The sequence below is a fragment of the Agelaius phoeniceus genome, chromosome 11, assembly GCF_051311805.1.
Source record: "Agelaius phoeniceus isolate bAgePho1 chromosome 11, bAgePho1.hap1, whole genome shotgun sequence".
In the NCBI taxonomy this organism is placed as follows: domain Eukaryota; kingdom Metazoa; phylum Chordata; class Aves; order Passeriformes; family Icteridae; genus Agelaius; species Agelaius phoeniceus.
In genome coordinates, this window is record NC_135275.1 from 22053286 (window position 1) to 22193564 (window position 140279).

A 140279-nucleotide genomic window follows, 5' to 3' on the forward strand; every position below is an offset into this window, starting at 1 on the left:
CCTGCTGATCATAGAATCACAGAATGGTTTTATTTGGAAGGGACGTTAAAGCCCACCTCGTTCCAACCCCCTGCCATGGGCAGGGATGGTTCCCTTCACCGGAGAAAGTTACTCCAAGCCCTGGATACCTCCTTTGGGATCCTACCACCCCAGAACTTCCCTGCAGCACCACCACTTCCCCAGAGCTGCATTTTATCAACTCTCACTTATTTTATTGTTTCCCCCACATTTCCAAACTTCAGCGGCTGCAGCTTTCTCAGCTTTCTCCGGGTCCGTGTTTTGTGCCTGTGTTGCTTTGGGGGGGGGGGTGTGGTGTGATTTTTTTTTTCCTTCCCCTATGTCGGGACGCAGCAGTGGTACTGCACGGTATGGCAGGGCACGGTATGACACTGTATGGCATGGTATGGCATGGCATGGTACAGTATGACACTGTATGGCATGGTATGGCACGGCATGGCACGGTATGGCACAGCAAGGCACTGTATGGCAAGGCACTGTATGGCACAGCATGGCACGGGATGGCACAGCACGGTATGACACTTTATGGCACGGTATGGCACAGCAAGGCACTGTATAGCAAGATGCTGTATGGCACGGCGCTGTATGGCACGGTGCTGTATGGCAAGGCACGGTGTGGCACGGCACGGTATGGCACTTTATGGAACGGTATGGCACAGCAAGGCACGGCATTGTACGGCACGGCACTGTGTGGCACGGCCCGGCCCGGCCCCGCGCCGCCAGCTCCGGCCCCGCCGCGCCGGGACACACGTGCGGGGGGGCCCCGGAGCCGCGGCCCCGCCTCCCCCCGCGCCGCCGCCACGTGAGGCTCATGTGACGGCGGGGCGGGGGCGCCGGGGCCGCCAGACGTGCCGGCGGTCACAGGGCTCCGCACGTCGCTCCCGTCCACCCACTCGCCCGCATTTAACCCGGCCCGCGGCCGCCCGCCGCTCCTCAGCCCGCGCGGCGCGGGCGCGGCATGAGCAGCAGCAGCAGCAGCGGCACCGGCCCCGGTACCGGCAGCGCCCGCAGCCCCTGCCCGCCCTGAGCGCCCCTGCCCGCCCTGAGCGCCCCCCGCCATGGAGCGCATCCCCAGCGCGCAGCCCCCGCCCGGCTGCCTGGGCAAGCTGCCCGCCCTGGAGAGCGGAGACCTGCCCGGGTAAGCGGGGCTTCGGGGGCTCGGGGGGCTCCGGGGCAGCGGCCCCGCCGGCTCCGGGACGGGGGTAACGCGCTGCTCTCCTCTCGCCCGTGCAGGCTGGACTTCGCGCACATGTACCAGGTGTACAAGCCCCGGAGGGGCTTAAAGAGGAGCGAGGACAACAAGGTAAATGGGGGGTGACGGGGTACAGCGAGGGGCGATAAGGTAGATTGGGGGTTAACGGGGTGAACCGGGGGTTAACGGGGTGAATCGGCCGGTGCGTGCCCGTGACAGCGCTCCCGGGGCGGGGGCTCGGCCGCTCCCGGCGCGCTCGGGACGGGACGGGAGCAGCGGGGCTGGGCTGGGCTGGGCTGCGCTGTCCCCCCGCTGACCCGCTGCCCCGGCCCCGCAGGAGACCTACAAGCTGCCGCACCGGCTGATCGAGAAGAAGAGGCGCGACAGGATCAACGAGTGCATCGCGCAGCTGAAGGACCTGCTGCCCGAGCACCTCAAGCTGACGGTAGGTGCGAGCGGAGGGACGGGGCTCCCCTGCGGCCGGCGCTCTGCTGCCGCTTCACCGCCGATTCGGGGTGGGTTTTTATTTTATTTTTTTTAATTTTTTTTCCGTGGTGCCGCACGCCCGGGTAGGCTGTAAGCACATCCCAAACTTCCCCGGGAGCTGCGGGAGCTGCCCGCCGGGCCGTCCCCCCCGCGCCGCTGCCGGGCGAGAGCCGTCCCCGGCCGGGCTGCCCGGTCACGGTGCCAGCAGGGGCTGCAGAACCGATAAATAAAACGCTTCTCTCCGGGCTATGCGGCTGGTCCCGAAGCACCCGCAGGGTTCCCTGAGAGCCTTTTCCGCAGCCTGCTTTTTAACTTATCTCCATGCAATGTTGCCGGTGGTGATCCTGCCTGCTCAGGTCTCGCCGTGCCCGTCCTCCCGCGGCTCCCGGGAAGGCGCTGGCAGCTCCTGCCTGCGTGGCCGAGCCGGCGGCGGGTGCCAACCTGTCCCTGTGCTCCCAGACTCTAGGTCACCTGGAGAAGGCTGTGGTTCTGGAGCTCACCTTGAAGCACGTGAAGGCACTGACCAATCTCATCGAGCAGCAGCAGCAGAAGATCATCGCTCTGCAGAACGGTTTGCAGGCGGGTGAGTGTTGAGCCGGCAGGGCGAGAGCCTCTGTGTGTGTGTGATGGGCTTTCCCTGGGGAGCCTGTGAAATGCGGTTGTGACACCTTGTTCCCGAGAAGGGAGGAGGCAGGAATCCTGGCCTTTCATGCTGTCATTTTCTCAGGCTTTGCTTGTGAGCTTTCACAAAAAAAGATGCATTGCTCAAGATGGTCAGTGCAGAGTGCCCTGGGAGTTGTTTGAAATTAAACTGGGTTTTAAGTAGTTTTAGTTACAGCCCAGGTTTGCTGTGAGGTTCTCTCTAAAGCCATTTGGTTCTCCCCATTTGTGTTTGTGAGCTTTAGATAACTCAGTCTGGTTTATTTGGCTGTTTTCTCTGGAAATAGATATAAATCTGCTCTCTATACACACCTTTTTAAGTTTCTTTGTAACCGACCTGGCCTGTGCTCTCCAGGCAGAGGGGACCCGGTGCTTCAGCTTATCAGCCTCAGATGCACTTCCTCCTGCTGATTTCACATGTGGCTCTCACTTGAATCGGATACAGTAAACCCGAATTTTTCGGAGGCACGGTCCGTGCCCCGGCAGCCACAGGGAGTGCAGTGGAGCTGCGGGAGCAGCCGAGTCCCCTGGGGCTGGCGGAGCTGCGGCAGGGCCGGCAGCTCCCTGCCCTGAGGTGCAGGGCAAGGTGCACCCTGCCTTCCCTGGGGGTTTCCTGGAGAAGCCACAGCTTGACTCACTCCCCTCTCCACACTCCAGTACCTGCTGAAAGTGGATTTTACAGTAAACAGCAAAAACAAGCAGGCAGCACTTTTACTTATTACGTAAAAGTAGACAGGTGGATGTTCCAATGGAATTGTCCTTTTCTGCAGAAATCTGGGGATTTCTGTTCATAGAGTCCAGCTTGGCCATCGCGTTCCCCTCAGGCTGTGCTGTAACCCAAGTCCAATATCGCCCGCCTCGGAGCTGGAAATGGAACTATTTAGCATGTTGTTAATTTTTAATTTCTTTCTGTTAATGTTTCCTTAGGTGACCTGTCATCGAGAAACCTCGATTCCAGCCAGGAAATGTTTCGATCCGGTTTCCAGATGTGTGCCAAGGAAATGCTGCAATACCTGGCAAAGCATGAGAACGGCAAGGAGCTGAAGTCGTCGCAGCTGGTCAGCCACCTGCACCGGATGGCCAGCGAGGTGCTGCAGGGCGGGGCGGCCCGCAAGGCCGGGGACATCCCTCCCAAAATGCTGGACCTGAAGGAGAAGCCGGCGCCGCTGGGCGCGGCGGGCGAGGGCCACGGGAAGAACTGCGTGCCCGTGATCCAGCGGACATTCGCTCACTCCAGCGGGGAGCAGAGCGGCAGCGACACGGACACGGACAGCGGGTACGGGGGAGAGCTGGACAAAAGCGACTCCAAATCGGAACAGCCCTATTTCAAAAAGGATACCGACCTCAAGTACGCTGTCCAGGAGAGAATAAGCTCTATTAAGCAAGAGACTGAGGACCCGCCGGCCAAAAGGAGCAGGCTGGAGTCGCCGCAGGACGAGGGCCCTTTTGGCAGTGACATGATGGGCTCTGCCAGCAGCTTCCTGGGCCCCCACGCTCACCAGCCTCCCCTGTGCCTGCCTTTCTACCTGATCCCGCCGTCCGCCACCGCCTACCTGCCCATGCTGGAGAAGTGCTGGTACCCAGCCTCGGTTCCCGTGCTGTACCCCAGCCTGCCGGCCTCTGCCGCGGCACTGACGGGCTTCATGAACCCCGACAAAATCTCCCCCCCTCTGCTGATGCCCCAGAGACTCCCTTCTCCTGTACCGGCCCATTCCCCCATCGACTCCTCGGCTCTGCTTCAAGCTTTGAAGCAGATTCCTCCTTTGAACTTGGAAACCAAAGACTGAGCGCAGTGTGACTGGTTTTTCTCTTTTTTTCCTTTTTTGTTTTTTTTTTTTAGTTTGAGAGACTGTTTCACTTTTATATATTGGCTGGACTGAGGTGTGGGGACGAGGTTCACTGTGCGTAGGAAGCTAAATCCCCTTTTCTCTGACTTGTCAGGTAGCTTGGAGAAGGATGAAGGATGCGCCCAGGTTAGCGATTGACAACTACTTCCAAAAGATTAAAGAAGGATTTTGTGCTTGGCCCCTTCCCTTCTTCCCTCTCCACATCTACAGAGCAACAGTTGACTCGGTCAGCTGCGAATCTCTTGCAAAGCTGTGAAGAAATATTCCATTGGGCAGAGCTGGTTTGAGGGTCTGTGAATATAAAATACATTAATATAAACCATGGTACTTCCCTGAGCGGCTCTGGAGGCAACGGCCCTGCTGGCTCACCTGAGCTGGGCTGTGTCCCAGTGACCCCACAGGCGTGGTGGTGGCAATGCCACCGTGAGCACAGCAGGAGCAGGGCAGCGGTCACTGGTGTGGTGGCAATGCCACCATGAGCACTGGAGGGCAGTGGTCACTGGTGGTGTGGTGGTGGCGGCAATGCCATCGTGAGCACAGCAGGAGCAGGGCAGCGGTTACTGGTGGTGGTGGCAATGCCACTGTGAGTGCAGGAGGAGCAGGGCAGTGGCCACTGCAGGGGTAGCAATGTCACCAGGAGGAGCAGGGCAGTGGTCACTGGTGGTGGCAGCAATGTCACCAGGAGGAGCAGGGCAGTGGCCACTGCAGGGGTAGCAATGTCACCAGGAGGAGCAGGGCAGTGGTCACTGGTGGTGGCAGCAATGTCACCAGGAGGAGCAGGGCAGTGGTCACTGGTGGTGGCGGCAATGCCACTGTTGGCACAGGAGGAGCAGGGCAGTGGTCACTGGTGGTGGCGGCAATGCCACTGTTGGCACAGGAGGAGCAGGGCAGTGGTCACTGTGGTGTGGTGGTGGCAATGCCACCAGGAGACCAGGAGGAGCAGGGCAGCAGTCACTGCCTGGTCACACACAGATCAGGCAGACAGACCTAAGAGGAGTTTCTCTCCACACCTTTGCTGATACATAGATATTTTTTTACCAAATAAAAGGTAGCTGCTGCTTGGAGCTTTCCATGGCGTACATCTAATAAATAAATTAACCTGCGCCCTTCGTGTAACTTGAGCTGCTCCGTTGGGCCGGCTCGGGAGGAGCTGTCCCGGGATCGCGGGGTCGGGAGGAGCCGGCCCTGGGATGGCCGGGTCGGGAGGAGCCGGCCCTGGGATGGCCGGGTCGGGAGGAGCCGGCCCTGGGATGGCCGGGTCGGGAGGAGCCGGCCCTGGGATGGCCGGGTCGGGAGGAGCTGTCCCTGGGACGGCCGGGTCGGGAGGAGCTGTCCCCGGGGTCGCCTCGCTGCTGGCACCGGCCCCTGCGGCTGCCGCTCCCTCGGGAGTCACCGCGGCTTTCCCGGCCGGAGGGAGCGGCTCAGCCCGAGCCGGCAGCGCCATCCCTGCCCCTCCCTGCCCATCCCTGCTGAGCGTGGCCCTGGCAGTGCCTTTGGAGAATGGCAAGGCTGGGATTTCCCAGGAGCCTGATCCCGGCGGGGTTGGAGCAGCTGGATTCCTCCTGGCACACCTAGCTCACGTCCCGTGTTAAGGGGAGAGGGGTCGGGTGGTGACTCTTGTCCTGTGAGCTGCAAGGGGCTTCCTCCACAGAGGAACATCCTCTCCAGTTTAGCTTCTTTTTAATTAAAAACCCCCAAACTTCACTGCTAAAGGCAGTGCTCTTTGGTGGTTTTTTTCTTACTGGTTTTGAGAACTGGTGAGCAGAACCCCTGTCTGGATCCTCATGTCGCCCTCCCATTGCACCAGCTGTTGAGATGCACTATGCTTGATTGCAGATTGTGTTCTAACGTTTATTTTGTTGTTGGTTTTTTGGGTTTTTTTGGTATACAGTTGTTGCCTTTATTTGTAAAATCCTGTTATAAATATATATATATATATTATATAAATATATTAAAAGTTAAAATGTTTCAGATGTCTATTATTTGTATAACTACTTGAGCATAAAGAAGTGAGAAATATGAATGTATTCTTGTTTCTGGGTTGTCTTTTTTTTTTTTGAAGAGAAGAATATTCCGTTTTTCTCTCGGGAGAGGTACAGTGTTTATATTTTGGAGCTGCCTTCAAGGTGGGATATTGTACATATTTTTATCTTGAGTAAATGTTAAGTAGCTGTTTAAAAATGCTTAATAAAATAATTCTTTTCCTGTGGAAGATAAGGGTTTGCCTCCTTTGCTTTGAAATGTTTGAGCAGGGTCATCCCACATGGTCTGGTCCTGCAGGGGATGGCACCGGGGGGAGCAGGAATTTGGGATGCAGGGGGGAGCAGGAGCTTGGGGTGCAGGGGGGATGAGGGATTTCAGGGCGCAGGGAGGAGTGGGGATTTCGGGGTGCAGGGGGGAGCAGGGCTCTCCTTGCTCCCCCCAGCTCCTCTGCTGTCAGTGCCTGCAGGAGCTCAGGGTCCCATTACCCGTGTCACCAGGGATATTTATTTATTTTAACTCCCTTGGCACCTTCAGGGATTTTTTTCCTTCCGGACTGGAGGGAGGTGCCAGCAGAGCCTGGCTGGCTTTCCTGCTCTCTCCTGCTGTCACGTTGTGCTCCCTGTGTCTGGCATTTGGCTCCTGGGCCCTGTGGGGAGGAGGCAGCCCCTCACCCAGAGGATGGAGTGTCTCCCCAGGCTTTGCCCAGTTCCTGGAGGATAATGGACTTGCTGCAAACTGCTTTTACTTCAGCTGTGTCTGAGGTGCCCAAGCACTGCCAGGGATGGTGCCCAGCAGGTCCCTGGGGCTGAGGGCTGCGAGGGTCAGGTCCTGCCTGTGCTGGAGTGATCCCTGCCACCCCCACCTGTCCCAGGTGTCCCTGATTTGGGAATTCCAGCTGGCACTGTGGGTGGTGGAGCCGCCTGCTGCCTCTACTCTCATGAGCCAGAGGGCAAGGTCCTCATCCCACCACGGCTCCCTCCCAGCAGTGATGCTGGCTTCTGGTCTCCAGAGGAAATGACAAAAACCCCAAACCTCCCCCAAAGGCAAAAGAGAGGTGAACCAAAGGGATGGGTGGGAGGACTCTGTTTCCCAGTGGTGCTGCCTATGTGTGGATGGGACACGGGCAGTTCTGAGGGGGGATTTGGGATTTGGGATTTTCACTGTGCAGATGAATCACAAAATGTGGGGAGTGGTTTAGGTGTCCAATTGAGCCAGCTCTGCTCAGGTCTGGGCTGAGCATCTCCAGGACCACACATGGAGGGGCTGATGCTTCTGTTAGACTGTAGTTAGAACTAAAGAAACCTTAGCTTAAGTAATGCTAGAAAAAAGCGCTGCTTGGTTTAATGTATTTGGGGTCTACACATGTCTCAGTGTTCATTTGCTTTAATTAGGGCTAAATATTGATCTTACTGAGGCTGACTGTGACAACCCCATTTGGGGACAGCATTTGGTGCTCAGTGCAGAGGTGTCTCCAGCCTTAGGACCCCCTGGATTTCTGGCTCCTTTCCATGGCTCTCACTCCTCTTTGGTCCTCATATTCTGCCCCCCTTGTCCTGTGGTGGGACAGCTTGCAGGATTTCCAGATCCTCAGTCTCAGAGGGAAAAAAAAATGCAAGAAAAGTGAAAGAGAGAACATTTACTCAGGAAGCAAAAGATTATTATGGGCTGGGAATTTTCCCTGCCACCCTGGCCTGGTGCCAGCAGGACAGGTGAGTTCTGTGGGGCAGGGGCTGCACCCGTGGTGGCACCGGGTGGGGACCCAGCAGCCAGAGCTGCATCCCTGGGCTCTCCATCCCAGCCCAGGAGGATAGATGGGTGGATGGATGGATGGATGGATGGATGGATGGACGGATGGAGGGGCGACCCCCGGCACGGCGCCAGCCCGGGACAGCCCGTGCCGCCCGCCCCGCCGGGGTGTGCTGAGTTCCCGGGCTTGTTTTCATGGTCTCACCCAGCTCTGACCTGCCTCAAATGTTGACACAATGTCACGTTTCCGACTGCAGTCTTTCATGTGCAGCCGGAGGCTAAATACGGCTGCTGGTTCCTGGAAAAAGACGTGCCTGGCACCCTTTCAGCAGAAACCCGATCCCCATGCAGGCTTGGCACAACAGCTGAATAACACAGCAATAACTCTTTCAGCAGCATTTCAACCCATAAATAGGGCTTCCCGAGCGACTCCTTGAAGTCAGACGAGGAGGATACAATGATTTTGGGCAAAAAATTAAAAATAAATGAAGTTAGTGTGCGTGAAGAGCAGGTGGGAGGGGGCAGCGGGGTCAGGCAGATCAGAGGGTGCCGTGGAGGTGCTGAGTGAGGTTTGCTGAGTGGGAGCGCAGGATTGCCTCAAAAGGAAAGAAATGCTCCTGAATTTTTTAATGTCTCGGTCCTGTTTCATACCAGCCCCGTGGAGGCACAGGGAGAGCCTTCCTGAGAGCCAGGGCCTTTCCTAACCCCGGTGAGGACACACAGACACATAATTTTAGCTTTTCACCACCTGTTTGGAAAGCTCCCGTGGCCGGGCGCAGTGGGACTGGACGGTTTTTACAGGCATGAACCCCGGGAGCTGCTTATTTGCATTATGCATGGACCAGGGCCTAAAATAATCTGCAGTGACGCACTTTTTTTTTTTTTTTGCTGTGATTTTCACCCCCCCCCCCCCCCCATCCTTTTCCAGGACTCCGTTTTTCTGAACGTGCCGTGACTTTTGAGGACCACGCGTGGCTGCCCAGCCCCGGGGCTGCCGGGCCCTGATTCAGCCGTCGGGCTGAGCCGGGGGAGCTGCCCCGGGCCCGACACACGCAGGGAGAGGAGAGGAGAAGAGAAGAGAGAAGTGCCCTTGTGCTCCGCCTCGGCTTTCATCTGCAGAGCGTGTAGCTGCAAGTGCGGCGTGTTTACAAATGCAGGCATTGCAAGATCCCTTGAACTGTGTCCTAGTACAAAAGAGGCTTTGAAACGAGAAACACGTTGTCATGGCATGTTCCAGGCCAGCAGCACCAGACTGAACCAGATAATTGCTGTTTCTGCTTCAGCGTGGAAAAAGCAGCAGGTCTTGAGCAAGTCCTTTTTTTCCCCTTAGACATTTCGTGTGATGCTCGGGATGGGAGGAGAGGGCTGGGAATGCCCGGGCAGCGGGGGCAGAGGCGGGATGAGCTCCCCAGGGCTGCCGGCAGAATGACTCTGCTGGGCTCAGCCCTTGTAACCGTAGCCCGCGGGGCTGGTGACACCGACCCTGGCTATGTGACACGGGCTGTCCGTGTTTTGTAACCCTGGCGTGCTGCCGGGGCCGGGAGATGTGGCTCCCGCTGCTCCCTCGTGTTCCAGACCTTTCCCACTGCCCTTCTGCGGGCAGTTCATGGCACTCGAGAACTCTGCCGGTGCCAGGGAGAGCTGCTAATTGCAGTGGGCACTGCTGGCCCTGGGCAAGGCACCTCTGGGAGCGCTGGGCACGGCTCAGGGGTGCCTGTGCCCCGGTGCCCTCACTCCTGGCTGTAAGAAATGGAGGGGAACATTTCTACCTATTTTGGAATAATTTATTTCTTAGACACGTGTCTTTCTCCCAGGTGTGTTTCTGCCCCAGGCACGTCACCCAGTGGAGGCAGTTATTGCCATCACAGCCAGGGCCTTTGGAAATGGCCAAACAGGAAAGCTCTGTACGGGAAGGGTTTTTCACCACATGTGCCTTGTTAAAACTGCAAATGGAGCAGGCTGGGTAATACCACACAGCTGATGGAAACAGGAATGCCTGGAAATAAAAGGCAGCTCCCCCAGCTCCTCTTGCTGTCCTTGGGCTGCTGGGAGCTGCCTGGGCTCTGTCCTGGGCTGGTTGTCCCTGGCATCCAATCCTTGCACCCACACAGAGGCAGGCCTGGCTAAGCAGGTGGGTGTTTGCCCTGGGGTGGGCCCTCAGCCCTGCCCATGTCCATGGGTAACTCTCTGTGGGGTGGCAGTGCTGATGGGAAAGGGCTGGCTTGCCATTTCAGCCCTGGCCTTGCCCCCAGTGCTGCACTTTCCTCCTCTCTGACCTCTGCTCTTTATTCCAGTACCCAGGAGGGGCTCCCACGTTGTTGTTTTCTGAGCACCAGCTCAGCCCAAGGATGATGGCCATGGTCTGTGGCTGCCAGAGCTGTTGCACCAGAGGAATAATTCGTTCCTCTCTGGAGCACAGCTTTATCCTCCCTTTGGCCCCTGGTGCTGCTGAGGTGCAGCAGCTCTCCCTCCTCTCTGTGCTGTGGCAGAGAGAGAAAAGGCCGAGCTCTACCCTGCTTTGAAAGGACTGATGAATATGCAAACTCTCAGGGCTGAAATATTGCTTATCCACGTCACGGGGTGTGCATGGAGCTCTGCTTGTGCTGCTGCTGAGGCTGTGGACACCACCAGAGTGCAGCTGAGCAGCTTAGGGAAGATTTAACTCCTATTTCTATTCTCGACTCCAAATCATTAGTAAGGTTATGGCCATGTTGGGGGCCTTTCCCAGTGCCCTCCTCCTGCTGTGGCAGGGCCTGGGGACCTGCTGCTGGGCTTGGCTGCAGCTATTGATCAGGGTAAAGCTCCAGCCCCAATGGGAGCAGTCACTGATGATTATCTCGTGGTATTAGTGCACGTATTGTGAAATTGGTGTGATCTGAGATGAAATGTGACCTATGGGCATAGGCAACATGTTCTAATGTATTCAGAAATGCCAGGGCTGACGAGCTGTTGCTGCTGGTACCACACTGATTAAACCCCAGCTCACCCTGCTCCCATTGAAATCAGTGGGAGGTCTGTCACTGCCTTCCCTGAGTGCTGGACTGCATCCAGGCTGCACTTCATGGGATGCATTATTCCACAGGATTAGAGAGGCACAGGGAGTGGGATTCCTCTCTCTCACTGATCTCTGTGCTCAGATGTTTGCCTTGGAGCTGGCCGGGACATTGAGCACCGGGCCTGGCTTTGGTGTCAGCCTAAGGAGGAGATGAGTGGTGTTTGCTCCAGGTCTGCCAGGGCTGGGGTGCTGCTCTGGGAAAGGTGAGGGGCTGGGCAGCCCCCTGTGATCCAGAACTCCTGCTGGTGTGGGGATGAAGGAGGCAGGGTTCTCATTGCCTGAACCAAGTGTTTGACCCAGCAGTCCTGGTTCAGGAATGAAAAGCCCAGTCCCACCAGAAGGGCCCTGGCTCTGCACACTGGTCAGAACGTGCCTGGGGAGGGGTTTTCTCAGGTTCTTCATTTCAGACAAACGCTTGACCTCAAAGAGGTGCCAGGGGCTGGATTCCCCCGTGGCATGGGAGGTGCTGGGGCACCTCTCACAGCCCATCCCAGCCCTGCCACACCGGCCCCGGGCTGAGCCTTGGGTGGAGGATGACTCAGGGCCCCGTGGAGGGAGGGGGTGGCACTGACCCCCCCAGTGCTGCTGGGGAACTGAAGCAATCTGTTTATCATGGAAAAACTGCTCTTTGCAGCAATTCAAATGGAAACTTCCCAGAATGAGTGTTGCAGAGCTTTCCCCTTGAATCACCGGGCCTCCCAAGGGCCGCTTTCTAAGACGATGCCCTCGGGAGAGCTGTCACCGTCCCTGCTCCCTGCCGTGCGAGCGTGGAGCTCCCTCAAACAGCACAGCCGCTCTCGATCCCTCCTCGGGCCCCTTCCACGGGAGCAGTGCCCTTCCCCAGGCGGGACACGCTCGGGACCCCCGGCCCGCGGGTGTGCCCGGAGCTGCTGTTCAGCTGGTGCTGGGGGGCTCTGCGGTGGTGCCACCCCCAGCCCGGTGGAGGCTCCCAGGGCAGCACCCGCTGCCATCCTGCCGGGCCATTTGCCCGTTTCCCTGCCCTCTGGCTGCCCATCACCTTTTCCGTGGCTGAAATGAGTGTCCAAAGGTCACGGGGAATTCAGGCGCTGCCGGGTGAATAAGGAGTGAGTGAGTGAGGGAGTGAATGAGTGAGTGATGCCTGACTCGGTCCCCTCCCGAGGCTGCCTTGCCCCCCCCGTGCCAGCCCGGTGCTGGTGGGCCCGGGGGTGCTGCCAGGGGATGCTGCGGGCACGGCACAGCCACAGCTGTGTGTGAGCCCTGAGCTGGCAGCCTGGCAGATCCGGCCGAGATAGCCCCGGGATGTGTCGCAAGGGCTGGGAGGGCACCGAGGCAGGCGAGGGGCAGGGAGGGACGGCAGGTTCGGGCACCCTGGTGATCCCACTGCCACCCGCGGGGCGAAGCTGCTGATTTTTATACATTTATTCCTGTCGGCCCCGTGGTGCTTGTCCCCATAGTAACAGAGCAGGCTGGCACTGCAGCGCTCGGTGACATCCCTGTCCCCAGGGAGAAGCCAAGGACCTGCGTGGTCCATGTCCCCAACTCCTCGGCGACGTGCAGGAGCCGGGGACAGCTTTCCTGAGCCTGTCAGGCTTTCACCGCGTCCCTGCAGCCCCGGGAGAGCAAAGAACTGTTGGCAGAAAGGGCAGGCGTGGGGCTGGGCCAGGACAGGGCAGGACCGTGCTGGGCTGGGGGCCGGTTTGGTGGCGGGTCCCCGTGCCCCGGGGCCGGTTTGGTGGCGGGTCCCCGTGCCCCGGGGCCGGTTTGGTGGCGGGTCCCCGTGCCCCGGGGCCGGTTTGGTGGCCGGTCCCCGTGCCCCGGGGCTGTCAGCAGCGGCCGGGATGTGCTGCACGTGTGAGAAGCACGGCCCGGCTGGGGCAGGAACCACAGAGGGGTTTTCCGGGCTCCAGCGAGCACCTGGGCACTTGAGGTCAGGAGGCATCTGCAGCGCCAGCTTTTTGAACCCAGCAGCGAGGCAAAGGTGTTTTGAAGGAGACCGGCAAGACAGAGATCTCTGCTCAGATGCTGGAGCCGCTCGGAGGATGAGTCAAAGGATTCCTGAAACAATTAGAGCTGCGAGGTGCAGCAGCAACAGCACATCCACCGTCAGCAGCCCTGCCAGGCGCCCTCGGCCAGCTGTTCGTGCTTTCCCTTTAATAAGGCACATTAGGCAATTTCCCATTTAAAAATGTTTATGGGAATATATAAATATTCGCTTATACAGAGCTCGCCTGGCCCTTTGTGCGCAGAGCGGTGGCGAGAGTGACTGGAATTGTTATAAACCCATCCAGACAGCTTGAGATGGAGCCTTCAGCATGGGGAGAGGGATGTCTCAGAGCCCCCTGGGCACTGAGTCCTGCAGTGCCAGCACGGGACACCCTGCTCCGTGGCACACAGTGTCCCCCTGGGCGGGACAGACCACCCCAGGCTGTGTCACGTCCCCTGTGCCCAGCCACAGGCAGCGTGGGCAGGGTTTTCCCTCTGTGATTTCCCGATGGCCACAGGAAGAGCTCGCACAGACCTGATCTGGATTTAATCAAAGGAATTTTTTTTTTTTCATTTGCTGTCTTATGTGCTGACCACCAAACCACATCCTTCGAGCCTGAGCCCAGCACAGTGAAACAAAAACTAGGCCAGGGCTTTTTGCTATGTTTTTTCTTTTTCTTTTTTTTTTTCCCCTTAGTGCATCAGTTGGGTGCAAAGCTGGCACACACCTCTCCTGCAGCCCCTCTGCTCCCACACAGCCCCTTCCCAGGGCAGCCTGGCATTTCCACCCCCCTGAGCCAGGCACTTGCAGCTCCACGTGAAACCTGGGAACTATCCCGATGATGTGAACTGAGCACAGTGGCAGTGGGAAGCAAATACAGAGGAATAATGAGTAATGACGTGCTGGCAGACCACGCTGGGACCTAATAAGGCACAAGGTGGGGACTGTCCTTGGCTCTCTTGGTTGGTGCAGCCTGCCTGTGGGGTCAGAGCGAGCCAGAGGGGCCCCTGGTGCTGGTGGGAGCAGTGGTTGTGGTGTGAGTGTCCCTGGCAGCATCCCACAGCGTCCAGGGGCGAGGTGCCTGCGCAGGGAAGTTCTCACGTTCACAGAACAGAGAGCAGCTTTATTGTTGTATTTTGCAAACCAAAACCAGCCGGGAGTTTCTGAAGCGTCTGCCATCCCCGCAGAGAGCTGTTTAGTCATGCCTGGTGTGTGTGCATGTGAGACAGCGAGGGGAGGGAGGCTCGAGGACTTTGCAAAGATTAAAGATTTATGCTGACCCTTGAATCTGATCCAAGGCTACTAATCTGCCCTGATCCTATCATCTGCTCAGGGTGGATCTATTTCACTTTCCTTTATGGTACTCCTGACTCATTCCACTCCCACTCCAGGCCAGTCCAGTGGGAATGGGAAGCGCTACCACATATTTGTTTGGGTTTGCATTTAAAGCTCTGGACCTGTAGTGGGTGCAGCTCATAAAGGAAACCAGTGTGGATAAGATATGGGTGAGCTGAATGCTTGGAAACCACTCCCAAACGCAAGCTGAAGTGGTTTGAAATCAAGGTGGAGTGATGTACTGAAGGCACAATACTTGGCAGCTACGCCCAGCGTGTGAGAAAGGCATTTAAATCCAAGGTGGTGAGGTAGGCAGGGCAGCCCGTGTGCTTCCAACAGGACAGCCCGTGCCTTGCAGGGTGTGCAGGGCCAGGAGCTGGTACCCACCCCTGCCTGCCTCCTGCCCTCTCTGCCTCCGTGCTGGGCCTGCAGGAAGCTGTGCCAGGGTTCTGCTCTGCCCTGGCACAGCTCCACCTGGGCAAGGCCTGCTCGTGCTCCATCACCCTGCACTGAAATGGCTGCTGGGGCTTCGGTGTAAGGAGCAAGGTGTGGAGGAGAATACAGACCCGATTGTTTGGAGGGCAGAATAAATCTCCTCTTCCTTCACAATAAAAAATAGCGTGGCAGAAAGAGAAATAGGAGCTTTCCACCCCTCAGCTCTTCTCTGCTGTAGCCACACGTGTCTGGAGGGAGGCTGGGGATGCCACAGCAGCCTGGCCTGCGTGCCAGCCGGGCTGGGGTGGGTGACAGCAGCGGGCAGCCCCGGCAGACGGGCAAACAGCATCAGTCATAGGGCCTGGCCGCGGCTGGACCGGCCGGGAGGTGGAGTGTGGTGTATCCTATTTCAGATCCCCTGGGACATCCTGTTCTCCTGATAACTGATGATATGTAAATATAGCAAATGCAAAGCCAGGCACTTTCCTAGGGTGCCCGGCCCAGGCTGCTTATAGAACAGGGCTGAGCCCCAGCGGCGCTCGGGAACGCCCATCTGCAACTGCCACACGGGCATCAGGCTTTATTTTTAGTTTAAAACCAAGTTCCTGTTTGTAAGGCCAGAAGGGTTACAGGAAGAAAAATTATGAAGTGGGATCATTTACTGCTATTTTCTTTTCACGTGTCCTTCCTTCCTTCCTCCCTCCTGAGAAATGGGATGTAGCACATCGCTATTCCAGGCTGTGATGTTCGCCGGTTCCTGCTCGCTCCGAAGAGGCCCGTTTAGCCTTGTGTGACAAAAGGCTCCGTCCTCCCCGCCCCGCCAATTACCCCCGGTTTCTGCTGCTGCACGGAGCTCTTATCTCATGGTGCTGACTCGCACCTCCTTTCTCTCTGGGCAGAGTTGGGGCCGGCCCTGGCGGGCAGGGTGACAGACAGGGCATGGGGATCCCTCCTGGCTCATCAATCCCTTCCTCCCCGCGCCGCCGAGCAGCCCCAGCAGCCACGGGACTGAGGGAAACAATGGGAAGTATTTGGTCAGGTCAGCCAAAGGAGCCTCTTTAATGAGCAGAGCCGAGCACTAATTAGTCTGTGAGCAGCCCCCTGGCCCATGGCTGTCCCCGGCAGGCAGGGTCACCGTGCGAGGGGAGCCGCAGGGATGAGCTTGGCAGGTGCCCACGTGTGTTTCTCCTTCCCTGCCCTGTTAGGGAAAGGTAATCCCGAGCTGACAGGAGGGAGACTGCGAGCTGCTGACGGGAATTCCCAGCTGAGAGGTTTTGAGAGCGGTGGGAGCTTTGGCGTATGGATTAGGTTGCTTATATATACTGCAGTGCGAAGGAAAGGGGCGGTTTTGCTAATTCCCTTGCACTTTGGTTTAATAAAGCAGGATTTGTCTGGTGGGAAAGCGTAACAGTGGGATTTGGGCTGTGTGAGTCTCATGACTGGTGCTCGCCTGGCTGGGTGGGAAGCAGGGAAGCATTGATTGCATTCTGTCTCTCCTGTGTTCTGGTGTTTTTAAACATGATTTGAGTGCCCACAGCTTCGGATGAGAGCTTTATTTGGGATGGGGTTTATTTAAAAAATCCATATGCAGATACTTGCACTAAATTCTGTTTTCCAGGAGTGTGGTGCCCTTGGGAGAACCAGGACTGCTCAGTTTGTCAATGCCTTGTGACAAAGATTCACCTAAAGTGAGGAAGGATAAAGAGGGGGTGGCCAGGACACAGGGGGAGAAGGGGCAAGTTAATATCTGGTACAGCCTCTGTAAGCAAACAAGATCCTTCTGCTTCTGGTTCTAATGGGAAAGGCCTCAATGGAAATTTAAAATCTGGATCTGCATCAAATCCTCAAAGTTCAGGCAGTTTAGAGCGAGGACTTCAGTCCATTCCATCGCTCGTCAGAGCTGTCTGCAAAATTCACATCCCAATATTTTTTTCCAATCGTAAATTCTGCCAAAGATGCGTGCTTGGATGCGAGATATTTTTCTTCTTTTTCATCCCTTTTGCTAATTTAATTCCCAGATCTAAATCAAGTTTTCCATGTCAGACTTCCAGGAGCTGGGATGCCCTGTTAGCAGCGGGGGAGCTGTGCTGTGCCCTGTGTGGTGTGCTGGGGCTTGGAGAGCTTCACCTGCCTGCAGGTGAGCAAGGGAAGGGAGGCCTCGGGGTCAGGCTGCTGCATTGCCAGAGCCCAAGTTTTGGGATGTGCTAGGGAGCAAATGATTACAGTGCTCCTGCCCTTCTCCCTGTTATTATTAAGAGGATAAAACCCAAGCCATTTTTGGGATATGCACAAATATGCTCCTGATGAGGGCCCTGAGCAACCAGGCAGATTTTCTGAGCAGCCTTGAAGCAGCAAGGCACAGCAGCCACATGCTGGGCTCTCCCTTATTCTTATTCTTTTCTGTTTTCTTGGGTGTACAATAAGAGCTAATCAAAGTGATGCTCTCCAGCAGGCTTTTGTGTATGGCATTACAGCAAAATCCTAAATTCCCCTTCCTGCTCATGCATACAAAGCAGGAAGAACGAGGATGGCTGCAGTCTATTTTCAGATGATTTAGCCAAGGAGAAAATAACTGGATGGCTGGGAGAGGAGCATTTGATAGGAAATAACCTTGAAGCACAGCTCTGACATGATGGTGTGGGGTGCTCAGCTCCTGCAATGGCCCTGCTCCATGAAATGCCAGCAGGGAAGGTGACTTCCAGACATGACAAAGGACAATACAGACAAGCAGAGCACCCAAAATCCAATGCAAGGGAGACTGCAGAGTGGGCTGGGTGCTCCCTTCTGCTCCTGGTTTCAGCACTGACACACATGAAGGTCCCCTGCTCAGCTCAGGACTCTCACCAGGTGCTGCTCTCAGCAGGTCATTGTTTGGCTGGAGTAAATGAGTGCAGCTCGGCTGGCTGGGCTCGTGGGAGCCTCTTTGTACCTGTAGATTGCTCCTTCTTCCCTCACTAAAAGCAAAGGCACCAGCTGGGATTTGCCCCTCACAGCATCTGACACAGGCTGGATGCTCCTTCAGCACAAGGTGAGAGTGTGGTGACACCTGTGACACCTCTGGGGACAGCTCCCCTGGGATGTTCCTGCCAGCCGGGCTGGGGCTCACACGGGATTGGCTTTGCTGCTCCTGCTGTCCATCCCTTGGGAACTGCTGATAACATCCCTCACTTTGGATTTATCCCGAAAAATAGAGAGGAAGATTTGCCGGACCCTGTGGTGCCCGTGTGCCAGGGGAGGGCTGGGTGTGGGTGCTGGCACTGCCAGGCAGGGGCTGTGCTGAGCAGGGAGCCCAGCCAGGGGAGGGTGAGGGTGAGGATGAAGGTGAGGACACGGCTAAACCCTTCAGGGAAGGAGGACGGCTTTGCTGAGGCTGCATCCCCCTCTGCTGGAAAATCCAAGCAAAGGCAGCAGAGCCGCTGGCCAAGGAGAAAACCTGAGAAGAAAGGGGGAAATTAATGCGCAAGGAACACAAGTGGGGCCCGATGGGACATCGCAGCCTCCAGTCTGGGCTCTGCTGGGGTTCATCCCGTGCCTCTCACAGTGAGAGGGCTCCTTCTGGGGACAAGCTGTGCAGAAACTGGGACGCATCACCTTTGTGCCAGGCACAATCCCATTTCCCAGGGTGGGAAGGGATAAGTGAGGCAAGGGCAGCACCCAGAGCCGTGGCTCAGGCTGGTCCTGGTGCTGTGGCAGAGTCTGACAGCAGGCAGAGAATCCTGACTGGAATAAACGGGATTGCACAGGCAGGCTCAGTGCCATGCTGCTGGGTTCAGAGCTGCTCCATAGCCTGGGTGGTGCCCAGGGTGTGCCCAGGGGCCATGGCTGATGGGCATGAGCTGCACAACTCCTGGTGGGACTGAAATACACAGGGCAGCCCGGACTGTGGGCACTGGGGCTTGTGGGGAGAGGGGCTGCAGCACTGTTTGGGTATTGCCTGGCAGCTGGGAGGGAGCTCTACCCCAAAGCAGAGGCTGCAGAAATGCCTCCCCTGGCCTGGCACCATGCACATGGTCCCTGGTGGGCAGCTCTTGGCTCAGTCTAACCAAGGAGTCCCTGCTGTGGCCTTCCCAAGGTGCTGCTGCCCCTGAGTCTGCTCATACGGGTGTCTGTGCAGAGCTGGAGCCCAGGGCTCTGTGCCCACCTTTCAGAGCCTCATTTGGAGGTTGTTTGTGCTTAGGCTGGAAGAATGGCTTTGTTTCCTTGTAGGTTTAAAATCTAAATCACAGAAAGGGTGAAATGTGGTGACTGGGCTGGCCAAGGCCCTGACTGTGCACTAAATCTGCAAGCTTGGGCCTGGCTTTTGTGCAGGGGGCTCTGCAAGTGCCAAGGTCACTGCCAATAAATCTGACTGGAGGACCAGGAGAATTTTATTTAACTTACTGCTAACAGCAGGCTCCTTTTTAACTATCTTTTTTTTTTTTTTTCCTGCTTCCTTCTGCTGATTCATGCTCCTGCTCCTTCAGCACTGGGAGATGCCAGCATTCCTAAAGGTCATCACTTGCATGCAGCAGCTCCTGCTGGGGAATGTTTGCCAGCACCTACGAAACCGAAATGCTGAAGTGAGTGCCATCATTTATATTTTCCCTGGCAGTGACAGACACTTGCACAGCTTGCCAGCCACCAAGCTGCCACGTTTCCAGCCTTGGGGACTGCTGCAAGGTGAAGGAGGTGTGTGGAGAGCAGTGCCTCCTGATGAAGCTGACAGCAGGGCACCTTGGGATGAGGACTCTCACCTGGGCTCACCTGCAGGCAGTCCTGGAGACACCTCGGTGTCTGAGCATGCACCCCCTGAGTTTCACCCGACCCTGCTGCAGGGCTGCGATCCCGTGGCGCTGGGAAATGAGATCCTGCTGCTCACGTCAGGCCTCGCGCAGGAGTCACGCTGCTGCCCTGGCTGGGCTGGGCTGCCCTCCCTGCCACCTCCCTCCCCTCTCCTCCCCACCTGGTGCTTTCCTGGGCTGCAGAAAGAGGCAGGATTTTATGGCATGCTGGCAGCCTGCAAACACCTCTGAGGAAATAAGTTATGGTTTAATTTTCATGGTGTGTCTCACTCTTCATGGCAAAGGAATGCTTCTGGTTTAGCTCAAGCAGTAACAGCACAACTGACACGTTTATTTTTTCAGGGAAGAAGTGAGGAAGACACAGAGAAATCCTACCTTTGCCTCCTCGGGTTATTTAATGACTGTTTATGCTGTGGCAGTACCAAAAATGCTGTATAAAATGACAGGAGGACACTTACAGGCTGTGGCAGGTTGAGGAACCAGCTATTTAATGTCCATCCCTTCAGAGGTGACCACTAATCTTACCCTTTCCTTTAAGAGCCTGTAACATAAGAAGACACATATATTGTATCTGCTATCATCTGCCTCCATTTCTTTTGATATTATTTTCAGTGAGCCTTGAAAGAGCAGAGCTGGAGAGAGCCCCCAGCTGCCTGCTGGCACTGCAGAGTGAGGCTCCCGTTTATCCTCACAGCCCTCAGATTCCCCAGATCCAAAAGCTTCTCCCTCCCTCCAAAAGGGAGGATCCTGACCTAGGAGGCACCCACAGTCTCTAAGACATTTTATAACATTTTTATATTATTACACTTCACATAATTTATATTCTTAAATTAAAATATTATCTATTTTTTAATGAATTATATTATCTATATGATTCATATAATATAAATTTATATAAATTTTAACTTTATTAATTCAGAAATTAGTATATGAATAATATCATTATCAATTTATTAATTACTATATTAATAGTTCATATTTAAATAATATATAATTTATATTATTATAGAACAGTAGATAATAATATATAAATATGATATATTTTAAAATATATAATATAATATATTATATATAATAATTATTATAATTATATATTATTTATTATACATAATATATAATTATTATATATTAAATATTTATATAATGTTTAATCTATTTTATATATACAATATAAACATATAAATTATTAAAAATTGCATAATTTTATATTATAACATTTTATAACCCAGCTGGATCCCTGACAGAAAATCAGCACCCAAAGGAGCAGAGGGCACTACCAGGGCATATGTGTTTGCCTCCTTAGAGCACGGACTGACTGTGAGGGAGCAGGAGAGCAGAAGCTCAGAGCAATATTGTCACTGTGTTTTGGCTGCAGCTCCTCGCTGGGCAGCAGGGGAGGTGCCACACAGCAGGATCTGTAACTCATCAAATCAATTAGCTCCTTTGTCTGTGGGAGGAGGCGTCAGCCAGAGACAAATTAAAGGAACGGGCAGTGAGATATTCTGCTCTGAGAGGAGCTGTCCTATTTTCTCATACTAATGACAGGCTCCGAAATCTGTGCACAACTTAGCTCGTTATTAGAACTAATTGGTGGCAGGCATTCCATCCTCTCTGATAGGGCTAACCATGGGGATGAAATTTTCTGAGTTAATGAACCAGAGAATGCATTAAGAACTTTCAGAGTGCAGTTCATATCTCAGCTTAATTGGAAGGAGTATGTTAGCTGGCTTTTTTTTTATGGATACAAAGGAAAGCCGTGTTTTGGGGTGGAAAAGCACAGGCACAAATGCCTTCCCTGCCGCTGGGGAGCTGGGAATTCCTCATTTCAGTGTGGCAGAGCTCTGGCATTTGAGGCAGTGCCTTCCCCAGCCCCGTGAGCCCGAGGAGGGATGGAAATGGGATTTATTCTCTGCGTGCAGCACTCGCTGCTCCTCCTGTGCAAGGCCCTGTGAGCAGACACCAGTTAGTACCATCCTGTAGGTTCCTTGTGATTTTTTTTCTGCTACCTCTCCATTTGTTTCTGCCTGGCCTCACAGTGCACAAGCCACTGTGTAACTCCCCAGGGAGCTGGAGCCACAACATTTGTGAATTTGGGCTTACTTTGACTGCGAATTGAAATAACCCCAGTTACAGTGACAAGAACCCTGGTAAATCACCCAAAAAGTCCATGCAATGCATGCTACTCCTTCAACTCCACTCGGAAGTGCTTCCTGGCTGGAAACTAAAGTGACCTCAACTAAGTTATAAATGCACCTAATGGAGTGGTTTGGTCAGTGTTACCTATTTATCTACTACTTATAGTTTATTTGGCTCAAGCAGAAAATCAGTTTAACAAAGTCCATGCAAAAAACTTCTGGAGAACATGTGGTTTATGTGAGGTTAACAGGGAATAATGAGGTGAAGTGGCTTGTCCCTTTGGTTTTGGAAGTTTTGTGGGCACAAAAAGGTTTTGTATTTCACTTGGTTAAAACATACTTGGGATAACTGGGAATATTGCAGTTGAAGATTTTTTAATCCTAATTCCTCTGCAAACTGGGATTGGATTTGTGGGTGGCCATGAGGGGCCCTCACAGCACCGCAGGGATGGCACATGAGGGGTGAGGGTTGACACAGGACGATAGGACACAGACAGAATCTGTGCCAGGGGACGCTCAGGTTAGACATCAAGAGGAATTTCTTCATGGAAAGAGTGGTCAGGTGTTGGAAGGGGCTGCCCAGGGTGGTGGTGGAGTCCCCATCCCTGGAGGTGTCCGAGGAATGAGTGGATGTGGTGACAAGGTGGTGTTGGACTTGATGACTGTGGGGGTCTTCCCCAACCTAATGGAGCCTTTGATGGAGAGGGCAGGGCAGAGCCTGCTCCATGGTGGGGTCAGGGGTGTCACCACTGCCTGCCCCGCTCCATGGTGGGCTCGGGGTGACACAGGCCTCCTCACCACACCCACCATGGCGGCTCAGGTGTGTCACACCCTCCTCACCACACCCAACATGGCGGCTCAGGTGTGACACACCCTCCTCACCACACCCAACATGGCGGCCCCGTCCCGCCCCGCCCTCTCCCGCCGCGGGTCCTCCGGCCGCCAGGGGGCGCTGCGGGCCGGGGCGGGGCCGGCGGGGCCGGGTGACCGCGGCGTCACGTGAGGGCGGCGGGGGGAGCCGGGCCCGGACGAGCGCGGCTGTCCCGGAGCGGCCGAGAGCAGCGCCCGGCACGGCCCAGCGCGGCTCGGCACGGCATAGCCCGGCCCGGCACGGCACAGCCCGGCCCGCAGCGTCTCGGCCCGCAGCGTCCCGGCCCGCCGGAGCCATCGCCCGGCCCGACCCGCAGCGTCCCCGGCCCGGCCCGCAGCGCCCCCGGCCCGCCCGCCCGCCGCCACGATGCTGGCGCTGCTGTCCCGGCTGCTCGACTGGTTCCGCTCGCTCTTCTGGAAGGAGGAGATGGAGCTGACCCTGGTGGGGCTGCAGTACTCGGGCAAGACCACCTTCGTCAACGTCATCGCGGTGAGCGGGGCGGGCGGGGGCCGGGCCGGGCCGGGCCGCGGGGATGGAGCCGGGCTGGGCCGGGCTGCGGGGATGGAGCCGGGCCGGGCCGGACCAGGCCGCGGGGATGGAGCCGGGCCGGACCGGGCCGCGGGGATGGAGCCGAGCCGGGCCGCGGGGAGCAGCGTGTGAGCCCTCGCTGGGGGGGATGGCTGAGCCTCGGGGGCCGCCGGCCCTCCGTAAACCCTTGGGGACCCGCGGGGCCACCGATCCCGCAGCAGGCTCGGCCCACAGCGGGCTCGGAGGCGCCTTTCAGTCAGGGTGTCGGTGTGGCGGGGCTCTGTTAGCAGATGTGGAGATAACATTGTGTGTCTTCAGCTGCCGCCTCCCTTTGACTGCTTTTCGGTAGTCCTAAATCATTTAAGTGTTAGCACCTACTCACGGTTCTCCTCTCAAATATTTGCTTATCGATTGCCGGAACCCATATCAAATAATCTCCTTTCTCCTAAGGCGTAACTTAACTAAGAAGTACAGCTCACAAGCCCATCAGCAGCCCATCAGCACTGGGGCCTGCTGATCTGGTGATGTGCCTGGAGCAGGTAAAGGAAGGGTGTGGGAATACTCCTACACGAAGCTTTTCCATTGTTGAGCGAGATAAAGAGTGGCTTTGCCTAAATGGCGTGTTCAGCTTCATCAGTGCCCTGCTCTGCTGATTTCTGGGATGAAAAACATTCCAGGAGACAAGCTGGACTTTAACAGCTCCTGAAATGGACAGCCAGGGTGTCTTGGTTTTTTAGGGAGTGTGAGTGACCTGAGTGCAGTGCACCTAGAATGAGAAGGCTGATGTCTCCAGCTTTAGAGTGAGCACACCTTCAGCTTGTCTCTTGGCTTTTGAGGCTGTGTCCTTAGCACCATGGAATACTTGTAAGAATGTATTTATTTAAGTGCCAGTTGAATGAGTTAGTGGCTGGGAAAAGGACTTTCATTCTCTTGCAGTTATGCATCATCCTTGCACACTGACAAACATCCTGGCAAACCATAACCAAGCCCTCGTGTAGCTCAGGTGTGAGCACTCAGTGGGCTCCTGATGATCATGGAAAATGGGTTACTTCATGAAAGGTAACTTCTCTGACTAGTTGTCAGCTAAAAGTTGCTGGAGTAACCCAGGAATGCCAGGAGCCTTTTCTTTCACGCTTTGCCAATACATCTGGGCTTGGATTTGTAGAAATGGAGCTCTGAGAGGGTTGTACAGCCTCAATCTGTGGCTGCTGAGCTGGTACTGCTTGGAGTGTTTCTGCAGCTGGGGGCTCTGGGGAGGCTTTTCATCCTCTGGAGTCCTCCTGGTGATGGCACTTGACAAAAAAAATGCTTTGCTTCTGTATAGTAGCAGCAGCACGAGTTTGGGGAGTAACCTGTGAAACTCAGTGCAGGTGTGTGCAACAGTCAGAGCTGCAGTAGCTGCACATCAGTTGAGTCCATCTAAGTTGTCTCCAGTGGGAGAAGTTTCCCTAAGTAAAGCTGGAGTCTTGTTTCCAACCTCCTGTGCGGGGGTTGAATCTTGCAAGGTTTCAACCACATGTTAGGATCACACCCAGGCATTTATCTGAGTGAGTGCCATTCAGGGAGCCTTGCAAAACCCCGGGCAAGGAGGAAGCTGCTGGGCGTGCTGACACAGCCTCCTTAGCTGGTTTAGTTTGGAAGCATCAGGTCACATTTCTGAAGTTTTTAATTAGGAAATCTAGTGAGTCTTTACACAAAAAAAGCAGAGGGAAAGGGTTTGCCCAGGTCTGTATTATTGGTTTAAACAAAATAATGGCATAAGTTTCAGTTTCCAGTGCAAAATCACTTTTTAGAACAGTGCAGTTGCAGAGCTGTTTTCTTATTTGCTTCCTTGACTGACTTTAGTTCAGAGTCTGCATCTGGGGATGAGTGCAGGGAAAGAACAACTGCTCTCTGCAGGCCAGTTAATGGTTTGGGTGGAGGAGGCTGTTGGGATTCCTCAAAACTGAAATGAAAGGAATGACACAGCAAGATGTCCTGTAGGACAGCTCTAAAGGCTGGAGTGCTCACCAGGAGCTTGGTGTGGCTCAGGAGGTTGTGTGCTGCCCAGCAAAGGGCTGCTGCCAGTCTGACAACAGCGAGTTTAATCTAATATAAATGTCTAATGTAATCTCTGCCCATCCAAGCAGGCATATGGAACTAGAGGGAAAACTCAACCAGTTACACAGGGAAGCTGGTACAAGGCCTGACTGCTGCTGAAGTGGACAGGCCAGGAGAGGCAGACAGTCCAGGTCTAGAATAATCCTTTTCTAGATTGGTGGTGGGTTTTGATCACATTTATTCCTCCAGTGTAAACTGACACTTGATTTGTTATCAGGCTAAACAAGGGCCTGGAGAGAGGACAAGAGGGAATGGATTTGAACTGAGAGATGGAGAGGTTAGATGAGATATTAGGGATAAATCCTTCCCTGTCAGGGTGGGCAGGCCCTGGCACAGATGCCCAGAGCAGCTGTGGCTGCCCCTGCATCCCTGGAAGCATCCAAGGGCAGCTTGGACAGGGCTTGGAGCAGCCTGGGATAGTGGAAAGTGTTCCTGCTATGGCAGGGGTGGCATTGGATGGGCTTGAATGTCCCTTCTAACCCCAACCAACCCTCCTGTGTTCAGTTTGATGAGGAGGTTTAAAACCCAATGTTAGCAGTGAAATCTCGTTAGAGCTGGATTCAGCTAATGCAGCTTCTGCTTTTCTAAGGCTCTGCATTAGTCACTGTCTCTAATTAGATATTAAGCATAAGTTTTCCATGTGTGTGAGTAAACTTGCTCACAAGGGAGGATATCATTTCTTCCTGGTCCTAATTTCAATAATGTGGATGGCCTGTGGCCCTTCTTCAGAGAAACTGCACGTCATCCCGGGATCGCATGTGGAATTGTCGGCTCCCGAGCCGAGCCCTGGAAATGCCCATTATTTACAGCCTCTGCAGGATCTGGTGTGTTTGCAGCTCCTGGCCATTCCCTCAGCCTGGCAGCTGGAGCTGAGAGCCACGGCTGTGCTGCTGAGGGGAGCACAAGGGGCTGCTGGGGCCGTGTGAGGCCACTGAAACACGACTCAAGTAAGCTGAGCCTGCCCACAGCCCTGCAGGCCTGCAGCCGGGGGACAACTGGGCACCCCTGCAGCTGGGGGACAACGAGGCACCCACCCCTGCAGCCGGGGGACAACAGGGCACCCATCCCTGCAGCCGGGGGACAATGGGGCACCCGCCCCTGCAGCCGGGGGACAACGGGGCACCCATCCCTGCAGCCGGGGGACAATGGGGCACCCGCCCCTGCAGCCGGGGGACAATGGGGCACCCACCCCTGCAGCCAGGGGACAGCAGGGCACCCCTGCAGCCGGGGGACAACGGGGCACCCACCCCTGCAGCCTATTGCATGGAAGAGTGGCATGCGCTGGTGTTTCTGTAGAAGTATTTCCTGACGCCTGGTAGGCTGATCCTTGCTCCAGGTGTTTGGCACTGAAGCTCATTAGCCTGATAGTCAGTGAGCAGAGATCTGGAGGAGTGGGAGAAGTTGGACTTTTCTGATACAGTTATTAGGCTCAAAGAGCTAAACTCAACCTGTTTGTAGTGACAGGGTAAATAAGGTCCCTCTTTAGGATTTGTGTCAGAGCCTGAATTAGTGTGGTTGGTTTTTTAACTTTGGAATATCTGGCAAGTGTTGGAATGAGACTGTGGTTTCTAGAGAGAGGCAATTCCTGAAGTGCCTCTCAAAGAAAGATTCGTTTGGCCAGCTGGGAGCTGCAACTTCCTTCTGTTCTCATGACTGTTAGAAGTAACTTTGACTTGAAGTCACACCAGAGAAGTGCAGAAAAATATTGCTCCAAAGAGCTCCACTGCTGTTTTAATGCCTTTTGAACCACCCAGGTAGGCCATAAATCCCGTGTGTTGTCACTTCATACACACCATGGCTAAGGGAGAAGGCTGATAATATTTGAAGTGTTTCTTAATGGCAGAAGTCTCTTGAAATGCATTGCATCACTTCATTAGCTAATAAAGCTCCTAGGAGGTGACTCAGACCCTTTCTTTGAGGTCCTGCTGGCTGTACCCTAGATGGGCTAAAACAGGTGACTGAAATCAGAATCTCCTTTTTCCATCTTGGTTCTGAGTTCCTGTAGAGCACTTTGTAAGCAATGGCAGAGCTTTAAGTGGTAACATCTGGATAAGGACATTTTTCTTGACTATCAGAAACATGAAATGTCCTGAGCTCTTACTTGACTGCCTTCTAGACAGACATATGCCTTCTTTATGGTAGGTATTTGCTAAGCAGTCCATGTCCTGTTAAATATTCAATTAAACTCAGGGCCGGGGAAATAAAAATGCCTTTTCTTGTCATATACCACTGTTTTGGTTTTGGAATCATTCCTGGAAGTGCTGTTGGGAAGCCTTTCAGGGATTGAAGTTTCTAGTCTGGAGTTCAGGCTTCTGGTCATGATCACAAGTGGCTGGAAAGCTGAAGCATTTCCTAAAGAAGGAAGCTGGACTGTAGAAAGTTGATTTGTCCATTTATGAGGCACTGCTTGGTTGAGGCTATGAGTGTTGCAGAGGAGGCTTAGTGTAGGGGTAGCTTGATATAATGCTAAAATTGCACTGCTTTTTAAATAATTTTTTTTAAGAAGACATTTTGGAGACATGCAGCATTTTTTCTTAGTGCAAAAAGAAAGAAATTTTTAGGAATGAGCAGCAGGGTTTAGTGTAATATTCTGGTTCAGGTGGATTGGGAGTGTCCTGGCTGGATTCCATACTCCAGTGGTGTTGTCTCCTACTTGGTTAAGCTTGTTTGTGATCTCATCTAGCTGGATGTAAAGTATTATGATTAAAGATAAAACAATCTTTCCTGTGTGATAGCAAAGTTCCTATGAAGAAATGGGTCCCATAACAGTCGTGAATCATGTCAGCTTTATGAGATGCAAACTAAAGGCTGCCCTGACCTTCTCTGATGATACAAACAATGTCCTTGTGCAGGCTGTGGAATCAGAATCAAGCTGCTTAGGGGGCTGACAGCCCCCAGAGCTGTCCAAGGCCAGGCTGGACAGGGCTTGGAGCAATCTGGGGTAGTGGAAGGTGCCCCTGCCCATGGCAGCGGGTGGAACTGGATGGGCTTTGAGGTTCCTCCCAAGTGGAACCACTCTATTATTCCATAACTGCCTGGAATTTGAGTTTCTGGCTGTAGCTTATGGTTTTGGAAAGGCAGATGAAGAAACCCAAATGCGTTTTGTTTGGTTTATGGTTTGACTCAAGACAACTGGAAATGGTAGGTTTAATAATGTTGTTGTAATATTAATTAAATTATAAAAGAGACTAAACTTGCATCCTTTATACACTCCTGGAATGTCAGGGGATGACAAGTTGTCACTTGTCCAAAGTTTTCCTCTGGGAAATGAGCTGTACCTGTAGCTGGCTTGTTCAGAAATGCTGCAGTCTGTGATTTATTGCTGCCACGCATACAAGGTGAGCTGAACCCAAACTGATCCATGGAATAAAGTCCCTTAGTTCAGTCTGGATGCAGTTTTGCTGCTCTGAATAATAAGTACTCATCTGGGCAAGTGGGTTCATGCTGCACTAAAATCTCATGTTTGGGTTCTCCAGGAGCTTTGAAGGGAGCATCTCTCCAACCAGGAGGCTGAAGGATTAGTTCTGGGGGCTCTTTGTGCATGTGGCCTCTGAAATCGGCTCTGTTTAGTCTCCCTGGCCCTTATCTCCCACAGGCTTGGAGTTAACTTTGTTTGGTGACCTTCGGTTTGTGCTGGTGCTGTGCTGGTGCTGCGTGGTCTGTGAGACCTCGGGGCTGAGGCTTCCAGCAGGATCCCTGCTGGGACAGCTCCTGTCCTTCCAGGAGCCTGCAGGGAGCTCAGGGGCTGCCTGCTGGGGTGGGCTCCAGGGCTGAAATCAAGGCTGCTGTCCTTGAGGAGTGTTGGAGCAGCGCTGCTGTGTGTGACAACAGCCAAAGGCTTTCCCATCGGGAATTGAAAATAGTGCTGTGCATATCACACTTGTTTTAAAGCTGGTGCTTTAGAAGGAGAAAGCATCTTCTTGTGAGCACACAGGCATAGCACCGAGTACTTTGCTCTGGGAGGGAAGGCTGATTCAAACCAAGTGACTGCTAGTAAAAGTATGTTCCTTTTGTGCTGCTCTTCGAGTAGTTTTTGCATATGAATGCTCTGAGTTGAAGCTGAATTCCTGGCTTTTTTCCTCTGAGGAGGTAGTAAACAAAAGCCCTCTAAATTCTGAGTGTAGAGAACAGTTTCTGGGCCAAGGCAGTTGAATGTGGTAGCAGAATCCATCAAAGGAGATCACTGTCTGCTGCTAAAATCCTTTACAATAGTTTTAACCAATTTTTGACCTGTCTTAAAAGAGAAGGGGACTTCCAATAGCTTTCTTTGGGTCTGGTGAGCAGAGGAACACCCACACTCATATCAGGGGAACGTCTTTCAAATGAAGACCTGAGCTGACCCATGTGTTCATCAGCTCTGGATCATCCCTCTGCAAAGCAGAGAACAGCTGAAACTCAACTGAGCGACTGCAGGTTTAAGGGTTTGAGGTTTTAAGCAAGTCAAAACAAGTTAGGGGATGTGCAGCGTGGGTAGTGAGCACTTGGGAAGGAATCAGATGCAGCAGCTTTCCTGAAGATTCTGTAAAAGTTTCCCTGTGGTGGGTCACAGTAATTTCAACATTACATTAAAGATGTGGCAAATGGAGTGCTGCTCCAATCTGCAGGAATCTGGGACCTGAAAGAGCAGTGGGAGAGCATGAAATGGGTACTGCAATTAGTGGGATGACTGGCACAGGGAGTGCTGCAAGGGAGGGCTGTAAACCCTCACAGGGATGGGCAGGGAGGGTTTGGGCAGCCTAGATCTTGATGAGGATCACGATGAGGTGGTTTATGGGTGGGAATCAGGCCAACAAGGCAGATATCCCGGTGGGAGTCTCTTCTAGACCACCCAGGCCAGGATGAAGAGGCACCAAAATCCCCCTTAAGCTGCTTGGAGAAGTCTCAGTGTGGCTAGGCCTTGTTCTCATAGGGCACCTCAGCTTCCCACATGTCTGCTGGAAATAAACCCAGCAGGGAGGTGATGAGTCCAGGAGGTTCCTGGAATGTGTTCCTATTGATAAGAACAGCTCTGGAAGGATCTGAGTGGGAATAGTTGGCAGCATCTGGGGTAAGGCTCAGCAGCACAGAGATGGAGGCTCAGGGAGTGCTTGGGAGAGCTGGGATAGGAGCTGTGGGTGTGGGGTGTGACTGTGGAGGTAGGAATGTGGAGGCAGGAATGCTGTGGTGCTTGAGCAACTGGCAAGTGACCCTTCAGAGGCAAGATGGGTTTGAGGAGCTGAACTGAGCTGCCCCAGGCGTGGCAGCACAGCTGACCATGGGCTCTGAGCTGTGCTGGTCACTCTGGGCAGCTCAGGCCCTGGCATTTCGGGCAGGAATGGGCATTTCCTGGACTGGCATTCCCATTGGGCACCCACGCTGCCAGAAGGGTTACAGTGGCTTCTGAAGCAGTGCTGCAGGGTCTGACCCAGGCTCCTCGTGCAGCCCTGCTCCTGCTGCCCACACTGTTCCTGATACGAGCCAGGAGCTGCTGCCCTTCGTGGCCAGCTCAGGCTCAGGCTCAGGCTCATGCTCAGGCTCAGTTGCTCCTTGCAGCTTGAGGGCAGTCAGGCCCTAACTCTGGGTGATGTGCCTGCTTCAGAGATCCCAAAAGGCTTTGAACCCCAGGGAACTTCTCTGGCCAGTGGCAGGGGCGAGATGCAGACTTTGCTGCTGTGATACCAAACCCTAATTAAACAACTGAATGCTTTGGGATCAACCCTAATTTTTCCAAATGTGCTTGACTGTCTGGTTCTATTACACATAATGGATGTAGTGAGCTTCATAATGGCCACTGTGGCTGATTCACCTTCTGCCAAACAGCCAAGGGAGAAATCTGTAGTAGCGTTAGAAACTCTTGTTATGGCTGCAGGAGATAGCTGGGAACTTGGCTCTCAAGCTGCTGCAGATGGAAGTGTTACAGACAGTCAAACATCTGCCACTGGAGAGGCTCTCCAGTGCAGTGCTGTTTGCAGCAGTTCTGTCCCAGCTGGGAGTGCTGTTGGAAACAAGCTCAGATCCTCTGGAGCTGCATTTGCCACTGCTGCACATGTTGGACACTGGCCTGGCAGGAAGCTGACCCGGCCCGTCCTTCCACTTTGCAGCCTTTCACACTCCTCAGGGAGTCACCCCATACCTGTGGGTTGGAGGCTTCCTCCACAGGAGTGATTTATTGCTGCCAAGGCTGGCCAGAGAGCAGCTTGCATCAGAGGGAGCCCTTCTGGAAATTTCTAGCTCCCAGGTAAGTGGGAGATCCCGACGGGCAGGCCTTGGCTCCAGCAGAAGGAGGTGAATGGCTCCTTCCTCCCCTGGCCCTGGCTGTCCATCTTTTAAGCTGTGCAAAGCTCTTTCCCAGGTGACTTTGCTCCCCTGGCTGCCTCAAGGCTTGAGAAACGATTTCAGTGCTTGTAAGAAACGAGTTGTCTGACTTCACACAAGCTCCAGTACACATGGATTTAACATCCACGACTTCTTGGCCGTAAAACCTTCAGTTGGAAGGTGAATGGTTAGAAAAAGCTTGTGATATTTTACTATGTAAACCAGTTGTGTCAGATAAGCACTAAATTTAACTTTCTCTTTTCTTCTTTTTCCAGTCAGGTCAATTCAGTGAAGATATGATTCCTACTGTGGGCTTCAACATGAGGAAAGTTACAAAGGGTAATGTTACAATAAAGGTATGTTGCCATTGTTGACTGTTTCCTTTAGGTTCTGGTTTGAAATTTACGTGTTTGCTCTGTTTTGCTTCCAGCCTTGAGACAAATATAGAACACTGAAGAGGCTCAGCTAAATCTGTCGAGTAGCTTAAGAAGACATTTATGTTTATTTATGGAGTTTCTGAAATGAGAATCTGTGTGTGATTCCCAGGTTCATGGACTAGTTAAAGCACTGTTGTGATAATGCTGTCTGGCTTAGATCTGAGTGTTTGAGGCCCAGAGATGCTGCTTTCCTGCTCATCAGTTTGCTTAGGGGAAGGGTTTTAAAGTGAATACATTGTGTTTTCTTGTGTAGTTCAGTATGTTACCCTCATACACGGGATGTTCTTACATCTGGTGCAAGGTGCTCCAGTTTGCACCTCCTGCTGCTGGGCCCTAAGCTCTGAGCAGCTGTGCAAGGGATTATTCCTGTTTAAACATGGGAGGGGTCAAGCAGCTGCTTAAGGAGAAAGGAAAAACTGTAGTGATTTCTTGTCTTATCTTTGCTTGACATGTTTAAACACCGTGCATGGCTAAATTGTCTTTCTCCCCTTGCCTTAAGATTTGGGATATAGGAGGGCAGCCCCGATTCCGGAGCATGTGGGAGCGATATTGCAGAGGAGTTAATGCTATTGTGTAAGTGTCCTTCCTTCAGCTCTGCTTCCTTCACACGGCCTTCTCTTCTCTGGGAGCCTCCCTAACACTGCATGCCTCACTCTCTAGTTCTCCTTGTGGTTCTGAACCTGCACTGCAACCACACTGACCTTGTTCACCCTTCAGTTCAGGGCTCAGGATGGGTTATTTTATCAGTGTCTGATCTGGAGTACTAACTCCTCCCTGTCTGAACTGGGTGGCACTGCTAACTCAAAGCATCTTCCTTCTGCTCTGGTCTTAGAGAACTTTTTTTAAAGAACTGAATTCTTTGCTCAGAAGTCCTAGCTTTTTTGAAAGCCTTGTTGAATGTGCCCAAAGCTGGCAGTGTAAAAGGAAAAAAAAAAAAAAAAAGAGTGATGTTTCTGTAGGAGCTCAGTGTCACTGACCTAACCTGAAATTCTCTTTAAAGCTACATGGTAGATGCTGCAGATCGTGACAAAATAGAAGCCTCTCGGAATGAGCTGCACAATCTTCTAGATAAGCCCCAGTTACAAGGAATCCCTGTAAGTAACATCACCTTAAACACCATTAAATGTCTCTGAGGAATGTGCATCACTTGAGCAACTCTGAAGTCTGCCTTGAACTCTGAATTATAAGGCCCAACTTTACTGGTCAGTATAAGCATGGACAGTGTCTGCCCCTAGTGCCTTAAACCAAGTTTTGACCTTCAGTGGTCTTATTTCACTCAGTGCTCACAAAACATAATAAATGCAATTGAAGCAGTAGTTTAGAGGATTCCACAGTATGAGTTTGTGCCATTGACTAAAGGTTAACCACAGAAGTGTAGAGTAAATTTGGGGAATCTCAATGAGTATGCTGCAAATATTCTCAGATTTATCAGCTGATGTATTCTCTTGCTTGCTCTTTGCACAGAACAGTTGATTTGTACCCCCTCTTTCGCTGTGACTATGTCACTCTTCTTTCTTGATCTGGTTTAACTGGGATATCTCATTCCATTACATTTAATAGGCAGATGCAGACTGCTCATGAGACTCCCCTAAACTTTGTTGGTTTTCTGGTTTTGGTTGGGGTTTTTGTCTGTTTGGGTTTTTTTTTTAAGCAAAGCCACAACCATTTCCTTCTCTGGATTTCAGGTTCTAGTACTTGGAAATAAGAGAGACCTTCCTAATGCTTTGGATGAGAAACAGCTAATTGAAAAGATGTAAGTCTAACCCTTGCTAAGAAACATTTCTCTTACTCAATAAATTCATGTACATAGGGCTGTTATTAGATCAGGAAGCTCGCATTTATGAGTGGAAAACCCAACAACAGCAGGTAACTGAATACTGTACAGAACAAGTTGTGTGGGGAAGGGGAGGAGCAGCAGCTCAGATTGTCAGTAAGATCCCTTGTGTCAGTGAAATGTGTGCTGACATGTGCTCTCTTTCCTAGGAATCTTGCTGCTATTCAGGACAGAGAAATCTGCTGCTACTCAATTTCTTGCAAAGAGAAAGATAATATAGGTAACTATTAACCCAAACCCCTGAGAATTATGAAGTGCTGTCAGAGGATGGACTGGGGGGATTTAAAGTTCTTAAACACAAACTTGTCTTCAGGAAGCCAGGAACAAATCAAAGACCAGTGTGTGAGTGCATGGATTAAATTCAGTATAACTCCTGATGGCAGTGAGGAGGCCTGACTGGTGTTAAAGTTTTAGGGGTTGTAGTTACCAAAAATGCCAGTCCCTGTGAAATCTGCTCCTATCCTCAGTCAGTTTGCAGGAAAGAGCTGACTAGTCCATTGGCTTGGCCTGAATGATTTTTTACTTCTGTCAGGTGCTGTCACCTCTGCCTCACTTGGTCAGGATGCCAAGTACTTGCAGCAAGTTTTGTCTCAAGTTTATTTCCCAAGATTATTTCCCTTGAAATAATCACCTTCCCTTGCTGTGTTATCAGAGCAGTTTGTGTTGTGGCATCTGCCAGTCCCCTGCAGCCAGAGAGTGCCTTTTTCTGGCACAGACATCATATGCTTCAGAACTTCTGGAGTTCAAAGCAGAAACCATGCCCTGTAATCTCTGGTATTTGCCATAAGCTTTGTGAGTAAACTGAGTAATCTCAGCTGAGTGAAAACAGAATTAACAACACTTTCCACCCTTTTCCTGATGCCTTCTATGGCTGCCATGGGATTAACCCTGGTGCATTGCCTGGGTAACAGGAGTTTGCTGATGAGGAAGCTTCAGAGTGATGCCCCCAGGAGAAGCTCTAAAGGATGCCAGGATGGCTTTATAGGGGAAGAAGCTTCTTTCTAGGAAAATGGAATAGTCTGTGGAGCAGTTGTGGCTTCCAAGAAGCCTCTGTCACCTTAGCATCAGTTAAATGTTCAGACATGCTGGATGGAAGCAGAGAGTCCCTTGTGTGGAGATCCACACAGACTTTAAACAAGGGAAAGGCAGGGCCTTTGCCTTCCTTAGGAGAGCCTCTTCCAGGCAGGGAGGAGCACCATGCCTTGTACCACAGGGCTAAACCAGCTTGGTTCTCATCTGAGCAGGAGCTGCAGGCTGGCTGAACAGAGCAGTGCTGATCTAAAATTAATTATTGGAGCCACAGTGAAGTGTCCCATGAAGGAATATTTTATTCCTAGAAATGGACTGAACTGAGGAACCAGGATGTGTGGGGCAGTGCCTGCCATTGTTACCTAAAGGATGCTGAACAGTTACAGGATCAAAGCATGGACAGCAAACATCCAGAAAATCATTGTGTTCATCTGCCCTGGGCCACCCTCTAGAGAAGGTTTGGGATATTCCTGTCCCAATTTTGGGACACTGGAATTCCAAAGCCTTGCCACTTATACCAATACAGACACTTGAATGTGGAACTTCTCTTCTCTCTCCCTGTAGATATCACGCTTCAGTGGCTTATTCAGCATTCAAAATCTAGAAGAAGCTGAAGTCTTCCTGGAATCTCCAGTACCAGTTGGCCATAATCTCAATTGTCCACTTCCCTCCATAATGAGATACTACCCCAAAATCCTGTATCAAGAATCTGCCTTTTCACGGTTCATTTCTCATGTGCACTGCTGAAGACTTGTATTCCTATTCTGTCACAAAACAACTAGAGTTGTCATGATAAAGTCAGCACAAATATTTATTTTACAACCATCTGTGGTGGGAGGGTTGTGGGGGGGGCTTTTTAAAGAAATATCTCTACCATGTTAACTACGATGGTACACTCTGTTCTGGTTTTTCAGGGCCAGGTTTTTATATGATTTTCAGCAAGTGTTTTATTTCTAGTGTTTAGTGGCTTGAAGATGCTGATGCTTGACAGCATTAAGATTCTGTAAGATGCCACATACAGTAGTTAGAAAACATTTAAGCGTGAATTGTGGGATACTGATTGATCTCACAGATGCATGTGATGTGTGTATGTAAGCAGAGAAATGGAAACTGTTTGCAGAGGGGAGCACAAGGCATAGATCAGCATCGTTAATCTGCAGCTGAGATCCTGTCACTTGAAAAGGAAAACTCTCGTGATGAATTAGGAAAGTCATCTGTTTAAAATCATTCTGTTGCTTCTGTTTAACATTTATGTGGGGGATGGGAATGGACTGTTCTGTCAAACTTTCAAAAATTGGAGTATTCCAGCATGAAAACAAATCACTAGGAACATCAGGCTGTGTTCAAATACATTTTTCTATCTCCAGATACTCGTGGTCTCTCTCTGAAACCAGAACATGCATTCTGAGCAGCTGCATGACACCCAAATTACTGATGCTCTTGTATCGAGGCAGTTGTTGACCTTTAGCACAATCTGTGTGTAATTGTCAGTGTCTCTCCTGCTCCTGGAATGGCTGGGCACAGTTTCACCTGGTGCTATGGAATACCTGGGCTATTGTGACAACTCTAGACCCGCCTGCTTTCTCGATGTAACCACGTGCAAAGCCTGTCACATGCAATGAAATGTTTTGCTGTGTCAAAGCACAAGAGAGCCAATGAATTGATCCTGTCTCTTGACTAGCTCCTGCAGCTTAGGGAAGTGTGTATAAACTCAAGACTGTAACGTTTCTGTAGCTTTACTTTCTCAGTGACTTCAGCATATCTAAAGGGACAGCCTTGTTGAGACTGGTTTGTTCATCCAGCAGTGTCAGTGTAGCTCCTGGTGTGTGCAGATCCATGTGCAGCTGCTTGTGTTGCCTCACACCGTGTGTGACTCCTCACCTCACGTGGTTTGCATCCCTGGGAGCCCCGGGCTGGGAGCAGCCTTGTCCCCTCTGTTCTGAGAGCCAGTGTTAATGCAGCCTGCCACGGCCTTACTGTCCTGCCCCAGCTCTGGCACTGCTGCACAGACACTACACGCTGCCTGCCTTCAGTCTGAAGTTACATTTTACCTTTCTGGCCCCTTTCAGTTCTCTGAAGCATGGTTTCAATTAATCCATACTCTGGTGCTGTAGACGAGAGGGTGTATTAACTTGCTGCTGTAGTCCCGAGTTCAGCAGAACTGCTACAGTTACTTTTATTTAGCAAACTTGCTTGTGCCTATCATGAGGAAACTAAACTAGAATGTGTGAATCTTTGTGGGGGACCAGGTCACTGTTTAGTTAACTGGCCTATAGCTAAACTTGATGTGTTTGGTGTTTATCTACTTCACTGCTTTCAGCATTTATGGCATCCAAACACTACCAATTGTTAACCTGTGCATTACTCTCTGCATGTGAACAACTTATACAATTACTGAACTTTGTAAATACGTGATTTTTTTTTATTTAGGTGGATGCATATGTTGGTTTACTGCTCTTCAGCTTTATTCAATAAACTTATGTTTTGAGGGTTGTATTGACACTTAACTGCCTGACTTGAGTTGGTGTGGCTGAAATCATGGAAAAACACAATGGGATGTTTGTCTCCTCTGCCAAAGATTCCAGTGGGGGAAGAAAGGATTGGTAAATACCTGAGCTGATTTATATTCTGTGGTTCAACTATTCCAGTGAAATGCTCACAAAAATACCTTTGAGGCCTGGGGCTTGCTCACCTTACCTGAGCAAGCTCGGATATAGTCAGTCTGAGCAGATTGCAGGGCTTTTTTATGTGTGTGAAAAGCACTGGTCAGCTGCAGGGTCTGAGGCAGGGGCAGCCTTCTGGAGCTCAGTTTTCAGGACAGAAAGAAATGGATGTGTCTGCAAGCTTGGTTCTTGTGTTGAGCCTAGAGTAAAACCTTTGTTTTTCTACACAAGTGTCAGATCTTGCAGTGCCTGATCATTCACTGCCAATTAAAGCAGAAGGATTCTTATCTCAGTGGAAAGTGAGGCTTTTGTTGACTTGAGGTCTTGAACAAAATCTTTGCTGTGATTTTAATCTGAAGTTTCACTGACTGTTCTTCCCAAAGGTTTTTGTTGTATTAATTTCTCTTAGGATACTGATTAATTAATAGGAGTGTCTGTCAGTATCTTCCAATTAATGGTAAGAAATTGGATGTCTTATTTCAGGCTTGTCTCCACGTAAGCTTTCAGACTTCCTGAGCTGTGTCAGGTTAGTTTTTAGTCCTGAGTGCAGGTCTTTGAGCATCCTTCATGTGTAACTCAGCTGGTGGGAAGGACTAGTGACCTGTTGAAGATCCTGTGCATATGTCTGGGAGTTTCCTGCATGCAAAACAAGCTCCCTGCAGTTCATAATCAAAGTAAAAGGTCTCCAGACACAAATGTGAAAACAGTGTTAGTGCACTAAGCCTTGTCAGCCTGGTTGGTGTGATAGCAGCACCAGTCATTCAGTAAATCAGCTGTGGTATGAACTACCCCACAGCTCTTTGCTTGATGTGGTATCTCAGTACCACTTTCTGTTTCTAGGAGTAAATAGCAGGGAGAGACACAGGAACCCCCATGATGTGTGTGCTCTGAAAGGTACATTTGCAACACTCCCCAAATGCCCCAGCTGGGTTCCACAGCTGTTGAGGCACTGCTGTGGCAGGAAGGAGCCTTCAGAGTGGCTGCACTTGTTCTGTTTCTGGCCTTGAGTAACTTGCCAGGTACCTTTTCTTTGAAAAGGGGAGGAATTGTTTCCTTCTCAACACCTTCTCAGCCTGGGACTGAAAACAGTACTCATCTGGCACTTTGTGTCCAATATTAAATCTTTTCTGGCCTGATAAAGGTGTGGAGCCCAGCACAGGCATTAGCAGTGGTGTTTGCTGAACTTGGGTGCTGCAGCTGTGTTCTAGAAATGTAATCTGACAGGGATTACTTGTCTCAGGCTCTGTAGGGAGCATGGACCCTAAAAAGAGGCTGATTAAATTTCCCATTCTCTTCACAAAAGTTGCTTTTGAGGATGCATTTTAGTTTCATAAATTATTGCATTTGACATCAATTTAGTCATATTTATGTCACATACTCCTGAAACTCCCCTGATGCAGGTCTTGACTGTTGGCATGTTAAGAAAAGCAGCTCTTGTGAAAAGGCAGACACTGTGTGGTGGTGAATAGCTGGGAGCTGGACAGCAGTCCTGCCTGTGTGACCTGCTGGGGTGTGGGCACTCTGCTGTCCTGGGGTTTGAATCAGCTCTCAGGGTTTAAATCAACCCTTGATGGTGGCTCTGTTCAGTGCAAGTGCTCCTGAAGCAGCAGAGATGAGATGAGCAGTGGTTGTGCTTGCCCCCACAGCTCTGCAGCAGAGTTTCATTGGGGTGTCCCTGTCCTCCAGCTTCAGTGTGGGTGGTGCTTCCTTAGAGTGCAGTTACAGAGCAGGGGAGCTCCCATCACCCAGGGGCAGCTGCACAGAGCAGCTCTGTCCCACCACCTGGCAACAGGAAAGATGCACAAATGTGGAGCTGTTCCGTCATCTGTGGAACCAATAATCCAGTTCCTCAATGATTTATGTTTTCCCTTTGCATCTTGATGGAACAAGTTGGAAAGATTTTGGGTGCTGACATATCAAACTGCATAATCTTCACTTTCTGGTAGAAGTAAAGGCCAAAGAAAATGCCTTAAACAGTCTGTCTGTTGAATCTAGGAGTGCTGTGCAGGGATCTGTAATAACCTGAGGCATGGCTTAGCAGGATTATCAAGCTTTGCAGTCCCTGAGGTTTCCCTTGTGGTTTGTGGCTGTGCAGTGGCACGTCCTGGTTTGCTTTGTGCAGGAACTGTGCTCCCCCCGCATGCCCACATGCTCCCCTGCCTTGCTCCTGCACTGACCTGACAGGGTGGCTCCCCAAAAGGGCTGCAGAACAGGACATTGTGCTGTGTTTCTAAGGTGACATGGACAGTGAATCATGTTAAAGGAGAAATAATGTGAGTGAGTGCCTGAGCTTCAGGGCTTTAGTTCCCAAAACGTGAGTGCAGAACTTGTCTCACCAGAGCATGACCCTTGAGAGAGGGCTCTGCTGCTTCAGGGCTGCAGCTGCTGCTGTTCAGCATGTCTTGGTGAAACAGGGGCTTTCTCCATGTGTCACTCCAATGGCAAACACAGAATGGCACTCACAGGGGCTTTTGCACATACTCTGTAAAAGGAGAAGTGAAATACTTGATGTTTTTATTTCCCTCCCAGTGGAAGGTGGGTAAGTAGACCTTTGTGCCAGGATTAGTGCCTTTTAATTATGACATGACAGGTTTTATTCTGTTAAAGGCAACATGTATCATTGTGATAATTTTGAAGTGCTTCAATAAAGTGTTGTTGAAAACCACTTTTTTGCATATTCATCTGTAGTAGGGTAGCGGATTTATTATTGTTAGAAATATCTAAGAACCCTCATTACCTAATTTAACTTTAACTACATAACTTCATTTGGAGAATGATTGTAAACCTTGTGCTCAGTGGGGGCATCTTTGAAAGGCCAGGCTGTGAAATTCCTGTTCCTGATTGTTTTTTTTTTCTGGTACTGGAAGCATTGGTTGGTCTCATTTTTATTTCCCTCTGAAAAGACCCATTGGCTTGAACCATATTATTCAACAAACAGAGCAAATTTGTCAGTAGAGGAAGAAAAAATTGTGGTGTGTGAAATTTAAAGCTGAACTTGGTTTTCTCAAGAGTCTCAAGAGTAAGTAAACTGTTACGGTGCTTTTGTGTAATTGTGTTAATTTGGAGTGTGGATACTTCAGTCTTTGCAGCAAGAAGGAATTTTCCTCTTGTTAGAATCAATAATGAAGTCCCTTCTTGGTTTGGGTAACATTGAAAAGATCCATGAATTCTGCAGACTGAGGAAGTGAACTGAAAGATTGTCCAGGCTAGAGGATTTTATCCAAAGTCAGCATCCAGAAGTCTGGATGGACCACTGAGTTGTGACACTTGGTTTGGATTTATTCATTCTAGTGTTCCTGTTGCAATAATTGGAAAACAAAGACCTGACTTGTGAACTACTCTCCAATACAGGCTGAAGACAGATCATTATTGTCTGCTTGTCTGTCTGTGCATAATAGTCCTTTATTTTTTTTTTTCTTGTGCAGGCATTTTTCACGTTCTGTTCCATTTCCTTGTAACAAACCAGGCCCTTTGGTAAAAGGATGCAGCACCAGCGTGGAAGGACAGCTCAGCTCGGTGACAAGTGACCAGTTCACAGCCAGTGACTTGGATGCTGCTGAGGTTGCTGGGGTAGCTCGGAGCTGGGTTTCCTCTTTACCTCCCCTGGCTGTGGTTTATTTCTGTTCTTTTGCTTATCTTCAAGAGGTTTGGTTTTACCATTACTGCCGGAGTGTGTTCACTCACATCCACACCTGGCATCTGTCAGCTCTTTTGCTGCAGCTCTGTCCCTGAGCCAGTGTCTGGGGCCACCAGTGCTGCGGTCACGCCTGGTGTGAGCTCTGCTCGCCGTCTATTGTCCAGTCACTGCTGGCACTGCGGGATGGAAATCCCTGTGTCCGTCTCCTCCAGGATCCTGGCCCGGGAGCGTGGCTTGGCTTCCTCCCCCCGCAGTTCCCCGGGAGCGCGGCTCCTGCCCCTCCGGCTCCTTCCCGGCCGCGCTCTGTGCTCCAGGGCAGGCCCGAGGGGCTCCGAGCCGGCTGCAGGAGCCGCGGCCACGGAATGCCGGAATCTCTGAGGCTGGCACAGCCCTCCCAGCCCAGGCAGTGCCAGCTGTGCCCATCCCCACCTTGTCCCCAGCCCTGAGCTCTGAGTGCCACCTCCAGGAATTCCTGGGACACCTCCAGGGATGGGCACTGCAGAGCTCCCTGGACAGTGCCAATTCCTGAGCACCTTTCCACGGAGAAATTCCTGCTGCTGCCCAGCCGCTGTCACCGGCACCCCGGGGCCTTTCCGGGAGAGCTGTGGCGCGGCAGTGCCCGCAGGGCAGGGCAGGGCAGGGCCCGGCGCCGAGCAGGGCTCATGGCCCGGGCCTGTCCGGGGAGGCCGCGCCGCTGCCGGCCCCGCCCTGACCCTGCGCCGGCCGTGCCACGACAGCCCCGCGCTGCCCCGCCCCTTTAACGCCGCCGGGCGGTGCCTTTGACTGACACACCGCGCGCCCAATGGTCGGAGGTCGGTTCCGCCTCCGCGCCGGCTCCACCAATAGCAGCGCAGAGTGGGCGGGCGTTGCGCCGCTCCCAACCCTTGTTTCCCTTCCGCTCTTAAAGGGGCCGCGGCGCGGCGCGGGCGGCGCCGCTGCGCTATGCGCGGGCGGCCATGCGATGGCGGTCGGTGGTGCTGGGGCTGCTGCTGCTGCGGCTCGGGCTGCAGGCGCTGCTGGCGCTGCTGCCCGCGCTGGCCCGCGGGCTCTGCCTGCACCCGCGCCTGCCCTGCCCCGGCCCGCGGCCGCCAGCCCTGCCCGGCCCGCCCGCGGGCGCTGCGGGCCGCGGGGCCCGGCTGTGGGGCGCGGCGGCGGGCGGCGATGAGTACGAGCGGCGCTACAGCGGCGCCTTCCCGCCGCAGCTGCGGGCGCGGCTGCGGGACGCGGCCCGGGGCATGTTCGTGTTCGGCTACGACAGCTACATGGAGCACGCCTTCCCCCGCGACGAGCTCGACCCGCTGCACTGCCGCGGCCGCGGGCCCGACCGCCGCGACCCGTGAGTGCGGCCGGGAGCGGGGAACGGCTCTGGGGGAACGGCTGCTGAGGGGACGGGTTAATGAACGGCTGCTGAGGGGACGGGTTAATGAACGGCTGCTGAGGGAACGGGTTAATGAACGGCTCTGGGGGGACGGGTTAATGAACGGCTGCTGGGGCCGGGTTAGTCAATGTGTGCTGGGGAACGGCTGCTGGGGCCCTGCGGGGTGGGCATCGCTCCGTGTGTGCCTCCCTGGGGCCAGGCTGGGCCCAGCCAGGGGACAGTTGGTAATGACTATAAGCTAAAATACTAAATGGCTATAAGCAAGGTCCATCTCTGTATGAAACGTGGGATGGTTTGGGTGGAAGGAACCTTAAAGCCCACCCAGTGCCACCCCTGCCATGGCAGGGACACCTCCCACTGCCCCAGGGTGTCCCAAGCCCTGTCTAACCTAGCCCTGGGCACTGCCAGGGATCCAGGGGCAGCCACAGCTGCTCTCGGCACCTGTGCCAGGGCCTGCCCACCCTCCCAGGGAACAATTTCCTGTTAATATCTGGTATAAACCTATTCCCCTTAAGCTGGAAGCCATTTCCTCTTGTCCTGTCACTCCAGTCCCTCTCTGTATTTCTTGTAGTTTCCTTTCAGGTACTGAAATGAACTTTCCATAGTGGGGCAGAGCTGTGGGACAGCTGCCCAAGGAGTCATGTCTCCCCCTTTGGAGACATTCCAAACCTACCTGGACAGTTCCTGTGTCACCTGCTCCAGGTGACCCTGCCTGCACAGGGGCTTGGACTGGATGATCTGCACGGATCTCTTCTGACCTTAACAATTCTGTGATTCTGCTCTTCCAGCTCCAACCTGAACATCAATGATGTGCTGGGGAACTACTCCCTGACGCTGATCGATGCGCTGGACACGCTGGCGGTGAGTCCTCGCTGTGGGGACACTGCCCTGGCCACCCTGGGACTGCCCTGGCCACTCCAGGGACTGCCCTGGCCACCCTGGGACCTGCCCTGGCCACTCCAGGGACTGCCCTGGCCACCCTGGGACTGCCCTGGCCACTCCAGGGACTGCCCTGGCCACCCTGGGACCTGCCCTGGCCACTCCAGGGACTGCCCTGGCCACCCTGGGACCTGCCCTGGCTGGGGCAGCTCCCCAAGGCTTGCCCAGGTGGTGCAAACAGCTGGATCACGAGCTAACAGCTGGATCATGAGCTAGCAGCTGTATCATAAACCAGCAATGTCACGTGGGGGTAACAGAATGAGAGTAGTTGGAGATGGCAGCAGAGATTTCCAGAAGAGACGGAGGAAATTTTGGAGCTCCTCCCCAAGTTTCAGACGAGATCTCTTTGGGATATGCCCAGGGCGGGCGGATTTGAGCTGGAACTGCTGTGAGTTGCTGAGAGGTCCATCAGGAGGAGGGTTCATTGTGTGCCCAATGGCTGGAAGAGCTCTGGTGTTTCACTTGGCAGAGAGGGCCTGACTGACACACAGGTCTGTGTGAAGTGGTAAAAGGAGGGAGGGGAAAACCTGTAAAGCTGCTTCTCACCTGCATTTCTGATAAAACTGGAAGATAATGTGAGGAGCAGCTCATTTCTGTGTTAGTGCTAGGGTATGGGGTCATGAGGAAGAGCTGGGCATTTTCAGAGAGCCCAGCAGGTTTCACTGTTCTCATCTGTGCAGCCAGGGCAGGTTTTGTGCCTTCTGGAGTGTCAGGGCTCACTGATGTGCAGGAGCCACAGGCACGTGTATCTCCTCTGGCTCTTTGGGATATAAAACCCTTCCCATTCCACCCTGGGCTGCAGCATTTGTTAGGACCTGCTTGAGCAGAACTGAAAGCAGAAGTGAGGGAAATGTTGGATTTTACTGAGAGAGAAGTTTGGGATCTGTGCTCCGTGCCTGGTAACAGTGCCTTCCTGTCCTCCATCACCAGTGGGGCCGTGCTTGACTTCTTTTCTCAAATGTGAAGGTTCTGGTTGCTAAATCTTGTGTGTTTCAGAAGCTGCTGCATGGGGCAAGCCTGTTCTGCTCCTCATTGCTCAGACCAACACGTGATGTTTCCCCACTGGGTCTGGGTAATGGGGACAGCTGGCACCCAGTACTTTGGTTAGAAATGTAGGTATGTCCCAGCCTTTTCATGAGCTCAGGCAAGCAGGAACCTGTGTTTTCCTTCCACATTCCTGCTCCCAAAGCTCAGACTGAACTTATATCTGTCTCTGGATGCAGTGGAAATCACGTCCTGGGTTAGACCTGTGGGAAGCAGGCACAGGGGAACTCCTGAGTGTGCAGTGCTGGGTTGGGAACCTGAAAGGTTGGACTGGCCTTTGGTCAAATAAACATTCAATCAAACTTCATTGTTCTGCAAGCTATGTTATGTTTTAAACTGAGCTTAACTCTTGAACTGATAATTCAGGCAGTTTGAATACTCAGTGTGCTAAATCTGATTGCTGGGCTAAAATGTGAACTCTTCCCCAACCCTCTTCTGAAACAACAATTGTACAAACTAGCTTTGTTTTTCTGTAACAGGTAATGGGAAACTCCTCAGAATTCCAGAAGGCAGTGAAGCTGGTGATTGACACAGTTTCATTTGACAAAGACTCAACAGTCCAAGTTTTTGAGGCAACAATCAGGTATGTGGTGCTGAGTTTCTGTCTTTAAAGGTTAAAGACTTGGTGTGTGGAATTCACAGTGAAATCATTGATTAGGAGGTCTTTGGCAGGCTTTATTCCCTAAATGGTTCCTCAAGTAAGTTGTTTCTTAATCTCCTATGAAAATATTCCATCCTTTCATATAGGAAACAATTTTAATCATTCCCGTGTGACCTGGAGCAGTGAGGCAGTGGTTGGCTCTGTGCTTGCAGACTCTGCTTGCAGCAGAGACTCAGATCTGTGGTCTGATCAGCAAACAGCCCTGGGACAGCTTTTCCCTGCTCTGTTTTTGGTTCATGGACCTCTGCTCATTTTCACTTTCATTTTAGAAGAAAAAGACTCTTCTTTGTTGGAAATGGGTTTAGATACTGTCTGATTTTAAAGGCTTTTGTTTTCTGAGTGCCTCCAGCAGTGTTTATTCCTGCTTCACTTGGCTAGGCTTTCTTTTTTGTGAGTACTAAGTTTATGTAACACCCTTCCTGCCATTTGCAGGGACACGGAGGTCTTCACTCCTAAACAGATTTGTTACAAGAACTCCTGGGTTAGGTAAATGTTGCAGAACCAGGTTTTGGAACTGTGGCTGACAGCAGCATGACTTCTGCATGTGTTCACTACTGCTGGGGGAAAACCAGGTCATTTTGTGTAGTGCCTGTAAGGAGCACAAAGTAATAATTCTGTCAGACATGACAGCAGTAAGGTGTTCAGGTGAAGAATGAGCTTCAGAACAGAGTGAAAACCTGAGTTTTCCTTTTCCCACAGGGTTTTGGGAAGCCTGCTGTCTGCCCACATCATCATTACAGACACCAAGCAGCCCTTTGGTGACATGACCATTAAGGATTATGACAATGAGCTGCTGCACTTGGCTCATGACCTGGCAGTGAGGCTGCTGCCAGCCTTTGAGAACACCAAAACTGGCATTCCCTATCCTCGGGTGAGTGACACAGCAGCCCTGGGGGAATCGGCTCAAAGCAGAGTTTCACCTGTCCTGCAACTTTAATTTTGTGCCCTTTTATGTGCACTTGGGGTATTGAGCCTGCTCTAAGTTATTCTGAAGTGACACAGGGAAAACTGCCCTGAGTTGTGGTGATGTGGATAGTACAAGTTGCTCCTTCTGTCTAGTAAATGTTTTCCCTGGGCTGATTTTCACTGTGTTTATTGTTCCCTGTGGGTCAGGAGTCATTTGTTCCTTGCTAGTTGGTGGAGCATTCCCTGCCCTGTGTCACACAGCAGCAAACAATACTGTCAGCAACAAGGAGTACTGTGAAGGCAAAGAGGAGGAAAGTGACTCTATTGGTGACTTGCTACTAAAACAATTATATTAGCATAAAACTCTTCTGAAGTATTTACCATACTGAGCTTGGAATTTGTAATTTCCTGAAGACTGCTCAGTGGGTTCTCAATACTCTGGGATTCTTGGATGCTGCAGCCTCTTGTTTTAAGCAGATGCAGTTGGCAAGGAGGAGGATGTCACTACTACTGCAACAATCCTAAACTGCAAAACTATAATTAGCACTTGCCTGGCTGCTCTTAATTTCTGGAGACAGCAGCACTGCTTTTCCCCCTATAGAAATGGGAATTTTCTCTTCTGTTCAGGGCCTGGTAAAGCAGCTGAGGGTGCTGTAACTTCCCTTCAGCACTGTGTCCCGTGGGGAAGAGGAGGAGCATCCATTGAGGAAGCTCTTGGTTTCACCAGCACAAACTGAGGTGCAGCAAAGAAGGAAAAGCCTGAATGCTTAGTAGAAGGCATGAAAAAGTGAAGTTTGCAAGGGTTAGCAAGTATAAGAGAAAAATGAGGCTTGCCCACTTTAGGCATGGTGTTGGAAAGCTGGAAGAAGAATGTCAGGAATTCTCCAGGAAAGCTTTCCAAGAGTGCTGGTTTTGTGTCTCTGTGCACATTCCATGCTGCACATTGTGCACCAACGACAAGAAAGGCTTGTCCTAAAGGTGAGGGTGCAGCTGTGGGCACAGCTGTGAGTGCAGCCTGCCTGTCCCTGTCCACAGGTGAACCTGAAGAAGGGGGTTCCTCCAGACAGCCACAACGAGACCTGCACAGCAGGAGCTGGGTCCTTGCTGGTGGAGTTTGGGATCCTCAGCAGGCTGCTGGGAGATTCCACCTTCGAGTGGGTGGCCAGGAGAGCTGTGAAGGCCCTGTGGAGCCTCAGGAGCAATCACACTGGACTGCTAGGTAAAGTCTGGCTGCTGCTTTGTCCTCATGTGTCCTCACCTTTGTCCTTCTGCTCCCCCTGTAGCTGTTCAGTCACGTTCTCCTTGTGTACCCAGGGCTTGTGTTGAACTAATGGCACATTGGGGTTTTCCAAGAAAAATGGAGTCTCTGAAAGATTCCTTAGGGCACAGATTTTGAACTCAAATTTTTCACAAAACTGGGGAATGGAACTGAAGGCCCTGATTTGTGCCCCCATTAATATAATTCAGATTGGCAGATGACTCAAAGTTCTTAAAATAACTGCATGTGTGTGGGTCCTCAGATGAATCCACCACTGTAACACTTCATCTGATGTTAATCTTTGATTCTTCCTCCTTGGGAATTTCTGAACCTGTGATATTCCCAAGTCTTGACTGGATTGTGTCTCTCTGATACGCTCAGCAACCTCAGACTAAACTTGTTGTTTGTTCTGAAAGGAAATGTTGTGAATATCCAGACTGGTCACTGGGTTGGAAAGCAGAGTGGACTGGGAGCAGGGTCAGATTCGTTCTATGAGTACCTGCTGAAGTCTTACATCCTCTTTGGGGAAAAGGAAGACCTGGACATGTTCAACTCTGCTTATCAGAACATTCAGAACCACTTGAGGAGAGGGTATGTGATTCATGTCAGCATCAATTCCTTGAGCAGTGGATCCTCCAGCAGGATCTGAAACATCTGTTTGTAGTGCTTTGTGTCAGGCTCTAGAAAATCTGTTCCCCTTTTTACTGTAAGAAGCAAAATCTCCTTTCCATGGTAGTCTCCTCATTCCTTGCACCTGATGGGGTGCAGAGAAGCCAAACTGCTTCCTGTCCCATGTATAAACATAAAGGCTGAGAAAAGTCTGGCACTGCAAAAGAAATGTATTAAATTGGCTGCTTTGTTCTTCTGAAAGCCTCATCTTGCCTAGCATGACTTTTGGTAGAAATTCTGCTGGCAGAGCTCTAAGACATGCTCCCTGTATGAATTAACATCCCTATATGAATTACCTCCTCTAGAGCATGACAGTGTTTGGGTTCCTGTCACAAGGAGCCCAGCAGAGCAGAGCAGTGGCAGTGTGCTGTGTGCTGCCCAGGCAGAGGCACTGCCCTGCATTGTTCCCTGCATTGTTCCCTGCATTGTTCCCTGCATTGTTCCCTGCATTGCTCCTGCATTGCTCCCTGCATTGCTCCTGCATTGTCCCTGCATTGTTCCCGGCATTGTTCCCGGCATTGTTCCCTGCATTGTTCCTTGCATTGTTCCCTGCATTGTTCCTGCCTTGTTCCTGCATTGTTCTGCATTGTTCTGCATTGTTCCCTGCAGCAGGGAGGCCTGCAATGAAGGAGAAGGGGACCCTCCCCTCTACGTCAACGTCAACATGTACACGGGCCAGCTGATGAACACCTGGATTGACTCTCTTCAGGCCTTCTTCCCTGGCCTGCAGGTGAGCTTTCCTGATCCTGGGCTGGGAGTGAGTCTGAGTCCTGAGCTGAGCTCAGCCCTGCAGTAACACAGCCATGTGGGGAGGCCTGGCCTGCTCTCTGCTAGATCTGAGACTTTCAACTGCCCTCTTTCAGCCTCAGCATTTGTATTCTGTGCTGTGAGGCTCTGCTAGAGCTTCTACTGCAAAGAATGAATACATTAGTACTTTTGGGGGGTTGTTTTCTGAGTGTTTTATGGGAGAAGAGTTGTTTCAGGTGCCACATTCTCATCTTTGCTGGCCTGCAGCACTAAATGTGTGTATCTCTGGCTGCTCTGGTTCCCAGGTGCTGATAGGAGATGTGGAAGATGCCATTTGCCTCCATGCCTTCTATTATGCCATCTGGAAACGCTATGGGGCTCTCCCAGAGAGGTACAACTGGCAGCTGCAGGCCCCAGATGTTCCCTTCTACCCACTGAGGCCAGAGCTGGTGGAGTCCACCTATCTTCTGTATCAGGTATCTGCCTTCCCTGAGCTGCACATCATGGCTGGGCCAAAAAGCTTTTGTTCAGAAAGTCACTTTATCCCCCTGACCTCTGGCCAGCTGAATTTTGGCAGCCCTGGAGCTGCCTCTTGTCCTGTGGAGTCTCTGGGCAGGCACTGCAGTGTTGTGCAATGTTGTTGCTCTGCTGTTTGCTTCAAAAACAGCCTTTTTTACAAGGCAGGCAAAAACAACAGTAAACAACCTTTTCTAAAAGCTGCTGGCAGATTTTTATAAGGCAGAGACCTGTGACTGCTCAACCAAAATTGTTGAAGTAAATATAAGAGCTCTCCTTGCAATACTACCCAGGCACAGATACAATAAACTAGAATAACTGTCTGCCTACAAGGAAGGGATCAGAGAGTTTGGATTTGCTGCAGGTTTTCTAGGATTTGCTCTAAAGCAAATGTGAGAAGTTTGCACTGGCTAATCCAAGTCATGCTCCCATAAAGATAAGTTTGCTGTGATACACAAGACTCTGGTACCAATAGGCCTTTGTTGTGTTATTTTTACAGGATTTCAAAATTGCTGACTCTAACTCTTGTCTGTCTTCCTTATTTAGGCCACAAAGAACCCGTTTTACCTTCATGTGGGAATGGATATTCTGCAGAGTTTGGAAAAATATACAAAAGCAAAGTCAGTCTTCAATGTTCTTTTCTTCTCTCAGTGCTATATATCTACATTTTATTATACAAATATTGTATAGAATCCAGTCTGCCACATGTAGGTAAACCAGAAAACCCAGCCCTTCTTGAAAGCCACAAGTGATGATTTATTTATTGAGCACTTCTTTCTTTCCCATCTGAAAATGAAATTACAGTCCAGTGGCAACTTTATACCTTTGGAATTTTATCACTGCCTTTCCAAATGCATTGTTGATGATCAGCTGCTGAAAACAGTAGTTGGGATTTTTCCTAGGGATCCTGCAAGATTATTTCTCACCTCCTGGTGTTTAGCTTAACTGAGGGATGGCCCCTAAGGCAGATGCTGTAGGATATCAGCTTCCTGTTCAAGACAGCAGCAGTGAATCCTTTAATACTGAGGAGCTAAACTTCTTGCAAGGCTCAGGGGGAAGACAGTGAATTTTTATTCCTTATTATTAATTGACTCATATTCTAGACAAAGGTGTGATGAGTGGCCAGGTCAGACATTGCTGGTGAGTGGGGTTCAGGTGATCACAGAGCAATAAGCAGTGAGTGTTGCACAACACACTTGTTCCATTTGAGCTTCCCCCTGGCAGCTGGAATGCTCTGAAGTGAGGGGATAACAGAGCAGGAGAGCTGGAGCTGAACCCAAACCCTGTCCAATGTTGCAGGTGTGGCTATGCCACGTTGCACCACGTGGTGGAGAAGACCAAGGAGGATCGAATGGAGAGCTTTTTCCTCAGTGAAACCTGTAAATATTTGTACCTGGTACGTGTGTGCTCCTCACTGCCAAGGCACTGCACAAAAATGGCACAGGAGGGGGCAGAGGTTACTAATTGTTAATTGTTAATTGGGTTGGGGGGAGGGTATCATTAATGACAACCTGCTGGGCTCTGGGGTTTGTGCATGGGGGTGATTCAGGCTGAGCTCTGGGGTTTGTGCATGGGGGTGATTGAGGCTGGGTTCTGGGGTTTGTGTATGGGGGTGATTCAGGCTGAGCTCTGGGGTTTGTGTATGGGGGTGATTCAGGCTGAGCTCTGGGGTTTGTGTATGGGGGTGATTGATTGAGGCTGGGCTCTGGGGTTTGTGCATGGGGGTGATTGAGGCTGGGCTCTGGGGTTTGTGTATGGGGGTGATTGATTGAGGCTGAGCTCTGGGGTTTGTGTCTGGGGGTGATTGATTGAGGCTGAGCTCTGGGGTTTGTGCATGGGGGTGATTGAGGCTGGGTTCTGGGGTTTGTGTATGGGGGTGATTGAGGCTGGGCTCTGGGGTTTGTGTCTGGGGGTGATTGATTGAGGCTGGGCTCTGGGGTTTGTATCTGGGGGTGATTGAGGCTGGGCTCTGGGGTTTGTGTCTGGGGGTGATTGATTGAGGCTGGGCTCTGGAGTTTGTGTATGGGGGTGATTCAGGCTGGGCTCTGGAGTTTGTGTATGGGGGTGATTGAGGCTGGGCTCTGGGGTTTGTGTATGGGGGTGATTGAGGCTGGGCTCTGGGGTTTGTGCATGGGGGTGATTGAGGCTGGGCTCTGGGGTTTGTGCATGGGGGTGATTGAGGCTGGGCTCTGGGGTTTGTGTATGGGGGTGATTCAGGCTGAGCTCTGGGGTTTGTATGGGGGTGATTGATTGAGGCTGAGCTCTGGGGTTTGTGTATGGGGGTGATTGAGGCTGGGCTCTGGGGTTTGTGCATGGGGGTGATTGAGGCTGGGCTCTGGGGTTTGTGTATGGGGGTGATTCAGGCTGAGCTCCTCTTCCTTGACCTCACTCCACTCTCTGAGCTGGGGCAGCTGCCCAGGTGTGGTTCCTGCACCTGGAGAGCTGCAGATCTCTGGGAAGAGGCTGGAAAGGAGAGGGAGCAGGACTGGAGGGAGCTGCTGCTCTGCTCTCAGCTAAGTGCTGCTTGCAGCCCTCCTGCCTGGGGCAGCCTCTGCTTTCTGCCTGCTGGGCTTTGGCACTCACTGGAGAAAGCATTTGGGCTGGCATTGCCTAAGCCCCTGTTCTCAATCTCCTTTAGTGCAGAAAACCAAATAAATCTGTGACTGAGTAGATGCCAGCCTAGAAATGCCTCACAGAGCAGCTTAGAAAAATAAGGGCACTTTCAGTTGTGTGAGAAGTTTTTCTTCTGCTCTCCTCTTCTAACTGCTCAGATCAATCCCTTGCATTAAGACTATTTATTTCCATTTGCTCCAGCATTATTTAGCACTAAAAGGTATTTTTGTGTGATCCTTCAAAGCGTGAGTACCTGTTCCAAACTGCTTGTTAGTGGGAGGTGAAGGATGGGGCACACCTGCAATGCCTGTCTCTGCCATTTCTCCCTCAGCTGCTTGATGAAGAGAGCCCAGTGCATAAATCTGGGAAGAAGTTCATGTTCACTACTGATGTAGTACAGTGCCTGTGTCTCCCATCTCTCCTTCAGCTGTTTGATGAAGAGAACCCAGTGCACAGCTCTGGGAATAAGTTCATGTTCACTACTGAGGGCCACGTGGTGTCGGTGGACGAGCGGTTCCGGAGCTCGCTGTGGGAGGACATCCTGCCTGCAGGGGAGGACAGCCTCAAGGCCAAAGCCTCCGAGCTCAAGGCAGCCAACTTCAGCTCCAACGTAAGCAGCAGCCAGGCTGCTCCTGCCTGGGCCTGGGGAGGGCAGCCAGGACACACAGAGCCTCAGGCAGGGCTGCTGTAGAGAGTTCCCTTTAGAAATGTCAAACGCCCAAGGAGCTCCCCTGAAAAGCACTTGCAGCAGCAGCATAAATGGCATCATGTGTGGGATGCTGGTGAAGGTGAAACCTGTCCCCTTCGAAGTGCTTTGCAGCAATTGTTTTGTTCTTTGTTAATTTACTTCCAATTCTTTTTCCTTTCCCCTTTTCTTTGCCCTTAAAACTCTCCATTGTTGCTGTCAGGGGCAAAGGGAGAAGCAGAGGGTCATCCAAACCCAGCTTTGTCTTTGTCAGTGTGGTTTTGGGGGATGGAAAGGGGACCTTTCTCAGCAAGGCCTCAACTGGCCCCAGAGCTGTGGCTCCAGTGCCCATCACCAACCAAAACAGATCTGTTTTAATCACAGAATGCTGGAGTTGAAAGGACCTTAAAGATCACCTCATTCCAGCCCCATGGGCAGGGACACCTGCCACTAGAGCAGTTAAGGACAATTTAAAAAATCTCCTTCCCTCCTCCCCACAGAGCTCCAGGAAAAGAGCATTATTTTAAACGTTCACAGTTGTCATAGTGAAGGAAATCTCAGTTGCACAACAAGCTGTGCTGTGTGTTTGGAAGCTGCAGCCTGCACTGAGGAAACACTTGCTGCTCATTTATGGGATTTGTGCTGCAAGTCTGCAAAGAACGAGGGAAAGTTGGAGGAAAAAGTGTTATTGGGTACAGTTTTCTGTACTGGGAGGATCTGAGAGGATTGCAGAGGGGATGGCTTGCTTGGGTTTGGATCTGAGTCTTTGAAAAGATGTAAATTTTCTCAACAGTGTAACAGAGTCCCTGATGAGAGGAGGTACCTGCTGCCCCTGAAGAGCAACTACATGAGACAGATCGACAGAATGGTGGGGCTGATCTGAGGGACTCTGCAGGGGAACCTGGGAGGAGCTTGGCATCCTCTGCAGACATTCCTCCCCTTCAGCTGCTCCCTGCACAGGCTGGCTCCCCCAGGTGTCCCCCAGGTGTCCCCCAGGTGTCCCTGGCCTGTGGTCAGCCCTGGACACCCAGGAGATGGAGCTCAGTCCCCCGAGCTGGGGTAACCTCCCGTGCCAGCTGAACAAACAGCTCTCGTTTCAAGACTTCCTATGAGAAATGTTGTTGCAAATGAAGGCTGAATTTATTTTAAAAGAAAAAGAAGGCAAATTGGCCTGTGCCACTTAGCTACCTCCTTGTAGCTGTGTTACAAATGTCCCTCTAGAGCAGGGTCTGCTATTTAATTTGAAATGATCTCGGGGCTTGGGGAAGGAGTGGGGAAGTGCAATTTTTTACACCAAGTTGAATTATTGAATTTTTCTGACTAGCAATACACAACCTAAAGGTCTACTCAGGTAGGAACCCACTGGGTTTGCTGAAACAAAACTGCTCTGTGTACTCTTGGAAAGATCCCTGCTGGTGGTGTAAGAGCTGCTGGTAGAGTGGGACATCCCTCCCAGACACAGCTGATAGAAGCTGCAGGGCTGTGGGAGCCTGTGGCTGCAGAAAGCAGTGATCAAACCAATCCAGGTGCCTTTTTGGAAGGGAAGGGGGGCAGGGAAGGGGGAATTGCAAAGCCACTCAGGCAGAAGTTCCCAAAGTTTCCTTGTTTGCCAAGTTTTCAGTGCCTTTTCAGGAGAGATGCTGCTAAGAACTGGTGTCACAGGACATGAAGAACAAACTATTTCACATTCCTGACAGGATTCATGTGTTAGTGCCTTAAGTTCTCTTCGCTACCAGGGAAAACTGAGCTTCCTTGGGAAGATGGAAAAGTATTTCTGATGAGCTGGTTGCAAAATACAGTGGAACCTAAAGTCACTTAAAAAGAGATGTTTGGAGTTTTTGTGAAGATACTGGAAAAATATCTGTGAACTTTCAGGAAGAAGGCAGTTAAGGGCTTGAGGGATGACAACAAACTGAGGCCAAAACAACTATTTTAATATACCAAGTTGGGTTTTTTTTTTCTGGTGGTTGTTTATATACTTCTAACTTTTGACTACAGTTGAAGTAGTAGAATGTTATTTTTGGGTTAATGACTTAAATTGAGGCATAAATTGAGGGCAACTTGATCTGCTGTATTTTCACCTTCTTACAACAACATTGGTTTTCATAAACCACGTGTTGCAACTCAAAACATTTCTAATAAATATGAAGTTTGTGCTGGAGAGGTTATTGTTGGAATCTTTTAATGTGCAGATGCATCTCAGGGACTTTGTTGTAGAATCTTCTATTCCATGATAGTCAAATCTTATATTCAGGCAAAAAAAATAATCATCAAGTCTTCTTAGTGTTATTATGTGTGTTTGAGGGGGTGAAGGGTTGGAGGGGGGAGAGAGAAATAGGTTAAAATTTCTAAAATACTGCAATAGAATGGGTTGCCTTGGTGTTTGAGGCAGCTGGTGATTCCAGCTCCTGTCGAACTGGCTTTGCCAAAGGTGTTTCTGGAGTGTCTGAGTTGTCTGTTTGAAGGGAAAGCAGGAGTTGGAGGTGTTGTGATGCAGAGAGGTGTTGGCAGGGGTTCAGGCAGTGCTGCCAGGGCAGGGTGAGGAGGGCAGGAGCATGGCAGGGGCACTGCTGCCCACGCAGGGCTCTGGGCTCTCAGGTGCTGCTCCTGGCCAGCCCTGCAGTGAGCAGAGGTGGGGGAGCCCAGCCCAGCATCCCACAGTGGCTGGGTCAGCTCACAGCGTGGGCAGCATGTGGGGATGGCCAGGACACCAGGAGGGACAGGACAGACACACCCTGAGGCTCCTGGTGGCTTCTCCTGCTCCAGGTTTGTCCCTGACTCCCAGGTGAGCTCCCTGAGTGTGACTCTGGCCACTCTCCTGTGACTGTGCTCTCTGAACTCCTGACCCCAGGGCAGGGTCCCAGCCCTGTGCACAGAATCCATCCCAGAGCTTTCCAGAGAGAATTCCAGGACTGTGAGGAAGTTGCACAACTGCTTTGCCATCGTGTTTTCCTTGTGATTGCCAGGGGTAGTGAAAGGTGGCTGAGAATGAGAGCAGCCCAGACAGGAATTGCAGCCTTCCAGGCAAACATGGTCAGCTTCCCTTGGGGACTGGTGTGGGATTTCTGCTGCCAGGTGATGTGACAGTCATCTTTCCATAGGAATGCTCTTTATCCTCCCAGAAGCTGCTGGTAAAAGACTCTGTGTTCCTTCAGGAGCCAACTTTTCTTCCTCTTTGTTCTAAAACTGCTTGGATACGTTTTTACTCTGTAAGGACAGGGCACCTGTTGTGCACTAAAATGAGCTTTTGTACAAGTCAATGGCATCAAAATGGAGCTGATAACAGTGCTGGAATCATTTGCTGAAATAGACTCTTGTATTTCTTGGTATCATGTGCAATATCAAGTTTTCTGAACTGAAAGTGCCATGTATGCTTAATTGTTATTTATCCATGAAGTATTTAACTGAGGAAACTTGGAAGAGGACCAAATGTGCTTTCATGAAATGTCCTGAATTTTCAACTCTTGGCTTGCCTTTTGCAAATCTCCATTAAACAAATAGTGTGTTTGACTACTCTGATGTGTGTTTGTCCTGTAGGGGATCTCTCTGCACCCTCTGTACACCGGGATTTCATCTGGTTTGAGCTGGGACAATCCCATTTATCCTTCCTGCAGGAGAATAAACCTACCCCAAAACAACAGGGCCTTTTCTTCTCCCCCTGTTCCCCCTTCTCTCCATGAGGGTTTTGGGGCAGCTGAGAGCAGGGATTGATGTGGGGGAATCAAGTGTGGCACTTCTGGTCTCATGAGCAGGTCCTGACCTCCCTGCTGGGATTCCCAGTCCTTTGTCCAATCAGTCCATGGAAAACCTGGAATTCTGCACCAAGAGCCTTGCTGGGCTCTCTCCAGCCCATGGAGAATCAGCCTGGGAAACAGCTTGTGCTGGGTTTGAGAACAGGAATGTGGAAATGAGCTGTCTGACCGTCACTTTGATTTATTGTCTCTCCTTTGCTGCCTTTCCCTCCTGGATTTGTTTTCTGTCTGATTGGCATTATCTCTGTGCTGTTTCCTGGTTTGCAGTGCTGGTGCAGGGGCTGTTGGGGCTGCCAGGACATTTGCTGGGTCTGGATCAAGCTCCACATTCCTGGGAAATGTCTGTTGAACACTGGTGATTGGGATTTTGCAGTGGTTTTAAAGTTCCTCTGGGTTTTTGGATAATGAGATCTTTGCCTTGCTTTACTTTTGCTGCATTCAGATTTCTAAGAGTCAATTCCGAAGTGAGTGTAAAGGGGTTGAAATGCTGATTTTGGGGCAAGCACCCCAGCTCTGATGGTTTTTTCCCTGTGCCTGCACATTTAGCAGTGGAGTCACTGTTTGCTGTCATTCCTTAGCTTGTCTTGCTGCCTCATCTGCTCCCAGAGGGTTGAGCAGCTCTGGGTGAGACCAAGTGCTTTTCTTGCAGCTTTTCCAGCCCACATTTAAGAAATTATCTCCAAAAAAGCCATTCTGCCATTGTTGCTTTCCTGGGAGACTGGAGTGGAGTAAGATCCCTTGTGATGCAGGATTTAAAATCCCAGAATGTGATGGGAAACTGCCTTTTTTCGGGTGAAATGCGGGCGTGTTTCAGAGCAGGCCCGAGGCGTGTGAGGCTGTAGCTCCGGCTGGCTCCAGCAGAGCCCTCCCTTGTGCCGCGGCTCGGGCCTTTGGCTGAGCACGGAAACCCCGCCGGCCCCGGCGCTGGGAAAGGCTGAAAATGCGGGATTAGCACTGCCCACAGCATCTCCGAGAGGGAAAGGGACACGGCACTTCTCATTCCTGGAGATGGTCACCTTCATCCGGGCCTGGAACTGCTTTTTGGGAGGGAGTTTGTGCCCCTGAGCACCTCCTGTGTGGTTTATCCACCCGAAAGCACCAATAAATGTTCCCTGGAGCTGCTGTGTGCCCCTTCAGCCTTGTTTGTGCCCACACCGATGAGAGGCCACTGCTTTGGAACCATTTAACTGAAAAGCACCTTTTTTTCCCCAAAGGTTTTTGTAGCCTGGCATTTTGCAGGGCTGTGGAGGAGGAGAGCTCGGGAGCAGCCCCAGCCCAGCCTTGGTGGTCAGGGCTGGATTTACTGGGGCCAGGGAGGAGTTCCAGTCTCCATGGGGAGCAACTGGTGAGACTGGGAGTGCCCCAGTGCCCCCTGCCCTGGGGACAGTGCAGACCATGGGAGAACTCCCTGGAACTGGGATATTGTGGGGGAACTCCCTGGAATTGGGATATTGTGGGGAGAACTCCCTGAATCTGGGATATTGTGGGGAAAACTCCCTAGAATTGGGATATTGTGGGGGAACTCCCTGGGTCTGGGATATTGTGGGGGGAACTCCCTGGATCTGGGATATTGTGGGGAAAACTCTCTGGAATTGAGATATTGTGGGGGAACTCCCTGGAATTGGGATATTGTGGATTTGGGATATTGTGGATTTGGGATATTGTGGATCTCCCTGGATTTGGGAGATCATGGGTACAACTCTCTTGGTTTTGGAGATTGTGGGTAGCACTCCCTGGAATTTAGAGATTGTGGAGAACACTCCTTGAAATCTGGAGATCATGGGGAGATCTCCCCAGAATTTGGAGATCATGGGAAACATTTCCTGGAATCTGGAGGGATTCCCTTGGGGAGAATTCCCTTGGCATTGGAAGATCACAGGGAGAGCTCCCTTGGCTTTTCCACACTCGAGCCAGGTGCTCTAAAATACAAAACACCCAGACAAATTAAGTGAAGGGGAAAAAAAATAATATTTCAGTGTTTATTAATACTTTTGAATAATTGAAGTTACTCGCTGGGTAAGGCCGGGGGGCTTTCCAATAATGGCAATCTGCATACTGTTAATTATTTATAATGTTCACTGGGGCTAAGTCATTGCTACCATGAATGGCTCTTGGAAAGCTCCATGAATCACCATCCCCGTGCTGTGGCAGCAGCGTGGCTCTGGCACAGAACTTCATGTGGAATCCAAACCTCTGGCCTGAAAAAACACTGCTTTTCCCCCTGCTGAGTTCCAGAGGAGATGGAGCTTTTACAGCAGCCTTCAGGAGGAAAAATTAACTCTAGAAGGAGTATTTAAATAAGCATTTTTAATAGATCAAATATCCCCGTGCTCGCAGACGCTGCTTAATGAAAAAACAAATTATGTGAGAGCTGCAAATTCTCTTTTTTTAATATTTATGTGCAAATGATTCCCTCTCCTTTCCTTTTGCTTCCCTGCCTGCAGCTGAGTGCACCATGGCAGAGCTGGGATCTGGGGGAGCTGGAGGAGAGCAGGCAGGATAATTATCATCATTTGGTGGCAGAAAAATCAGATTCAACACAGCTGGGGTTGTTTGGGATTTTTTTTTCCTTTTTTTTCTTTTCCCTTTCCCTTTATTTTCCTCCTTTTTTCCTCTCTTCTTTTCTTCCCTTCCTTACCCTTCCTTTATCCACCTTTTTTCCCATTATTTTTTCCCCCTTTTTATTCCTGGCTGGGAATGTGTGATGAGGAGAAGAGCAGGAGGTCTGATGTCACATCTGGGATTCCCTGGAGTTGGGGCTGTTTGTGTGAGCTCACAGAGATGTTGGGATCATCCCCTGTGGCTCAGTCCTGGTTTGTCACTCCCTGCTCACCCTGGGGATGAGGAGATGGAGCACAGGGCAGAGCAAGGGTGGGTCCCTAGAATGGGTTAGAAAGTACATTTAAAACCTCAGAAATGCCATTAAAAAAGTTTATTTTACATTTATTTCTGCCCTTTGTCAGCTGGACTGGCCATGATCATCACAATCCCAAAGCCATGCTCAGCCCATCCTTCCCCTTTCTTTTCCAGCTTTCTCTCCAGATTTACCCTGGGATGATTTCTCCTCAGTGCAGAGGAATGCTGCAGCTCAGTGATTAATTAGTATTGCTATTAATGCAAGATGCAATTCCATTGGGCTAATCTATCTTATTGGTCAGGCTTTAATTAATTATGTAATAAAAGCAACCCGAAAAAAACCCCTTTGAATGCTGGTTAATGAAACCCATGGATCTACTTATTAAGAATTAAAACCTTTCTCTTTGATACTTCTCTGCTTTATTAAACTCTGCTCCATTGCTTTGTGTGGTTTGTCCCATCAATAACGAGGCTCTTTCTTCTGAATTGCTTGGTGTGAGCCAAGAAATCTCATATTATCTAATTAGGGCCAGCTCTGCCTGCATAATGAATACAGCAGCAGCAAAAGCCATTCGTTCTGGGCATTTTGTGGTGGTATTGTCATTAAAAAACTCTGGTCCCACACTCCCTACACTGTTAAAATATATAAATAAATATAAATAAATATAAATATAAATATAAATAAATATATAATATAAATAAATATATAATATATATTATATATATAAATATATATAAATATAATAAATAAATAAAAATATAAATAAATAAAAATATATAAATAAATAAAATATACCCCCTACCTGTTAAAATATAAAAACCAACTCTGTAGATGAACTGGCTGCACCCTGGGGCAGCTTCAGTGGGACACAGCCTGCCTGAACCCCAGAGGGGCTGGAGGAAAAGCCCCTGTCAGGGATTTGCTCACTCTGGCTGCATCCATTCCTTCCTCCTGCCCAGAAAAGTTTGCTTTTTTTTTTTTTTTTTTTTTGGGGGGGGGGGTGTTGTGGGGGTTTTGGGCTTTTTTTGGTGGTTTTGTTTTGGTTTTTTTTTTGGTTTTTTATTTGGTTGTTGTTTGGTGGGGGATTTTTGGTTGGTTGGTTGGTTTTTGATTGTTTTGGGGTGGTTTTTTTTTTGTTTTCTTTTTTCCTTCAGTTTATTTTCCTTCTTTTCTTCCTTTCCTTTTCCCCTTTCCTTTCCCTTTCCCTTTCTTTTCCCTTTTTCCCTTTCCCCAGCTGGGAATGTGTGATAAGCAGAAGGAAGGAGGTCAGAGGGGTTTCTCTGGGATTCACTGGGATGGAAGTTCAGGGAATTCTCTGCAGGAGAAGCTCAGAGATTTATTTAGGAAGAATCCAGAGGTTCTCTTTCTGAATTTCACCCTCTGTGTCAAAACATTTCTGGCCACAGCATGGAAGGAGCTGTAATTCCCTGGTTTGTGGCTGTGTCCTGAGGGATTCCCTCCTGCTGTTCCCCTGCCTGGCTCCTGCAGCTTTTCCAGTCTGGAAATCCATGGTTTGTCTGCCCGTGGGGACAGATGGCAACAGGAGGGGCAGGAGAGCTTCCTTCAAGAAACAACAAATTCAGAGAAAGCCAAGGAGGCACAAAATGATTGTCAAGATGTAATTATTGCAGGGAATGAGAGGCAGGCAGGCTGCTTGAACCTGCCTGCTCGGGGTTGGATTAATGTGAAGCATTTAATCATTAGGGAGATGGAATTAGTTCACCCAGACTGATCTCTAAGCTGAACTGGAAAGTTGGACACAATAATAATAATTCCATAAACGTCCTCAGAATAATAATTCTCCTGGACAATCGTGCTGGAGGACATCACCTTGTGGGGCTCTGGTTTCCAGGTGTGCTTCACCTGGGAGGAAAGATGGAAAATGGAGCTGCTGGTTTGAGAGGAAAGAGTGAGGATGTTTTGTCTCCCATGCTAAGGCTCAGGCCTGGGGGAAAGGTTTCCTGGATTTTCAATGTTTCTGCTTTATTTTTTTAAGTGAAGGTTTGGTTGGGGAATATTTAAGGGAATTTTCTTTCTTCTCTCCGTTTTTCATTTCCAGGCAGGAACTGTGATTTTAGCAGCTCCTCTTCAGTTTCCAATCCCAAGTGTAGTCAGGCTCAACTGCCAGAATTTGTCTGAAGGATGGAAAAAATTGGGATAATAATTGAAGAAAATGTTTGGGAATTGTTACAATGAAATAATGAGAACCAGGGGAATGTAATTAACAAGTAATTATCAGAGGGGTTTTGCAGGGGGTCAGGACCTGCCCTTCCAGCTTCTCCTGGCTTTGAGGGACATTTCCTAAAGCCTTTTTTGGGGGTGAACTGTTGGGAAAACTGCCCCTCATCACTGCTGCTTGCTCCCATCCATCTGATACAGGTAGATTTGGCTGGACTCTGCTTTTCCCCACCTAAAATTTGGGGCCATTGCTCTGAGCATGGCAGATTTCAGAGCCTGTTACTGGCTTGGGTGTTTGCAATGGTGGGGAGGAGGTGCTGGAAGTGCTTTGGGAAGGTGGGGATTGGTCAAAGGCTGCACTGATGGTCTTGGGAGTGTTTTCCCAGCTCAGTGAAATGAGAAGGGAGGTGAGAAATGAAGAATCCATCGGCCAAACTGGGGGCTGTGATCCAGGGAGCAGAGCCCCCCTGGCAAGGGCAGGGACTGGGACTCGGGGCTGGCCTCACCTGTGAGCTCTGTGGATCAGGAGGGGACCCCAGTCTGAACTGGGAGCCCACCCAGTTTGCCAGTGATCCATTAGGAGCACTGCCTGTTGGTTGGCTGAATTATCAAAGTGCTTCTCAAACTCCTCTAATGTGCAGATGCTCTGTTTGTCCTTGAAGTTTACTATAAGAGTAAAAACAACAAAAAGGTCATTTATAACCTACAGATGACTCCAAGTTTTAAAAAATGAATGCGGAAGGATGCAGAGCAGAGCTGGGGCTGCTGGGATCCTCCAGAACAGAGCAGCTGTGCAGCAGCAGCTGGAAATGCACCCCAAGCGATGCTTGCCAGAGCTCCACCGCCTCGATGAGTGAGCTCAGGGAGAAAGGGAACGTTTGGCAGCCCGGAGGAGCTGCCAGGCACCTGTGGCCGAGGAGGCAGCCCCGGAGTGCTCCAGGGGATGCTCTCGTGTGCAGCTTTCTGCTGCAAACAAAGCCAGCCTGTCGCTGGCTATTGCCAGATGACTCACAACAACGGCACTGCGAGCAGTAAACAGTTTTAATTTATACAGGTGACATTTAAAATGCAAATCAGACCTTAAGATAATTGCTGGAAAGAAGGGAGCCTCTGTTGGTTTAGGGAATATTTCCAGTTTCTATGGCAATTGTTTGTAATGCAGCGAGAGGGAGGAAGGAGCTGGTGCCTGCCAGGGCTTGGCTGGAGCTGCTCCTGCACTGGAGCTGGGGCCAGGGGAGCTTCTGGGGTGAAAAGTTCTCAAACCTGGTGGAAAAAGATCATTTTTCTTTCCTCTTGACATTGCAAATGCAGGTGGACCGAGGTGAGGTGGTGTCCCCATAAATGTGAGTGCCTAAATCTGCTGGACAGGGCAGGGCAGGGTTAGCTGGGCTTTGGGAAGGAGCCCTGAGCAGTTTCTGCTGCTCAGTGGATTTTTGGGAGCTCTGCCCTTCTCCAAAGCAATCATTTCCTCTTTGTGCTCAGTGCCAGAGCATCTCCTGGGGACCTCAGCGCCTCCATCTGGTTTAGAGCAGATTTGTGCTCTCTGTACAACCCCAATCTTGTTTTCTGCTCTGACCCCATCTTCCTCTCCTGGCGCTGGACTTGCAGCCGGAGGCTTTGGAGATTTTTTGGTGGGAGTCACCTGAGTGCTTTTTTCCCCGATTAACCTCGCACAAACCCTTTGGGTGAGCTGCTGTTAACCCCTTTGTGCTCAGCGTCCAGGGCTGCTGTTCCCTGCTGCTCCTGCACTCACCAGCTGCCTGGGAGATGCAATCTCCTCCTTCCTGGGAATGTGGAACAGCAGCTCTGGGGGTGCTCCCGCCTTGCTCTGGAAATGCAAGAGGTTCTTAATGCACTTTTCATTTTAATGTTACCTTTTAATTCTTTGGATCGCCTACCCTGGAACTGCAGCAACAGGCTGTTATGTCTGCTCTATCTTTAATTGGGCCTTCTTAGCAGGTTTAAAGAGGTTTCCATACTCAGGTTAATAACCTGCACTTGCACTTCACTCGAATGTTTTTATTCAGTGATCAGTTGTTGGTGCAGGTTTGAGGACTCAGCAAATCCCTAAGTTATTTATAATAAATCCTGAAACCCCCTGATAGCTATTACAGACTCTTTAAAATTAATGCCACCCTCATTTGCTGCTGTTTGTAACAGCCCCAGTTCCTTAACCACTGATAAATAATGCATAAAAAGCAGTGTGAGGAGCAGATCGGTGTCTTTATGCACCTTGCCTGTGCTGGGGGCTGCGGGCAGAGCTGGGGCTGCCTGGGAGGAAGGCTCTGCTGCCAGGGAGGGGGTGCTTGGTGTCCCTGTCACCCACAGGGGACGGTGCAGAGCCTCCCTGGCAGCCTCAGCACTGGCACAGCTCACAGGGGAAGGGTCTGAAACTTTTCCATGGAGTTTTTGACAACGAGGGAGGTGTGCCCAGAGCAGCTGAGGCTGCCCCTGCATCCCAAGCTCAGCCTGGGATGGGGAAGGTCCCTGGGGCAGCCTCTGGCCCTTCTCTCATGGCTGTGCCAGAGCTGCCCAAAGCTGGGATGAAACTGAATTGCAGGAGTGGAGCACGGGGTGCGTTGGTGCCTGGCTGGTGTGGTGGCACAGGTGAGCACAGCCTGGAGCTGCAGGTGAGCAGGGCTGTGACAAACTCAGCCCCAGCAGGGCTCTGACACCTCCTTTGTCCCTCCCATCTGAGCACACACGTCTGAGCTGCACAAGTGATTTAATCAGGCGTGGCAATTAAGGGCACAATTATCTCTCGTGTCTCGGGCTGATCTCTGGGTGATCTGAGCATTATCCCTTTTGATCTCATTATGAATTTAAAATATGTAATAAATTGGCTCTTGATTCAGTGGGAAAGGTCAGGCTTGCTTTCTGCAGGAGACAAGGGTGGATTTAATGGGAAGACCTCAAGGACAAGGGAAACATTTGCTCAGGACTGAGGGAAGAGCAGCAGCCCCCTCTGCAGACCCTTCCAGGGCTCAGTCCTGCCTCAGGGCATTCCCAGGGGGTGAAACCTGGCCCAGGTGCCAGCTGAGGGCTGGTGCCCCATCAGAAGCTCCTCTTTTGGGATCCAGTGTTGGGAAAGCCTGATTGGCTCCAAGTGGGGCACCTGAGGAACCCCACCCCTGCATTCCCTCTGGGATTCTTGGCAGCCTGCTGGAGAAGGTGGGTGAGCAGGTGGGCAACAGCTCATTGTGTGGTCATGGCAAGCTCACAACAGCCCTGGCAGGTGCAGGAGAGCCACTGCACCCAGCTGAGCTTTGCTGACTCAGCCACGTTAAACCTGATTTATGTTGGTTTTGTTTGGTTCTTTTTTATGCATTTGTACCACTATGCCACAATCAAAGCATCCACTCAAAACCCCCTCAGTGTAAGCAATAAATAACTTTGTTTTCCTGTCTCAGATGTGTCATTGCAGCAGAACTGCAGGGCTGGGCAGGAGTGGGGCTCTGGCAGCACCCATGGCATCCCCACCTGCAGGGGCAGCGCTGGTTTGGAGTGACCCAGGTGGGACAGGCTTGGTTCTCTCTCACCTGGGGGTGCAGAGCAAGGCTGGGGCTGCCCTGCATCCCTGGGAGGGCCCCAGGCCAGGCTGGGTGGGGCTGGGACAGCCTGGGATGCTGGAAGGGATCCCTGCCATGGGATCATCCTTGGGGTCCCTCCCCACCCAAAGCACCCCACAGCTGGTGGGATGTTCAGTCACTGGCCCCTCTGGGTCTGTTCTGGGCTGTGTGTGGAGTGTCACCCTGTGGGAAATGGCAAAGGTAAGAAGATTTGCAGAGAGCTGTAAAAGCAGGCTTTAGAAACAGGAGGAACAGAAAGCTCAGAGCTGCAGCTGCAAAGTCTAAAAGTAGAAAAAAGTTACAATGGTATTGTAAGCAAGGATATAAAACAATAGCTTGAGTTTTAGGCTTGGTTAAGATAGACCTTAAGACTGTAGGAAAATTTGTTTAGTAAGAGCAGAAGGTTTTAAGCTAAATAATGGTGTATTGTGCGTTGTTACTGGAAAGAAGACAAACCTTTTCCACCTGGATTTGCTGACACACAGGGTGGAAACCATCTCATCTCTGGTACCAATCCAATTTTTAATGCCTGACCCCAAGCTCCCCTTCATTGTCTATCCCCATGCAGCACCTGCCCTGGATTAATTAATACAACTCGTGCTGCAATGTGGCAGAGCAGCCTTGATGGGCACCTGTTTAGTGAAGAGCTGCAGTGTTTTACCAACATTAATGAGTGATGGGAGACTCGTGGTGCCCTTCTCACCCAGGTCCTGCTCAAATCACCGCCTGATCAGCCTTAATTACAGCCAGTTAATTGGCTGTTCCCTGCCTGGCAGATGTTTAGGCAAACATTCCACAGATCAGGGATTGGTGGGTGAGGAGCCCCTGCAGCTGGGCAGGGGCAGGCAGGGCTGGTGAATGGTTCTGCAGGGCCTCCCCAGCCCAATCCAGCAGTGACCAGTGAGTCCAGTGAGTCCTCATCCCCAGCTCTGTTGTGGTGCTGTGGGATTCCAGAAAAATACAAATAATAATAACAACAACAACAATAATAATAATAATAATTACAACAATAGTAATGATAATGATGGGGGGAAAAATCCCAGTGTGTAGAGGATGTGTCCTTCAGTGCCAGTCCCGTGGCACTGCTGGGTCCTTGGGGACTCCCACCAGTGCAGAAAGATCCTCCAGCTGTTCCTTGGTCCTGTCCAGCCAAATCATCCCCTCACAGTTCTGCAGTGTGGGGTGGCTGTGCAGCACTCACACCTCTCCCAGGCTTTCATGGCCCTTTTGGCAGAGCCAAGGGCACTGTGGAAAATTCCAGATTCCTGCACTGGTTTGGGTTGGAAGGGACCTTAAATCCCACCCAGTGCCAGCCCTGCCATGGCAGGGACACCTCCCACTGTCCCAGGTGCTCCAGTCATGTCCAACCTGGCCTTGGGCACTGCCAGGGATCCAGGGGCAGCCACAGCTGCTCTGGGCACCTGTGCCCCAAAAATCTATTTTTCACCCCATGACAAACTGATTGTTATTCTCCTTATCCTTTCATGGCTTGCAGATCTTCATCTAAGGCTGGTAATTTTTTCCATGGGCCATAATCAAATCCCCAGCTGCCCTGGGCTCTGTGCCAGGGTCTCTGAGCCCCTGCAGGGGTCCTGGCACTCCAGGACAGCCCCAGGGATGTCCTGAACTCCAGCAGGTCTGGTTTTGGCTGCGCTGGGAGAAGTGCTCAGCTCCCCATGGAGCCCAACCTCAGCAACGCCGAGGGAAAATCCACCCCTGCCACCAGCAGTGCTGCCCTGCCCTGGCAGCACCTTGCACAGGCAGCTCAGGTTTATCCCAGGCCAATAATTCACATTTACAGCCACTTCCCATTCAGTTTGCAAGCCCCAAGGGATCTCTATCCCGAATTAATTGGCACTAAGTGGCAGATGTGTTGCTGCAGGCCCAGGGCTTTGGCTTGGGGGGGATTTTCCCCAGAGCTCGGGTGCCAGGCAGGCACAGGGGTGGAAAGGTGAGGGAACAGTCACAACTGGCTGCTTTTCCTTTTTCCCCTGTTCTGGCAAGAGTCCTCTGCATGGTGTAACTGTTCCCAGGGGAGAGCGTGAATGCTGCAGCCAGATCAAGTCAGCATGAGCAGAATCACATTTTCTGGGGGGGTTTGGGAGGCTGTAGCTCATTATAATTATCCAGGGGATGCAGCCAAATTGTTTAAACACCCTGTGAGTGTCAGAAAATGAGCTGCAAACTCAAAAAATGAAGACATAAATAGTGATAACAGGCTATTCCAGACTTGTTTTCAGAAATGGATGCCTGGATTTTGGAAAGGAATTTTACAAGGGCTTTATAAGCCTTATTTAAAAGTGATTTTTGAAAATCCTTTTGAATAGTTGCTGAGACTCATCCACTGATAATTACGTTTGTGAAAAATGAGGATCAGGAGGAATCTGCTGGAGAGTTCTGCTGTGCTCTGGGCAGGGCGTGGAGGGGATGCTGGAGCCTGGCTGGGAGCCCAGAGGTGCCCAGCGAGGTGAGAGCAGCACCAGGGGGAACGGGGCTGCAGCCTCTCCTCCCCTCCCTCGCATGAGGAGCACGGAGAGAGCGGAGCAGGAAGGTCACAGGCTTCGCCAAATCCTAATTATCCCTTGATTAAGCCCACAGCAGGGATGAAGTTTTCAAAAGTGCCGTTTCTGCAGGAATTCCAGGGGTTTGGCTCCGTGGTTCTGCAGTTCCATCCCCAGCCACGGGGCCGGGCTCGGGGCTCTGAGATGTCTGAAAAACCAGATGGTGCCCAAAATCTGCTCCCACCCCCAAAATCTGCTCTCCTTCCCCAAATCTGCCCCCATTCCCCAAATCTGCTCCCATTCCTCCACTCCCAAAATCTGCTCCCATTCCCCAAATCTGCTCCCATTCCTGCCACTCCAAAAATCTGTTCCTATTCCTGCCATTCCCCAAATCTGCTCCCATTCCTGCCATTCCCAAAATCTGCTCCAATTCCCAAAATCTGCTCCCATTCCTCCATTCCCAAAATCTGCTCCCATTCCTGCCATTCCCAAAATCTCCTCCAATTCCTCCACTCCCAAAATCTGCTCAAATTCCCAAAATCTGTTCCTATTCCTGCCATTCCCCAAATCTGCTCCCATTCCCGCTTCTCTCAAAATCTGCTCCCACTCCCAAAATCTGCTCTCATTCCTGCCATTCCCAAAATCTGCTCCAATTCCTCCACTCCCAAAATCTGCTCCAATTCCCAAAATCTGTTCCCATTCCTGCCATTCCCCAAATCTGCTCCCATTCCTCCATTCCCAAAATCTGCTCCCATTCCTGCCTCTTCCAAAATCTGCTCCAATTCCCAAAATCTGCTCCCCTTCCTGCCGTTCCCAAACCTGCTCCCATTCCTGCCCCTCCTGGAGCTGGAGGAAAGCTTTTTCACCTCCCTTTTCTTCCCTGCCCCGGGCAGGAAACCTGTTCAGCTCAGGCAGTGTCAATAATCCTGTTTATTTAGTCTGGGATTTAAAACTCCTCATGATTTCTATTTCACCTTTCCCCCCCCACCTTTTTCTTTTTTTCCCTAATCCTCCTTTTTTAGCACTCAGGGATCTCCAGAGCCGTTCAGAATAAGCTCCAACCTTTCTGCCCAAGGATGAAGCCCTGAACTCCTGGTCCCTTTCTGCAGGCACTTGAATTCCCTGGGAAGAAGCCCCTGTAAAAGGGATATTGGGTGGAGTTTGCTCTGCTCCAGATGCCTCAGCTGCCCCAAGAGCTCTGTGCTCACAGGACTTTAGGAGAGGGGAGATTTGCTGTGCTGGGGCAGCCCAGGCAGGGATGGAATTCCCTGGGCTCTCCCTGCTGGAGGTTTCTGCCTTGGTTGTGCTCATTCCCAGTGCCCAGGCAGGAGGCACTGGCACCCAGCCATCCTCTGCCATCCAGCCCTTCAGAGACAGCTCCAGGCACACCAAACCCTCTCTCTCTGCATTGGAAAGAGCAGAAAGAGCACATGGGAGACAGGGATCTGATTCCCCAGGCTGACTCTGAGATAAAAGCGCATCCTCCAGTGCCCCCAGCCCTCTGCCTGGCTCTGGGAAGCAGCACCCCATAAAAATAATGGCATTTGCATGTATTTCTAGTAGGAATTGCCCCGAGTGGTGTTTTGGGCAGGCTCCAGGAGCTCTGCTCCCCTTCTGCACTGATTCTTGCTTTGTTAGGCACTGTAATTCCATGGGGTTCTTGAGGCAGGAATAGGATCCTGCCCAGGCTAGCAGCACCAGCTCCAGCACTAATGGCAGCAGTGCAGGGCTCTTAATGAGCTTGGGTTTATTTACAGCTGGGGAAGATGGAAACAAACTGAAAAACCTCCTGGCACTCTTCTCACTGAGTTAAATAAATAAATTGGCTGCACACTTAAATGCAATAAACACGTACAAATACAGCTAGCACATGGAATAAATACAAATTATCTCTGGCCACTGACTCCTCTGATGCCCAGGGAGTGCAGTCAGCTACTCAAGGAGCACCAGTGCAAATAATACAAGAATGGTAATTATTACAGCAAATAATTACAGGGGCAGTGAGAGGACGAGGGGGAATGGTCTCAAACCGACCAAGGGCAGGGTCAGGTGGGATATCAGGAGGAAACTGGGCTGGATGGAAGAGCCAGCAGCAGTGCCAGCCCCTGGGCTGCCTGGAGAGGGAGGCACAGCCTCAGGAACAGCAGAGCTGCCGGGCAGAGCCCAGCCCGCTCCCAGATGGGGTCTGTGTGCCCAGCAGTGCCTGCCCTGGGCACTCACCGGGGGCTCTGTGCCCTCCCTCCCTGCCCAGGGCTCCACAGCAACCACCCTCGCTGCTCCCGGCATTTCCCCAGCCAGCTCCACCACCTGCAGGGCTGCAGGGATTGCGGGGATTGCGGGGATTGCGGGGATTGCGGGGATTGCGGGGATCGCGGGGATTGCAGGGATTGCAGGAATTGCGGGGATTGCAGGGATCGCGGGGATTGCGGGGATTGCGGGGATTGCGGGAACTGCAGGGATTGCGGGGATTGCAGGGATTGCAGGAACTGCAGGGATTGCGGGGATTGCAGGGATTGCGGGGATTGCAGGAATTGCGGGGATTGCAGGGATTGCAGGGATTGTGGGGATTGCGGGGATTGCAGGGATTGCGGGGATTGTGGGGATTGCGGGGATTGCAGGAACTGCAGGGATTGCGGGGATTGCGGGAATTGCGGGGATTGCAGGAATTGCAGGAATTGCAGGGATTGCAGGGCTGCAGGAACTGCAGGAACAGCAGGGATTGCAGGGATTGCGGGGATTGTGGGGATTGCGGGGATTGCGGGGATTGCGGGGATTGCAGGGATTGCGGGGATTGCAGGAACTGCAGGAACAGCAGGGATTGCGGGGATTGCAAGGAATTGCAGGGATTGCGGGGATTGCAGGGATTGCAGGGATTGCAGGAACTGCAGGGATTGCGGGGATTGCAGGAACAGCAGGAACTGAAGGGATTGCGGGGATTGCGGGGATTGCGGGGATTGCCCCTTTTCTCCACCACTTCTGGCCAGTTGGGCCATTCCAAGGTTGTTCTCCAGAGCTGTGACAGCAGCAGAGCTGAGTAAGGAGCATCCCCACCCCAGCTGTGCCTCTCCTGTCCACAGCTGCAGCCAGAGGGAACGGGATGGGATTTGTGGGCAGCAAGGTGAGGGTTGTGAGGGCAGCTTAATGACAAAAATAATAAGGGCTCCGTGTGTGGGCGTGTCCTGCTGGTCCTTTGATAATAAAAGGATAAAGCAGAGCTGTTACATGGAGAAGGAGTGGAACAGGGGTTTGAACAGTAAAGATGGCTTTTTAAAATTGAAAAAAAAAACAAAAGAAAAGATGAGATCAAAATATTTTTGCTCAGTAATTAGGAATTTCATTTTTCCTGTAGCTAATGGTGTTTGCAAGGCAGTGCCTTGCTGGGTAATTTTTAATTAGAGGCTAGGATGTGGATTCAAGCTCCAAAACTATCTTCTGCTTATGCTCATCCATTTTCTCCTCTCTTTCTGGAGATAATGAGTCCTGCCTCCCTTCCTCACTGTCAAATTTCAGTTCGACCTTTTTGCTTGTAAATAGATTAGAAAAAAATTAATCCCAGGCTGTAATAAGGTCTTTCATTATGCTGTGGGGAAGGTTATTTATGCTTTTAAGGCTTGTTCCAACCTAATAGGTGTGAAAGGAAGAGCACTTAAGCTCTCCAGTGCTGACAAGGATGTTGGATCTGAGAAATGAAAGTCACAGTGGGTTCATCTCGCTGCTGGCTTTTAAGATGAATATCAGCACCACATGCATGAACTGGAAGATAAATCCTGAAAGAGAAAGGAAGTGCGTTTTCCACCACTCCAGATGGAATTACAGCTGCACGTGGCTGAGGGAGAGTGGGGAGCTGGGAGAGGAGGTTCCTTCCAGCTGTGGGTGCCTGCATGCAGTGCTCCCAGCCTCTTGGGCCATTTCCCCCAAAACAGGTGAGAAGATCTCTGTAATCTCAGCTGGTCAGGGTGACTGAGGGGAGAGTGCTGGTCCCTCTGCAGGAGTGGGATGGGAATGGGCAGGAAAGCAGGAAAGGTCCCAAAGGGCTGCCCTGAGCTGGGTGAGATCTGCTTTTTATGGAGGGGGCAATGGGAAAAGGGAGCAGGAATCCTCTGGGGGATCCTGTGCACTGAGAGTGCAGCACCTGTCACTACAGGACACGAAACGACACCATGAGGACACACAGCTTTCTTCAGGTAAAAAGAGAATTCTTAATTTCTGACTCCAACATTTATAGATTTCCAAAAGTGCCAGTGGATTGGAGGGTGACAGTGCCACCTCTCCAATGACACCGGGCAAACCAACAGCCCATCAAATTTTTCTTCTTCCATAAAAGAATGCAAAACAATGAGTTATTTACATAAAGCGTGAGAGAAAGTCCATTACAAGAATGTAACATCAGAAGGCTTGGAAAATCGTAAAAAATCAGGGTGACCCAGCACCGGCCTCTGGCTCCACATTCTGCAGCTCTGAACTGGCTGGGACTGTCAGTGGGGCTCTCACCTAGGGCTGTCACTGGGGCTCTCACTGGGGCTGTCACTGGGGCTGTCACTGGAGCTCTCACCTGGGGCTGTCACTGGAGCTGTCACTGGAGCTCTCACCTGGGGCTCTCACCTGGGATTGTCACTGGGGCTGTCAGTGGGGCTGTCACCTGGTCCTGTCACCTGGTCCTGTCACCTGGCCACAGCAGCTGACCCAGGGCCACAAACCCAAGTGCTGCCCCAGGGCAGGGGGAAGCTGGGAGGAGCAGAGGAATTCGTGACAGATGTGAACAAAGCCCGGCCTGGCTGAGCCTCGCTCCTTTGCTCACTGCACCTCCCACCTGGGCTCTTTGTTTCCCCCTCAGCTGCTCTTTTGAAGAATTTGTCCCACATTCTCCCAGAAGGTGGAGGGAAAGGTGGCTCTGAGAGTGATCTCATCACGGGTGAACCCCAAATCCTCAGTGAAAGCCATCAGTGGCCACTCACTGCCCTTTTAACCCTTTCTGTTGGGATCTGTCTGGGGAAGCTCCACAATGCCTTTGGAAAGGTGAAACCTCTGCAGACCCAGGTCACTCGGGGTGTTTGAAATTCCTGTGAGACGGCGCCTCTGCTGCTGGGGATGAGCCTGCAGTGCTTTGCTGGGCATTAATAATGTCACTGAATGCCCAGGCAGAGGAAAAACAGGCACTGCTTTGTCTGGGGTGAGAAATGTATTTACATCTTAACTGAGTTGTTTAAGTGTTGCCCAAATTATAATGAGTAAATTGAGGGTGATTTATTAATATAATTGATGTCACCAACTGGAATTTATAGCTACTGGAGCAGTAACAAAAAGCAACTTATAATAACCAGATAACACTACATAATCTTTGAGATTACATTGGAGAGGCTTTAAGATCCCTTCCAACCCAAGCCATTCCATGGCTCTGAAGCCTTTAAATAATTTGCTGACAGCCTGTGGGCATCCCACCCTCGGGGTAGCTGAGATATGGGGCCCTCCATGTTCAGGAATAAGCCCTGTCCAGTCAGGGCCCTGGGACAGGCTGGCTGCTGGCTCTGGCCCAGCTCACGCTGGATTTTGGCCCCAGCTGTGCCTGGGTTGCTGCTGCTTGACCAAGAAAATGGTCCCCAGTCAGGCTTTTACCCCAGGGCAAAGCCTGAGGGGTGGCTGAGCCCAGACCTGAGCCCAGCTGGGCTGGACCCAAAGTCCAGCCTGTCCTCTGCTCCTGTTCTCCTTTCTCCTGGGCTCTATTTATACCCACATTGCTTGATTCATTATGAAATTTCTTCCCTGGCAGGGCAGGCATCTATCATTAAATCAAAATCTGTCTGGAAACAGAACAGAGACTCCAACTTCAAAGCCTGCCACTGCTTTCCGTGGAGCTCTCCTTGCTGCTTGCCTGGGAGGCTTATTTGAAATGATGCAGGGAGGAATGAGCTCCACACTCCTCATAATGATGCCCTGGAGTGGGTGAGCCCAGGAAATGCAGCAGGGACGGGGACAGGGACAGGGACAGGGGCAGCTCCATCCCTGCACACCCAGAGAGAACCAAATCCCCCAGGGAGAACCAAATCCCCCAGAGAGCCCAAACCCCAGGGATGCTCCAAATCCTCTGGGAACACTTCCCACTCTCTCAGCCTGCAGACCACCCCAGGAGCCCCTGTTTTATTACCAAATTGTCTCTCTCTGACTGGAGGAGGCTGGGGGTACAAAGATAACAGAGCTCTGTCTGCCCTTTCCAGCCCTCTGCCAAAAACATCCTTGCTTTGTTACCACAGCCTGCAATCTCAGCCATGCTGGGCTTAAAAAGTGTTATTAAAAGGACATTTGGCCTTGAAACATTTCCACTTTTATAGCCTTAAGCACCCAGGTCTGTGTGTTCCAGTTGGTGCAATCAGATGCAGGGAAATGGGAGGTGACCAAGAGTCAGAGTTTTCCAGTGTCTGGGAGGATTCAGTGCTGGGTAAACACAAACACAGCTCAAACCCCATTGGTGGGGGTCAGGAGGGTTCATTCTGAACGAGTTTTAAGGGCTCATTAATTCAACCAGTGATCCAAAATGTATTTTTTAATGTACACAAGCCTTGATGTGTATTGTGAAGTGCCTGGTGTAACTGTGTGTGTGCAGGTTTGATTTGGTTTCCATGGAATGTCCTGAGCCCAGGATCAGGGTCACAGGGCCCAAGGAAGCAGTTCCATGGTTTTGCTGGGTCTTTGTGTGCTGATAAACAGTGGGCAGACAGGTTCCTGCAGCACTGTGGCAGAAATGGAATGGCTTTATCATGTTTTGAGAGACTAACAGGCAGTCAGCCACTCTGATCTCATTAATGTCTGCTTAATTAGGCTCAAGTGGATGATTTCAGAGCAGGAAGCCCAGCAGAGGTGTTGTTGATAACAGAGTTATTTAGAAAATGCAGTGTCCAAGTTTGCCTGACTCCATCTCCTCGCAGCACAGCTCCATGGATTCACTGTCCATGGGCAGGGAGCAGGAGAGCCTGGCTCCTTCAAACGATCCCTGCTGATTCATGAGCCAGCCCTCAGCTAATACCAGACTTATGAGATATTTATTCACTCCTGGCTACTGGGGCTGTCCCCAAGGTTCACCTTGGGGGATTGTGCTCTCGCTGAGGATTTTGATAAAAAATTGAAATGCCCTTTTTGTTGTCCTGCAAGTCATTATGTTCACCTGATAAAAATGATTTCACACCTAACTCCACCCATTAATCAAAAAGGTCAGTACAATAAATAGTTTTTATCTTTCCTGCCAGAAACCTTTCTTCCCCGTGGTCTTAGGAGCTGAATGCAGGAGAAGATGTAGACAAAAGAACAGGATCTCAAAGACTGGCTGATCAATGCCATGCAGAGACATGAATTATTGTTGAGAACTTCGGGGAGAAATGGAGTGCTCTGATGCCAGGGAGAGGCAATATTGCCTGAGTTTCCATCCTCCAGGCACTAAAGGGGAATGAAGTAGCTTCATTCATCTTAATAAATTCATGTCCAGCATCTGGTTCTGAATGAGATGGATTTTCCTTTTCAGGAGATCCATAGTGTGAGAATATATCGATATAAAATATGTATATATCCCCCTCACCACTGCTCACAAACCTGGCACTCCTGACTTGTTCCGTGGGTCTGCTTGCAACGTTTGGAGCTGGAGCTTTTGCTGCTGGGCTTTGCATTGATTATCCTGCTCAAACTGAAACCCCCCAGTCCCAGAGCTGCTGCTTTGCACTCCTGGGACAGCTGTGGAAAGGTGGAATTGGCTTCCCTGGGGATGTGCACCTCCTCCCCATCCCATGGGCTCTGTCCTGTGCCCCACTGATGTTTGCTCATCTGCAGTGACCCCCGTGTCCCTCCCCTGGAGTTCCTGGAAGGCTGCAGCATCTTGGACACGCAGAGTGTCCAGCCAGGGCTGCTCCTGCAAATGTCACAGGAAACAAATCCCTGGAGTGGCATTTACCTTTGTGATTATTGCCTCTCATCCTGGCACGGCGCGCACGCTGCCATTCCAGCGTCCTGTGTGACAAGGAGGAGTTGGATTTGCACTGCAAATGATTTTTAAATGTCCCCACATCCTCCCAGAGCCTCTCCAGGCGCGGCTGTGCCCTCCTGGGGAGGGGAGCAGCACCTGCAGCCTCTCCCCTCTGCCCAGCTGCCCCCCTGAGCATCTCTGCTCTGCGCCCCAAATCTGCAGCAAGGGCAGGAAAAGGAGGTCACCCACAGATGGGGGCAGATCCCCCATCCATCACCTGGGTTTGTATCATTTCATCCCCTAAACCCAGCACGGGGCTCAGGGCTGGCTCCAACCTGGAGTAACTTACCCAGAGAGGGAGCTCAGGGTCTGTGCAGGTGTCCTGATGGGCACCGTGCTCAGGGCTGCACCCAGCTCATCTGAGAGCAGCCTGCTGCTGGCAATGAGACACCAGCCTGCTCCTGGGGAACAGATGGGTGTTTGGCCGTGTGAGGCAGCCTAGCAAACAGATTTGATTTGGTGCACCATGCCTGTCTGATTTTAAACTTGCATTAACAGGATCTCAGCAAGGCAGACTCCATAGAAAGCCCTCAGTGAGCAGAGCACCGGGCAGGAGGTTACAGAGCTCTGAAAATTATCAATTAATTCTCCTTTCATCCAGAGGGGCAGATGGGGATGAATATTTATTTACTTTGACAGCTTTTATTAGAGGGGAAAAAGGTCTTCATTATGTGTTTTGATTTCACAGCACAATCAAGGAAATTAGTGCAATGTATAAAGCAGTAATTAAGGCTGCTGGGTCTGTGAGCTCCCACTGACAAGGCAGAGCTTCCCCTGAGCAGAGCTGCTGCTGCTGCTGCTCCTTGCAGAGCTGCTGGCTCTGCCCAGGCACCGAGGTCATTATGTAGTGTCAGTTCATCTCTCTTTCAGGATGGATTTTGTGCTTTAAGCACTCAGGAGCTGTCTCAGGTGCCCTGGCCTTGCCAGCCTGGGGAAAGGCTCCAGCTGTGCCCTCATTACCTGGGCTGGGGAGCTCTGCCTGCACACGCCAAAATAATGGCCAATTTACAGGTGTTTGATGTGAGGAGGCCCCCGGCGCCTGCATCGAGGGCTGACCCAGCTGGGCTGAGGTAAATGGAGGGGCTGCCCCTGCCTTTGCCCCAGATGTTCATTCATTGGGGCTTTCGGGGCTCCCTGTGGCTCCTGGGCTCGTTTCACAGACATTACATGAGAAATTCCTGTGTGGTTCCACAGGCACTGCTCAAAGGGCTCCAGACCCTGCTGAATATGTGGTAAGTATATTAAGATAGACCATATTTATTAATTAGCTCATATATAAATGTATTTATTAATTAGATGGCTTCCTAACAAGAAAAATGGTGTTTTAGCGATAATGTTGGCATCTGGAATCGGACAAAATAGGGAATGAGCACTGCAAAAAAGAGAGAGTTGAGATCAGATCCTTTATTGTTCTGGGCAGTGTCACTTTGGGAAGGCACCATGTGTGGTTTTTAATGTTGCAGTGAAGTGGGAGAGAGAGGAAGAGCGGGTTGCCCTCGATTTGGCACATCACAGGGCACCAGCACGACCTGTTTCCACAGCTGAGAACCTTCGGCCTGCAAAGTTCTTGTTTAAAGACTTTATCTCGCTGACCAGATGGTGCAATTTGTCTGCCACGGACATTTGGGAATATCTGCTGAATTTTGCATAAGGACAAGTGTTTTAATCATCCAGTGTCTTGCTGTGCTAATCTCATTTGTCTGCAGTGACCAACGCTGCTCTTATCCCTGCAATCCTGGGGCTGCTCTGGGGGGGCTTTTGTGCAGCCACCTCCCCACCCCTGGATTTTCACTGCCTGCCCTTGGGAATTCCCTGGGGTTTGACTCCTCCAGCTGGGGTGGAATGAAGCACTATGGAAAATACAGCAGATGTGCAGGAGCTGGGATATCTCAAACCTCTCTGCCAAGTGAATCCTTTCATCAGAATAAATTCTCTTAGAGATGGAGGCAGCATTAGGGCAGAGGAGGAGCTGGGAAGCTCCTGGAGGCAGAGGAGGTGGGTGCATGCCCAGTGCCCCTGCTCAGGAAAGGTGCAGAGAATTCCAGTATTTGAAGAAGTATTAAAACCAGCACTGTGAGAGATGAAAGCCATTGACCCCCCATGCATTATCTGAAGGGAAAAACTCTTCCTGAGCTCTCAGGTGCTCTCCCAGCTGTGGGGATGGAGGGGCTGGAGCTGGGAGCATCCCCTGGCCTGGCTGACACTGCCAGTGCTTGTGCCAGCTGTGCCAGCTGTGCCAGCTGTGCCCAGTGACCCCCAGCCCTGTGTCCCCAGGGGTAAAGGAGCAGCAGGTCTGTCCCACAGCCCCTGAGCTGCCCGTGGTACCCACCTTGCTCTGGAATGCACATTCCAATTTATTTTTTTATTTTTAGTTTTATTTAGGAGGTTCAGGATGGGGTTTGAGCCTCGTTCCAGTTTAATTGCTGGGGTTGCCTGGAGCAATTCCTCTGCATTGACACAGCACAGCAAAGTGGCACCCTCAGAGCAAACCTATTGCCCTTGATTGCAGTGGGAAGCTTTATTGTTTATTATTTAATATTTATTATTTAGGCTGTGTTTATGGTCGTGCAAGGCAGGGAATCCTCCAGCTCCTCCCACAACCCAGGGCAGTTCTGTGCTCACCACGGGCCTGTGGAGCACCTGTGAGGGACACAAACCAAGGGCTGTGCTGGTGAGGGGTGTCACAGCAGCTCCCTGTGTGCCCAAGCCATGGAATTCCATGGCTGAGGATGTGTTAGATGTGCTGTTACCTCTGGAAACTGTGATGGATTATGTGCAACAACTCTGGAGCACAAGTGAACAAGCAGGCAGTTAATTACTGCAATGATAACATGTTATGGGAAGGAGCTGCACTCGTGGCCATTCATTATGATGATGAATTTCCCACAGCTCCTCACTGGTCATCTGCACCACTTGCATGACAAATGGCCAGGGTGCCATGCAGAAGGAAACCCCTCCCCTGCCCTCCCCTGCCCTCCCCAGCCATGGAGGAGGAGGTGTTGTTAATGTGACAGTGCAGAATGGCTCCAAGTTCAATATTTATATCCATTTGTACACATCACTGACATCAGAGTGTGCTGGGCCACGCTGCAGAGCTGGCTGTCAGGGAGGAATTTATTCTGGGCTTCCTCTGGCCAGGCAAATGCATTCCACTGCTCTGAAACCCTTGGAGGGCCAAGGCAGGGACAGGAGTTGGGAAATTGTGTGGAGCAATTGCAATGGCCGTGGCTGGGAAGTGGGGGCACTGCTTGGTGCGAGGTCCTTGACCCTTGCTGGGGATTTGCCAGCACCCAACAGCTGGCACATTCTGTCACAGGGGTGATGGGTGCAAATGACCATGCTTGGAGGCAGAAACTGCAGGGAAGGAGGGCCAGGAGCAGGGCTGGAACCTCGGGGTGCCTCTGCAGGACTGCAGCAGCAGCAATTGTGTGTGTGCCTGCTGGCACCCGTGAGAGCAGAGGCACCACCACAGCAGGGTTTAAAGGGAAGGAATTGAGCTTTTCCCACTAAGGACCCTGATCACAGGATCAGAATGCCTCGTTAATTAGAGCCAGCCTGTAATCAATAGCTCAGCTTCCTGCTGCACTGAGGTCCTGGTGCTCAAAAAAATAAAAAAAAAAAGGCTGCAGGGATGTGATGTGCAAACCTAAAGGGATAAATATTTTAGAGAGGATATCGAGCTCTGTGGCTGGAAAAACCAAGGTGAGACCTCCTCAAATGCTTGGCTGACCCCCTGCCCTCCTCATCCTTTGGGGTTCCTGCCCCTCTCTCCATGTGCTGGATGCTGCCAGGGGCAGCTGCTGGGCCAGGGCTGAGTCTGGGCTGGCTGCTCGTGTTCCCCTTCTCCTGCAGGGTGTGCAGGGTGTGCAGCTCATGCCCTGAGTGTGCAGGGTGTACAGAGTGTGCAGGGTGTACAGAGTGTGCAGGGTGTGCAGCTCATGCCCTCACAGCAGCCCCTTCTCACAGTCATTTATTTCTGGCAGCCAGCATGCAGAAATTCTGAACCCAAATCATATTAGCTCAAAAATGCCCCTAATGTGAATATTCAAATGTATTAACTCAAAAACGCCCCTAATGTGAATATTCAAATGTATTAACTCAAAAACGCCCCTAATGTGAATATTCAAATGTATTAGCTCAAAAATGCCCCTAATGTGAATATTCAAATGTATTAGCTCAAAAACGCCCCTAATGTGAATATTCAAATGTATTAGCTCAAAAATGCCCCTAATGTGAATATTCAAATGTATTAACTCAAAAACGCCCCTAATGTGAATATTCAAATGTATTAGCTCAAAAACTCCCCTAATGTGAATATTCAAATGTATTAGCTCAAAAACGCCCCTAATGTGAACATTCAGCAATGGAAAATTTTCTCTCTTCTCCTCCAAGCTCAGGAACATTAAAAGTCCCTGGATTTTGTCACTCGTGCACCCAGCCCCAGGTCTGTGCTCATTTCTGAAGGTCAGCACCTCCAGCCCCAGGCAGGTTATTATCCCAGGGATGTTTTATTCATGCTAATGCTGCCACATGGAAATTATCTTTTTCATGTTAATGAGGAGTAATTTGGGAAATCAGGAAAATCAGCATTTCCCTGAGAAAGGCTGCGGGAGTCACTGGCAGGAGAGAGAGAGGGAGCAGTGGGTGACACCTCACACCAGGCTGGGGGAGCTGGGGGTGCTCACCTGGAGGGGAGAAGCTCCAGGGAGAGCTCAGAGCCTCTCCAGGACCTAAAGGGGCTCCAGGAGAGCTGCAGAGGGGCTGGGGACAAGGGATGGAGGGACAGGACACGGGGAATGTGTCTCAAGCTGTGCCAAGGGAGATACAGGCTAGAATTAAGGAGGAAGTTTTTCACAGAAAGAGTGGTCAAATACTGGAATCATCTACCCAGGGAGGTGGTGGAGTCACCATCCCTTGATGTGTTTAAAAAAAGCCTGGATGTGGCACTTGGTGCCATGATCTTGTTGAGGTGTTAGAACATGGGTTGGACTCGATGATCTCTTCCAACCTAGAAATTCTGTGATTCTGTAAGCTGAAAAAGCAGGTTAAGATTGGTGTCAGGGAGAAATTCTTTACTCAGGGAGTGCCCAGAGCAGCTGGGGCTGCCCCTGGATCCCTGGCAGTGCCCAAGGCCAGGCTGGACACTGGGGCTGGAGCACCTGGGACAGTGGGAGGTGTCCCTGCCATGGCAGGGCTGGCACTGGGTGGGATTTAAGGTCCCTTCCCACCCAAACCAGTCTGGGATTCTGTGATCTCAGAAGTTTTGCAGGTTCCAGATGAATACAGAGTGTTTTTCAGTGTTTTCCAGATTTTTCAGAGATCTGACCTTTCAGGATCCATGCAAAGAAATGTTCTGTCTTTGATCTCTCCTTGTCCAGAGTAAGAGGGAATTTCTTCAGCTTTTAATGTGTTTTATTTCTCATGCTTATAAAAAAAAGAAAAAAAGCCTTTTTGAACTCCTTGTTTGATGAGTGAGGCTCATTTAAAAAATGACAGAGATTAAAACAGAGACAAAAGCACTGTGGGCATGATTTTGAGCCTATTGCAGAGTGGGGGGAGTAAAAACCTCTGTGGATGTGGCACTTGGGGACATGGGTGGCCTTGGAGTGCTGGGTTTGACCTTCAAGGTCTTCTCCAACCTAAACAATTCAGTTCTGTGCTGTTGTGATCTGTCAACAGGAAGGGGCTCAGAATCCCAGCAGTCCTGCAGAGCTGTTTCCAGCACCCCTCTCAGCCCAGGCTCCCTGCTCCTGCCTCCCAGGCACACAGGGCATGAGGCTCAGCCATCATTCCCACCACTTGCATGGCTGCTGAGGTGGTTCCCAAATTCTGACTTTGTTTTCCAGGTGTCTGCTGCTCCTCTGCTCTGATTCCTCCCTTTTATTGGTAAATACAGACTGACAGCTGCAAACTTTCTGCCTATGAAAACTGTGCCTCCACCAGCACCTCCTTCTGCAGGACACAGGGGAATTTCTGGAAGCTTTTTGTCTTCCCCAAGTCTCATCTTAGACAATAAACAAAGCCAGACAAATGCTTTTTTCAGTCTGGAAAGGCACAAATAAGCAACCTGTACTTGTTAAATTAGGCACTATAAAAATGCTGAGCTTTAAATCATTGTCCCAGTAATTATTGTCATCATTGTGGTTATTAGATGACATAAGACTTTATTGCTGATAATTTGGAGGCTTTGATACATTTATTTGAACTGACTGCTCCTTTGGCTAAGAATAATTGCTTAAATTTCTCTCTTGGGTTTTTGCTTCTATAAAAGGATTGTTGACCTTGAAGCTTTTGCATTATTTTGGATTCTTGTTCAAATGCAAATACTGAGAAAATACCTAGAGAAAAAAAAGTGACTTTTCCCAAGCAGAACATGGAATTTGGAGAGCTTGGCCAGAGAAGCCAGGTTTTGGGTTGTCAGAGACCCCCAGCTTCTCTCTTACTCCTTTTTTATCAATATTTTAAGAGTAGAAAGTAAGGTTTGCTTTCCCATAAGCAGCAGTTGATGTGTTTGAGTGCTCTGGCTGCTGAAGGTTTGCTCAGAGGGGTGGAAGGGGTTGATGGATCTTTTATGGAGCTGCAGGTTCCATGGCCAGGAGCTGCCCAGCCCAGCTGCTGGCCCAGGACCTGCTGTGTTGGGGGATGGATGCACCTATTCAGCTGTGGGGAGAACAAAGACAGAGTTAGGAAATAAATTAAGGAGGAAAAAAGAGCTGGGTAACAGCAAGTAACAGTGCCAGGCAGGGTGACAGACTCTGGAGAGCTCTGAAATGTCATGGTTTCATGCGGTGTGCAAATAAGGATGAAATTGAAAATCAGCTCTTTTAGGAGAGGTAACTCTTAATTTGCATGAAATAATAATCAAATCATTATCAGGCCACCTTTAACAGCCCCACTGAAGGTCACTTAGCTGCACAGACAGCACCCAACAAGCTCTGTCTGGCATCACTTTGGAAGGAGAAGGATAATTACCCGTGGGATCTGTTAATTCTGTGTCCATTAATCAAGTGTGTGTTTGCAGCTAATAACTGCCTCCAGTCTGCAAACACTGACTCTGCAAACACTGCCTCTCAAATGTTTGACTCCCAGATGGTTTTGCAGAACAGGCCTGAGCCTGAAGCTGGGAGAAACTGAGGCAAAGCATGAATGGGACACACAGTTCCTCAATAATTCTCAGTTGGGCAAGTGAGATTAGAGAGCCCAGTGCTGAGGGGTCTCCTGTGGGTAACAGGCAGATGAGTCAAACCCCTTCCATCCATCATGTAAAAACATCTGTCTCCTGTGGGAAAGGGAAGAGGGCACCTTTGCTGCAGAGAGTGAGCAGAGGCTCCCAGGGCCACGCTCAGAGCTGGCAGTGGTGACATTCTCACCGAGCTCCTGGCCAGGAAAAGGTTGCAATCCTGGCAGCACAAAGGAATAATCATGTCTGGTCAAGTGTGGCACAAAGGAGTTGAACTCCAACAAAGGGGAAAGCCACCTGTTTTTGGATGATTTATGGCCATGGCAGGAGAGGGTCAGGCTCAGCTCCAGAATCAAAGCTGGAATAAGCACTGAACAAATGTTTTCTGTTTGTACTCACTGATTTAAACTGCATAGCCTCTATTAGGCTCAGACAGAAATGTGGGTGTTATCCCAGTAATGTGGTCTAAGCTGTACATTTTCGTTGTTATTCTTCCTCTTCATGCCTCAGATGGTTTTTCTATTGGGTTAATGGCAAATACTCTTAAGTAATGACAGGGGTGCAGGTTAATTATTCAGTAAGTGCTGTTAAAGACAGCAGAGTTTCCTCTCCTGTTACAAAAAGGCTCCATTTCCCAGCATGTCATTAAACACCCTCACTTAAGAGGCCTGAGAATGAATCATTGCCTCTGATTTAGGATCATCCAAAAGCACAGAGCTGCTGCCTTATTTAATTGACTTGTGATTTAATGTTAATGACATCCACATGCCCCTGCTCTCAGGTGTTAAAATGGAGCTGGTCTGGGGGGATCTCTGAGTTGGTCTGGGGCATCTGGGGGACCTCTGTGCTGGTCTGGGGCATCTCTGAGCTGCTCTGGGGATCTCTGAGCTGATCTGGGGGTCTCTGAGCTGTTCTGGGGCGTCTCTGAGCCACTGGAACCCAGCTGTGCTTGGTGAGGATGCCCCACACAGGTCCCAGGTGCTGGAGCTCCCTGGAGCAGCTCGTGGAGCCCAGGCTGCAGAATAAATCCCATCCCTGAGCAGGTGTTAATGAAAGACCCTGCATCCCTGTTTAAATCTGTGCTGGGTTGAGCAGCTAAAGGAGGAGCTGCTCAAAGGTTGGGCCTGGTGACTGAGGTGTGGGCAGGATGATCTTGGTTGGAGGCATTTCCCGGCCTCCACAATTCCCTGGCTCCATGCCATGTGCTTTTCCTGTACCACAGGGATGCAGTGGAAGCTCAGAGCAGGATGTTCCCCCCCGTGAGGGGTGAATTGTCCCTCTCAGCCCCACCAGTGCTGAGCTGGGGGCAAAGCTGCTCTCCTCTGCCTCTGCTCCCCCTCGTGTCTGCACAAAACTCAGGAGTGCACGGGGATTCTGCCCTTCCAGGGCCAGGCACTGCTTAATTAGGAGTGATAGTGATAATAGTAATAACAATTATGGTAATAGTAATAATAATAATAATGGTAATGATAATAATTTTAAAAATCCTCTCAAGCTGCCCGTCTTCCACAGCTTAGCTGAGCATTATCCCACAGCCAGCCTGGGGCACTGGGGTTAATTAACTTGCTCTGGGCTGGGGCTGGAGCCTGAAGGGATCTTCAGTCAGGAGAAGCCCACGGCCAAACAGCAGCACTTGAACAGAGCTGCAGCCACTGCACGGCACCAGGAAAATGACAAATTAATGTGCAAAGCACCAGCAAACGAGGGGAAAAGGGGGAAAAAGCTCTGAGGAGGAAGGTGGGGGTTTTGTGGGGTTTAACTCCGAGCAGAGGCTTTTCCTGCTCCGTGGTGAGGATGGTCCTGCTGGGCTCCCCCAGCCCAGTGCAGGGAGGTTTGCTGGCAGAAATTGTCCCCATTCCTCCCATCCTGGTGAGCAGTGACCGGTGGCACCTCCAGCCCAGCCCACACTCCCCTGGCTGTGCCTGGAGTGGGTGACATCCCACGGGATGATCATTTCTGATTGCTCCTCTGAGTTATTACCAAAGTGTAACATTTGTTCAGATTAACATCTCAGCCCCCTCTTCTATTCTGGGGGGGCCCTGAAAGCCTGGGAGATACATCAATGACCAAATGTAATTGCTTTCTCTAAAATATGGCTTTCCAAAAGGAAATCTGACTGGGATGCATGTAGTGAAGGATTTAATTTATGTCGAAGCAATGGGTCTGAAAAAGGAGGAGGAGGAAAAGTTGTGATAGGGAGGCTGAATTCATCTTCAGTTATGAATAATAGATGATTCACTTGGGAATATTTTTTGCTAGATTTAAATGAAATCTCATCAAAACCATGATAATTGGATGTATTTATAAACCTGCAAAGCCCACTCAAGGGGGTTCCAGTAATATTGACAATACTAGAGGTTAACCATCAAACCAGCCAGAATTTATTGTTGCAAGGAGTTGTACCTGATGGTAATTCCTGCAAAGTGAGGGCTTGACAGACTTTCTCACGCTCTGTTTCTGAACTGACCCCCAGAAACGAGGAAGTGCTTCTTGGCTGAGCAAAATTTGGGAAAATTTGATGAAATTGCCCAACAAAGTGAAATGTTGGTGATATTTGCCCCCGTGGTCAGGGAAAACCATTGATCTGAACACATTTCCCCTGGAGGGTGGGCAGGGGCTGGGCTGGGATCCCAGAGCAGCTGGGGCAGTGCCCAAGGCCAGGCTGGACACTGGGGCTGGAGCCCCTGGGACAGGGAGAGGTGGCCCTGCCCTGGAGCCAGGATGGGCTTCAAGATCCCTCCGACCCAAAGCACTCAGGGTTCTGAGGCTCCTCCTTCTGCTCCTGCAGGAAGGAGCTGCTGGGGTGTCCCCAGGGCCAGGGAGGAGGCAGCAAAGGATTGATCTCAGCTTTCAACCTCGAGCACTGACCCTTCCAGCATTCGTCTGGGTTTTCCATGGGATTTCTTCCCCCAGGCCCACAGGATGTCCTGTTACTATTATATTTTATTTTATATATATATATATATTATATATATTATATATTACAAAATTCTATTATATTTTCTGAAAAATTTTCTTTGCTTAGGATTCTTCTCCTGGGAAGCTGAGAAGCCTCAGAGAAAAAGGAAACCAACATCACCTCATTTGCTTCTCCTGTGTTTTGCTGCTTTAGAATGTAGTTTGGAGTTTGTTTATCCAACAGGTGGTTGTTTGATTGGTTTCATGTGAATTGTTTTTTACTTAATGACCAATCACAGTCCAGCTGTGTTGAAAGTCTGGAGAGAATCATGAGTTTTTCATTAGTATCTTGTTAAACCTTCTGTATGTATCCTTTTTCTGTTCTTTAATGTAGCTTTAGTACAATATAATATAACATAACATAACATAACATAATATAACATAATATAATATAACATAATATAATATAACATAATATAATATAACATGTTCTAAGAACATAGAATCTAATTAATCTTTCCTCCCCACAACAGGAGACCCCCAAAACACCACAATGTCCCACATCTGCCCCTGCTGCATTTTCCAGAAGAAGAGAGTGATGGTTATTTCAAAATAGTCTACAAAACTCTGCCTCTGTTAATTTGGCCTCTCTAGGTCCTGTTGGCCTCATCTGCATGCAGGGAGGCACCTCCTCCTTGGTTTAAGGGCTGTAACATTCTCTACTGATGAAAATACTTTGATAGGGTTGTTTTTTTTCTTTCCCTTCACAAATTATCAGGTCATTTAAAGAAATGAGCTCATTTTAATCGAATTCTGCATGTGCAACTGTCTGGAGAGTTATTTTCAGCTCCAGTAGTTGCAGCTTGCAATTATTCTGCTTCCTTTAAGAAAAGAAAAGTAACAGCTCTATATTTTATGCAAATTACTGGCGATCTTTCAGAGCAACTTGTGTTTAGGAGAAGAAATAGGAGAAATAAGAGGCCCAATGGATGGTAATGTGGGTTTGAAAAAAGCACAGAGGAGGTAGGAAAATGTGTAAAGATCATTAAAATATTAACATTTGACCACTTAGGCAGGGATATTTCAATTAAAAGCCATGTAATTCTTGTAGAAGTGAACAGAGCAGTTCCTAACTAACCGTGGCTTCTGTGAAAAAGCAACTTTTTAATTTAATTTCCTTAATTGCTGTGGTTCAGGTGTGCAGCCAGACATTCCTGCAGCTCCCACAGAGGTCCTGGAGTTGAAGTGGGGTGCAAAGGGGTGCCCAAGGACCTTCACCATCCCCACAGGGCTGTGGAGGTGGGAGTTGCTGTTTGCCTCTGTTTCCATCCTCCTTTGGAGCACAAGCTGCCACTTTGTGTGCTGTGCTCAGTACAGGCACAGCTGAAGGTCCTGTCCAGTTCCAATGTGCTTTAAATTTGATGCTTATTTTGTGCATTTCCATGGAAGCTGCACTGATCTGAACACAGCTCAGCAGCATTTTTGCTGCTGGAAAATTTTATTTTTCCAGTTTATTCGCTGGAAAAAAGCTGGTGACTGGAATATCACCTTACATGCCACGATTATTGCCGTTTATGGGCATAAATCGACTTTTCTGTCCCTTGTAGGAGAGAGTTCCTCTGATAATATTTCCCTTGGAGCTTTTCTCAGATCCATGGATGACCTCTGTGCCTGTTGGTGGCCCTGGCACAGAGCAGCTGGGGCTGCCCCTGGATCCCTGGCAGTGCCCAAGGCCAGGCTGGACACTGGGGCTGGAGCACCTGGGACAGTGGGAGGTGTCCCTGCCATGGCAGGGCTGGCACTGGGTGGGATGGGAACCATGGGATGGGATGGGATCCATGGGATGTTATGGGATGGGACCGATGGGATGGGATCCATGGGGTGGGATGGGATGGGGTGGGATCCATGGGGTGGGATGGGATGAGATCCATGGGGTGGGATGGGATGGGATCCATGGGGTGGGATGGGATCCATGGGGTGGGATGGGATGGGATGGGATCCATGGGGTGGGATGGGATCCAAGGGATGGGATGGGATCCATGGGGTGGGATGGGATCCAAGGGATGGGATGGGATGTGATGGGATGGGATCCAAGGGATGGGATGGGATGGGATCCAAGGGATGGGATCCATGGGGTGGGATGGGATCCATGGGGTGGGATGGGATGGGATTCATGGGATGGGATGGGATGGGATCCATGGGGTGGGATGGGATCCATGGGGTGGGATGGGATGGGATCCAAGGGATGGGATGGGATGGGATCCAAGGGATGGGATTCATGGGATGGGATGGGATGGGATCCATGGGGTGGGATGGGATCCATGGGATGGATGAGATGAGATGATCTTTAAGGTCCATTCCCACCCAGACCATTCTGCAATTCCATGATTCCATGACACCAGCACCATCCAGCAGGCAGCAGCGAATCTCCTGCCAGGGACCAGCCCTCCAAGGCTGAGGAATGACCCTCCAGAGGAGCCCCACAGCACTGATACTGCAGAGGAACCTCTGGAGCACCTGCCCCAAGCTGCTGGAAGCTGCTCCTGCAGGATGTGAACACCAGGAATCCCAAGGCTGGGAAAGAAGGGAATGAGGCTGAAAGGAGCTGGGAGGTTTGAGGCTGCCAATGGAAACAGAGGCAGTAAATACTTCTGGCTGCTCTGATGAGATTCGAGATTTACTGAGGAGGTTTTTTAAAGTGTTGTCTGTGGTGCTAAGGCAGAGGTTTTTGATAGCAAAGAGGCACTTTTGGAAATTTACTGCCCATTCTCAGCAATCTGTCTGTGTTTAGCAGAGGGAGGGGGATAACCAGGGAGGGCAGGACAGGAATGTGGGATGGGAAGTTCCAGAGCAGCTCTGGGAAGCAGAGGAGGCAGGGAAAGGCTTTTCTGTGGTTTTGCACAGGGTTTTTGTGGATGTGCTGAGCCTGGGTAAAGCAGGTGCCTGTTCCCTTGAATCCCTCCAATCCTGGTTGGAATGTGTGTCCTTGAACTTCATTCCTGCTCCCGATTCTGATGTAAAGCAGCAGTTCTGCTGTAAAACTCCCCAAAAGCTTGGCTGTGCTCTGAAAACAGCCTTAGTGTCATCCCAGCTCAGCAAGAATTCCGTTTCTTGTTCCTGCACCTCATCCCTGCTTTTCTGCACCCAGTGCCCTGAGAGGAGGCCAGGAATCCCAGAGGCCAGGATCCAGGGGGGATCCTGCAGCCTCCCCTCACTGCAGATCCCTTCATACACCTCGTGTAAGCCCCAGCACCAACGAGCTGATGGGTTCTTAATTAGATTTGAGCATTCTGTTGTTAATTAATTGCCTGGAATGTTTCAGGATGTTCCCCCCCCTCCACATCCCTCTCCCTTAGGAGCACACGTAGCACAAATTAATCTTTACAGCTGTCACATGTCACTTCCCCAGCTGAGGAACAGCAGCCACCATAGAATATTTGTTCCCTACAAAATGCAAAGTGATGGAACATCTTCCTTAACAAATGGATAATTGACTTTAAACAACGATGTCAAAGTACCCTTTTGAAAAGTTTCTGGTTTTGCCTGGCTAATGGTTGTAGTTTAGTGCTTGAGTGTTTGGTTTTCCTGCTGAGGAGCTGGTTTTTGGGAGGTCACACAAGATCCCAAAGGGCTGGCTTGGATTCTGCAGGGTGGGAGTTTTCCCCTGTGCCAGGGGTTTGGGATGAGGTGTCCTGAAGGGCCCTCCCAGCCCAAACCACTCTGGGATCCTGTGATCCAGGAGGGTTTTGTCATCTCTCAGTGGTTACTGCTTAAATGAAATGCAGCCCCAAAATAATGAACACCTCCTCATATGATAAAATACAATATTTAACTGTTCCCAGGAAGGAATTTCCCCGAGTTTCTGAGGGGATTTCTGGAAAAATTTCTGAAAATTTTCTGTTCATTGCCCTCATTACTCCAGCTGAAAATCAGGGCCATGCACTCCCCTGTAGGAATGGGAAGTGAAATATTTAAAGGCCCTTTCTGCTGTGTAAGTTCCTGCTAAATCACCTGCTTGAAATAAGAAAGGTTTAAAAACATGGTTTAAAAACATGGTCATTGAAACTCCTGCCCTATTTGTTTGATTTTTGTGTGTTCTTTCAGGCACGTGGCAAAATGAAAGAGTTTTCAGGAAAGCAGCTCCTACACTCACAGAATCAGTAGTTTGTTGTCTTAACCCTCTGAAATTCCTGTGATAAGGAGAAATCCCCCCCTTTGTCTTTTGGGGAGCTGTCCTGATGGTGGTAGGGGGTGATGGTGGTGAGGATGAGGAGGGAGGACCCTTGAAGGAACCCAGTTTGTTAGAGATGGTTGGGACTGGTTTGTTTTGTTTGAGGCTTAAAGGATTTGTTTGAGGCTTAAAAAGCCAAAGTTAAAGACACAAAAGCTTCAGGATGCCACGAGACTTCAGGGGTGAGGATTTGGGACCTGTGGGATTAGGTTTGGTTTGGAATCCCAGATGCAGGGGAAGGAGGAAGTTTAGTGGGGTCCAGCACTGTGACAGGTGAAAGGTTTCAGTCTGAGTTTCTGAGTGATGGTAACCTGCAATTTGTTCTATTTTAATTTACAAAAAAAACCACCCAAACCAACATTTTACAGCAGCAGGAAGAAGAGAAAGGATAACCCCAGGTTTGGTTCAGGATGCCAGCGGACAAGGAAGAAGCAATTTGTGGAATTCTAAATGGAGGAGTCTTGAGGATGGGCAAGGCAAATGCCAGAGAGGAAGAGGCTTTGGGCAAGGGAGACAAGTGAGCTGAGATGGAGATGGGATCTTGTGTGTGTAGCCAGGCAGTGTTTGCTCTGGCTGTAATGAGTGCTGTAAATCACAGTGAGGGCTCTGAGCCTGGCACTGCTGCTGCTGCTGCTGCAGGGAGGGAGCAGAGTGAGCTCCCCTTGTCCTGCTCCTGCAGGGCAGCGTTTGGGACACCCTGGGGCAGCTGCACCTCCCTGGCACCAACACCAAAAGGCTGCAGGATCCTGAGACAGAGCAGAACCTTTCTAGAGTAGAAATCTCCTTTGATTCAGGTGAAATGTACGTCTTTGAGTCAAGCCTGGAGTTGAAATCACAGCTGTTTAGTCTGACTGCCTGTTCTTGTAAAAAGCCTAGGCTCAGAGAAACTGCTGCAGCTGAAGATCAAGAAATAAGAGAGAAGCAGACAGGGGGACAGACAGACAGACTGCCGTGAGAGCAGGTCAGCCTGACCTAGGAACTCTTTCTGATAAAGAAGAATTAGCAGCAAATGTTACGCAAGATCAGTAAAAGTGAATATGTATGAACCTATTGTGAAATTGCCTGCATATGTACTTGAGAGGGGGATAAAAAAGGATCTGGAGCTCCCAGAGGCCTGCGGGTCTTTTAAAGAGAGGAATCTCCACGTGCTCTAATAAACACACCAGCTTTACAACTTTCACAAAGCTGTGGAGTTTGTTTGCTCCTGCAAACCAAACCCCATGGCATCATCCAGCAGTTCCACATCATCCACAGCTCACCAACATCCAACATCCAACATCCAGCATCCAACATCATGGCATCATCCACAGCTCACCAACATCCAACATCCAACATCCAACACCATGGCATCATCCACAGCTCACCAACATCCACCAGCTCACCAACATCCAACATCCAACATCATGGCATCATCCACAGCTCACCAACATCCAACATCCAGCATCCAACATCAACATCCAACATCATGGCATCATCCACAGCTCACCAACATCCACCAGCTCACCAACATCCAACATCCAACATCATGGCATCATCCACAGCTTGCCTGTGTCCTCCTGAGCCCAGCAGCGTTTGGGAGGGGGGATTGCAGATTGTTCCTGCCCCAGGCTCTGCTTTGGCTCCCATTCCTCAGGAGTCAGGGACCAGAGCCTGCCCCACCTGCTCTGGGTGGGAGGGAGAGAGTGTGCTGGTGTTCACAGGGCCACGGGAGAGATGAGAATCTTCACTCCATGTTTCAGAAGGCTGGTTTATTATTTTATGATATATATATTATTAAAATGATATATTAAAACTATACTAAAGAGTAGAAGAAAGGATTTCATCAGAAGGCTTGAAAGGAATAGAAAGGAATGGAATGATAATAAAAGCTTGTGAAAGGAACAGAAAGGAATGGAATGATGATAAATTCTTGTGACTGGCCAGAGAGTCCAAGCCAGCTGGGCTGTGATTGGCCATTAATTAGAAACAACCACATGAGCCCAATCCCAGATGCACCTGTTGCATCCCACAGCAGCAGATAACCATTGGTTACATTTTGTTCCTGAGGCCTCTCAGCTTCTCAGGAGAAAAGATCCTAAGGAAAGGATTTTTGATAAAATGTGTCCGTGACAGGGTGAGCCCTCTGAAGATGAAGGTTCTGGAAGAGAAGTGCAGCCACACTCCTGACATTGATCATTTTCTGTGATTGCCACCCCTGCCTCTCAGCTCGGGGTTGCTCCTGGGCCCAGCCATGGGCAGGAGGGGCTGGGTGTGTGGGCAGCCCCAGCTGGGCAGTGCCCAGCCCTGCCAGGCTGCCCAGGGGCTGTGGAGCCTCCTCATGGGGGATCCAGAGCCCCTGCACACAGCCCAGGGCTCTGGGGGGGCTGTGGGGCTGGGGACCCCTGTGCTCCCGTCCAGCCTGACCCACTCTGGAATTCTGTGAACTTTCCTAAGGCTCTTGGAATTTTAGGATTTCAGAGCTTCCTGTTTGGCTCCGTGCTCTGCTTGAATTTAAAAGACAAGCAGCAGGCTCTGTGGCTACTCAAAAAAACAAAAAAAAAAGCTCAAAAAAAGCTCTTTTTTATTTTTTTTTCCTTTTGTGTGTGAAAAATGAGTTGCCCATTGAAAGAAGAGCCTGTTCCACACCACTACATGTGTTTCATGCATATTCACAAAGAAGCAGTTTGAAAAATACACTGCTGTGCTCTTGCTGCTGGAGATGGAGGAGAATATTACAAATTCCATTTTTTCCCTACTGCTTCACTTCTGCTGCTGTGCAAACAGCGAGTGTTTGTTGTGCTGTTGGGATTAACTGGTGTTTGTTTAAGGTGGGAGAGGTGTTTTTAGAAAACAGATGGATTTGGACTGTTTGCTTCCCCCAGGAACTGCAGGGATGGAAGCTCATTTAGAATTGCTCTCTGTAATTTTGCTGCTGGCTCTGAGGAGGTGCTGAGAGTCTGCATTTCCCCCTGTCCTCTCCCCTCCCCTGCCTCAGCTGCAGCTCCTGCTGCTGCTCCCTGCTTGTGGGGCTCCAGAGGATGAGAAACGCTCTGCAAATACACTCAGACCTCAGGCATCAGCCAGCTTTGGGGCATCTTGGGTCTTTTGTTCTGGGCTTTGTTGGGGAGAATAACCCACGCAGGGTGGGTGTGCAGATGAATGAGGAAAGGCAGTGGAGCTCTGTGGTGGTGTTCACAGGGGTCCCAGGACCAGGGAAGAGATGAGAATCTTCACTCCATGTTTCAAAGGGCTGATTTATTATTTTATGATATATATTAAAAGAAAATTATATATTATAACAATACTAAAATAATAGAAGAAAGGATTTCATCAGAAGGCTTGAAAGGAATAGAAAAGAATGGAAGGATAATAAAAGCTCGTGACTCTCAGAGAGTCTGAGCCAGCTGGGCTGTGATTGGCCATTAATTAGAAACAACTACATGAGCCCAATCCCAGATGCCCCTGTTGCATTCCACAGCAGCAGATAATTACTGTTTACATTTTGTTCCTGAGGCCTCTCAGCTTCTCAGGAGCAAAGATCCCAAGGAAAGGATTTTTCATAGAATGTGTCCATGACAGAGCACTGGGATAACACCTGGTGGAAGGCACAGGAGAAGCCCAGAGGGAAATTCCTGACTCAGAGCATGGCCAGGACACGAGGGCAGCTCTGGAGCAGGACCTGGCACCTCTGTGCCTCTGGCTGCCAGGTGAGCAGAGCAGCTCAGGTGTGCCCAGCAGCAGTGCCAGGCTGCAGGCCAGGGGCAAAGGGCTCATTTCAAAGTTTAGTGCCCAAAGCTGACCAGAGCTGGGGCAGGACCCTCAGAGCTCTGCTGCTGATGTGCACCCGCTGCCCTTGGGAGTCCCAGGAGCCTTCCAGAGGTCAATCCAAGGGTGACATTTGGAACAAAAAGGTTCTTTGGTAACTCATCTATAGTGCTGAAATATCCATGGTTTAAGGAAAAATTCCTCTCCCATGGACCAGGAGGGGAAAGCCCTGCTTGCTGTTTATTTCAATTTTCAGGACACGTGCAGGGTGATGCTGGCATTGCCAGTGACATGAGGAACCCACACATCCCAGCCCATCCTCACCACTGCCTGCACAAACAATGAAGAAAGCAAAGAAATAAAATTTCAGGCTTCCTTTCAGCAGAGGACACTCCAAGTTTCTCCTCTGTTGTATTTCAGTTCTGCTCTGCCAAAGGAAACAGCTCCTCCTCCTGCAGAGAGGGCTTGGGGGATGCTGAACATCAGTTCTGGGGGAAAAAAGAGAGAAATCATTAACAGCAGAGCAAGGGAAAGTGCCCAGAACTGCATAACTTTTTCCAGCTTACAGATGCAAAAAGAAAGAGAGATCTTGGAGGCCGCTGGGGCTTGGACTGGCCCTGGGGATTTATTTGATGTATGATCTGCCTGGGAGCAGGCAGGTACTGGAGATTGCGAGGGCACTGGAGCACAGCCCCATAATTCAGGAGAAGTTTAACCCCAGGGGGGTTCAGGAGGGGGCTGTGCTGGGGTCCCTGGGGTTTTGTTGGGGATTTTGTTTGGGGTTTTGTTGCCAGGCTGGGAGCTGTGCTGGGGTTTTCTTGGGGTTTTTATTGGGGGTTTTGTTTGGGGGGTTTTGTTGGGGGGTTTTTGTTGCGAGCGAGTCCTGCCTGAGGTTTCAGGGACTCTTCAGGAGACAGGACTGAAAACAGGTTAAGGGAAACATTGCCACTGGATTATAGGCCAAGAAATTGAAGGGTGTAGAATTGCTTGGGCATTTTTTTTAAAATGAGATCTTGCTAAGAAAATGGCACAAAGGAGTGCAAAATCCTGGCTTTATTGTGAAGAAAAGAAAATGTGTTTTAAGGTGCAGTTAGTAGAGCATATTCAGACAATTCTGAGTTTCTGCTATAACCATGGTACACTGGAGTGCCAGTCACCTGCATTTTAGAGTTTTGTGTGATGCTATCAGAGCTGGTGAGAAGTTTAGAACTTTTGCATTTCTGTCATCAAACAAGAATTATTTTCAGAAGCAAGAGATGGACAGGGGTCCCTGTGTGGCTTAGGGACAGTGCATTAGACAGATATAATTATGTTCACTTCATTTAGACATGACAGCAGTGCTGCTCTCACTGTTCTGCTAAAATAAACTTTTTAATTTAAATGGAAGACATAAAACCTTTTTCCCCCTATATATATATATATATATTTTTTTTTTTAACTTGGAGAAAACAATAATTCTGAATCTATCCTGATATTCAGCCAACTTTCTCTTCCTTCTCTCCCATTCCAGCAGAGCAGGGACTACAAAGCTCCCAGATTGGCACGTCTTTGATCACAAATATGAAGATGGTGCATGAGAGTAATTAAATTTTTCCTCTCAACTAATTGAATTTGTTAGCCAAAGAGGGGGAAAGGCTTCATTGCAAACAGGAAGAGGCAGCTTCTTCCACCTGACTTTACTTGTACTTGACTAACTGCTTCATTAGAGCCCAGGCAAGTCCAGTGACACATCATTAATTTCCAGGGCTGCAATCTGGGAAGAGAAGAATTAGGAGGGGCTGCTCTGCCAAACCCAGCCTAACCGAGTTAATGCTTATTAAAGCTAAGCCTTAAGTCTGTTCTCGTGCTGCCTCTGTTCATGTTATGGATTAATTAAATGTATTAAGACAGCAAATGCAAAGATGCAAAAGCAAATGCTTTTTTTTAATGCCAAAAATGCAAAAGCAAATGCCAGTCACTGTGGTTTTATCAGAAGAATGTGGTTTCCTACTGGAAGAGGCGATGGCTGCTGAAAAGTGGGGCCACAGCTGAGGGGGGCCTGGGAAAAGCAATTTTATTTTGGCCCCCATGATTTTATGCCTTGCATCCAAGCTCCCATCCCTGGAGGGATTTAAAAGCCACGTGGATGTGGCACCTGGGGACATGGACTGGGTGACCTTTGCCACCTGCGGACATGGACTGGGTGATCTTGGTGGGTTTTGGCACTTGGGGACATGGACTGGGTGACCTTGGTGGGTTTTGGAGGCCCCACCCTCTGGGTCATTGCCCTCCAGCCCTGTGCTGGTGTTCACAGGGGTCCCAGGACCAGGGAAGAGATGAGAATCCTTACTCCATGTTTCAGAAGGCTGATTTATTGTTTTATGATATATATTATATCAAAATGATATATTAAAATGATAGGAGAAAGGATTTCATAGGAAGGCTAGCAAGGAACAGAAAAGAAATGGAATGATAATAAAATCTTGTGACTGCTCACAGCCTTGACACAGGTGGCTGTCACTGGTCATCAAGTAAGAACAATTCACATGCTGGGTAAACAATTCTCCAAATCACATTCCAAAGTAACAAAACCTGGAGAAGCTGAAGCTTCTCAGGAGAAGAATCCTAGCAAAAGGATTTTTCATAAAATATCGTGGTGACACAGCCCCAGCTGCTGCAGGACACGTGAGATTCACTGATGTAACAGAAACCTGTGTAGGAATGAAAAGCTGCATTTCAAACCAAATGAATCCATTTAAATTTATTAGATTTATTTAATGTACATAACATTTCTCCTGCTCAGCCATCAGCTCGTTAGGGGCTCTGCTTGTTTGTTCTCTGCACATCCATTACTGCAAGCTGAGGAAATTGGGCTGGCGCTGCCTTCCTCTGCACTTACCTGTTGCTAAAACCCTTTTATTTGGGCTGTAACTTGTTTTTTCTCTGCCTTTATTGCATCTGCAAGGATCCAGTGCAGCTGCCAATAGCCCCGTTGGAGGGACTGAAAGGTTGTTTGCACAGAGGAGAACACTGCCCAGACCTGCTGTAAAACCAGCACACAGCCTTTGTTTCCTGGAACACACAGACATGAAATTTGATGGCAGCACTTCCAGCTTCATGAAGTTCTTTCCAGGGCCTGATAAAAGTGGCATTCATGGAAGAGGCTTCTGGAGGAGAAGTTCTGTTGTTTGTTTCAGTGGGAGCAGGGGGCACAGCAAGAAGAAAATAACATTTATTTCATGCACAGGCAATGGGTGAAGCTCTCTAACGTGAGGCACAAGGAGCAGGGAGCATTTTGCAGGATTTTTCCCTCTCACAAGCCTTGCCACGTATTCACTCATTCCAAACCTAAAAAGCTTTACAGACTTTTGATGCTCACTCATTTAGGCAAAGTTTCAAAGGCCAGGAGAGGAAAAAGTGAATCACTGGGGATTCAGAGAACTTCCATTATTTCCACAGTCGTGCAAAGCATGAACTCATGGAGAAGCTGCCAGGTTCCCAGGTCTCTCACCAGGGGGAGGGGGCTTAAGTGCTTTACAGGATTGCTCTCACAGTTGTTGGATGATGTGTGATAGAAGCCAATCTGGAGCTCCCAAAAACATAATTCTGTTTAGTGTTCTGCAGCTCCACAAAAGGATTTGTTGATTCCCACGGTGGTTACATTGATTTTATACCTTTCTGAGCACACAAAATAGCAATTAGTCAATGCTGCACATTGCATTTCTGACAGGTATAAAATTATAGTGCCAATTATTCTGCACAGGTTGATGAACAACAGCAGGGCTTTCTGAACAGTCTCTGAGACAGTGCTGGCAGAGAAATCTGTCACTTCAGTGTTTGAAAGGTGTGACTGTAATTTCCAACACAATTGAATAAAAATCTTTGTGATGTGTGCATGCTGTACAGTTATTATAATGATGGCCTCCTCTTTAACTGACACATAATAACATTTGTTATATTTTAACCACTGCAGAGTAATTTAGTAGTATCTGAGGTCTCTCTGACTTTACCCTTCCCAGAGGAATAATGTAAGGAGTTCTGAGCTTCCAGTTTGAGGGAAATAAATCTGATCACACCTGACCACAGAAAATCTTTACCCAATTGTGCCACTTATTTCACTTCCAGGCAGCTGAAACAGAACATTTTGCTCCAGGGCAAGTGGAATTCCACACCTCCAGAAAGGTGGGGTTTGCACAGAAGTTCAGTTTAATTTTAGTCTTTATTTAATTTGAATTATTTCATCTCTTTGTCAAACGAGCAAATGACAATTCCAACAAGCTCTGCTGCTGGCTTGGGTTGCTGAGAGACAGCTCAGGAGTTCTGCTCTGTCCTGCAGGGGAGTTTTCCAGGCAGGAATGCCCTGCATGGAGCTCACACAATGTCATTGTCATTGCAGAGCCCACCAGTGAGAGCAGGGCTGGGAATCCCATTTCAGAGCTGGCATGGAGCTCACAGCCTGTGATTGCAGAGCCTCATCACCGACTGCAGGGCTGGGAATTCCCTGTTTCAGAGCATGGGAGCTGGTGATGGTGTTCACAGGGGTCCCAGGATGAGGGAAGAGATGAGGATTTGACTCCATGTTCAGAAGGCTGATTTATTATTTTATGATATATATTATATTAAAACTATACTAAAAGAATAGAAGAAAGGATTTCATCAGAAGGCTGGCTAAGAATAGAATAGAAAGGAATGATAACAAAGGTTTGTGGCTCAGCTCTCTGTCCAAGCCAGCTGGGCTGTGATTGGCCATGAATTAGAAACAACCACATGAGCCAATCCCAGACCCACCTGTTGCATTCCACAGCAGCAGATAACCATTGGGTACAGTTTGTTCCTGAGGCCTCTCAGCTTCTCAGGAGGAACAATCCCAAGGAAAGGATTTTCCATAAGAGGTGCCTGTGACAGGAGCTCACACGCTGGGATTGCAGGGCCCCAGCAGTGTTGGGAATTCCAGAATTCCATTCCATGGCACCAATTCCTGCCTGGCCCTGGCAGATCCTGGGGCACATCCCAGCTGTTCCCCATTCCCTTGGTTGTCCTCACGGGATGGTCCCTCCCAGGGGTGGGGGCAGAGCGAATTTAAAGCTCCCAATTTCCTCCTCCATTATTTTTTCTGAGCTGGAACCTTGTTTGTGGTTTCCCTCCAGCCAAGGACCTCATCCAGCTCCTTCCAAAGGTAATTTTTTAGGTCTTAGGTTGTGTCAGCCAACTCAAGTGCCAGGGTGAATTTATTTAACCCAAACTGTACAGCAGTATTTAATTTCTGTACTCTCAAAATCCATTTTTGTAGCCTGAGTTTGCTTGCTCTGCCCCCCTGCAAGCAGCTCTGTGCTGTAGGTCACCCTCTAGGGAAAAGGGAATGAGGTCCTAAAACTTTCTTCTTTCCTGATGGTGTTGTAATAATTTGATAAAAATTTATTAGGTGGAAATTTGGGTTGAAAGTATAGATGTCTCCTGAATGAAAGCTTTTCATAAATGTGTTTAAGAACCTGAACTGCACCCAGCCATTGCCCTTTGGTTAAGGGAAAGGTTTTTCTTGTGCCAATAAAAGTGAATTCTCTTCATTCCTTTCACCTTTATGCTCCTTAATTTAGGATCTGTGTTTTTTGCAGCTTGCTGAGTCTGTTGAGTTTTATAGAAATTGTTATTTTAGCCTTCCTTTTCCTCTGGGAGAGTTGGAATTTTTGGGAAGGAATCTTTGTGCTTTTGGCCTTGGGTGGTTGAATGAGGCTTTGCAGGGTCTGGCAGCTTTTAGGGGGGCTAAATTTGACCCCATTTGTCCATCCCCAGTGGGGACCCTGGAGATGGGGCTGCTCCTCTGTTCCATAGGATGGGATGGGATGTTCCCTTCGCTTGGGGGCACTGCCCTGGGCTGCTGAGATGGGCATTTTAAATCCAATATAAACAAGTAAAAGTGCAATGTGAAAAATAAACCCCTACGAAGGTGATGGTTATTTAGAGACAAACAATATTCTGATTTTTGCTATTGTTTTCCTGCTGCATTGATGATGTGTAGCTCGACTCAATTCAAGCCCCAGCTATTGTTTTTCAGGACGACTTTTGATTTTAATGAAGTGGAATAAGTGGTTTTGAATCGGTTATCACGCTAAGGGAAGAAAGGCCAGGGGAGTGCTGGGTTGGTTTGACGGGTCAGGTGAAATATTTCACAAATTAGCGCCACATTTGGCTCTAAGGAGAGGCGATGAGTGAAATTCCCCTGCTGATGTTATCGGCTGGGAGGGAATTGCAGCAGCAGCGCTTGGCAGGAGCTGCAGCCCGAAGCTCCTGCAGGAGCAGGACAGGAGCCAGGTGCAGAGGAGATTTTGTGAATTAGGAGTGAACCTGCCCAGCCTGGGAGGCTCCAGCACGCCTGGCTGTGGAACAGCTCGGAGCTGGGGTTCGTGTCTGGGGCTCCTCCTGCAGCGCTCAGAATCACAGAACGATGAGGTTGGGAGAGACCTCCGAGATCATGGAGTCCAACCTGTGCCCCAACACCTCAACTAAACCACAGCACCCAGTGCCATGGCCAGGCTTTTATTGAACACATCCAGAGATGGTGATTCTACCACCTCCCTGGGAAGAGCATTCCAGTGCTTTATTATCCTTCCAGTGAACAATTTCTTGCTGCTGTCCAGCCTGTCCCTTCCCTGCCATAGCTGGAGGCTGCGTGCTCTGGTTCTGCCAGAGACCGACCCCGCCTGTCCTCAGCCTCCCCTCAGGAAGGTGTGGAGAGCAATGAGGGCACCCCTGAGCCTCCTCTGCTCCAGGCTGAGCACCCCCAGCTCCCTCAGGGGTTCCTCAAACTCGGGACAGAAATGAAATGGGGCTGGGGAGGGTTTTGCTAACTCGAGCAGTTTGTAATTGCAGCCACTTGGACCTCGTGTGGCTTCTGTGAGAGATCTTGGTGCTTGATTGGTTTTCTACATTAGCCACAAAGAACTTTCTCACTGAACTTTGTTCCCACCGTGTCTTTTGCCAGAGCAGCAACAACAAAATTTGGTAGGGAATTGCTCAAGGGGGTTCTTTCACCTCTGAGTGCATTTTATTTGTGTCTGACAGCCCATGGCAGCCCCTGTGCTTTGTCCCTGTAGCAGGGGAGGAGGAATTGAGCAGATTCTGTTCCCTGCCAGGAATGCAGAGTGTGGTGGGCACCTCCTGCTCCTGGAGCCACCAGATCTACCCTGCTCAAGGATGCTCTTCAGTCTCATTAATTGTAGAATTCACTTACAAAGCTCTCTTCGGGGAATGGCTGTTTTATTGCTGAAAAAGCATTTGTTTTAGTTTATCTTTGAAGCGTTGTAGTTGTCCTGTGGGGAGCCCAGAGTCTGGGTTTGCAATCCCTGAGATTCTGGGGTCGGTTTGAAGAGCAGCAGAGCCAAGGAAAGGCAGGGCTGACCCCAGCACCACGTTCCCAGGTGCTCTGTGTCCCTGGAGTGGAAGGCCAGGAGAGGCATTTTGGATGTGGGTGTTTCTGCTGGCTTCCATCAGAACTCTCTGCTGTCACTGCATCGGGAGGAATTGCTGCTTCCCCTCTGTTTGCTGGGTCTCAGCAGTTAAATGGAAACAGCCTGTTCTGATTTTCTTAACAAAAACAATCCGAGGCACTTCCCAGAAGGTAGGCATCATGAATAATGAAAGATTTCATTTTTAATTTCCAGAACAAAATAAGACTATGAAATGGTTAGGCAAAACACTTGAATCCAATTAGGAAACAACTCGGTGAAGAAGAAAACATTGACACTTATTTTGAGTATTTGATTCCCTACAATATCAATTTAAATGTAAATTGTGCTTTGGAGAAGAATGCTTCCATCAGAGGCTAAAAGCATGTGGTTTATGCTCAGTGTTTTACAACTGGATTATCTCAGACCTGGGTTTATAGTTACTGCCTGTGGGCAGAATTCCACCTTAGCACTCAGAGCATAGGCAGTTATGCCCTTGTGCATCTATTTTTTCAGCAGATTGGTGATAGAATTGTGTGATTAAATAAGAAATTTTACGATTTCTTTTCCCGTGGTGGATGCCAATAGGTATATTTAGGTTTGATTTTGGCTATAAAGTTTGTAGCCTGCGAATAAGTGGGGTAAGGAGTTGCAGGTTGAGTTGTTACTGGCAGAATTGAAGTGCTGAGATCTCAAATATTTAAAGATGAAAGGTCTTGGGGGGAGCCTTGAACTGTGTTTAGTGCCAGGTGGGGAGGTGTGTTCATGACAGTGTTTTATCATCTCAGGGCTGGGCTCTGTTCAGCTGGACCCTTCCAGAAAATTCAGTGCCCAGTGTTCCCCATGGCAGCTGCCCGAGATCCCTCTCAGGTGCTTCAGGTACCAGCAGGAGCCCTAAAATCAGCCTGCTCCAGCTCCTGCCTGGGGATCAGAGCAGCCCCAGGTAATTTGTGTTGGGAGAGGTGTCAGAGTGCCTGCAGGAGATGCTGTGAATAATCCAAGGGGCATGTGGTGCACCTGGAGAGGGGAGAAATGTCCAATAAAATGATGCTGACTGTTATTCCCAGGATCTAATGAGGTTTTTTCAAAAGTGTCTTGAGTGTTTGAATGCATTTCAGACAAGCTGTTTGTGCAGGGCTTGGATCTCTTCAAATGAAGGTTTCTCACCAGCCTGGCTGTGCCTGGCTGGTTCAGGTCTGGCTTTCAGCAGCTCCATCCAAATATTGAAGGTAACAAATGGTCCTGTATAGCTGCACATGAAAATAATCTCTTGAAGCAGTGAAAATCTGGAGGCTTAGTGGCTCATATTTGACATTTCTGGTGTGAAATACGAGCAGGCAAGGGCAGGGCAGGGCAGGGTGGTGACCTCTGCCAGGAGCTGAGGAGCACCAGCCTGGCAGCCTCCTCACCATGGAGTGTCCTGTGTGTTACAGGGGATTCTCACGTGTGCACTCAGGCTTCTCTCATCTTGGAAAAGGAGATTTAGTTCTTCCTACTTTAATCGGTGCCTTAAGCCTCATTTTTCCTGGTGTTTTCCTCAACAACCCTGTGGCTGTTGGGTGTGGAGCTGAGCAGGGGCTGGTCAGAGCTGTTCAATCCAGGAATTGCCTTGCACTGTCCTGCTGTCATGGACACATTTTATGAAAAATCCTTCTGTTAGGATTTTTTCTCCTGAGAAGCCTCAGAGGAAAAGAAAAAACAATAATTATCTGCTGCTGTGGAATGCAGCATCTTTGGTCTCATGTTGGTTGTTTTTAATTAATGGCCAATCACAGCCCAGCTGTGTCTGACTCTCTGGTCAGTCACAAGATTTTATTATCATTCCATTCTATTCCTTTCAAGCCTTCTGATGAAATAATTTCTTCTATTCTTATAGTATAGTTTTAGTATATAATTTTATTTTAATATAATATATGTCATAAAATAATAAATCAGCCTTCTGAAACATGGAGTCAAGATTCTCATCCCTTCCCTCATCCTGGCACCCCTGTGAACACCAGCACCCCCTGTAAACAGGGATTTGTCCCTTCTCATTCCCACATGTGTTTGTTACACCTTGGGTTGATGTGTCAGGCCTTTTTTTCCCCTTTCCTTCAGAAACTTTCCTCTGTCTTGGCATTTGGCAACTTCGGACTTCAGCCTCGTTGTTCTGCTCTGTTCATATTTTTAAAATGTGTGCTCTACAGGCAGAAAATAAATTCTGAGGTGGAGGGCACCCGTGTGGAACAGCCCCGTGTCAAAGGCAGATAAAATATCTCCCACTCACTGACAGCATTAGATTTTTGTCACCCTGCTAATGCTGCTTCCATATCACTCAGGAGGAGAAACACTTTGCTTCTTGATTTATGGGCCCTGACAGGGAAGTGTCCAGGATGATTAATTACAGCCCTAAATGACAGTGCCCTCATTCACACCTCCCGGGCCTGATGATTGAAATTAATAAATATATCCGTAAGGCTGTGGAATTTGCCATTGCCTGTTCAAATATTGATACACTTGACATGCTGGGAAGGGATTTAGCAGAGGCAAAGCCTTGCAGTCAGTACCTTGCTACATTTAATAGCAGTTGGTAGGGAGGGAAAGAAGCAGAAGATTCTGGAACTGATTGGAAGGCTATGAATAATTTTCAGACAAAATGTTATGACATTTCTTTGGCAGTTTAAACCATTGCTTTCTGCAAGTGTTTTGATGATTTTGTCTTTATATTTGTCATTTATTTTTGAAAATATTGGCTTTGAAAGTCTATAAATTATTTTTGGGGCTGTGTCTGGCACGTTGGGACTCTCACGAAGCTCTGCCTTGCCAAGAGGAGAGCACAGCCACTGGAGCATCCAGAATTATCTGTCCTTGTCTAGACACCTCCTTTCGGCCTTGTTTGGGTGACTCTGATGGGATTCAGCGAACTGGGCCGTGAGCAGGCTGTCAGTGGGTGCAGAAGGAGCAGAATCCCCTATGGAACCAGAGCTGGGGTTTGGGGTGGCTCAGGGGCTGCCCAGGGCTGGGAGGAGGTGCAGCCCCAGCTCAGCAGCGATGCTGGGCTCCACTCCCCAGCTCCTCCAGGTTATTCCTGGAGCAGCTATTGCTGTGCTGGGGGAGGACTCCAACTCCTGAGAATCTGCAGTTTGCACTAAAGTCTCACCAATACCCCTGGGGTCAGTCAGGGGCTGCCTCTGCCTCCCTGGTGACTGCACCCGGGCTGGGGGGGCTCAAGCAGCCCCTTTATTCTGTTATTGCTTTATTCTGGTGGTGGAGAACAGGGAAAGTGAGTGCTGACCCCACAAAGCAGGAGCTCTGCAGTGCAGCCCCCAAGGGATGCAGCAGGTGCTGAGGGATCCCTCGTTACCTGAACTGGGAGAGTGGTGTTTGCTTCTTCAGCAGCACCAAAACCTTTCCTTTAGATCCCTTAATGTTGGTTTTTTGGGGCTGCATGGATCCCCCATTACCTGAACTTGGAGAGTGGTGTTTGCTTCTCTATCTGCTCTGAAACCTTTCCTTTGGATCCCTTAATGTTGCCTTTTTGGGGCTGTGAGGATCCCTCATTACCTGAACTGGGAGAGTGGTGTTTGCTTCTTCAGCAGCACTGAAACCTTTCCTTTAGATCCCTTAATGTTGCTTTTAGATCCATTAATGTTGCTTTTTCTGGGGGGCTGCATGGATCCCTCGTTACCTGAACTTGGAGAGTGGTGTTTGTTTCTCTAGCAGCACCAAAACCTTTCCTTTAGATCCCTTAATGTTGGTTTTTTGGGGCTGTGAGGATCCCTCATTATCTGAACTGGGAGAGTGGTGTTTGCTTCTTCAGTAGCACCAAAACCTTTCCTTTAGATCCCTTAATGTTGCCTTTTTGGGGCTGTGAGGATCCCTCATTACCTGAACTTGGAGAGTGGTGTTTGCTTCTCCATCTGCTCTGAAGCCTTTCCTTTAGAAAGGTTAATGTTGTTCCCTTAATGCTGTTTCTTTGGGGCTGCTTCACTTCCAGTTCCATCCATGGATTCACTGGGAAGCCCAACATGGAGCACCCAATGTGGGGCTGGTTTGGGCTGCTCTGAACCAAGCTCTGTTTTCAGGCTCAAAGTGTGAATCCAAGCCTTCAAAGGCTGACTGGAGATTTTCTGTGTTCAGGCTGTTTTCTTTGCATTCACCTGAAACCTGTGCTTGTCCAGGTCCTCCTCCCATGCCCTCACAGAAAGGCAATGCTGCTTTTGGGAGTTTGTTTCAGCCACAATATTTTTGTGGAGTTTATGGCCAGCTTTCCTTTCAACTTGAACTCTCTGCCTCAGCCCCCTGTGTGCAGAGTGGAGATAATTTTGCTGCCTTACCTTGTCAGTTTAATTAATGTTGTGGAGCAGTCAGATAGCGACAAACAGGCAAGAAAAGCCCAAAGGAAATGAAAAATTCTTTCTTGGGAGCAATGTTTGGACAGTCGGCAGCAGATAAGGCTCAGGCACACACACTGAAAAATGAGGCAACCCCGAAATATTAAATCCAGGCTGGTTTGGGAGGGAGGATTGAGCTCGGTGTGCTCAGGGAGCAGTGGGGAAGGGCTGATGATGTAATTAAAGACTTGCAAATGAGGGAGCTGCACAGGCAGGTGGGGCTGAGAATGGAAAGACAAAGTTATGCCGTGTCACTAATTTCTGTAATTATCAAGGGCCTTAAATGAGATGTTCTGGCTGGTTTTGCCCTGAGCTTGTACTAAAATCACCAAAAACATGAACACTTTTATTTAAAAAAATGAACCACTTAAATTTCAATTAGGAAAAATATTTCCCTGTGAAAATCTATTTCCTTATTATTTCTGTGTGGCTTCTGATAGGAAAATGTGTTATGGATTACAGGGACAGATGTTCTACAGGAAAAAATACATGGTTTATTCTCAATTGAACCTTTAAAGAGAAAAATAAATGTAGACAGGCACTAAACCTGGGTTTTTTTATTGGGTTTTCTTTTTATTAATATGAGAATATCCCCTGATGTGCCTGAAAACCCACCTGCTTGAGGATGAATTAATTTGGCTGTGATTTTGTGCTGGTGGCATCAGGGAAGTGATGGTCAGTGCTCTGAGGACCCCAGCAGCTGGGAGGAGATGGGATGAGTGGCTGCCACATGTGTGAGCTCCTGCCTTTTATTGGCTGCCAGGGCTTCCAGAAGCTGCTGACAGCTTCATTCCCATGCAGGGGAGGGGGAATTGCAGCATGATTAGGTCCAGGTCAGCTGAGGGTGAAGCTGAACATCGAAATCCGTGTCGGGAGCCCTTGGTGTGGTGGAATCCACACCCAGAGCAGTCCTTGTCCTTCATCTGGCTGCTGAAGGGCCCTCCAATGCACAGGGCTCCTCCTGGGGAGGAAAAAAACCCTGAGATTCATTGCAAATTCCATTCACATCGTTCCCCAAATGATTTTTAATTTCCTTTGAATGACAAGCAATTATGGCCTTTTTTCAGGGCTGCATCGGGAGATAAAATGTCTCTCAAATTCTTTCAGGTATGTTGTTAAACTGTGCTCATAATTGAGGGCTACAGGAATTAGTGGGAAGTCTAATTGTGAGTAAAGAATGAAATGAAAGATTCTGTAAAGCATCTCTGTTGTTGAATTGTTCAGGTTTAAACAGATGTGGCACGTTCCTTCAAGGGCTGGGAAAAATAATCTGGGATAAACTGCGGAGGGAAGGGAGTGAGCTTGTGTGGAGTGATGTACATTTATCTTGTGGGTCTTGGAAAAGACAAAACTGGAATAAAATCTCCTGCTGCATCTCCTGCTTTTAGTGAGAGCCTTCCTGCTGCTCTTGCCTGCACTTGTTGCCAGCTTTAACTCCAAGCAGCGGCTGGCTCGGTGCTGCTTGTGGGACAGCACAAAGCAATCTGCCATCCCCAAAACCCCAAAAGGATTTGGGGCTGGAGGGCTCTGTGGCCATAAAAAACCTCCCTTTTCTATCAGCAGTGAACCCCTCTGAACCCCTGTGGGTCTCAGCTCTCGTTTGCATCCAGCCCTGGAAGGGATAAATGCCAGGAGAGGGAAGGGAGGCAGGCTCTGCTTGGAGAACGGACCTGAAAGGCTGGGGAGAATCCCCATCGATCTGAAGCTGCTCCAATCGAGTGGCAGCCGGCAGGGAGGGTAATTTCAGTACGGGATGTGTGCATGTGAATGGGCTCATTTGCATGGCGCTCCAAAGCCATGAATTGTTACAGCACCCCAGCCTCGCTGCCTCTGTGCCAGGGCTGAGGGAAGGAGCTCAGCAGCCTCTGCATTGGGCAATAAAACTGACTTTTACTGGCATGAGGAGATCATCCAGGAGGGGCTAGCAAGGAGTTAATTGTGGCTTGTTCTGTGGTGGAGCTTTCAGTGAACGGTTCTGGTGCCCACTGAGTGAATTTTCGTGTCTTTGGATGCTGTGATCAGTGAGTTCCACTCCAGTGTGATTTGTGAGCTGTCTGAGGCAGTGGAGATGTTCTCCTCTGCAGAAATACAACCCTGAGGAATCTCCTGAGGCTGTTATTGCTCATTTATCCTCTCGTGGGACCATGGGATCAGCAGATGTTGGATTCCAGTGTAAATTATGGATTCCTCAGGGACTCCAAGCTGGCTCTGTGGTGTCTGCACATGGTTTCTGTTCCTCACAATGACCCTCCCGCCCCTCTGAGGGGGATGGACTGCCCCCAAAATGCTCCACCTTGGCCTGAGCAGAGCATTCTGCTCATCAATGACCCATCCCTGCTCCCACAGTGACCCTCCTGCCCCTCTGAGGAGCATGGACTGCCCCCAAAATGCTCCACCTTGGCCTGAGCAGAGCACTCTGCCCAGCAGTGACCCATCCCTGGGAGAGGGGAGCCTGCAGGGAGCTGCTCCTGCATTTCCTGCAGCCTCTTTGGTGCTCCAGTGCTTGGATTTCCCTCTTCTGGCAGGCATGTCCCTGGAAGGAGCCCCACAGGCTGCCCCAAAGCCCCCAGACCCTGCTGGCCCAGAGGAGCCCCTGTGCAGGGATTGTCTTCCTGCAATTCCTGGGATATTGGGAAATTTGGTATGGGCTCACAGGGGGTGTGAGCACTGCCCTTGTCCTGTGCTGGGACCTCTGCTGGGATGAGCAGAATTCTGGCCCTGCCTGCTTTGGAGGGAGCAGGGGAGGTCTTTGCTGGGATTTTGAGTACAAGAGAGACCGGGGTGCCTGGAGAGCACCTGAAGAGGGGAAATGGAGGTTCTGTACAGAAGGAATTGTTCCCTGGCAGGGTGGGCAGGCCCTGGCACAGCTGAGGCTGCCCCTGGATCCCTGGCAGTGCCCAAGGCCAGGCTGGACACTGGGGCTGGAGCAGCCTGGGACAGTGGGAGGTGTCCCTGCCCTGGCACTGGATGGGATTTAGGTTCCATTCCAACCTAAGCTGTTTGTGATTCTAATAGAATTTCTTGCCTTCCCTGTCAGTGCTTCCACATGTTTGACAAACAGCTCAGCAGCCTAATTCTTATTTTTACAGTTCACTGCTGTTTCATATTGACAGTGTCCATCTCCCTCCCTTTATAGTGAACCTGTCATTGATTTATTGTGATGGTTCTTTAAATCCCTCGTGGAACAGCAAATAATCTCTTGGCATTTCACACACCTTTTAATTATAAATAAGTTAAAGAACAGAAGATTGCTCGGAAGCAAAAAACACCTGCAAACAAAACCTGTAGTTACATCCTTTAGAAGAGAAGTGATTGTAAAGGAGGGAAGAGTCTGGAGGATCGTAAAGGAGCTTGCTCTGAGTTGTTTGTTCCCTGTGTGCCTGCTGTGATGTGTCAGTGAAGCTGAACTCTGCATTTTATGGATTCCTCCCTGGATTGTCTGAGACACATGTCCATAAAACCCTGCTGGGTTACAGCAGCCTGAGGAGCATCACTGCTGCTGCTCTGGAACTTTTTAATTCCCTGGTTCTTCCCAAACCAGCCTCACCTGTGCTTTGGATCTGAGCCGGGGGCTGTGGGAAATGGAATATCCTGAGCTGGAAGGGACCTGGTGGGATCATGGAAGGAGCGGCTGGGAGAGGTCAGGAACAGTAATATTAGCAGTAACTGCCCATTATTCAGCTCTGGATAACTGACATGCAGGGACCTGGCAAACTAATGCAGTTATAAATTCATTTTGGCCATAATTGCAAAGTACAGCTCAGTGCTGCTCACATTGCTCAAATCTGCTTTGCTGCAGGATGGATGAGGCTCTCACCCACTGAGGCAGCACTTGAGCCCTTTAAATTGTCCTTTTAGAAACAGAATTCCTTGTTGCTACCCACCAGTACTCCCAGTTATCCTATGCCCATTCCTGAATGGGTTGGAGTTCTCCTGGTTCAGTGGGATTCTGCTGTTAGATCAGCCCCTGCTCTCTCTTCAGGAAAATCACAGGGAATTTATCTCTCATTTGGTGTTTTCCTGAAAAACCTGCACATTAGGAGAGAGAAAAGAGCCCTGCTATAACTCCTTAGCAGATGCCTCACAAAATAATTCCTAGAATTAATTTTTTTCAATCAGGAAATTGCTCTCAAGGAAGTTCTCAGTGGGGCAAACTGCTCCTGCTGCTTCCATGGGCCTGAGCTCTCCCAGGGATCCTGAGTGGAGAGGGAGGGGCTGGGCTGGGCCTGCAGGGGAATTGCAGCAGAAATTGTGGGAATGGGGACACTGGGGGCCCTTTGCAGGTGGCAGTGGCTGGGATGTGCTGGGGGAGGCGTGCAGGGCTGGGTGGGATGGGCAGCACGGGCGGGATCCCTCAGGAGGTTCGGGGGCCCCTCCTGCCCAGCCCAGCTCGGGGATGATCCCAGTTTGCTGGGCCGTGTGCCCCACTCTGGTGTGGGGTGGGCGATTCCCCAGCCTGGCCAAGCTGGTGTTTAGCAAAGCAGCGTGCAGGATTTCAGTGAGAACGGCCCTGATCCCGTCCCTGGGCTGTGGGATGGGACCAGGGAACGGCCAGGCCGGATCTGTGCCAGCTGAGCCTCCCCCCTCTGCTGCACTGATATCATCCACAGACAGCCCAGGGCTGAGCTCTCCGGGGTGCTGTGGTGCTTTCAGCAGGATTTTGCCTGATCTTTAGGCTTTGTTACATCCCTGCCCTTCTGCAGGGGTGAACTGGACAAATAATTCCTGCAAAATTCTGCTCAGCTATTTGATCTCTGCTGCTCCTGACTGCACAGGGTCACTGTTACACGGGAGATTCTCCAGCGTTTCCTGCCTGTGATGTGGAGTCAAACTGAAATTTGGAAACTTGTGTTGTTGCCTTGGATGAGTTTCTCTCTCCTGAACAGCAGGTTTTAATCCCAGCCCTGCAGAGACAGGCACAGTTCTGCTGTGTAAATAAATTCAGGGTAAATCCTGAAAGTCCACAAAGTCCTGTGTGTCTGGAGAGCACAAATCCCTCTGATCCCTCCTGTGCCTCAGTTTCCCCCAGCACACTGACCTGCCCCTGTGGCTGGGAGGTGAAGCTCAGCACTGTTCCTGGTGGTTTGAGACCCATTCACTGAGATAAATGAGTTCCTATAGAAACAGCCCAGGTAAAATGACTCATGCCTGGGAGGTCCACAAAAATCTTTATAGACACACAAGGTAATTAATTAGAAATAGTCCATTACTGGGGAATTGGTTTAGGATTCAATTTTTAATTTAGTATTAAATTGCTTAGGGACTATTTTCTTTTACATTTTCTTGTATCCTTAGCTTGCTCTGTAATATTTGCTACTCTGCTGTCCTGCCATTGGAGAGCAGCCCAATCCCTTGGATTCCCAAAGTGGGAACAAATGGGAGCCCCACAGCCCAGACCTTACCAGCAGTTTGTACATGGCTGCTATTGTCAGGGCTGGGGTTGACAGAGCAGTTCGAAATTCAGATGTTTTATTTAATAACAGTTATACCTAATCCAGCAGCAAAGCCACAAGCAGAACAGTCCATCATTCCTGAGGAATCCTGACTCCAATAAGGCACTGAAACTTTGGGAGGAGGCAGACCCAGCTCTGTGCGTGTGCAAATTCTCCTCTTCTGCCATTGGGGGCTGGTTGCTGATTATTTGGGGTTGTTGCTATTTCTGTCCCCATGTTCCATGATGAGTTAACTGACAGAGAATTGCCTGCTCTGTCTTTGTCTTTTCACAGTTTTAAATGCTTGGATGAAGCTGATTCCAACCCTTTTTAGCAAAGCTTTTCCTTAGTTCTTGAGAAAGACTAAACTCCAGACACTGATTGGAGCCAGCAACTCCATCCTAAGTTGCATTTCTAGGTGGGGATAAAATAACAGCAACAATCCCCCAAAGGGGCTAACCCAAAATTCAGCATCGTTTCTGTACACTGGGCTTGTGCTTTGTACATAATGTAATTTAGTGTAGCTCATTTAAACTGTACAACACACATGGGAGCTTCTGAACACTTGATTGGGTTTTGAGATCAACTGAAAGAGTAAAACAGAAAAAAAATGTTGCATTTTGGGCCAGGAGAGTGGCAGGGTGACATGGTCTGTGCTGCTGAAGGACACAGAACTTTGCATTAATAATAAATAACAGGGAGCTCTGGGAAGAAATCCCTTTTGCTGTTCAGGTCAGGGGCTCAGCCTGAGCAGGTGAGCTGTGTGAATGAGGATGCTCTGCAGTGGGGTGCAAATGAGGACCTGTGGAGGGCAGGACTTTTACTGGGAGCACTGGGCAGGGCTGGGGTGCAAATGGTGACCCAAGAGGGCAGGCCCTTTACTGGGAGCACTGGGCAGGGCTGGGGTGCAAATGGTGACCCAGGAGGGCAGGACTTTTACTGGGAGCACTGGGCAGGGCTGGGGTGCAAATGGTGACCCAGGAGGGCAGGGCTTTTACTGGGAGCACTGGGCAGGGCTGGGCTCCCGCCCAGGCCCCGTTTTCCTGCTGCCACAGCTCCCAGAGTGAGCTCAGATTGCAGAGGAGCCCATTCCTGTGACAGAGCCAGCCCGGGGATGCTGGCAGATTGGGCAATAACTGCACCAAGTGCCTCATTGCTGTTGTGCTTCGCGCTCACCTGAGCAGTGCAGATGGGCTGCGTGCACGCTCCTTGCTGCAATATTGATACAGGCTGCTCCAACCTTTTCTGGGTGCTCTGTTCAAGGAGTTGCAGCACGGTTTGGGAGGGGTTTGTGGAAGTGATGATCAATCACTGCTGGGATCAGCGCATGGAGCAGGCACGGCGCTGTGGGGATGGAGCTGCAGCCTCTGCCAGGCACAGAGAAGTCACCAGAGAGCTCCCAATGCACCTGGGCTCTGCCTGCCAGGGCTCCTCAGCTGGGGAGCAGCTCCTCTGCCGCCATTCTGTGGCCACCATGGAGGGAATGAAGCTCCAGGGGTGATGGAAGGATGGATTATGTTCCTTATGGAAGTTCTGAGGTGCTCACAGGGAGTGAGGCTCCAGGGGGATGATGGAAGGATGGATTATTGCTCCTTCTGGAAGTTCTGAGGTGCTCACAGGGAATGAGGCTCCAGGGGGATGATGGAAGGATGGATTATTGCTCCTTCTGGAAGTTCTGAGGTGCTCACAGGGAATGAGGCTCCAGGGGATGATGGAAGGATGGATTATTGCTCCTTATGGAAGTTCTGAGGTGCCTACAGAGGGCTCTCAGAGAATGAGGCTCCAGGGGATGATGGAAGGGTGGATTATGTTCCCTATGGAAGTTCTGAGGTGTCCACAGGGGTCACAGCAAGGGTTGTCCTGTGCTGTGTTTTGGTGTGGCAGTGGGAACTGAGAGAGAAGAGGAAGAAATGTCCTCCTCCATCCTCTCTGCCTGCTACCACTTCCAGCTCAGTGGCTGCCAAACCTGGATCCACGTGGGTTCAGGAATTGTGGAGAAATTCCCTCTCACAAACCTCCCCTCTGCTGTGGGGCTGGACCTGCACACCAACACTGAGGCTGATCCCTTGGAACAGGATGGTTGAAAACGCTTGGCAAGCCCTTGTTCCAGTGGGGTTTCCCACCGTGCAGATGAGGCTGGGGCTGGAAATTGGCCTTAAATGCCCTCAGATCTGGGGCTGGGGAAGATCCTGAGCTCCAGTGCCTGGGGCTCCCAGGGGCAGGTCCTGATGCTGGGAGCCCCTCCTGTTCTCTGGGACAGCCCAGCATTCCAGCTCTGCTTTTGGAAGGCATTTGGAGATGTGGAGATGTGTTTACTGTTTCCTAAACTGGCTTAGAAACAGAGATTTTTTTTTTTTTCCAATTTGAAATGCTGTTGTTCTCTCCTTGCGTTGGTTCTTGCTTTTAAGCTGCAGCAATTCCAGGGAGGAATATTTTATCAGCCAGGAGGTTTTCCTGGGGGTGCTGTTGGGATATGGGCTCCAAGGCCACTGCTGCATCCCAATAATGTGGTTTGGTTTGCTCCTCTCCTGAGTCCTTCAGACTCAGCCTTCTCCCTGTTGTGTCCCATCCTCCTCTGAGCACTTCACATCCTGCCCACCTCCCCAAACACAGGGCACAGGGATCAGCCTTTCCCCATGCTGCCTATCTGAGATGAAATCCCTGTTATTATTTAATGACCTTTCTACTACTCAGACCTGTTTTTTGTAAGGTTTAAGGTCTTCAGAGTGGATCAGTGCCATGAGTGGGTGGGATTTACTGGTGGGAAATGTGGGATGAAATGCCAAATATCCTTAAAAATACAACCTGTGCCCAAGAATTCATACCACAATGTTCTGTACAACCTGCTGCTGCCAGGGGCACTGAAAGCCCCTCTGGAAGGGTTAGTCAGGGTAGAGCCAAAGTGCATGGAAATGTTTTGGAAAGAGTGTTGCAAAAGGCAACAATGTGATTTATGAATCAGTGGAAATGGAAGTGATAGGCCATATTTTCACTGAGAAATATCATAACTGTCAGGGAACAAAATTGTCTTTTGATTGTAGCAATATGCATTGAAATCACTGCTGGGGAAGTTCATCTCCTCAAGGTTATGGGATATTTTTTGGCTGAGGATAAACTTGTAAAAGCTGCAGTTTTGTTGACTTGTTTCCCCCATCTAAATTATCTAAGGGTGAAAGGAAAGGACAGAGACCCAGGTGCCCTGTGAGGGGTTCCTGCAGGAGAGGGGCCAGGCTGGGTGACACCCCCTGCCTGCTCCCTGCAAACCCTTGGGTTGGGGAACTGGTTTGTATCCTGATCCTGGGGAGTCAGGGCAGCAAGGCATGGGGGGCTGGAGCTGAACAGATCCCTGTGCTTGTCCTGCAGGATGGGCACGGGCTGATCCCTGTGCCTGTTCTATAGGATGGGCACAGGCTGATCCCTGTGCTTGTCCTGCAGGATGGGCACGGGCTGATCCCTGTGCTTGTTCTATAGGATGGGCCCAGGCTGATCCCTGTGCTTGTTCTATAGGATGGGCACGGGCTGATCCCTGTGCTTGTCCTGCAGGATGGGCACGGGCTGATCCCTGTGCTTGTTCTATAGGATGGGCCCAGGCTGATCCCTGTGCTTGTTCTATAGGATGGGCACAGGCTGATCCCTGTGCTTGTTCTATAGGAGGGCACAGGCTGATCCCTGTGCTTGTCCTGCAGGACGGGCACAGGCTGATCCCTGTGCTTGTTCTATAGGATGGGCCCAGGCTGATCTCTGTGCTTGTTCTATAGGAGGGCACAGGCTGATCCCTGTGCTGCTCCTGCTGCATTCCCTGCAGGGCTTTAAAAGCCCTGTGGAAGTGGCACTGGGGACATGGGCACTGCTGGGACTGGTTGGAACTGATGGCCTTGGTAACTTGCTGGGGAGTTCATTTTTAATAGAAATAACTTATATGCTTGGTTTATTTATCACTCTGTACTTTAGGAGATGTACTCCTAAATGTAGTGTTACTCCTGAGCTGCCTCTTAACCAGCTGAACTCCAGGAAATTCATGTTCCCCTGGCCTTGGAGGGCTTTTCCAGCCTCAGTGATTATTCCATGACCAGGAGCAGCTTTTCCAGCCTCAGTGATTATTCTATGACCAGGAGCAGCTTTTCCAGCCTCTGTGATTATTCCAGGAGCAATCCCCTGCAGGACCTGGGGGAAGTCCTGCAGCATTTTGCTTTACAGGGTTTGTTTTTTGGAGGCCAAGGAGAGCCCAGGATGTCCCAGCCCAAGGAGAGGGAGCCCCAGGGGATTTGTCCCCTCCCAGCCTCCAGCCTGGGGCACAGGGAAGGGTCCAAAATCCCATTTTGTGCCTCACTGGCCGAGTCAGAAGGGGCTGATTGATATTCAACATGGAAATTGGATTTCCAAGTACCTTCAGGAGGAGCTGCAAGGAGGCAGCTGGGCTCATGGGGAGATTATTCTGTGATATCAGTGATGATGGAGCTAATGAATTAGATCCAACCACCTACGGTGAAATCTGTTTGCTGTGTACAAAAATGAACAGGAAAATGAGGTTTTTATTAAAAATATCACAACTATTTTTTCCTTCAGCCAGAATGTGCAGTGCATCAATACATCACCTATACAGCTGCAAGGGCAATGCTGTTACACCACAGACATTTCACCTAAATAACAAAGTTAATATTGAAATATTATTTTTACCAATGGCAGGGTGGCTTTTAGCAGCCCATTGACATCAAATCGTGTGAACAATACCCACTCCAGCTCCATTTTTCACCTGCTCAGGCAGGTGGGGAATTCCCTTCAGGTGCCTTCTCTCCTCCCCAGACAGGCATGGCCACCAGGTCCCCTGTCCCCCTGCAGCCCCCTGTGCTGGGTGCAGGGGGTGCTGGCAGTGCATTAAACCTCTCTGGCTGGGTTTCACAGGTGGGAAATTCGATGTTTTAAAGCAGCTGAGGCCTCTGGCAGGGCAGGAGCTGGGCTGGATGCAGGGAGCTGAAATGTTTCTGTGATGTGGAACCCACACATCTGGGTGGAGCTGGAGAGAGCAGACAGGGCTGACTGGGATGGGATTGTGTCCTGTGTATAATATAACCCACAGTCACACTCCCATTCCTGAAATGGCCCCTGGGATGAAGACAGGGATGCAGCAGGCACTTCATGGCACAGAGCATACCCAGCAATCCCAAATGGATTTCAGATGTTGACATCAGAGCTTGAGCTCTCACACTGGCAGAGCAGGAATGTTTCCTTTGGAATCAGCAGTGTTGGAGGAGCTGAAGGCTGAGAGAGCAAAGCAAGCAATGGAATTAATTATTTTAAAAGAGGGAGTGCAGGGTGACAGAATTCTTCTGGTAACAGCCTTCAGCAAAATTTCATTTGCTTATAGCTTATTTTGCTGGAATAATCACTGTGGGCTCCTGCTTTTTAGCAGGTATGTTTATCAGCCTCAGTGAGAGAACAGTGACCCAAAACATTTGGATGTAAACAATTGTTTTCCTAAGCTGTTCTCCTGTGAGCTTTCAAGGGGTGATCAGAGCTATCTGTGTTGTATTTTAGAAATAAAAAACTCTGTGGGACACTAGGTTTCTGGGTTTGGTTGTGCCATGAGCAGGAAAATAATTGGTCTGCTGTAAGGACTTTATTTCTGGGCAGATTTTACATTTTTGTGACAATGCCAACGAACACTGTCAGCTCACAACTGGCTCTTTTTGGAATTGCATTCAATGGGGAGGTTTGGGTGCTTGTCCCAAAATGTGCTGAGGAGCTTCTTTTTAATAGAAATCACTTATTTATGTGCTTGTTTTGTTTATCACTCTGCATTGCAGGAGGCTGGTACCTTTGAGCTGCCTCTTAACCAGCTGAACTCAGAGATTCCTGTTCACCTGGGCTCCAGTTCCTGTCTCACATTTGCTTTCCTCAGAAACCTCTCCTGACAGCTTTCCCACTTCTCCCTCTTGGTGGGGCTGCCTGCAGGTGACAAAGGGGCTCTGCAGGTGACAAAGGGGCTTTGCTGGAGCCTGGGCCCTCAGCAGGACATGTCCCCCTGAGAAGGAGCTCTCTCCCCCAGGAGTTTTTTGCATTGATGCCCAGCACAAGGTGCAGGCGAGGAGAGCCTCCGGAAGGTTTTGTGCTCCCCTCCAGCAGGGCAGTTTGTCTCATGGGATGGTTTATTTCGATTAAACAGCAAACAGAGGTTTCTGTCTAACTAACCTGGGCTCCAGGGATTTGTCTTTCTCTCTCCCCAGACCAGGGCTGAGACCCCCAGCCCCTCTCTGCCAGGGAACGGTGGGGATGCAAAACAGCCAGACAAGCCTCAGACTTATTAAAATTTCAGGAGAGGAATGAGCTTTGATCAGATAGAATCTGTTCTCAAGCTCAGTCTAATATCCCTGGCAACTCTTTCCTAAATCTCTTGTGGTTTTTCTTCCCCTCTTATTTTATCAGGCAATTTTCTCATGAACTTTCTCCCTGCAGGACCTTAAACGTGGAGAGGTTTTTTTACAGTGATGATCTTAGATAGGGATCAGCTGTGCCAGAGGAGGAATTTTAACCCATCCTGGAGCTCAGCCTGCAGCAGCTCTGTCCCTGCTGCCTCTCATGGATGCACTGACTGGGTATCCTGGACATGCAGAACATTTCCAACTCCTGCAGGTCTCCAACCTTTGCTTTGTACCTGTGCAGCTTTACCACAACCAGCTGAAGCTGACAGTCCCAAAAGGAGGGTGTGATTTTGCCCAATATTTGAATTTGATCCAACATCCCTGCCTGGTGGTGTTCCACCAAACTGCTCCTGATCCCAAGGTGCTGCTGCATCCAGAGGGACACGGTTGGCTCCTGGACCAGGCAGGAGTGTGGCTGCCATGGCAACAGCCTGAAATTAGGAATCAATTAGAGCTGAAAAAAGTCCTATCACTTCAGCAGCCTAAACGCTTTCCCCTGTCTCCTCAGTCTCTGTAGCTTCTCCATTTTGACTCGCAGGTAATTGAAGTTTTAATTTGTTACTGTGTATCAGGTTAATGAAAGAAGCTGGAGATGGAGCTGAATTCCCCGGTGCCCCCAGCGTGAGTGTGAGAGCTCCAGCTGCTCAAAAAGGAGCAGTGCCCTCCCCGTGTGCCTGAATCCCTGCAGAACACAGCCTTGAGGGCTGGCTTGGGAAATGAACCTGGGAAATGCTCATTATCGGGCAGGGAAGGGGCATCCAGGGCCCCTGTTAATGGCTCAGTCAGTCTGCAGAACCATTTGGGCTAAAAAAAAAAAAGGGAATTTTTTCTTTCTGCTGATTTCAGAAAAGGAAGAATGTGCTGAGCAGTGACAATAATTGGCTGTAAGCAGGCAGTGTTTGCTTTGTGAACTGTCTGGGAGTGGGGTGTGGAACACAGCTCTGGAGCAGCTCCCTGGTTATCCTTTCCAGGTTAATAAACCCCTGGCAGAGACTCCTGCTTCAAAGAGCAGCTTGAAATTGCTCCAGGAGCTTGGATGGCCCTGCAGGTGCTCAGGGCACATCCAGGTGGAATTGTGGCATTCAGATCTTAGCCAAAACTTGCTCCTTGCTGGCCTCTTTATTTGGCATTCAGAACGGGATTTTCACCTGCCCAGGGAGATCAAGTTCCACTGAAAATCAATGGGACTTTCACACTTGTAATGACTGAAGCACTCAGAAATCCCATCTTTAGGGCTCTAAATGACTCTCTCATTTTCAGGAGTACTCCTGGCTGTGGCTGGGTTTTACAGCTCCTCATTTCCACCCGGGCCTGTCTGACTCTGCTCCCTCAAAGGTGAGGAGGGTCCTGGGAGCTCTGCTGAGGGCACAGGTTTGGGAGGGTTAAATGGTGTTTTTAGAACACTTGATAAGAACCTAGAGCATAGGGGTGAAGCTCTCTGTTATTCCCTCATCCCTCTTTGTCAAGGCCTCGATTCCCTGTTTGATTTCCAGGATCTAAATAAATCAGCCTTGCCCAGTGTCTAATTGAATATGGAGATTGCAGATATGCTTGAACTGAACAATGAACCCTTGATGCATTTTCATTGAGATCTGGGGTTATAATGAAACTATTTGTAACTCCCAAATTGGAAGCATCAGAAGAAGTCTCAGTGTTTGTGCTGGCTGCAAACTGCTTTGTTTGCAGCTCATTCTTTATGCCAGCACCTCCCTCTTTGCTCAGAGCCTGCCCTGAGAAGGTGGCGTTGCCCATGTGAGACCTTCCTTTTCTGATGAGGCTTTTTCAGAGAGAGCAATGCCTCAGGGACTGGCTGAGCTTTAATCTCTCACATTTCTGGTTCCAGTAGCTGAACTCAATCTGAGGCTTGAAATGCCACACTAAAAATAACATTTGGGGCTGCTGCAGCTCTTCTCCTGCCTATAGTTTTAACTTTGCCTGAGTTCCACAAAGTTTATTTAACATCACTACCTAGTTTGATGTTTTTTTCAGGAATATTTTTCAGTTGTTCCATAGGTTTAGAAAGTGTGTGGAAGTCAAAAATGAAATTCTTGCTGAGGTGATTATGGTGACATGATAAACTTGGTTGTAAATCCCAATTTATCCTCATGGCAATGAGATGACCATGGCAGAGGGTTGGACCAGAGGCTCTTTAAGGTCCCTTCCATCCCAAACTGTTCAGTGGTTCTGAGAAGAAAAAAAAATACATCTAAACACTGATGGGGTAAGTGTCATCTGCAATATTTACCAGATAGTTGACAAATGAGATTAAGAAAGAGACCTTTTTAATTTAATTAAAATCCATATAAATTGTGTAATTTATTAGTGAAAATCAGCTCTTGTCATCTTTACTTTGGGTTTCCCATGATCTGGCATAAAACTAATGTGCAATGTAAATGTTTATTCCTTGGTGGGTCTCGTTAAGCCATTTAAAGTTAAGTAATGTTTGCCTGTTTCAAAACTTTAATTAGCATTTAACACGAAAGCAACAGTCTAGCCAATTAGAGATTTAAGCAATAACACACACTCACTTCCATTTTCTAGCAATTAATTGATAAGTAGTTTACTCTGGGCTAATAATTAAAAGAGAAAACATTCTGAGCAAATTGAAAGCATTGATGCAAATGAGTTCTGCATTTCTTCTTTTCAGACTCACTGACCACGGTATCTAATCTGCTGTGAGCAGAGGAAGCTGAATTATCCCAACCCTGCCCAGGCTGCCTGACAGCCTTAAAGGGACAGGGGGGAGCAGAGCTGGAGCTGGGAATGAGGGGTGGAGGGATGGGCTGAATGGGATTGGAAATGAGAATGGGCTCCTCTTGATGCCTCAGGTTTGAGCTTTTCTATGTTTCACATTCTGTGCTGCTTTAGTGTGTGGGGCTGGGCTTCACATCAGGGCATGGTGAGCTCTGTGCACAGAGCAGGGAGACAAAACAATTCCTGCTTCAGCTGGGCACCAAGGACAAATGATCCAAATCTCAGCCCAAGAGCACAAACACCATGGGCTGGAGAGAGAAAAACAAGGATGGGACTGCAGGGGCTAAAGCTGGAATGGGACAATGAACTGCAAGGTGCAAATGGAGCAGAACTGATCCCAGGGACAGAGCCTGTGCCCGGCCGTGCATTTTGGAGCCATTTTGGTTCATCTTGGGTTCATTTTGGGGCCATTTTGGTTCATCTTGGGTTCATTTTGGGGCCATTTTGGTTCATCTTGGGTGCAGCCCTGGCTGGGCTCTGGTGCTGCCCATGGTGGATCCATGGAGGAGATGCTTTGAATGAATCCCTGCTTTTTTCTGGAGCTGTGCCCAGCCTCTGTTCCAGGGCAGCCTGCCCAGGGCATCACTCTCCTTGTGTTTGGGATCAGGACAGGGGCAGAAATCGTGGTGTGGTGCTGCTGCTGGGGCTCTGCACCCACCTGTCTCCCTGGGTCATTCCCAAGGGGAAATCTCCCCTGTGCCTGCATCCAAGGGCTGTGGTTCCACTGAGCAGCAGGCCTGGCTCTCACTGCTCTGCCAAGAGCAATGGAATGTTTAACAAAGAAGGATCTGAGTTGGCCAAATCACTTGGTGCATTCTGGTCGTGGAAATTGAAGGCATTTTTCTCCAGAATGCAGCAGTGATCACTGGGAATAGCTCCTTACAAACAGGAAATATCCCTGGCTCCTGCACTCCAGGTGCAGCAATCTCCCTGGATGGAGGAAAAGGTCTCATTTTGTCTCAGAGTTCACCCATTTATGAGCTCTTCCTCATCTGGATGGGCAGCGAGGTGAAATTGCCTGAGCTCTATTAAGCTTTAAACACGAGCCATCCATCCATCCCAACAAAACACTCCTCAAGAGATTGTGCTTCTCAATTCTCCTCCTGCCTGCTCCCACTCTGCCACGTCCATGTGCAGGAATAAACCCAGGCCATTTCCACTGCTTCTCCAGCAGTGAACCTGGGAGATGGAGCTGTGGGCCTGGGAGGTGACACCAGCAGGTCCCTGTGAGACTCCTGTTTGTTTATCCTCTCCAAAATAACAGCTGCTGCTTTTCCAGGAGGAGCTCAGTGTATGGGACCTCCTGGCAGTACTTGAAATAATTAATCAATCCCTTTAATCTGAGCAAGAATTGCCCAAAATATTCATTTGTGTTTGAATTTTAATGCATTGTGTTTAATGTAGTGTTTTCCCTCAGTAGACTGGAGATGATGGAGAAATGAGAGTGCCAGCTATGCTGACTTGCAGGTTTAAGGCTTTAAACAGATCCTTCTGCTTTCCTTGGGAGAGGAGCTGAGGAGCAGCCCTGGAGTGCCCGTGGGAGGATGGTGACCGTGAGCCTCCTGTGAGTGACCGTGCCCTGGTTCCCCTTGCCCCTGGTTCCCCTTGCCCTGGTTCCCCATCCCCTGCCCTTTCCTGGCTGTTTAATCCCAGAGAATCCATCCGCTGCTCTCTCCTTGATTGCTGTAAATGCAATTTCTCCCAAGGCTGCTGTGGCCATTCCCAGACAAGCTGAGGCAGGACCTGTCCCTTCCCAGTTATTTAATAAGCAGCATTTACTGGGATCCCCAGTAAGAGTTTCTGGCTCTGCCTGAAATGCTTTCTGAGCTGAAAACCAAATAATATTGGGAGTAACTTGGACATTTTGGGATATTTCATGTCAAAGAAATATGGTAGAACTGCACAATAAGTATTGGTTCCCATTTATCACTGCTTCATAATACTTTTTTATTAAACTTTATTTAATCCTCGCTGTCCAACTCATTCTGTTGTCTCTGGCTGTGCCAGGCTTTGATGATTTATTATCTCCTGTTAATAGATATACATTTGGAGCTGCAGAGGGGAGAGCCAGATTAGTGCCTTCAATCTTTTCCAGTGCCCAGAGAGGATTACTTTGGGGAACACTTGCCTGAAAACCCTTCCTAAAGCTCATTTCCAGTTGGAAGTAACTCCAGTGATGGGTTCAGAGCAACCTGAGCCAGGGTTTGAAGAAAAGGTTCCTATCTGGGAATCTGGATAAATGGAGACTTTAGAATAATTTGGTTTTTATCCCTGCAGAATGACGCATTCCATAGGATCTGGGGTAATGGGGTTGTTTTACGTGGAAATAAGGGCAGAGCAAACCTCATCCTTCCAGTTTTCCCCTCCTTCCCAGCAGCTGTTGGGAACACAAATATTATCCTGCTGTATATGCACAGCTATAATTTGAAATTATAAATAGTGCCTAATTTTACTGGTATTTACTCCACAGACATAAATAGAGCTCAAACGAACTGGAAAATAAAAATAAAAGAACGTTTCTATCTCATGGAGATGTCAGTGCTAGGTTGAATTTATTTTGATCTGATTAAGTATCACATATAATTTTTCATCACGCTGTATATTTAACAAAATCAGTCTGTGATTTAATATTTAGAAGAAAAATAGTGACAAATATAAATGCTATTTATTAGCAGCAAATAAGCATGCCCAGTCACCAAAAGGGTTGAATTTTGTAGTGAGTGTCAAAGTAATATAAATAGTATGGATGTTTCAGGTAAAAATGTATTTTTTATGGGCATATTGAAAATTCCGAAATTTGGCAAATTAATTATTAGCCATGATGCTCAGGAAACAATTTATTCAAGAAATAGCTCCTTATTTGTGGAGTTTGGAGACATTTATTTGCATGTTACAGCTTATTTATGATTTATTCAGATGTCCTTCAGAACTGTCCCCTCTGTGGGGTGGCAGGGTGTTGTGCCATGGCCATGTGCAGTGGGGGACGCCTCCAAAAATCACCAGTGCTGGGTTCATTCGTTGATGTGACAGCCCCTGAATGCTTTTTGCTCTTTTATTTTAAACCTGCTCGTTTCTCCTGGAGCCACGACGGAGGTTTGTGATTGTCATCACCCAGAATGCGGCGTTTTCAAACCCAAACCACGTCCTCCAAATCATTTCAGGGAGCAACTGAGACAATTTGTTAATGAGCTGATGTCTGGAGTGGCTCCTCATATTGAGTAGCACCCTAGAGCATGGAAATTTTCTTTATTCCTGGCTGTTAATAAGTTATTATTCCCCCATTATCATCACTATTATTTATTAATGGCTGTTCCAGTGCTTTGGTCATGCTCATAATCCCCTTTCCCAGCAGCGATTCCGGGCTCTTGGCGCTGTCCCGCTTTCCCTGTGCGCCTCCCCTGCAAACACAGCCCGAGGTTTCTCTGCTGCAGGCCAGGAGCAAATCCTGACTGGGGTCCTGGTGGCTTCTGGGGGTGGAATTTCCTGGGAGGCACAGTCTGAGCCACTGCTGGGAATTGGAGCTGCTCCTTAAACGCCAGAGAGATGCTGAGAGCTTGGAATGGCCCAGGAGCGCCGCTGAGCCCCTGGAGCTGTCCCTGGTCCTGTTGGGCAGAGCGGCACAGGGCTCTGGAAGGCTCCTGGGGAGAGGAATGAATTGTTTCCTGAGCTGAAATGTAGAGGGGGTGAAGCTTTTCTGTACTTTTGCACCTGTTTGCTGGGTTTTGTCACTCAGGAGGTGTGGCATTTGAGGTCCCCAGGACGAGGAGAGAGATGAGAATTTGACTCCATGTTCTCAGGAGGCTGATTTATTATTTTATGATATTATATTAAAAGAAATTATATACTAAAACTATACTAAAGAGAAAGAATACATCAGAAAGCTGGAAAGGAGTGAATAATGAAAGCTCGTGACTGACTCAGAGAGTCTGACCCAGCTGGCTGTGATTGGTCATTAATTCAAAACAATTTACATGGAACCCATCAAAGATGCACCTGCTGGTAAAGGATCTCCAGACCACATTCCCAAGCAATCAGATAATCATTGTTTTCATTCTTTTCTGAAGCCTCTCAGCTTCCCAGGAGAAGAAACCCTGGCGAAGGGGCTTTTCAGAGAATACTCTGGTGACAAGAAGTGTTTGGTCAGCTCCTGCCCCTCTCTGTGTATTGGCTGAGGTGGGTCCTGTTCAGGGTTCAGGGCAGGGCTTTAGGAAGGCAGCACTCGGGGCTGAAGGGCTCAGGGGCTGCTCCTCTGGCATCGCCCTCCTGTCTGCAGGATTTCTGCTCTCCTCCAGCAGAGTGCATTGCAGCAGTGCTGTTCAGCTTCTCTAGCTCTGCTCTCCTTGTTTTGCTCAGTGCACTGCTGTTGATTGTGTTTATTTTTATTTATTTATTTCCGGTGGATTGCTTTCAGGGAAACATTCAGCAAACACATGAAGAGCCGTGGGACTGTCCTGCCCATAGGATGTGCAAACTGCAGCTGGGATGGGATGGGCAGGAGCTGCTGCTGCCTCAGGCAGAAGGAGCCTCTTGCATTCCACCTGTGAGAATCGTTTCTCACTGTGCATTGCCAGGCTGTGCCCAGCTGGGCATGGGGAAAAGGGGCAGGATGTGCCAGGAGCCCCTCTGCTTCCAGCAGAGTGCTGATGGCCAGCTAGCAAATCAAACAGTGTCCCAAAGGTGCTGAGCTCCTATTTACATTTATGAAAATTCCCCGCTCTTCTGCCTTCTGCTGGGAATTCACTCAGTAACTCAAAGCATTTGGTGAAACTCTTATTTCCACATAAACAGAGCGCCAGGGGAGGTATCCCCTCCTGCCCAGCCCTGCGTGCCAGCACCCTGCCTTCCCAACCAGAAACACTTGTTTAAATAGTTTGATTTGTCTCTGCTGACTCACAGCTTAATGGGATTTTAAATCTGTTTGTCTCGGTGCCTCGTTCCAGTGTCTGGGTGTTCCGTGGGCCAAACTCCAGCATCTCCCAGGACAGCCAGCCCAAGGGCAGGTCAGGGTCCAGGGCCAGCCTGCAGAGGGAACAAGGGCCTGGAGGGGGGAAAGGAGCAGGGGTGGTTTGTGCTCTGCAGGAACCTTCACAAGGCAGGAGCTCTTCTCCCAGTTTTTTTCCACTCGGCTGCTCTGGTTTTTTATGGAGGGGAAAAAACCCAAGTACTTTTTAATGTTCTGTGTTGTTTTTAATAGCTCAACGCTTGCTGGATCTGTGCAGTGTTCAAGACCTCATGAGTTTTTAAAAAAGCACAACAGAAAACACGAACAGAACATGTTTGTACCCGGGAGGGTTTTTCACGCCTTTTCTGACTCTCTGTGAGCTCCTTGGGGTCACAGCTCCTCCTGCGAGGCTGGAGTGCTCCTGGAAATCCTGGGGCTTCTCCTTGGTGCTCTGAGTGTCACAGGAGTCACAAAGCACTGCTGGCTGTGACCTTGCTGATGGCAAAACTCAGCCTGGAGTACTGGGGATTGCCAGCAGAGCTGGGGTTTGTTGGGGACACCCCAAGGCTGTCACCCACAGGAGCCCAGCTGGGCCAGCACTGCCAAGCAAACAGGAGCAAGGAAGATTTCTTCCCATTAGCCAGTTGTGGTTCCAGTAACAATTTTGGTGATTTCCTGCAAGGAGCCTTGGGTTCAGAGGGGTTCCTGATCTGCTCCAAGTGTTCCATGCCATGTGAGGCCCTGGCACAGGTGCCCAGAGCAGCTGGGGCTGCCCCTGGATGCCCAAGGCCAGGCTGGACACTGGGCTGGGAGCACCTGGGACAGTGGGAGGTGTCCCTGCCATGGCAGGGCTGGCACTGGGTGGGATTTAAGCTTCTGTCCTATAATTCAAATTTCTCCAAGGTTGTGCCTGTGCCAGGCAGCTCCAAGGCCTCTCCTTTCCCTGAAACAGTTCCCAATATTTCTGCCTTATATTATCATTCTTCAGTGAGAACATTTTCTCTTTTCAGCAGTCTTTCTGATATGTTTTTTTTTTCCCCATTCCCTTCTGGTCCATTTTGTGAGAAAATTGAAGCACATTTCAGGACAGGTTGTTTTGACAGAAGGGAAATAACCCTTTTCTTCCCTGGTGCAAGCAGCTCTGTCCAAATTGGTGAGATTCTTTCCCTCCCAGACATTTCTGCTCTCCTGGAAGAGAAGCTGGGCAGTCATTCTCTTGCCACATGGAAAATGAGAGTTCTGCTGTTGGATTTTAAAGTGAGAACAGGATGCAGATGCCTACATGTTATGGGAAAACAGTATTGCAAAATCTGCTGCAAACAGCTCCTTGGGAAAAACTGCCCATGACAAGGGACAGGCACTTTTAACCTCATTTTCTGAATTTATGGGAAATCTGTTGTCTACCTCAATGGGCTTCTTGGAATCCATTGTCCTATGCCAGAGGGAGGGTGCAGGCAGGAGGAGGGACTGAGTGAGAAGTGCTTTGAAATGAAGCATTCCAGCTTCTCTTTGGGTCTCTGGATCTTTGGAGATTACAATTTTCTGAGCCACATTGCTGAGGTGGAATTTAGAGGGTGCTGGGCACTGCCCAGGCTCCCAGAGAATGGGCACAACCCTGAGGCTGCCAGAGCTCCAGGAGCTTTGGACAGCTGGGGTTGTTATGGGGTTTGTGTAGGGCCAGGGCTGGGGCTGCATGGTCCCTGTGGGTCCCTTCCAGCTCAGCACATTCTCTCATTCCAAACCTTCTCCAGCTCTCCCTCCATCAGTAATTTTCTACAGGAGGGAGCAAAGCACTGCACTGATTGGAGGTGAGCTGCTTGTTTTCCCCTGAATGTCCCCAAATCTCACACCAGGCAGGTGCAAACCCTGGTGCAGCAGCAGGTCCTGTCCCTCGGGGCGTGTGGCTGTGCCAGTGCCACCAGGCTGCTCCTGTTCCAGCAGGGAGCCCTGCACTCCTGCTTGCCCTCACCCTGTGCCTGCACAGCCCTGCAGCCCGTGCCAGCAGCAGCAGGTGGGGCTGGATGGAGAGTTCCCCTCCTCTGGCAATTTCATCCTACAGGCTAGAAACTCCTTGGGATAGCAAAATCCGGGAAAAATACAGCTTTTATGGCCTTTAAATCAGAGATTCCTGACAAGCTAATAATGGGCTACTGTGCTCCCGGTGACAAGGATTTTGCAGTGGCAGCGTTAGGAATTGCCTTTGTCATTGCTCCTGGCTGGCCACGGGTTATGGATGGACCTTCCCAGGGTGCTGCAGAGCAGGAGTGAAGCCTGGAGAAACCCAACCTCGTGTCTGGGAGCTGGGGAGCCTTGGCTAGGGGAATGACAGGGCAGAACAGTGCAGGGGTGCTGAGCAGCAGCTCCTTGCCACGAGGGCTTTGGCTCTGTAGGGGGACGTGAGTGAGGTTTTCCTCCTTGCCAGGACTAATTGTTGAGGATTTCCATAAACATTTGCTCTGCAGAAGGAAAAGGGTCAGGATCAGCTCTTCAGGGAGATGTTATATTAGGAAGCTGCTTTAATAGGCTCCCTTGTATTTTTGAGGCTCCATGAGGAAAGGTTGTGGATATTCTAGCCTTGATCTTATAAATTGCTTTTTAGCACTGTTTACAGTGACATTATCTGTGTGCTGGAAATTGTCTGGGTGCTGGAGTGCTCTGCTGGACCGAGGCAATGGGGACAAGGCTCCCCTTTCCCAGCACCTTTTGTTTTCATCAGCTTTCAGAGAGAAGCCTGGTGAAAATCTCTCAAATCTTTCCCTGGCTGGGAAACAAACAATCATATATTTAGAATATATGCTGGAGAGGGTGGAAGGAGGGGAGATGCAGAATTTGCATGTTGGCCCAGGGTGTGTGTGTGTGGGAAGGGCCATGTGTGGATGGGGAGGAGTGAGAAAGTTCCTCAGCCAGGTGTGTTTTCCAGGCCAACTTTGGAAAGTCTCCCAAGCAAACTTGTTTATCCCATGCCATTGTATTTCTCTTTCAATGTGCACTGGAGGTGACGTCAGGTATACATCAAGTAAATGGCTCAGGAGAAGGAAACTGTCAGGCAGCCATAAATTACTGAGAGTTATGGTCGAGTTTATGGTTCTTCAACTCTTAATACACCTTGCAGCTTTAGCATAGCACTTGAGCTCTCAGTGAGACAACAGTTGACAGGATTATATTTTATTTTAAGAAGTTTATATTTTAAGAAGCCCATTTGCTGCTTTCTTTTTCTCCTACTTCAGTTTTTGTCTTGGAAACAAATGATTATGGAATTTGGGCTTCCTTGTCACTGTCTGAAGTGCCCCCTCGGGTCAGTTTTTTTTTTCTTGCCTCCTTTCCTGCAGGTTTAGGAGCACCTGGTCCAGAAGATGAAGTGTGGGCTTTGTGGGATGCTGGCTTTGGAGCTGGGCTTTGCCTCTCCCAGGTACCTGCAGGGTCAGGCTGTGGAAGGAAGGCATGGAGCAACTCAGAGCTGAGGTTAAATGTGTGTCCTATGGCATCTCCAGGGGATAAATACAAATATCCAAATGGCTTCATGATCTATTCAAAAACAGATGTCTGTAAATATCTTCATTTTTATACATGCATAGATGGAGGGAGGTGGTTCTGCCCCTTCCCACCTTTCCTGGGCAGAAGGGGGAGCAGGGCAGAGCCTTGTGCCAGGAGATCCCTTGTGCTGGAGCCTGCAGGTGTGCAGGGATGGCTCCCAGCCCACAGCTGCCTCCTGACAGGCAGAGATTTGGCACCCTGCTCTCATGGCAGGCTCCAGCTTCATTTTCCTGTGCTTTCAGCCACTTCTGACTCACTGGAACATCCTGAACAGCACAAAACTGACTGGAAAAAGGACAAACCCAAGGACTGTGTGAGGTGATTTACCCCAGTTTGTGCCTGGGGCCCTGAAGGAATTCAGCTCCTTGTCCTGGTGGAGGTGAGAGAGGGCAAAGCTGGGGTGAGGATGTGCTGAGGGTTGTGCTGGGCACTGGGTGAGCCCTGGGGACACAGTGGAGCAGCTGAAGTGAGCAGCTCTGCCCGAGGGTGCTGGTAGATGTGCCAGAACCAGCAAAGCCTCTTTGCTGCTGCCTTTCTGTTCTGGAGCTCCCTCCTCACTGCCAAGGACTGCAGACCATTTCCACAGAAACAGTTTTGAGCCATAACAATATCATGTGGAACAGCAGGCTCTTGGGGGTGGGGAGAAAAGGACATTTCAAATTAAAAAAGAAATTGTATTCAAATAGAACAGTTTATGGTTCTCACATTCATTTTTAACAGAGCAAAAGGAGGAAAACCCCATGAATTCACCTTTCTGTGTACTCCTGCAAATTGGAACACCCTGTGCCTTGTTTATTTGCAATTCTCCCTGCATTTTTGCAGGGTGAATCAGCTTGGATGAAAGGAGAGCCAGCCTCATTCCTGCCAAACCCTCGGGGACCTGGGGACAATTAAACCCAGCTGGATCCTGCAGGATGGGCAGAGCCCAGAGGCTGAACTTGGTCCTGCAGTGCAGCACAGCCCAGGGTGAGTCCAGCACTGATGTGGGTGAGCTCTGGCTTGGGGACAGGCCTGAATGTGCCCTCGCCATGCAGGGCTGGCCCTGTGTCCCTGCCAGGGACAGTCCTGGGGGTGCTGTAGCAGGGTTTGGGGTGGGGCAGCTGCTGCTGCAGGGCTGGGGGGTCACTCGTGCTCAGCCACCTCCAGAGTGGGGCCAGGCCCCTGCCCAGGCAGCGTGAGATGGAAGGGGCTGGCCCCTTCCCCAGCTCCTGGTCCCTTCCAGCCCTGCCCTGCAGGGGGACACAGTGTGGGTAAATGAAGGTGGTACAGAATGTGATCTTATCCCCCAAGGAGTTGCAGCTGGAGCCATCACTAAAGATAAAGAGCAGGCCTGATGTTAACAGGCCACACCTGTAGCCAATAAGGACAGGTGGTGTAAAAGAGTGGATTGGTGGGATCAGGAGTCAGATGGCTGCTGCAAGGAGCAGGAGCAGTCAGTGCTTGGAGCAGCTGCCTGTGAGAAGCATCAAGGAGGTACAAAACTCTGGCAGTGTGGAATCCTTGCACTATAATGATAATAGAACTTTAGTGCTATGTAAAACAGCCCTGCCCAAGGGCTCTGACCCTGCAGGATCAGGGGCTGGCCCTGGCAGGGTCGCTGAGCCATGCCCCCAGTCCCCTTACACACAGACAGCACTGCCCAAGGGCTCTGACCCTGCAGGATCAGGGGCTGGCCCTGGCAGGGTCACTGAGCCATGTCCCCAGTCCCCTTGCACACAGACAGCACTGCCCAAGGGCTCTGACCCTGCAGGATCAGGGGCTGGCCCTGACAGGGTCACTGAGCCATGCCCCCAGTCCCCTTACAGGCCTGTTTTGCTGTATGTGATCTATAATGGATCATTCACAGCAGAAATGCGGCTGCTTTGGGTTGCAAATGGGGCCCAGCTGGGTCCCTGGTCCCAGCTGAAGCCCCTGAGCAGTGCTCTGATGAAAGCAAGGAGCAGAGAGCTCCTGGTCTCTACTGCCAGGCTGGCTGCTGACCTTTGTCTGCCAGGGCACGAGTGAGGGATGCTGCCAGCTCCCAAATGCAGTGCTCCACAAGTGGATCTGCACTCAGGAATGAACAGGGAATGAGCAGTGCAGCTGGGTGGTTTCTGATGTGTTAATTATCCCATTTTTATCTTGTCTGGCTAATGCCATTCAAAAAAATGAAATCCTGTGAGGGGAGGAGAGCAGTGTGTGGAACATGTCCATTCAATGGCACAGCACATCAGAGGGCACGTCCTTGTGGGTAGCTGGCCATGATAATGATGATTACCTGAGTGAGAGAAGCAGGGGCTGCTCCTTTACCCCGGGTTTGCTGCCAGCCCTGAGTTTGAGGGAGGAGCTGAGCCCTTCCCAGTGTTGCTTTGCTGTTGGGTACAAATAAAAAACTGAACTAACAGCAGAGCCTTCCCCACCAGCTCCCATTTGTGAGGATGCCTTTGGAAACTCCACGGTAAATCAGTAATTGTGTGTTGGGAGATGGCAGAGACAAGTTCATATACATTTGTTACGCACAGAGACCTCTCCAGGTGCTCCTCTGCTCTGCCATTACTGTAATACATGGTTTATTTTACCAGTCTGTGTATCTCACTGAGAAATGGAGCTATCAATTTAGGCAGGCATTGTAGTCCTCTTTCCATTCCTGTAATAGCTGCTGTATTTCAGCCATTTATGCACTGCACTAAACTCTTTATTTTTGTTCAGAAAACATTTTTGCCTTAAAACACAAGTTGCAGCTGATACCATTATAGAAAGGCCCCATTCTCTGGGAACTTGCTTGGAGTGAAAAGCTCATTTTAGTGTAGTTTTTTGGAGATGTCTCTAAAGGCAATTAAAAAAAGCAAAGCCTAAAATTCTATGGAGTTCTGAGTGCCCACAGTGGGGGTTTAAGTGATTTTTAGCTGTGCCTGGGATTTTTCTGATCCAGGGGTATAATTGGGTGGTTTTCTGTCTATTCAGGTCTGAAGTACCCAAGGCCTTTGGAGTGTGCAGCCCTGGTGCCCCTTAGATTGACCACATTTCTCCCCTTGAGTTTTTCCATTTAAAATTTTCCAGGCCCATCCCAGCACAATGCTGGGACTTGTCTCATTCCTGAGACAGGCACAGTTGTAGAAAAGTCTCCAGAAACTGAGCTAAAGACATACAAAACTAAGGTCAAAAGGATTTCTGTGGAAAGGTGGGCTGTTTGTGTCCTTAAAGAGAGCCCAGAGAAAAGATGGTGTGCCCAAACTTCGTTTGTTGTCTGTCTAGACTTCGCAGCCCTCAGGATGTTTTTGTTTCTGCAGCTCTGAATTATGAATGGCCTTCACTTTTTCTGCCTTCCACTTGAACAGAAGAGCAGGAGGCACAAAGCAGCGGGAAGAGCAATCCCAGTGGGAATGGGTGGAATTGTGGCACGGCAGCGTGTGACAGTCCCGAGCATTTCCATTGTCTCTGCTGAGTTATGTCTGAGCAGACAAAGCTCTGCTGCAGGCAGCGAGTCCAGGTCCCCCTGGATGCATCCCTTCCCTCCAGCAGCACCCACCTCAGTGGCCTGGGACACCTGGGGAGGGTGTCCCCATCCCCTGTGTCAGTGTGGCACTCACGGTGCCAGTGCCAGGAACATCCCTGCTCTCTGCTCTCCCTGGGCATGGAGCTCCTGGAGCAGGCAGTTCCTTGTCCTGAGCTGTGCCTTCATTCCTGAGCAGTGAACATCCCTGCTCCCTGGGCATGGAGCTCCTGGAGCAGGCAGTTCCTTGTCCTGAGCTGTGCCCTCATCCCTGAGCAGTGAACATCCCTGCTCTCTGGGCATGGAGCTCCTGGAGCAGAGAGTTCCCTGTCCTGAGCTGTGCCCTCATCCCTGAGCAGTGAACATCCCTGCTCTCTGGGCATGGAGCTCCTGGAGCAGAGAGTTCCCTGTCCTGAGCTGTGCCCTCATCCCTGAGCAGTGAACATCCCTGCTCTCTGTGCATGGGCATGGAGCTCCTGGAGCAGAGAGTTCCCTGTCCTGAGCTGTGCCCTCATTCCTGAGCAGTGAACATCCCTGCTCCCTGTGCATGGAGCTCCTGGAGCAGAGTGTTCCCTGTCCTGAGCTGTGCCCTCATCCCTGAGCAGTGAACATCCCTGCTCTCTGTGCATGGGCATGGAGCTCCTGGAGCAGGCAGTTCCTTGTCCTGAGCTGTCCCTCTGTCACTGTAGGACACCAAACAACACGACCTGGACTCGCTGCTTTATCCAAGGTAAAAAAAAAGGGACTTTTATTTTCTGACTCCCAACGTTTATAGATTTCCAAAAGTGACAGTGGATTGGAGGGTGACAGTGCCACCTCTCCAATGACACTGGGCAAACCAACAGCCCATCAGATTTCTCCTCCTCCATAAAAGAGTGCAAAACAATGAGTTATTTACAGAAAGTGTGTGAGAAAGTTCGTTATGAGAATGTAAACATCAGAAGGCTTGGAAAATCTTAAAAAATCAGGGTGCCATCCCTCCACGTCCAGTCTCCATTCTGGAGACAAGGCTGGCACGTGGGCAGCACCCAGAGCTGGCACAAGCCCAGCTCCTCCCTGCTCCACCAACACCAGGGCTCCCTCCCAGAACGCCACCAAGTCTGTCAGCTCTGATTAACCTCCTGTCCCCTCCTTTCATCTCCCGTGGACAGCTGTGGGATAAAAGATGTGCTTAAGATCAAAGGAGGAGCACCACCACACAAAAGCATTAAAGCTCACAGAGCTCAGCAAGAGGATGGAATCTTTTATCCCAGCTGGAGCATTTCCCTGAGTGAAAACGTGACCAACCTGGGACTCACTGCAGCCCTGAGGAGCTGGCCAGGCTGGCTGGAGCAGCACAGCCACTCCCTGGGGTCAGGCTGTGTCACAATAGGACACAAAATGAACAGCATGCACAAGCTGAGATGTCCAAGGCAAGAAGAGGGCAGTTTATTTCTGAACTCCAGTATTTATAGACTTTCAAAAGTGACCATGGATTGGAGGATGAAATTGCCACCTCTCCAGCCACACTGGTCAAACCAACAGCCCATCAATCCTCTCCTCCTCCAGAAAGGAATGCAGAACAACCATTATTTACATGAAAAGTGTGTCAGAAACTCCATTACAGAAATGTAGACATCAGAAGGCTTAGAAGAACAGGGCACCAGGTGTGGGTCTGGCTGCCTGGGGCAATGCAGTGACAGGGAAGTGGCTGGTGCAGGGCTGTGAAGCAGTTCCAGGGCATCTCCTTGGAGGCTGCAGCTCCATCCCAGGTGAGCAGGGCTGTGCTGGCAGAGCCCTTCCCTCCATGGAGCTCTCCTGCCTTGCCCTGCTGCCCTTCTGGAATTCTCTGTCTGCCATTGCTGCTGCTGCTGCTGATTCCCTTTTGGATGAGCCTAGATTTTCTGGGATGCTCCGCTCACCACAGTTGTTGGTTTGGGGTTTTGTCCTTTTCCCAGTAAATCCCTACAGCAGCAGGGATCACCTGGATCATCTTTGGGCAAGCCCAGAGTTTCTGGGATGCTTTGCTCACCACAGTTGTTGGTTTGGTTTGGGGTTTTTTCCCTTTCCCAGTAAATCCCTACAGCAGTAGGGATCACCTTTGTCTCATCAGCAGTTCAAGAGGGAAGAGTGGTCCTTGGAAAAGGGGGAATGTGGGGCTGTTGGTGTTGGAACTGGGACTGGAGATGGATCCCCATGAGCTGTATCCAAACCCAGCTGTCCAAACCCCCCGGAACTGCAGGAGCTGGGAGAGGATTGGAGCAGTCACCGTGGTAACAGCACAGGCTCAGGATTTACCTGCAGCTGAGGGTGCCAGGGAAATGGAGCAGCCTCTCACACCAATGTTCATCTAGAGCAGCAGATTCCTTCAGGAACAACGTGTGTAACCCAGAGCTGCCTGACAACATTGCAGAGCTGAGGGTTCCAAAAGCTTCAAAATCTGTTTATAAATTACATAAATCTCTTTATAAATTGATAAATTAAAAATGCATAAGTTTACAGGCTTTTCCTGTAAATTTAACTGACTTCTTTTTTCTTTGAAATTAGGGGATGTTCACAAGGCCATGCACAAAGTAAGTCTGAAAATTGTGGCTATTTCAAATGAAAATGCATGGAGATATTGTCTCGGGGTGGAGGTGGTGCCCTGAACACTGTTTTGGATGGTTCCTGCTCACTCTCCATGGAGGATTTTGGCTGCTGTGCTTAAGAGTAAGTGGAGCTGCTTTGCCACTTCGTTCCAAGTTTTAATATGGCAATCCAAAAATGTTTTGAATGATCACATTGTCTGATGGGGCCTTTACTTCATTTGTGTTGTTAACCCACATTAAGATCTGCATTTTCATGCCAGCAAAGTCTCCACAGGTAAAACTTTGATGTACAACATATGGAATATATGTTTTAATAATTCAGTGTAATTGTGATGGAAAAGAAACCATTGGTGCTGGTATTTGAGCCTTAATGAATATTGTGGTGCCTTTAATCACCTTGATCTCATTGGCATTTCAGCAGAGCTGGGTCTAGAAGAGGTGATTATAGTATTTTAATATTACCATCAAATATTCATGAAGCAACAGCAGCAGTTAGTTCTTGCATATTACATCTTTGATATTGTTGTAGTACTTACTCCATTGTTCTGGAGATGGTTGGGCTCATGATCTTAAAGGTCTCTTCCAATCTTAATAATTCCATGATTTCTGACACCTTCCAAAGCATTGCCCTGATCCCTTCACTCAGTTCTAACAGTCCCAGTGACATCTGAGTGAAGTTAATTTATATTTGAATGTGGGGTCAAAGAGCAAGCAAACAGATCCCAAATAGTAAACAATTGCTCAAGAAATACTCATGGTTAAATATAATAAATAAATTAAATATCTATTTGTTTTAATCTTATTCTCAGATGGCAAACAGTTGTTCTTTATGGCTCGTGAAATAAATGCAGCTCAAAAAACCTCAAGCACTTGGTATAAAAACAAATATATTTGACTGATTAAAGAAATTAAATTATCATTTGATTATTTTGGACATTTTGTGCTGTGCTACAGGTGTAAAACTGGAGCTCCTTCGTTTACATTCATAGCTCTCCCATCATCTCTTGGCTTCTGAGATGATTTTGTTGTTCAGAGCGGCTCCAATCAGTTCCTGATTTTACTGTCAGCCTGAAAAGAGCATATCTGAACTTCAAAAAAAGAGTCGAGGGGGGAAAAAGAAGAAATAGATTCAAAAATAGATTCCTGCAGAGAGTATAATCAGGAGTAATTTTCTTTCTGCAGAAATACTGCAAAACAAACCGTGCTTGTTTTAAAGCAAGGGAAATATTGGAAGATCACTCTCTAGTGGTAGCAGCCAAATAGGTTTTTGAAAGTGCAGTGAGTCCACAGCAATTTTACATCTAATTCTGTGTTCTCCTCATAACAATTTACTGCTTGTTTTCCCCGTATTTTCAGCCTGGCTTGCAGGGCTCGGTGGAGCCGTTTTCCCTGACACAAGGGTGGGGATGAGGTGCACGGAGGGGAAGGGAGAGCTGCAGGGGCAGGGTTTGATCTCCAGAGCCAGCTCTGCTCCTGGGGAGGCTCACAGAACATCAAGGAGATGCTCTGGGCCTTTGCTTTGAAGCTGTTGCTCTCGGATTTCGTGTTATTAATTCATTCTATTGCTTATTAATAGCATGATCTACTGCATTGTGAGGTGATGGGTGCTGAGCAGGCTCTTGTGGGAGCTGATTGTGTTTGGTGTCAGTCTGTGGGGGTCAGCACTCCATCCCCTGCAAGGTGGCATCCAGGGCTTCCTGACTTAAAGCAGCCAAAGCCCCAGGAATCCTCAGCCAAGGGTGATTTTGGGGGTTTATTGCTGTGCTTGCCCTGTGAATTCTGCCCGGGTGGAGAATGGGAACCAGTGTTGGTCACTGGCAGTGAAACTGAGAAAAGATCTTTTCTGACACAGCCTGGACCATAGCAAACATTGCTGATGGAAATTTAAAGGAAATCATCAAGAGTTCCCAGTGCAATGAGATGTCTGCAGCAAACTCCAGCCACAGATAGGCTGGGATGCCACAGGACTTGGAGCTAGAAGACAAGACCTGTTTGCTAAGCACAGAGGGATTTTTCCCAGGTATAAATTCTGAATTTAAGCTGTAATATTTAAACCAGGTTAGTCTTGGTGAGGGGCAGTTTACTCTGGGAGGAGATTTAGATTGAGTTAAAAGTTACTGCATTCATCAAACCAGCTCTGGCAGACTTGTTCTTAAAGGCACCAAATACAATTTTCAGAAGTGTTTATCTAATCATATCAACAGGATAAATGCTGGGGTACTTCTCAGAATACCACTGGGAATGCCAGGAAACAGTTAAAGTGTCTGGAGCATGGGCAGCTGTGTTTTTATTGTCATTAATACTCAATTTCATACCACAGGAGCTGCTGGCACTGCTAATTTGTCACAATGTCACATTCTTGTTGTATCTGGAATATTTAAGGCTTGTGCCAGTGTCATTGTGGGCACCTCAGTTTGCAACCTCATTTCAGATTCCCTTTGTCCACTGCCTGCCAGTGAAACATCTGCTGCTCATCTGAAATGATTTAGTCACTTAATCACCCCGGAGCATTGATCTGTCCATAACCTTCTGTAGAATAAAGATTTAATGTCAGTCTTGGAGGCTGTAGCAGATACCTCCAGTCTGGTCTTGCTGCAGTTTAGCTAAGCTGTTAACACATTTTTATCTTTTGAGAGTACTTTTTGAATAAGAAAAGCAAGCAAAGAAATCTTTTTATCTCGGTTGTCTTAACAAGTGTTTAACTTGCTGTTGAATATTTCAATAAAAAGGAGTCAGATATTATGCAGAGGACACTGGTTTGCTTCTAAGACCTGAAACTGAGCAAAGCAAGATGGTCAAACACCCAGAGTGGGTCTGCCCCTTCCTGACTGTGAGGAGGTGAAGTGAAACATTCCCACTTCCCTCCTTGCTGCTGCAGTTTTGGGGCCAGGACGGTGCCCAGCAGCAGTGGAAGGGTCTGTGGGGGCTGCAGTTCATCACTGGCACCTGGGGCACTCTCCTCAGGGCTCTGCAGCCTGGACAATCCCCTGCATCCATCTCTGCCTCTCAGTGAGGCCTGCATGGCAGAACTGCTCTCTGCCCTGGATTGAGGTAGTGTGACACAGCCAGGGTCTCATTGTTATTGGCTGAATGCCATTAATTTTGATGTGACATATTTCTTGCTAATGGGAACATTCATATTATCAGTATTTTCAAAAGGCAGCAGGAAGGAAAAAAAGCTCTCCCACAGCACTATGAATATTTCCAGGGCAGGCAGTGCAGGAGGGAGCACTCTGCCTTCTGGAGCCCTGCCTTTAGTGATTGCTAGAGGTCTTAAAAACATTTTCACCTTTTTTTATGCACGCTTTTTCCCTTCTGAGGGTGCAAATGAAGGGGAAAATTAACATAAACAGGCAAAAAAAAAAAGGAAAAGCAACATATTTCTGTAGGAATCCTGAAATACCAGCTCTGTTTGGGCAAAGGGAGCACTGTGATAGGAACAGCTCAAAAGGGAAATGGAGTTCAAAGCAGATTAAGGAATGACTGCTGGACCCTGAGTTATTTGGATTTGTAATGGGTTGAAATCCTGCTTTTCCTTGATTCTTGTGAGCTGGGAAAAACTGATAGAGGTTTTGGTGTGGGACCAGGTAAGGTGGTCACAGGGATGGGGGTGGTTTTTAAGGAATGGGTGCAGCTGCCCCCACATCAGCTGAATCTGATTTCCCAGCTCTGGATTATCTCTGTTTAAAATCAGGTAATAATAAAGTAGGAAACTTTGAATAAGAAGAGTAATAAAGTAGTAAACAGGCAAAATGAAGGAGCAAGGTGACTTTGGAGCAGCGTGAGAACAGCTCTTTCTCTGCTTCCTTCAACGGAAGTGTTTTGGTGAAAGAAGATTGGGAAAAGAAAACAGGTTTAAAAAACACCTAGAAATCCCATGAGGCTAGGAGACTGATTTTTATTATATTTCTCTCTTGATAAAATTGGTGGTAACTGCTTTCTGGATTCATAATGATACTAGAAAATAAATGAATAGACTTTCTCTGCCCAGTGCATTTTAACTTTGCAGGTACTGCCAAAGTTCCAAATTGAGGCTGACTTGAGACCCAACTTCCCTGAAATGAGCCATGACAAAAAGTTAACAGGATCCAGCCACTCTGCTCTGAAATACCTCATCTGGGCTGATTTCACAAAGCTGAAGGAGGGAATAATTCAGTCCTGTGGGTGAGTTTGGTCAGAGATCTCGGTGTTATTTCAGCCTGTTATTTCTAGCTCAGCTTTTCAGATTTGCAATTACTTTATGGCACATGGACTGAACTGAGCAGCCCTGGCTCTGCTGTGTCCCTGTGCCACTCCTGGGGATGCTGAGCCCCAGCCCCAATCTCCTCAGAGCAGCGTGGAATTCCTGCTCCGGGAATGAAAGGGCCACGTGAAATCAGAGCACTTTGTGTCATGCTGCTGGAGAGGATTGGGGTTTTATGAAAGGAGAACCCATTTCTCAGCAGAATTAAAGCTAATGTGTGACACCTGAAAAGCCATGTGAAGTTCTGCATTGTGATTTGCTTTCAGAATGAGATTTTCTAGTAAACACCAGCAGATATCAAAGCTGCAGAATGAAAAGCCCTTCAGATGGGCACCTCCACAAGTGTCAGGAGCCATAAGGGAGGTCTGGAAATGCTGGAGAACCCCCAGGGCGTGCTGCAGATCAGCCCCCACAGGCTGAGGGGGTGCCCTGTGCCTTGAGCTGAGCGTCTTTAAATGCTTTATCAAGGAGATGCTGTGTGGCTTCAAGTTCCTGTGTAAGAAAAGAAAAAATCCTGAAATATCCAGGGATGACCTTCAGCAGTTCAGCCACAAATGTATTTAAAGCAGCCAGACCCCACTGCAGAAGGGCCAGCACTTTCCCAGCATCATCTGGTTATTTCCTGACCTTTGGCAGCCCCTGCATGGCTCTGGTGTGAAAAGATTTTATAAATTCAGCTGTTCATGATGCACTCCCTTAGCTGGCCAGGAGAGATCACTGAGAGGGCTCTGATGGCAAACAAACTCCCAGATCCATGCAGGATGTGCCAGGTGGGTGCTCTGTGGGAATGGGGTGTGGGATGTGGGACTGCACGTTCCCCTCACTGCTCTGGAGGTTAACCTTGCTCTTAAAGCCTGGCTTTGGGCATTCCAGCACCTCCTTGAGGTTAATCTGCCTTGCTTTTAAAGCCTGGCTTTGGGTATTCCAGCACCTCCAGAGGTTAACCTGCCTTGCTCTTAAAGCCTGGCTTGGAGTCTTCCAGCATCTCTTAGAGGTTAACCTGCCTTGCTCTTAAAGCCTGGCTTTGGGTATTCCAACACCTCCTAGAGGTTAACCTGCCTTGCTTTTAAAGCCTGGCTTTGGGTATTCCAGCACCTCCTTGAGGTTAAGCTGCCTTGCTCTTAAAGCCTGGCTTTGGGCATTCCAGCATCTCTTAGAGGTTAACCTGCCTTGCTTTTAAAGCCTGGCTTTAGTCATTCCAGCACCTCCTAGAGGTTAACCTGCCTTGCTTTTAAAGCCTGGCTTTGGGTATTCCAGCACCTCCTAGAGGTTAACCTGCCTTGCTCTTAAAGCCTGGCTTTGGGTATTCCAGCACCTCCTTGAGGTTAACCTGCCTTGCTTTTAAAGCCTGGCTTTGGGTATTCCAGCACCTCCTCCTGCTGCTCCCACACGTGGAATGACAGCACTCCTAGTACCTGTTCCCTGCACATCTGTGGGTTGTGAAAGTCTTCTAAATATCAGAATTTACCCTTTGATTTTTAATCCAGTGACAGCTTATCTAACTTTATTTTCATTAAATAACATGATTCTGTGAAGTGCCTGGGAATATTATTTTTGAGAGACTGCAGGTTAATTATTGAAAACTTGAAAAAGGAAATATTAAGCCAATTATTAAATTAGAGTTGATTATTAATCCCGGAGAGATAATTACCAAGGCCTGAGGCAATTTGTCTTCTGTTTGAAATAGATTTTTCCTTGATTAAGTTGTATTTGTCACTTAGTCCCATGGTTGTTACTGCAAAGGACTTTATTATCCTGC

The 140279-nt window shown here is 49.8% G+C and overlaps 3 protein-coding genes across 5 annotated transcripts; all 3 read left to right on the forward strand.

Moving 5' to 3' along the window:
* Positions 1-841: 841 nt before the first annotated feature.
* On the forward strand, positions 842-6420 carry BHLHE40 (basic helix-loop-helix family member e40). 2 transcript variants are annotated; one of them, XR_013183882.1, is made up of 6 exons: positions 842-1156; positions 1252-1321; positions 1548-1655; positions 2156-2279; positions 3284-4866; positions 4912-6420. XR_013183882.1 is itself a non-coding variant. In XM_054640264.2 (5 exons), the coding sequence occupies exons 1-5, from the start codon at positions 1077-1079 to the stop codon at positions 4141-4143; spliced, it is 1242 nt and encodes a 413-aa protein (XP_054496239.1). In that variant the 5' UTR covers positions 842-1076; the 3' UTR covers positions 4144-6420. The 2 variants fall into 2 exon arrangements, 1 of the variants encoding a protein (XP_054496239.1); XM_054640264.2 differs by having other exon boundaries at positions 3284-6420.
* Positions 6421-22617: 16197 nt separating this feature from the next.
* Positions 22618-40060, forward strand: ARL8B (ARF like GTPase 8B). The gene is made up of 7 exons (XM_054639798.2): positions 22618-22999; positions 31708-31788; positions 32369-32442; positions 32870-32963; positions 33555-33622; positions 33853-33923; positions 35297-40060. The coding sequence occupies exons 1-7, from the start codon at positions 22877-22879 to the stop codon at positions 35344-35346; spliced, it is 561 nt and encodes a 186-aa protein (XP_054495773.1). The 5' UTR covers positions 22618-22876; the 3' UTR covers positions 35347-40060.
* A 1868-nt stretch (positions 40061-41928) lies between these two features.
* EDEM1 (ER degradation enhancing alpha-mannosidase like protein 1) lies at positions 41929-55961 on the forward strand. Of its 2 annotated transcripts, none has more exons than XM_054639914.2 (12): positions 41929-42368; positions 43199-43271; positions 44873-44976; positions 45754-45925; positions 46996-47179; positions 47635-47809; positions 48500-48617; positions 48940-49110; positions 49697-49770; positions 50450-50546; positions 52191-52373; positions 53242-55961. In XM_054639914.2, exons 1-12 carry the CDS (start codon positions 41989-41991, stop codon positions 53329-53331), a joined length of 1821 nt encoding a protein of 606 aa, XP_054495889.2. In that variant the 5' UTR covers positions 41929-41988; the 3' UTR covers positions 53332-55961. The 2 variants fall into 2 exon arrangements, with proteins under 2 accessions (XP_054495889.2, XP_054495888.2); XM_054639913.2 differs by having other exon boundaries at positions 41933-42368; positions 48497-48617.
* The last annotated feature ends 84318 nt before the right edge of the window (positions 55962-140279 follow it).

What these genes read in the sequence shown, in the direction of transcription:
- BHLHE40 (XM_054640264.2), top strand. Translation starts at nt 1,077, where the DNA reads ATGGAGCGCATCCCCAGCGCGCAGCCCCCGCCCGGCTGCCTGGGCAAG. An exon ending in GAGAGCGGAGACCTGCCCGG is followed by an intron (nt 1,157 to 1,251) that starts GTAAGCGGGGCT and finishes TCGCCCGTGCAG; the next exon opens with GCTGGACTTCGCGCACATGT. An exon ending in CCGAGCACCTCAAGCTGACG is followed by an intron (nt 1,656 to 2,155) that starts GTAGGTGCGAGC and finishes CTGTGCTCCCAG; the next exon opens with ACTCTAGGTCACCTGGAGAA.
- EDEM1 (XM_054639913.2), top strand. Translation starts at nt 41,989, where the DNA reads ATGCGATGGCGGTCGGTGGTGCTGGGGCTGCTGCTGCTGCGGCTCGGG. An exon ending in CCTTCTTCCCTGGCCTGCAG is followed by an intron (nt 48,618 to 48,939) that starts GTGAGCTTTCCT and finishes TCTGGTTCCCAG; the next exon opens with GTGCTGATAGGAGATGTGGA. An exon ending in CAGCCAACTTCAGCTCCAAC is followed by an intron (nt 52,374 to 53,241) that starts GTAAGCAGCAGC and finishes TTTTCTCAACAG; the next exon opens with TGTAACAGAGTCCCTGATGA.
- ARL8B (XM_054639798.2), top strand. Translation starts at nt 22,877, where the DNA reads ATGCTGGCGCTGCTGTCCCGGCTGCTCGACTGGTTCCGCTCGCTCTTC. An exon ending in CCCAGTTACAAGGAATCCCT is followed by an intron (nt 32,964 to 33,554) that starts GTAAGTAACATC and finishes TCTGGATTTCAG; the next exon opens with GTTCTAGTACTTGGAAATAA. An exon ending in AAACAGCTAATTGAAAAGAT is followed by an intron (nt 33,623 to 33,852) that starts GTAAGTCTAACC and finishes TCTCTTTCCTAG; the next exon opens with GAATCTTGCTGCTATTCAGG.